The 144,179-nt window shown below is 42.5% G+C and overlaps 4 protein-coding genes, 2 long non-coding RNA genes and 1 pseudogene across 9 annotated transcripts; 3 read left to right on the forward strand and 4 right to left on the reverse strand.

Annotated features, from left to right (window-relative positions):
* Positions 1-763: 763 nt before the first annotated feature.
* On the reverse strand, positions 764-57,219 carry LOC106561179 (peptidyl-prolyl cis-trans isomerase FKBP8). Its single transcript, XM_014124853.2, has 8 exons — positions 56,269-57,219; positions 55,727-55,896; positions 55,321-55,409; positions 20,668-20,885; positions 10,058-10,236; positions 9,759-9,836; positions 1,326-1,460; positions 764-1,216 (listed from the first exon to the last, which is right to left on the reverse strand). The coding sequence occupies exons 1-8, from the start codon at positions 56,729-56,731 to the stop codon at positions 1,130-1,132; spliced, it is 1,419 nt and encodes a 472-aa protein (XP_013980328.1). The 5' UTR covers positions 56,732-57,219; the 3' UTR covers positions 764-1,129.
* Positions 41,262-50,525, forward strand: LOC106561180 (uncharacterized). Its single transcript, XR_001318746.2, has 2 exons — positions 41,262-42,066; positions 49,811-50,525. It is a non-coding gene; the product is annotated as an uncharacterized lncRNA (long non-coding RNA).
* A 2,777-nt stretch (positions 57,220-59,996) lies between the features above and the next one.
* LOC100196378 (elongation factor, RNA polymerase II, 2) lies at positions 59,997-75,079 on the forward strand. The gene is given in 3 exon segments (NM_001141407.3): positions 59,997-60,144; positions 63,279-63,326; positions 74,551-75,079. Coding segments are annotated over 3 exon segments (243 nt in total). The 5' UTR covers positions 59,997-60,006; the 3' UTR covers positions 74,608-75,079.
* A 26,252-nt stretch (positions 75,080-101,331) lies between these two features.
* LOC106561193 (peroxisomal membrane protein 11A-like) lies at positions 101,332-102,947 on the reverse strand (annotated as a pseudogene).
* Positions 102,948-118,819: 15,872 nt separating this feature from the next.
* Positions 118,820-120,118, reverse strand: LOC106561182 (uncharacterized). Its single transcript, XR_001318747.2, has 3 exons — positions 119,878-120,118; positions 119,502-119,566; positions 118,820-119,340 (listed from the first exon to the last, which is right to left on the reverse strand). It is a non-coding gene; the product is annotated as an uncharacterized lncRNA (long non-coding RNA).
* Positions 120,119-122,318: 2,200 nt separating this feature from the next.
* Positions 122,319-127,866, reverse strand: LOC106561184 (ADP-ribosylation factor 4). The gene is made up of 6 exons (XM_014124858.2): positions 127,575-127,866; positions 126,801-126,881; positions 126,074-126,183; positions 125,874-125,945; positions 123,989-124,114; positions 122,319-123,916 (listed from the first exon to the last, which is right to left on the reverse strand). Exons 1-6 carry the CDS (start codon positions 127,639-127,641, stop codon positions 123,830-123,832), a joined length of 543 nt encoding a protein of 180 aa, XP_013980333.1. The 5' UTR covers positions 127,642-127,866; the 3' UTR covers positions 122,319-123,829.
* An 819-nt stretch (positions 127,867-128,685) lies between these two features.
* LOC106561183 (transmembrane protein 116) lies at positions 128,686-142,637 on the forward strand. 4 transcript variants are annotated; one of them, XM_045688223.1, is made up of 12 exons: positions 128,686-128,937; positions 129,139-129,182; positions 131,442-131,505; positions 138,179-138,313; positions 138,771-138,905; positions 139,055-139,104; positions 139,227-139,331; positions 139,474-139,519; positions 139,616-139,687; positions 139,830-139,983; positions 140,105-140,178; positions 140,459-142,637. In XM_045688223.1, exons 1-12 carry the CDS (start codon positions 128,905-128,907, stop codon positions 140,633-140,635), a joined length of 1,089 nt encoding a protein of 362 aa, XP_045544179.1. In that variant the 5' UTR covers positions 128,686-128,904; the 3' UTR covers positions 140,636-142,637. The 4 variants fall into 4 exon arrangements, with proteins under 4 accessions (XP_045544179.1, XP_013980329.1, XP_045544180.1 ...); XM_014124854.2 differs by having other exon boundaries at positions 128,687-128,937; positions 138,810-138,905; XM_045688224.1 differs by lacking the exon at positions 131,442-131,505 and having other exon boundaries at positions 128,698-128,937.
* The last annotated feature ends 1,542 nt before the right edge of the window (positions 142,638-144,179 follow it).

A 144,179-nucleotide genomic window follows, 5' to 3' on the forward strand; every position in this document is an offset into this window, starting at 1 on the left:
CAGAACAGTAGATGAAATTAAGAGAGATAAATATACCAAATTATTCAGGTGAGGCACATGGGATACTAACATCTTACTACACAACATACACTTAGTATAACTTTCTTAGCTACAGTATACATATCTCCCTGGCATATTAAATAATTTATGCAGTAGCATACAATACATTTTTGGACTCACCTTGTTGTGCTGTGCTCACTTGAACAGGAACGTGGTGCGGCGATCCTTCGTGGGCAAATTTTGTCATCAAAATCTGGCATTCTTTGGATTCATGGGAACTCGGAAAAAAACAAGGTTGAATCATGATGACGTCATTAATCTTCAGGTCATAGTTCTAGAAAGAGGCTGGATTTACAATTCCGAGATTTACTGTTAAAAATGTATTTTCCCAGTTGGAGCTCATTTATTCCCGATTACCCAGTTAACTTGACTTCAGTGAGTTCAAGTCTTCACAGTTCCGAGTTAACCGTTGTTTTGAGCGCTGCACAAATCATGCATCATTGACAGCATGGCCAATTTTGAATGTTCATCATTAACCCCTTAATCCCAGATTTGGGACCACACATGCACTCCACTGAATAGCAGGATAGTGATTGCTTTGCAATGCTTGCAGGGTTAGCCACTGTCACTGATTCCTTCCAAACCACTCATTGTTTTGTGATTTCCAACTTGTTGTGTAATGTCCAATGGCCGATGAGAACCGATACGTTTTATCTATAATTACTCTTCATTATTTCTTCTTCATAAGTAATGACCCCAGTCATAGACATAGATACAGTTTATTGGGACACATATATCCTGTTATTACAGAAGCCCCTCATTCATACAAGACATTGACCATGTGACTGTTCCAGTCTGAGTTTTGTACTAAAATGGATTCCATCACAAAGCTGTTTTGTTAAAAAAAAAAGACATTGCATACATTCTTCGGAAGAAGTGCCATTAGATTACTCTGTTACACTCAAATAAACACAATCTGTGGTGCAAATGTCAGTGCTGCTACAGTATGTCAGTGAATGTTGATACAGGTTTTTCCATAGTTCAGTGCAGTTTTTTATTTATTATTCACAGCAGACACAAACAAGTCAGTTTACTATTCATGAGCTGGACAGTTCCTTTGCAGAGGGCGTCAGTTTCTTGCAGTCAGAACCACTGACGTCACTAAACTGCCCAAGGCCACCACCAGAGCACCAAGCAGGAACTTCCATGAATTTCCCTGAAACACCAAGTGACGCAATGTCAAAAAACAGTCAAATGTTTTTTTCCTACTTGTGAACTGAATTCAACTGAAACATTTCACTCAGGGAAAGTTCTCAGTGGCTTACAGGTGGCTTCTTGTTAGGAGTCAGAAATGGGGCAATATTGTCTCCAAGGAGCTGGGCAGGTTTGGCTTGCAACTTCTGGGTGTTTTTGCCTCCTGATTGCCTTTTCACTAGCTTTGACAGCTCAACATGGATGGCCTGGGAAGGGAAAGAGACAGACTGTAGTCACTTACCTTTAACCTCACTGTGAAACAAAATTAATGATGGGGTGTCAGGTGTGTACTCATAAAGGACAATCTTATACAATACAATTGAGTATTTTAGCAGTGAACTATGCTAGGTGGATTGTCATTGAGAATGACGTTGTAGTATAGGACTTGACCAGTAGATGGTAGCATAGATCATATTAAATCCAACAATGTCAGGCTCAAGCCATAGTTGGACTTGATCAGTTTGAATTAGATCTCATAATGTTAACATTCTTGACACTCACATTTTGTTTATCTTTCTAGCATAAAATATAATTGTCAACCAATATTATACAACAAATATATGGCAGTTTCTTGTTAAGCCCTCCTCACCAAAGTTGTCTTTTAGATACATATTTTTATTATTTCATTTTCCTTGTTTCAGGTCAACATCATAAACAGATTGTATATATGTAGATATAAGGTAACATAAAACATAGCATGACCAACTAACACAAAAAAACAGTGACAGTAAACAAAAACAAAAGCACACAAAAAACAAGATTTAAACATTCACTTTCTGCTCTCTTACAATCTTCCATTACCCTTAACAATCTTTATTTTCATTCAACCTGGAATCAGCTTTCATTACATGCCTTTATTCATTTGACTGTTGTGTGTGGCTGTAGTATATCAAATACAACAGGTCCCGTGTGGCTCAGTTGGTAGAGCATGGTGTTTGCAACGCCAGGGTTGTGGGTTTGATTCCCACGGGGGACCAGTACGGAAAATGAAATGTATGCATTCACTACTGTAAGTCGCTCTGGATAAGAGCGTCTACTAAAATGCAAAATACCCCTAACGGAGTATAGAAGAACAATAATACTATAGAAGAGTCAAGTGGCCAGAGTTCATTTGTATCAACAGAAGACCCATAGATAGACTCAGAGCATTTTTTTTATATTAACACTTCTCAGGGTATCTGCGAGATTAGGGTGAAGAGATAGTTAAAAGGGTCACATATTATACAGTGGGGGGGAAAAGTATTTGATCCCCTGCTGATTTTGTTACTTTGCCCACTGACAAAGAAAGGATCAGTCTATAATTTTAATGGTAGGTTTATTTGAACAGTGAGAGACAGAATAACAACAAAAATATCCAGAAAAACGCATGTCAGAAATGTTATAAATTGATTTGCATTTTAATGAGGGAAATAAGTATTTGACCCTCTCTCAATCAGAAAGATTTCTGGCTCCCAGGTGTCTTTTATACAGGTAACGAGCTGAGATTAGGAGCACACTCTTAAAAGGAGTGCTCCTAACCACAGCTTGTTACCTGTAAAAAAGACACCTGTCCACAGAAGCAATCAATCAATCAGATTCCAAACTCACCACCATGGCCAAGACCAAAGAGCTCTCCAAGGATGTCAGGGACAAGATTGTAGACCTACACAAGGCTGGAATGGGCTACAAGACCATCGCCAAGCAGCTTGGTGAGAAGGTGACAACATTTGGTGCGATTATTCGCAAATGGAAGAAACACAAAAGAACTGTCAATATCCCTCGGCCTGGGGCTCCATGCAAGATCTCACCTCGTGGAGTTGCAATGATCATGAGAACGGTGAGGAATCAGCCTAGAACTGTCAATGATCTCAAGGCAGCTGGGACCATAGTCACCAAGAAAACAATTGGTAACCCACTATGCCGTGAAGGACTGAAATCCTGCAGCGCCCGCAAGGTCCCCTTGGTCAAGAATACATATACATGCCCGTCTGAAGTTTGCCAATGAACATCTGAATGACTCAGAGGACAACTGGTGAAAGTGTTGTGGTCAGATGAGACCAAAATGGAGCTCTTTGACATCAACTCAACTCGCCGTGTTTGGAGGAGGAGGAATGCTGCCTATGACCCCAAGAACACCATCTCCACCGTCAAACATGGAGGTGGAAACATTATGCTTTGGGGGTGTTTTTCTGCTAAGGGGACAGGACAACTTCACTGCATCAAAGGGACAATGGACGGGGCCATGTACCGTCAAATCTTGGGTGAGAACCTCCTTCCCTCAGCCAGGGCATTGAAAATGGGTCGTGGATGGGTATTCCAGCATGACAATGACCCAAAACACACGGCCAAGGCAACAAAGGAGTGGCTCAAGAAGAAGCACATTAAGGTCCTGGAGTGGCCTAGCCAGTCTCCAGACCTTAATCCCATAGAAAATCTGTGGAGGGAGCTGAAGGTTCGAGTTGCCAAACGTCAGCCTCGAAACCTTAATGACTTGGAGAAGATCTGCAAAGAGGAGTGGGACAAAATCCCTCCTGAGATGTGTGCAAACCTGGTGGCCAACTACGAGAAACGTCTGACCTCTGTGATTGCCAACAAGGGTTTTGCCACCAAATACTAAGTAATGTATTGCAGAGGGGTCAAATACTTATTTCCCTCATTAAAATGCGAATCATTTTATAACATTTTTGACATGCGTTTTTCTGGATTTTTTTGTTGTTATTCTGTCTCTCACTGTTCAAATAAACCTACTATTAAAATTATAGACTGATAATTTCTTTGTAAGTGTGCAAACGTACAAAATCAGCAGGGGATCAAATACTTTTTCCCCCCACTGTATAGGGTCTCATTCCTTGTTCCTAAATATAGCACACATTTTCTCCAGTGGCAGCACTTTAAAGATTTCACAGTACCACTGATTTGTGGGAGAATGCATTTGTGGGTCATAAAGAGTTAAGGACATTGAGCTGTGCTAAGGTAAGTGAGGACCTGTTTCCGACGACACCCAGTACAAATAGCCATGAGTCCATTCTTATAGGACATCTGAACATGCCATCCAGCTCCGTTTCTCGATTTTCCTAGAAATCTTCCCATGTGGCCATGGGTGTCATTTTCCTGCTTACACTTACAACAGGTATCTGAGAATTATGCATTCATTTTATTACATATAATGGGAGTCCTATGAACCCTTTGCATATTTGTGTATTGCATCTCTTGCACCTTGTTGCAGGTGAACAGTCGGCTTGCCTTGAGCATAGCCTTTGTACAGTTTTGGATTTCTGAGCCTCTTCCCAGCTCCGTTTTCTCATACCCTAATCAGGGCACTCGAGCTACTTGCAACATTTGTGTGTATAGCAGCATAAAAGTAGGAAATATAGTGCTGTCACGATTCCTACCGACGGTGGCGCCCCCTCCTGCTCGGGTGGCGCTCGGCGGTCGTCGTCACCGGCCTATTAGCTACCACCGATTCCCTTTTTTGTTTTTCCCTTTTTTTATGTTTTCTCACCTGCCCTGAGTTAGGTAATTAAGAGGGCTATTTAGTTCAGCTGGCCCGCACCCTATTGTGCGGGATTGTTTTTCTGTATGTCAACTGCGTTTGTTGACTGTGCTTGTCCATTGTATTTTTCCCTGTTGTTGGGAGACCTTTTATTTTGTACGGGTGGTTCCATTAAAATTACCACACAGTGTTCGCTGCTTCCTGCGCTTCTTTCCGCCACACCACAGACAAGACGTTACAGAATCCCGCACCACCAGAAGGAGCATGGAATCAGCGGGAGCAGCGGGCACTCCACTACCCTCAATGGAGGAACGTGTCCAGCACAATACATCGGTCCTGCATCGCATCGGATCCGCCATGGACCAGATGATGGAGAGGATGGAACGATGGGAGAGGAGTGGTATCCTCTCTCCACCTACACCCCCCCCCCGATACAACCATCTCCTCCTCCTACGATGTCTGGCTCTGGCGCGCTTCGCCTGGCACTCCCGAGGGAGTACGATGGGACGGCGGCTGGGTGCAAGGGGTTTCTTCTCCAGCTAGAGTTGTACCTGGCCACCGTCAGACCTGCTCCTACAGGAGAGGAGAGCGTAAGTGCCCTCGTTTCCTGCCTGACGGGCCGAGCTCTGGAGTGGGCTAATGCGGTCTGGAACGCTCCAGACTCGGCGAGGGACCACTACCCAGAGTTCACCCGCCGCTTTCGGGCTGTTTTCGACCACCCCCCCGAAGGTAAAGCGGCGGGTGAACGGCTGTTCCACCTCAGGCAGGAGACGAGGAGCGCTCAAGACTTCGCGCTGGAGTTTAGGACCTTGGCTGCTGGAGCGGGGTGGAATGACAGGGCCCTCATAGACCACTACCGGTGTAGTCTCCGGGCGGACGTCCGCAGGGAGCTGGCCTGTAGGGACACCAATCTATCCCTGGACGAACTCATTGACATGTCCATACGGTTGGACAATTTGCTGGCTGCCCGCGGGCGTTCGGAGAGGGTCCTGCCCGTTCCACCCCCGTGCACCCCCGCCCCTACCCCTATGGAGGTAGGGGGGGCCGTGCCAAGGGGCACCGGAGGAGGTGGCTCCTCCTGCACCAGCTGTGGTCGGAGAGGACACACGGCCGACCGGTGCTGGAGGAGCCAGTCTGGGAGTCGAGAAGGCAGGCAGAACACTTCTCGGTCACCTCAGGTGAGTCAGCACCAGATTCGCCCAGAACCCCCTGTTGGTCATGTGTTTTTGCCTGTTTCATTTTCTAAATTTTTTCCCTCTTCCCAGCATAGGGCGCTAGTCGATTCAGGCGCAGCTGGGAACTTTATGGACCGTGGACTTGCCATTAAGCTGGGCATTCCACGGGTGCCGATAGATTCCCCCTTCCCCGTGCACTCCTTAGATAGCCGACCATTAGGGTCAGGGCTAGTCAGGGAGTCTACGGTGCCGCTGGACATGGTAACGCTGGGGAATCATAGGGAAAGCATTAACTTTTTCCTTATTGATTCACCTGCGTTTCCAGTGGTGCTGGGGGTCCCCTGGCTGGCTGGTCACAATCCCCTCATTTCATGGAAACAGGGGTTCTCCAGGGGTGGTTGGAGGAGTGTTCAGGGAAATGTCTAGGAGTTTCCATAGGTGCCACGTCGGTGGAGAGTCCAGACCAGGTGTCCACCGTGCGCATTCCCCCTGAATACGCCGATTTGGCGATCGCTTTTTGTAAAAAGAGAGCGACTAAATTACCACCTCATCGACAAGGGGATTGTGCGATAGATCTCCAGGTTAACGCTGCGCTTCCCAGGAGTCACGTGTACCCCTTGTCACAAGAGGAGACGGCGGCTATGGAGACATACGTCACGGAATCCTTGGGACAGGGGTACATTCGGCCCTCCATCTCACCCGCTTCCTCGAGTTTCTTTTTGTGAAGAAAAAGGAGGGAGGTCTGCGTCCGTGCATTGATTATAGAGGTCTAAACGCGATCACGGTGGGGTTTAGTTACCCACTACCTCTTATCGCTACGGCGGTGGAATCATTTCACGGAGCACAGTTCTTCACAAAATTGGATCTCAGGAGCGCGTATAACCTGGTGCGTATCAAGAAGGGAGATGAGTGGAAAACCGCCTTTAGTACCACATCAGGCCATTATGAGTACCTCGTCATGCCGTATGGGTTGAAAAATGCTCCAGCCGTCTTTCAATCCTTTGTTGACGAGATTCTCAGGGACCTGCACGGGCAGGGCGTGATTGTCTATATCGATGACATTCTGATATATTCCGCCACCCGCTCCGGCGCATGTGTCCCTGGTGCGCAGGGTGCTTGGTAGACTGCTGGAGCATGACCTATACGTTAAGGCTGAGAAGTGTGAGTTTTTCAAACGAGCCGTCTCCTTTCTGGGTTATCGCATTTCCACCACGGGGGTGGTGATGGAGTGTGACCGCGTTAAGGCCGTGCGTAATTGGCCGACTCCAACCACGGTGAAGGAAGTGCAGCGGTTCTTGGGCTTTGCCAACTACTACCGGAGGTTTATCCGGGGTTTGGCCAGGTAGCGGCTCCCATTACCTCACTGCTGAAGGGGGGCCGGCGCGTTTGAGATGGTCGACGGAGGCGGACGGAGCCTTCAAGAAGTTGAAGACCCTGTTCACCGACGCGCCCGTGTTGGCGCACCCGGACCCGTCTTTAGCGTTCGTAGTAGAGGTGGACGCATCCGAGGCTGGGGTGGGTGCCGTGCTATCACAGCGCTCGGGTGCGCCACCGAAACTCCGCCCCTGCGCTTTCTTCTCAGGGAAGCTCAGTTCGGCGGAGCGTAACTACGATGTGGGGGACAGGGAGTTGCTAGCGGTAGTCAAAGCCTTGAGGGTGTGGCGACACTGGCTTGAGGGGGCTAAGCACCCCTTTCTCATCTGGACCGACCACCGAAACCTGGAGTACATCCGGGCAGCGAGGAGACTGAATCCACGTCAGGCAAGGTGGGCCATGTTCTTCGCCCGGTTTAGGTTTACCATCTCATATAGACCGGGTTCCCTTAATACTAAAGCCGACGAGCTGTCCCGTCTGTATGACACGGATGACCGCCCCATCGATCCAACTCCCATCATTCCAGCGTCTAGGCTGGTGGCACCAGTGGTGTGGGAGGTGGACGCGGACATCGAGCGGGCACTGGTGTTGGATCCTGCGCCTGCGCAGGTGCCCGTGGGGCGCATGTATGTGCCGCTCCCTTTTTTTTATGTTTTCTCACCTGCCCTGAGTTAGGTAATTAAGAGGGCTATTTAGTTCAGCTGGCCCGCACCCTATTGTGCGGGATTGTTTTTCTGTGTGTCAACTGCGTTTGTTGACTGTGCTTGTCCATTGTATTTTTCCCTGTTGTTGGGAGACCTTTTATTTTGTACGGGTGGTTCCATTAAAATTACCACACAGTGTTCGCTGCTTCCTGCGCTTCTTTCCGCCACACCACAGACAAGACGTTACAAGTGCTTAGGTCTTTCAGCTTTCTACAAGAGATTGTCAACTGGGGTTCATATTGGGTTCTGGGGGGAACACCATCTTAGATTCAATAAAATGTCTTATTTGCGGATAGCCAAAGAATTGTCTGTGTGGTACAGAAAATGATTTCCTGAAACGTTAGCAATGGCTCAAAGTTGTTTTGTAGTGTACTTAGTTTCACATATCTTTGTATTTAGAAGGATCTAGTAGGCCTAATCGTCATTGTTCATTCTAGTGATACTGAAATTACACTAATGGTTAGATTTTTTTTTATAGGACTTAAGTTAATAATGAGATTTGATGACAAAGCACTGGTCAAACAAAAGATTGATGTTCTTTCGTACCAAGATGAATTGGAATATATGGAATATTTTTGGTAGGCAGTGTCGATAGTGCAAAAAGGCTTTTATGTCATTTGGATTCAGAATGTTTCTGCTTTTCAATTCCTTACCTACTCAGCTAAATGAGGTCTCTGGGGGTAAAGATTGTTTTATCCGCCATCAAGGCAAGGGGGTAATTACCAAGGCAGCAGATAGTTTAGTTTTGTCTAGACAAGTGTCTCACCACCACCAGTACACACTTCAGGTCAAGCCAAATAGGGCGATGGCCACAGAATTATACTGACAAGGGCAAACATTTCTATATACAAAAAAGTAACACTTGGAGTTTTTTGGGGGGGCATAATGATATTATTAACTAACTGTAGGCCCTCATTGCCTGATTTGCTTTATTAGTGTGACGTCAGTGTTTCCGGACAGCTCTAATCTTTGTGGCTAAGTAGAGAATTTTGCAGACAGCAATAGGAGCAAGACAGAACAGGTCTTCACTGTGGCTATAGAACTAACACTACACAATGATATTTTCAAAGTGTCTGGGCTCTAATACCTTTGGTTGACTTTTCTTTGCTAAACTATATTGTGCCCATGCGCAAAATCTGAGGTGAGTTTTCGTCTGCAGTTTTTTCTGGTCATGGAAAAACATTTCATTCCACATGTTCTAGTCTAAACCAATACAGAGGCGAAATCTACCGTAATTGTTTTTGAAGCACACACCCATTATACGTTTTGGGGAATTTTCCATGACTGGGTCTTCATATTCTCAGTTTCTCAGCGTTTGTCATAGTAAACATGCTGTGTGACAAAGTAGAGTGACAACTGGGAATGTAGTTTCCAATTGAAGTCCACTCCTTTAAGTGCTGTAAAATACAACACAAACCGATGCCCAACGGCTTCATTTTTGGCATTACTTTGACTTTGGCAGTATTGGGCTATAGTACATACTACAGCCCAATAACGCTGTTAACTAAGGGTGAACTGTGAGTCACACACTACTCCAGACATGATTTAAGAACTTGTTGAGTATTGTGATAGAAATAAAATGATACATTACATCTCTTGCCTAGTGTCAGCTGAGACAGTGTCTTTTTGATTGGGAAATAATTTCACAGACCTGTAGTGGACATGGATCCTTGATCTGTTTATGGGTGGTTGGATTTCACTAGCAGGCTAGAGGCTAGGGAGAGGTGGAGGTGGTGAGAACCTAGAGATGTGCTCATTTAGATAGTCTGTCTATCTCACCTTGGTGGACGGCTCCAGTTTCAGAGCCTTCTTCAGTATCTCCATTGCCTCCCCGTACTCGCTCTTGTCTGACAGAAGCTGCAAACAAATTGCAGTATCTCTGAACAGCTAAATCAACATCATCCTTCAGTAGTATACTGTACATGTTTCAGTAGTACATGTTGATTTGCAGTAAATATTTACACTCATCTAAAATATCTGAATAGTGTTATGTAATAGATTTATTCATGCACCCAGGCACTGTAGACTAATGACAGTGGATTGAAGGTGAGGTAATGTGATGTTAGTGTGTCCCTCACCTTTCCTGTCCTGAAGAGGGCTTTGACATTTTGTGGGTCCAGGGACAAAACATCCCGGCTGGTGTGTAGTGCGTCGTCGTACTGCTCCAGTTTCAGCTGAGCCGCTGCCAGGTTGTTGAGACACTTCACCCGGTAGTCCTGCACCTCCTCCCCCTCCACCAGCACAGCACTTCCACCATCTAGGGGAAACAGGCCACACAGCCTCTCACACCTGGACTATTGTCATGTATATGTACTGGGAGCCCCAGTTTTTCTAGGTTTCATGGCGAATTATATACTTACAAAGGAACTGAACGGAGGAGAGACTGGGTATTTGATGTACTAAGGACATCTGTATGTTTGTTTGCCACAGTTATAAAAATCCAATGTTAAAGGCCTAGTGCAGTCAAAAATGTGATGGTCCTGTATTTTATATACACTGTGTATACCAAACATTAGGAACACCTTCCTAGTACTGAGTTGCACACCCTTTTGCCCTCAGAACAGCCTCAATTCGTCGGGCATGAACTCTACAAGGTATCAAATAAAATAAAATGTTATTGGTCACATACACATATTTAGCAGATATTATTGCGGATGTAGTGAAATGCTTGAGAAAGCGTTCCACAGCGATCAAATCAAATGTTATTTATCACATGCGACGAATACAACAGGTGTAGAACGGTTAGAACATCTACTTTGTGCATGACACAAGTCATTTTTCCAACAATTGTTTATAGACAGATTATTTCACTTATAATTCACTGCATCACAATTCCAGTGGGTCAGAAGTTTACATACACTAAGTTGACTGTGCCTTTAAACAGCTTGGAAAATTCCAGAAAATGATGTCATGGCTTTAGAAGCTTCTGATAGGCTAATTGACATCATTTGAGTCAATTGGAGGTGTACCTGTGGATGTATTTCAAGGCCTTCCTTTAAACTCATTGCCTCTTTGCTTGACATCATGGGAAAATCAAAATAAATCAGCCAAGACCTCAGAAAACAATTGTGGACCTCCACAAGTCTGGTTCATCCTTGGGAACAATTTCCAAATGCCTGGAGGTACCACGTTTATCTGTACAAACAATAGTACGCAAGTATAAAAACCATGGGACCACGCAGCAGTCATACCGCTCAGGAAGGAGACGAGTTCTGTCTCCTAGAGATGAACGTACCTTGGTGCGAAAAGTGCAAATCAATCCCAGAACAACAGCAAAGGACCTTGTGAAGATGCTGGAGGAAACAGGTACAAAAGTATCTATATCTACATAGTAAAACGAGTCCTACGTCATCATAACCTGAAAGTCTGCTCAGCAAGGAAGAAACCACTGCTCCAAAACCGCCATAAAAAAGCCAGACTACGGTTTGCAACTGCACATGACGACAAAAATGTTACTTTTTGGAGAAATGTCCTCTGGTCTGATGAAACAAAAATAGAACTGTTTGGCCATAATGACCATAGTTATGTTTGGAGGGAAAAGGGGGAGTCTTGCAAGCATCATGAAATGTGGGGGTGCTTTATAGCAGGAGGGACTGGTGCACTTCATAAAATAGATGGCATCATGAGGAAAGAAAATTATGTGGATATATTGAAGCAACATCTCAAGACATCAGTCAGGAAGTTAAAGCTTGGTCGCAAATGGGTCTTCCAAATGAACAATGACCCCAAGCATACTTCCAAAGTTGTGGCAAAATGGCTTAAGGACAACAAAGTCAAGGTATTGGAGTGGCCATCACAAGACCGGACCTCAATCCTATAGAAAATCTGTGGGCAGAACTGAAAAAGCGTGTGCAAGCAAGAAGGGCTACAAACCTGACTCAGTTACACCAGCTCTGTCAGGAGGAATGGGCAAACATTCACCCAACTTATTGTGGGAAGCTTGTGGAAGGCTACACGAAACGTTTGACCCAAGTTAAACAATTTAAAGGCAATGCTACCAAATACTAATTGAGAGTATGTGAATGTGATGGGAATGTGATGAAAGAAATAAAAGCTGAAATAAATCATTCTCTCTACTATTGTTCTGACATTTCACATTCTTAAAATAAAGTGGTGATCCTAACTGACCTAAGACAGGGATTTTTACTAGGATTAAATGTCAGGAATTGTGAAAATACTGAGTTTAAATGTATTTGGCTAAGGTATATGTAAACTTCCGACTTCAACTGTATATACAGGGGGTAATCGAGGTAATTGAGGTAATATGTACATGTAGGTAGGGGTAAAGGGACTTTGCATAGATAATAAACAGCGAGTAGCAGGAGTGTAAAAAAAAAAGGGGGGGGGGGTCAATGCAAATAGCCATTTGCTTAGCTGTTCAGCAGTCTTATGGCTTGGGGGGTAGAGGCTGTTCAAAAGCCTTTTAGACCTAGATTTGGTGCTCCAGTACCGCCTGCCGTGCGGTAGCAGAGAGAAAAGTCTATGACTAGGGTGGCTGGAGTCTTTGGCAAATTTCAGGGCCTTCCTCTGACACCGCCTGGTATAGAGGTCCTGGATGGCAGGAAGCTTGGCCCCACTGATGTACTGGGCTGTACGCACTACCCTCTGTAGCGCCTTGCGGTCAGAGGCCGAGCAGTTGCCATACCAGGCAATGATGCAGCCAGTCAGGATGCTCTCAATGCTGCAGCTGTATAATATTTTGAGGATCTGAGGACCCATGCCAAATCTTTTCAGTCTCCTGTGTGTGAATAGGCGTTGTCGTGCCCTCTTCACGACTGTCTTGGTGTTTTTGCACCATTATAGCTTGTTGGTGATGTGGACACCAAGGAACATGAAGCGGGAAGATGTGTTGTTGTCTACCCTTTCCACCTGGGGTGGCCCGTCAGGAAGTCCAGGATCCAGATGCAGAGGGAGGTGTTTAGTCCCAGGGTCCTTAGCTTAGTGCTGAGCTTTAAAGGCTCTATGGTGTTGAACGCTGAGCTGTAGTCAATAAACAACATTCTCACATAGGTGTTCCTTTTGTCCAGGTGGGAAAGGGCAGTGTTTGAGTGCAATAGAGATTGTGTCATCTGTGGATCTGTTGGGGTGGTATGCAAATTGCTGGCCCATGTTGACTCCAATACTTCCCACAGTTGTGTCAAGTTGAATGGATGTTCTTTGGGTGGTATACCATTCTTGATAGACACAGGAAACTATTGAGTGTGAAAACTCAGCAGCGTTGCAGTTCTTGACACAAACCAGTGCACTTGACACCTACTACCATACCCCGTTCAAAGGCAATCCAATCTTTTGTCTTGCCCATTCACCCTCTGAATGGCACACATATACACAATCTCAATTGTCTCAAGGTTTAAAAATCCTTCTTTAACCTGTCTCCTCCCCTTCATCTACACTGATTTGAAGTGGATTTAACAAGTGACATCAATAAGGGATCATAGCTTTCACCTGGATTCACCTGGTCAGTCTATGTCATGGAAAGAGCAGGTGTTCTTAAACCTTGTGTGGTGTTCATGTTTTTGTTATTCACCCAATGTTCACCGGTCTGAGGGACCCACAACATTATTGGGTTTTTAAAACAATACAGCCATAACAATTAACGTAAAAATACTTAAAACTTAGATGTTGACATATCAATTACAAGCAATATAGACAGCATACATGGTTAATATTTGCCATTTACCTCTGCTAGATCACATTATCAATAAAAACGCAATTAAAAATTCAATTATAATCAAGAAATGGGTGGAATAAATCATGTTTATCTTGAACAAATATAAATAAAACAAGGTTTTCATCAATATTGATGTTTATTGCATTGAAGTGAACAAATTGGAAGGACAAATTTAAATACTGTATTTTATGGAAACGATAAATGCGCCCCATTGAACACAAATTAAGGCCGGTCTACACACCACATGAGGGACAGAGGTTTACTGTGTGTGTGTGTGTGTGTGTGTGTGTGTGTGTGTGTGTGTGTGTGTGTGTGTGTGTGTGTGTGTGTGTGTGTGTGTGTGTGTGTGTGTGTGTGTGTGTGTTCCAAATGTATTTCTTGCACTTGATGCATGTGTACTGTGTCTTCCTGTCCTTCTTGGGTCCACACACATCACAACACTTCTTCTTGTTGCTACCAGCTGCAATCTAGAATGATGAAAACACAATTTTACTAACATCTCACTCACTCACTCACTCACTCACTCACTCACTCACTCACTCACTCACTCACTCACTCACTCACAGATAGCAGGCCAAGGTAGGAGAGTCGGACACGCACATGCAACAACATCACTCACACTTACGGTATTGGAGTTGTTGGTTCTGTAGGTCGGGCGGATGGGGCACTAGTATCCTCCTGAATCCTCCTCATGATGGCTGCAGAAGCTGGGATCCTTGGGATATGTTGCCTCCTCTGGATTTGAGGTCTTACCAATGCCTTGCCCAGCTCCTCGAGCAAGAGCCGTCTCCTCTGGAGCTTCTCTCTGTCCCAATCTGGGTTCAACGCCATCCAGATGACAAACGCGTTGTACGCCGAGATGTCCAAGATGTTGAAGAATATCACAAGTGACCAGCGTAGGGTTCTTCTTTTGCAGCTGTAGTCAGTCACCAGCTTGTCTAAATTGTCCACCCCTCCTTTTGTGGCATTGTAATCCATTATGATTTCTAGTTTTTGATGTTCCTGGCCACAGATTCTCCCATCCCTATACAGCATACTCATGAGTACCATATTTTTGCCTTTCTTTGGCACATAGGATACTAGGTATGTGTAGGCAGTGAACACAAACTCTGAGGAATTTATAGACCTGTTCCGTGTATTCAACAGCTGAGTTGGGAGCTATGGCTTGTTTTTTCGTACTGTTCTTACCATCGTCAGCTTCCTCTTGAGGAGCACCTGTCCCAGTTTGTGCAAAGTAAAAAAGTTATTGCATGTGATGTTGTGGACATGGAGTCCCTGTGTCACGTCGAGGACAACCCGCATCCCTTGGTTCTTCTCAGGGTCTCCTCCATCTGGCTTCCCCGTATACACTTGCAAGTTCCACCTACATGATGAAGCAGCATCACAGGCAGCCCAGATCTGGATTTCATATTTTAGACGGTATAATCTGCCTGAAGGTGCAGAGGCCTCTAAATGGCAGAAGCTGCTCATCAACAGTAACGTTGGGCCCAGGGTTGTAAAACAGGGGAAGCTAGCTGCAACCCACTTGTCCTACACTGACCTGATTGCAGCTAGCTTGTCTCTCTATGGATAATCCTGGAAATTATGTGGAAGTTTTCCAGAGACATTGTTGCACGGAAAGTTCTCTGCCAGTTCCTGCATCCCACAGGGATTCTGTCGATTCCCCAATGGATCTGAAAACACCAGAGTTTGGTCCATCTCCTTCCATCTCTCTCCAAAAACATGCCTTCCCTCCAAATTAGTCCAGTCCAGAATGATTTTCTGGATGGTCTCTGGGATGGACAGTTCAAAAGAAGACTTTGTGTCCTGCACATGAGTAACCGCAATTTCACCATTCAATTTTCACCATTCAACCTCAGCCAGCCACCATTCAATTTCACAATTTTTTGACATCCATATTTTCTCCTCTTGCAGACTGCTGTTGAGCTGGTTGCTGACGGGCTGGTCCTGAGGCTGGCTGAGGTTCAATCTCATCCTCTTCTTCCAACTCACTGTCAGACTCCGAATTGACAGAGACATGATCCTCATATTCGGAAAATTGGAAGTGGAAGACACTCCTTCCACACTCCTTCCAGACTAGCTTCCCTCTCTGCAAAAATTATTTCTAAGGCCCTCTGAGCAGAGATTATTTTTGCCTTACTGATTAATTGTGATAAGGAGCCACACATGCAAAGCTATTTATTTGTTGTGTCCTTCCCCCAATTTGCACCTGGCTGGGGTAGAGTGTAGGATAATCCAGCATTTTTTACAATGTATCAAAATAATGTATTGAAATAATGTATCGTAATAACATTGTGCAGGTTCCCGCAAGACATTGTGTAGTTTCACACACTACAAAGGGTAAAGAGTGCGAGAAAAGCGGGAGACAGGCAGAGAGACAGACCGGTTATTGGTGCTATGTTGAATCAGCAGGCCCAAGGAGGAGGAAGACAGAGTGTAGGTACACAGCAAACCTTTTTGTTTAATTTGTACTTGTTTTCACCTACACACACAATTTCCCACACTTTTATTACCCTTGGGTCCAGTGGACTTGAACACCACATATGCAATACAAATGTGTAGGGTGGTGCACAATGTGCACTCAATGAAAATGTGTTTTCATTGAGGCCAATGAGTCTCAGGTTGAAAAAATTATTCATTGTATCATTTTTCTTTTAGTAAACATTGAAACTGGGTCCCACAGACCTGAACACAACACAAGGGTTAGTGTTTTGTATACTCAGTGTATATGGCTACACTATGAGTTTGGAATAATACTGTGAAAATTATGATAATGCCCTTTTAGTTTATGGGAGAGTGGGGTAAGTTGAACAACCCATTGTTTCTAGGAAACTATACACACAATTCATGAAAAAAGTAATAATAATAATAATTGGACCCAATATTTAAGAAGAGGTTATCCTTTCTTGGAGTCTAAGAAACCTTATGGAAAAAGTTGTAAGCGAATAACATTTTGACCAAGTCAAATTCATTTATTGTGTTAAGGGATTTAAGATATTTGTGTTTCATGATGCTTGTATCTAAATCAAAGTAGATCTTTTTAAGATTGTTCTATACATAATTTGGGTTCTCTAAACACAGCATGAAAGTGTGTCCTTGTAGCTGTGTGGCCTAATATAATCCAAATGTTTGGCTTGGTGTAAGTTGAGCCAATGGCCATGGGGTACAGTGGCTTGCGAAAGTATTCACCCCCTTGGCATTTTTCCTATTTTGTTGCCTTACAACCTCGAATTATAATGGATTTTTGGGGTGTTCGTATCATTTGATTTACACAACATGCCTACCACTTTGAAGATGCAAAATATTTTTTATCGTGAAACAAACATAAAACTTGAGTGTGCATAACTATTCATCCCCCCCAAAGTCAATACTTTGTAGAGCCACATTTTGCAGCAATTACAGCTGCAAGTCTCTTGGGGTATGTCTCTATAAGCTTGGCACATCTAGCCACTGTGATTTTTGCCCATTCTTCAAGGCAAAATTGCTCCAGCTCCTTCAAGTTGGATGGGTTCCGCTGGTGTACAACAATCTTTAAGTCATACCACAGATTCTCAATTGGATTGAGGTCTGGGCTTTGACTAAGCCATTCCAAGACATTTAAATGAATCCCCTTAAACCATTCGAGTGTTGCTTTAGCAGTATGCTTAGGGTCATTGTCCTGCTGGAATCTCTGAAAGATTCTTGAGGTTTCCCCTCAAGAATTTCCCTGTATTTAGTGCCATCCATCATTCCTCCAATTCTGACCAGTTTCCCAGTCCCTGCCGATGAAAAACATCCCCACAGCATGATGCTGCCACCACCATGCTTCACTGTGGGGATGGTATTCTCTGGGTGATGAGAGGTGTTGGGTTTGCACCAGAAATAGTGTTTTCCTTGATTGCCAAAAAGCTACATTTTAGTCTCATCTGACCAGAGTACCTTCTTCCATATGTTTGGGGAGTCTCCCACATGTCTTTTGGCGAACACCAAATGTGTTTGCTTATTTTTTTCTTTAAGCAATGGCTTTTTTTCTGGCCACTCTTCCATAAAGCCCAGCTCTGTGGAGTGTATGGCTTAAAGTGGTCCTATTGACAGATACCCCAATCTCCGCTGTGGAGCTTTGCAGCTCCTTCAGGGTTATCTTTGGTTTCTTTGTTGCCTCTCTGATTAATTCCCTCCTTGCCTGATCCGTGATTTTTGGTGGGCGGCCCTCTCTTGGCAGGTTTGTTGTGGTGCCATATTCTTTCCATTTTTTAATAATGGATTTAATGGTGTTCCGTGGGATTTTCAGAAGTTTCAGATATTTTTTTATAACCCAACCCTGATCTCTACTTCTCCACAACTTTGTCCCTGACCTGTTTGGAGAGCTCCTTGGTCTTCATGGTGCCGCTTGCTTGGTGGCGCCCCTTGCTTAGTGGTGTTGCAGACTCTGGGGCCTTTCAGAACAGGTGTGTATATATACTGTCATGTGACACTTATATTGCACACAGGTGGACTTTATTTAACTAATTATGTGACTTCTGAAAGTAATTGGTTGCACCATATCTTGTTTAGGGGCTTCATAGCAAAGGGGTGAATACATTTGCATGCACCACTTTTCCGTTTTTTATATTTTAGAATTTGAAACAAGTTATTTCTTCCATTTCACTTTACCATTTTAAACTATTTTGTGTATGTCCATTACATTAAATCCAATTAAAAATATTTTTAAATTACAGGTTGTAATGCAACAAAATAGGAAAAACGCCAAGGGGGATGAATACTTTTGCAAGGCACTGTAAGTTAATTTTTTTAATATATTTTTTTATTTAACCTTTATTTAACTAGGCAAGTCAGTTGAGAACAAATTCTTATTTACAATGACGGCCAAACCCGGATGACGCTGTGCTAATTGTGCGCCACCCAGTGGGATTCCCAATCACAGCCGGTTGTGATACAGTCTGGGTTCAAACCAAGGTGTCTGTAGTGACGCCTCTAGCACTGAGATGCAGTTCCTTAGACCCATGCGCCACTCGGGAGCCAATGGATGAGCCAATGACAAGTTGAGGAAATGTAAGTGTTTTCTTCCCAGGTGTAATGCAAGGTAACACCAGGGCCTGGCCTATGTTAAGTGTAAACAAAAAAAGTACAAAGTGTTTGTTAGGTGCTAAGTCTGTGTTAAAGTCCCTTAGAATGATAAAATGGAGTAGGTTGTACCAAGAGATCACTTTCTTTGGACAAGCTATGTTTTAAAATGAATGTTTACATTACATTATTATTTCCAGGGATATACCACATCCTGAAATATAGGTAGATATCTTTGTTAGAAATAATACTGTAGTTCCCTTGACTGATTGCTCACCTCACCCCACACTCCCTAAGAGCTGTTTGAAAAGACTGCTTGAAATTTCAGCCTGTTTTGGTGGGATGTAGTTTTGGCCTGCCTGGTAAATAGATAGACCAAAAAGAAAGAGTTTCAAACCTCTCCGCCAATAACAGCTAGTTTTCAATTTTCCCCTCCCCACTGAGACAGACAGTTCTAGTACAATTCTTGCTAGAGAAATTGTTATTTGCAAAGAAGCTATTTTTGTTTCTTTTTGACAATTTTAACATATTTTCAGTCTCCGAACAGTGGTGAATGGAAAGATACATCTGTTACACAAACACCAAAAACTGTAATGAGTTTTGGCGATTGTCATTAGGCCAGAATTCATGTGTTCACTGCTGTCTGCATCTCGGTGTTGGCCACTTATCTCTGCCTTGGAAAAATTTCTGTTTTCTTGTCAAACCACATCAAATCAAATCAAATGTATTTATATAGCCCTTCTTACATCAGCTGATATATCAAAGTGCTGTACAGAAACCCAGCCTAAAACCCCAAACAGCAAGAAATGCAGGTGTAGAAGCACACATTTTGGAGCATAGGCTATACCACCCGTTTTCAAATCCATATGCTCATTTTCTATGCCTCTGACATTTGATAATTAAAAATATATATATATTTAACCTTTATTTAACTAGGCAAGTCAATAAAGAACAAATTCTTCTTTACAATGACGGCCTACCATTAGTCTAAGATATTTGAGGGATTGTTGTTAGCAGAGCTATGTTAGGATGTAGATTAGGGGGATGGAGCAGCTATTCAAGGATTTAAAGGATATTCTAGAGACAGACAAGGTTGATTCTTCTCGCTCAGATTCCAGGAGTGTGGTTATGCCATTGTGTATTCAAGTGTGAATGGTGACTAGAGACATAAAACAGAGTATTTTGATGCAAGTTTTATTTATATGTTGTATTTATTTATCTGACAGAAACCATCCCAGCATGTGAAACTTTGCTTTACAAAAACACAATGCCTTATGCCACTACATCGTAGTGCAATGACTATCTGTGGTAATCCCAAGAGAAACGTATATATCTGTTGGGATATGCAGTGATAATTCTAATGCAGATATTCAATGATGGAGTTAAATTCCATCTATTGAATTTCTGAATATTCGCTAGCATTATCTCACCCGCTCATCTGGCAAATTCACAGTCTTGTTGCATCGAATATATTCATTGCTTATTAAGTGCTGAGGAAAATGTAACCATTGGCCCATCATCATTGATACATTTAGAGGCAGCCCATGCTCTTCTCCTCACTGACTCATTTCTGTCAAATGTCTCTCTTGGGTCCACCCTGCCTTTCCAGCAATTAAAATGATTAAGGACCTTGAATTAACATGAAAGTTTATTAGGTTTGATTACCATAAGAATTAACAATAACATTTCCCCTGACAGTCACCTCTGGTGGATGTGCCTCTGCATTATGATAGTATGATTAGTGCTGAGATGGACTAGCAGTAAGCCATGAGGAGACTATCATGCAATTGGGTGCTGGAAATGTGGAAGCTGTATTTTTCTGAAGTGTGCCGGTTATAAAAAAAATCTGTTTACTGCTGTGTGTGTGTGTGTGTGTGTGTGTGTGTGCGTGTGCGTGCGTGCGTGTATGTGTGTGTCCATGTGTGTGTGCGTGTGTGTATGTAGCAGGATGCACGTGATGAAGGAAGGGATTACCTTCAGAGCGTGTAGTAAGGACGTCCAGAGCCATCCAGTAGGCCCTGGCAGCCATGCTGTACTCCTCCCTCTGGAAGTGGAAGTTCCCCCGCTCTCGTTTCTGGTTGCCGATGCGGATACGGTCAGAGATGGGGATAATCAGGGGGTCGGGCTTCTCTCTGATGTTCAGGAGTTGTAGCTGGTAGAGTAAGGGGGCCCAGGCTGGAATATCAGGCTCCCTGACAAAAAACAAATACACGCACATACACAAACCTTCATTCACACTCAGACTGGTGCAATGTGGAGAGCCTCAGACAATAGGCACTGTCTAAATATCTTTGATTGTCACAAATCCTTGTGTGTAAATATGCTGGGTCAGTACATATCATAGCTCTTATGTTGACTTGAAAACATCACAAAAACGGTTGTTCTGAAGTAATTCTCCACGTGCCTTCATTTGCCAATATCACAACTAAGTTTTATGTTGTTTTGGTTACATCTTAATTGATTGGACTGCATATTGATCGGTGACTTCACCTGCAATATATATTAGTAGACACCCAATTTCTGCTATCTGGTCAATAGGGAACTGGTACTGTTAAAATGTGATATATTCCTGTCTGTTGAAAAGTTAGTGGTCATGCGCACATCCTTAAACAACTAAGGTGTTTGGCTAATAAAGGATACTTGAAAAAGAAGAGAGGTGCGCACACTGAATATGCTCCAGTTTGTCACCTTTATTGGACAACGTTTTGATCCTTCATGGATCTTCGTCAGGTCATATTGGATCGAAGTGCTGTCCAGTAAAGGTGGTAAATTTGGGAGCATATTCAGTGTGCGGGCCTCTGCGGGCCTCTCTTCTTTTTCATATTGCTGTCCATTCACCCTCGTTTTGACAGCTGTTCTCTCCCAGGGCAGTGTTGCTACAGTGAATTAAAGTGTAATATGTAAGTCAGCATGAGTACTTGGGTTTGTGAACTTGTGAGGGTATTCCAATCCCTCAAAACAGGCAAGAAATATAATCTGGTCCACCTGTGAGTTACACCTGTGAGTTACTGATTGCTTCAGCTTACTCAAGATTGACTCAGAAGGAACGTTCATTTGGTTCTCCAGATGATCATCTGGTCCCTGTGACCCCATAGCACAAAATAGGGTAACTGGGTAACGGCTCTGATTCCGAAGGGGGTGTGTGTGTGCACACATGCATGACATGGGCTCTCTTAATTTGGTGATGTTTAGCAGAGGGAGCTGTAGGTTGAATTTAGTGGAACTTATTTTGGTGGAAAGCTCCACAATTCCCATACTATATGTGAACATCTAGAAGATACAGTGCACAGCCCTTGCTTAATTATAGTGCAAGTGGTAAACCCCCTCTCATTATCGTCCAGCATTCAATCTAAAGACATAATTATCAGGTGCCATTCTGATTCATTAGCTTCCTAAGTATGTCAAGGTCATACTGTAAGCCAAAATAAATGAATAAAACTAACTTCACTTTAAAAAAACGGAAATAAAAAGTAAGGGATCATATTTAAAATGCAGCTCTAAAGAGTACTGGTCTGAAACTATGCCTGATACTAATAAGTCCAGTTGTCATTGTTGCAAGGTGATAGCACTGTGGTGTGTCAGATCATGAATTATTCAAACAGGTTGTGTCAATTACACAATGTATGTCTGTCTAACAGAATTAGTATAGCTCCAGTCACTGTGTGGCTGTATCAGGAGGTGGAATCGGGTTACCTTTTCACCTCTCCACCCAAGGGACAACATCCTGTGTTATGTGATGCAGGAGCATGTAGCAGATGAGCTACAGTATGGCCTTGGAAACATGAGATGGATCCCTTTGCTTGGGACTGGAGGAAGTAGGGGCTTTGGATGAGTAGACAAAAAAAGAACTAGCTTTGTTTAGATTTCAGACTCCACCTTTAGTGATGCTGACCCTTTTCAGTGTGACTAGCTTGTAGACGGTGGAGGCTCCTCAGAGGAGGAAGTGGAGGACCATCCTCCTCGTTGAATTTCATAAAAATAAAAATAGTAAAACATTAATAGTTAAAACTATACTAAATATAATCACGTCACCAAATAATTGATTAAAACACACTATTTTGCAAAGAAGGTCTACAGTAGCCTCAACAGCACTCTGTAGGGTAGCACCATGGTGTAGCTGGAGGACAGCTAGTTTCCATCCTCCTCTGGGTACATTGACTTCAATACAAAACCTAGGAGGCTCATGTTTCTCACCCCCTTCCATAGACTTACACAGTAATTATGACAACTTCCGGAGGACGTCGTCCAACCTATCAGAGCTTTTGCAACATGAACTGACATGTTGCCACCCAATCAAAGGATCAGAGAATGAATCTAGTACTGAAAGCATAAACTACAGCTAGCTAGCACTGCAGTGCATAAAATGTGGTGAGTAATTGACTATAAGTGAGAGAAAGACAGAACAGTTTTGATCAAATTTATTTCTTTCAAAATGAAGGCGAAGCAAGAGAGAAATAGAGTGAAAGAGTGCCATTTTTTTCACTTACTTAGCTAGCAAATGCAGCTAGCTAGTTTAGCTTACTGAAACACCCTGCTCAAACAGAGGGATGCTATCGTAGCTAGCTGGCTATGACTATCCAATGCAACACCAGAACTCTTCAAAGGTCATGGTAAGCTTTTCATTTTACTAATTTATTGCCACCGGGGCCTGCCGGTGTAACTGCTTACTGACTGCACACTGTAACCTTCAGTGTTGCCAACTCATTTTCAGGGTAAATTGCTAGAGGCAGGTTGATTTGTTGCTAAAAGTTGCTAAATTACGTTGTGATGTCATTGCGTGATAACGTAAAACTGCGTCATTACATAGAATACACAATAACGTTACTCAAATTGACTGGCCATCTCGGCAAAAAATATGATTTGACATTTGTTCAGGTACAGACTGCCACTCTTTTCTGTATTTCTGGCTGTACATTTTTGATTGAGGCATGTTGATTGATGTTGTAAGTTCTGTTCAAGATCAAACATTCGTGACCAACTATATTCATTGGGTTTGGCTCGTCGAACCCGTACTACTGCTGCTGCAGTCAGCCAACAATGATTTGCAATTGGCTGAAATTGCTGCTGGCCTGCTGCTGCCTGTGCACGAGCTGAGCGCCTGCTGCTGACGTCACTCACAACGCACTTTTGCAGCCAGGCACGTGTGTTGTGACTGAGGGGAAATGCGTGCATTTTAGCTTTTGAGTCACTTTTCAAAAGTTGCTAAAAGTTCCAAATACATTTTTAAAAGTAGCTAAATGTGTTGCTATGTGCTGTTTGAAAAAAACCTTGCCAGGGTAGTCTGAAAAGTTGCTAAATCTAGCAACAAAATTGCTAAGTTGGCATCACTGGTAACCTTACTGCTTGATTGTAATGGGTTTACTAACTCATTATTTCCATAAGTTAAGCTAACTATGACGTTACTTTCGCTAATATGATGAGAACGATGTAGGTTGTGTCTAGCGGTTTGGCTTGGAAAGGTTTATTCGCCTGGTCATATACACCTGATGTGTTGTGTATTGAAATCCACAAGCGAAGGGAAGAGGTGAGAGGAGGAGAGTGCATAGACGCGAGACGGAATACAACTTGGCTGCTATGAAAGTGAACTGTGTTCACGCGTGATCAGGGGTGTATTCATTCCGCCTATTCTGTTTAAAAATGTTTCTTAAACGGAAGCATATGGAACAAAAACGTGGATAAATATACCTGAATTTGTCCAATAGAATCTCTCTTTTGCAACTGTTGGACTAATGATTACACCCAATATCAGCTAGATGCAGGAAACAGTCCGAGGCAGTTTTGAATGTCACTGTCTGTCCATGCATGTATCACTGTCTGTCACCTCAAATTTGTCTCTTGACCTGTGTGCACCTACTTTACATTTTAAACGTTCATTCATATGCCAGGTTGTAGCAACCTCATGATGGGTATAGGGAAAATGTGTGTACCATGTAGTAGCCTAAACCTATTGCTGTTACATTGAACTAGGTGAATGGAATATGAATGACAGTCATCCAATATGCTGTAATAGAAAATAATTGTCCTCCCTCATCTTAAACGGCACTGACTGCTACTGCTCGTAGAATATTCAGATTTAGTATATGTAGATGTATAGCTGAATTTGATCACAGCCATGCTTACTGTAGGTGAACCCACAGAGCCTAGGTCCATGCAATATTTATCGAACAAGACCCTTCGAAGAGTTAATCTCCCTTTCAGTGTATTGGGCAAGTGTCCATAAGCACAGATGTGAGATGGAATGTATTCACAAAGTGAATGTGTTTATGTTCTGCCTGTGGTTTTGAAACATTCAAAGTTAATTGGGCTATTACTGGAAACTGTAATAAATCCCAAATGGCTTTGATAGGTTGGATATACTGTATTGTTGTTTGTCCTTTTTGTTGCGTACTACAGAGGAAGTATCCTTTCATGATTTGCCATCAATCTGTCCACCACCTTTCTTGACAAGTCCTCACAGGCATTATATTTATTTTAAAACAGCACAACAACTCATGGCATTGCATTCCACCTTCATATGGGATTTTCTTCTCATTCTGGTCACACATTCCATGTAAATCCATTGACCAGGATATATGACAATCACTAAGAATGTATAAATAGACAAACTAGAACAGTGATTTGATTCTTTTTGCCGTGTAGTTTTCCCTTTCTGCTCTTATCTCACTACATTTCACAATAGTCCAAAGGCTAGCCTACATTATAGGCCGTTCAATACACTACCTTTATTGAAAAACAAACATAGCTACTCAAACTGGCTGGCTGGAGGCTAAGACGAGCAGGTCACTGTTCCAAAGGGGTCCAGTTAGGGTAAATTCACTGGTTGAGATAAACTTGCTAAAGGTGGTCTCCCGAGTGGCGCAGTGGTCTAAGACACTGCATCACAGTTCTAAAGGCGTCACTACAGGCTGTGTCGCAGCCGGTCGTGACCGGGAGACCTATGAGGCGGCTCACAATTGGCCCAGCGTCGTCCAGGTTAGGGGAGGGTTTGGCTGGCCGGGATGTCCTTGTCCCATCGCTCTCTAGCGACTCCTTGTGGCGGGGCGGGCGCATGCACGCTGACTTCGGTCACCAGCTGTACGGTGTTTCCTCTGACACATTGGTGCGGCTGGCTTCCGGGTTAAGCGAGCAGTGTGTCAAGAAGCAGTGCGGCTTGACAGGGTCGTGTTTCGGAGGAGGCATGGCTCTCGACCTTCGCCTCTCCTGAGTCCGTACGGGAGTTGCAGCGATGGGACAAGATTGTAACTACCAATTGGATATCATGAAATAGGGGAGAAAAATGGGGGTAAAAAGTGAACAAAAATATTAAATAAAGTGTATCATAGGCCTAAAATCAATGAGCCCTGTCAGTTATGTCAGGAGAAAGCTGCATTGTTACTTTCACTTTCAAGTTACTTCTTATTACACTGGGTGTAAAGAATGTAGCTAGCTAGCTACTGCAGCAGCCTGTCAGTCCTGTGTATAGATAAGTATAACACTTGATATCTAAACTGGTAATGAAGCTTACACAGTGCATTAAGAGAGACATCTGTTTTATCTTGGTGGGATCAAGATCAATAGCCTTTAAACAATCCAATCCAAACAATCCAATCACAACACCATGATCAGCAGGCCAGTCTCAGCCACTGCACAGCCTTGTTATTTAGAGAGGAAGTAAGTCATATCAGGTCATGGAGGGTTTTACAGGATCACACAAAGGCACAAGGAGAGTGACTTTAATTGAGTCTGAACTGTGAGTCATTGGAAATAATAAATAATACCTTCCCTGCCATCGTGGTCCTGGAGTAGGTGACTGCATTTCATGGTTTCCAGAGAGGGACAGCTAATACAACCACTTTGCTGGAGGATGAGTCAGGTTTTATCAATGCAGGTAGCTGCCTCTCATCAGCCTCACGATGAGGATGCAAACTCAGATGACATCCCTAACACATGTAACCAAATACAGGCATGCACTACTCAAACACTGTAACCTACACACATGCATGCACATTTGCATCCGTGGGTCTGGGTCTGGGTCTGAAATTGAAGCCATATGCTGTTTCAAAGAGGTTTCTCAGAAAAAGGGTTATCATCCTCGTGCAGGATTCAACAGGTGACCTTTGGAACAAAATATAATTAAACACAGTTGCCAAAGGTTTTCCTCTTAAAGGTGTGATCACTACCATTCACTCGGTGGTGCAGAATTAAAGCAGATTTGTACAGTGCTTCTTAAACATACGTAGCTACAAGGCACTACCTATTGTGTAGCCTACAGAGAGCTAAAGTTCCATCAACCTAATTTTTTATCACCCCAAAATATGAATGGCTGTGAACTGCACCTACTATCCTCAAACCAAACAGGCAGTGCCAGTTGTCAGATGTAATTTGAGATCCCAACATTGTTAAATCTCTACTGGGTTAACAGTGTCACATAAGCCACTAGTGATTTGCCCCGTAGCCGGCTCAGTGAATGAGCCCCCAGGGCCTGATTAGTACAAGACAGGAAACACAGGCTGGTCAGTGGAACAAACTCATCTGAACTAACCCAGGCTGTGGCCTCCTAATGAAATCTGAACTTGGAACCTACTGGGGTGAAGGCAACTCTACACATTCCTTTGAGGCTATGCTTAGCAGAGCCTGGCACACAACCGATCGCTGTTGTAGCCTAAAGATGCCATTAGATTCTCTCATACATATACCGAAATTGTTTCAAAGTCTAAAGCCCAGCAAAGTAAGCCACCCACCCACAGTTAGCCACAACAAGAGTATATGTGTAGTTGAGAGTTTTTTAGGGGTTGTTATTGGCAGAGTACAGAGAAACTAGGGTATATAGCCTATATAACCTTTCTACAGGCCGATTGGAGTTGTCAAGCCTTGAGATGTGATGGAGTCATAAAGAGCCAAGCAGCAAAATAGAACACAGTAACTTAGGTCCTAGAAAAGTTTCACTCGTCAGGTAGAGTTAACCTTTAGGACTGACCCTATTCTGCCGGTCAACATCTGAACCGACACTGACTGACCTGAGTGAGGGTGGGGTAGAAATTATAAGAGACGTTGGCAAAAATATTTAGCTGAAGCAGCAAGTCTGCTAGTGGTGCTGAGAGTCAGAGAAGGGTTGAGGGAGTCACATTGACAGGCTCATCTGGCCTGGGGCTGTTCAGGCATTTTCTCTCTCTCCATTAAAGTATAGGCGTGTAAGGAGAGGCAACATTTACAGTAAACACTCAGCATGTTTTCTTATAACACGTGCAGTAGTATAAGTGACATGTACTGATAATCAAGGCAGAGTAATGTTTCATATACAGTAGTCACGTCACTAGAATGTGTGTAACCCCTGCCATGCCATAGTGTTTGTTTGGATAATGGTCCTCACTTATGAAGGCTTTGTTTTGATTTCCTCTCTCCCCATGTCATCTCTATGGGATGCATGCATCCATGACTGATCCGTTTGACTCACAGAGAGCTGCAATGCGAATTTAATTAATTTAATTGAATGTTTATAGCTCTTAATGCAGCTGACTCATTATGTTATCTGTCAGGCAAACACCATATCAGTCTGAATAAAGGAAAAACATTTGTGGGGGAAAACATTTGACGTCAGGCACTTGAGTTTTTAAATGATGGAAATGCCCAGAAAGTGCCTCACCGTGGTTGCTATGAAGATAACCTACAATAGTATGCTGTTAATAAAAATAGATGTGTTCTAATACTACTCGGTGGAGGATTTATGAGGCATTCTAATGTTGTAAAAAACATCTCAATTGGATTGGTCACCAGACATTCATTTGCTTCTGTTTTGCGTTTTAGAGAGACTTGTGCAGCTCTGGACATAACACCAAAACAACCACACAAAGGTGCTTATCTCTAATCCTGCCCTCAGTGAAACGTCACAGATGTTTTTCTGGCTCAGCGGTTCATTTACTGCAAAACAGTCCTCTGCTACTGTCTACAATACAAGGACTAGCCAACGTTTATTCTGTCAACTATGTACCTCTAACTGGGCTGCTGCCTCTGTGTGTTTTTACTATATTGTGTAATTTTATTCCCACTTCCACAAAATCCAATGAGGGAGGAAACAGCAGGGATCAAGGGTAGGTCCTGCCCACCGCCTGGGGGTGAGCTCTTCAAAAGTCCTCATATAATCTGCAGCAGGCCTCCTCAGCCTGTTAAAATGAATCCAATCTCAGGCCTGGGGCTAGCTGCAGTGCTTACAGTAGCTTTTTATAGGCATTTATGTGTGCCGGGGCATCTGAGAAGAGCTGGTGGAGGCAGATTGCTAAAACCACAGCTATACTATGACTCCTCTGTCTGGGGTTTAGAGAGACATGGGTCAACACTGTGACTAAAGGGGACTATTTTGAGACAGGACTGATTTGAGGGTGCGTCTCAAACTGCTGAATGAAATGGAATTGTGTGATGCAATGATCCCCATTTTTTATATTTGGTTCTGTTTCTGGAGGTCGGGTAACATATTTACACGTCATAAAGCCACACACCCGGCGCCAGGATGAAGTGACTAAACTGGGTGTACACTACATGATTTTGGCCACAATTTAGCTGTCCCAGACAAGTTATTGAGATCGGAGACAAAATCCCCATGTCGTTGCCTACTCGGGGCACATGGCCGTCACCGATGCTCGTTTAATGTGACCAGGCCAAAGGCACAATCTGAGGGCTACCGACCCCGTCTTTGAGCAGTCCCAGACGCCCCAATATTTTCAAACATGTTTGATTTTATCGGCACAAAATCTGCAATGCTCTTGTAGTGTGAGATGTGTTACGACAAGTTTTGGAGAATAGTGATCAGCAATAGCCAATGAGAGCTCGCCAGAGAAGAAGCCAGTGAGATGATGATGTTGTTTCGCATGACCCAGAATGTGTAGACTCTCGAGTAGGAGCGATGACTACTAGTATGCGTCTGTACTTGCCTTTAACCAAAGCCAAAGTGTCAAATCATTACAGCTCTGAAGTTCACAAGTAATGTTTTTCAATTCAAAATGTTGGCTCGAAATTTCAACTGTATGGCAAGATTGAATGTCTGACTGAACTTGTATGAGGCTGCTTTGAGCCACAGGTCATTTTAGCTATGTTACCAATCTAATCACATCATCACATCAGAATCTTGTAGTGTGTGACACCCCGTCTGTGCCAGATCATTTAGTGTGCGCAGCACTACATTGGCAAGACAAAAAACGACATGAAAGACGGTAGTTAATGTGAGAGGATGTTAGGATTTTGAAAGTTGTGTAGTGTACACCAGGTATAAGGGGGCAGTTAAAATCAGCACAATTTCTTGGGGTTCTTGCATTGGAATTATATTGAATCTGTTTATATCACAATATACCATAATGAACATAAAGTTCAAATGCCGAGACTCCGAGATCATTAAATGCTTTAGAAGTGACAGGTTGGCGAGAAATCTGCAGCCTTTCTCTGCTGGGCTGTATCAGAACAATGAAGAGCTCCCTACACAGTAAAGGCCATTTCGGTAATGAATATAGGCTACAAGATTGATAGGCTGTTTAAAATAGGTGAATTACCCTATGTGAATGCAGCCATACACACCGGTTTTACCAAAATAATGCAAACTAAATGCTGATAGTAGTAGCCGAGTTACAGTATTCATGCATACAAACAAAGTACTGAATAGCAGTTTGGCTTAGAATACCAACACAACTGCAAATGCAAACAAATTAATGCGAACAGAAAAAACAGCGGTACCAAAATATCAGATCGATAAAGGCATGACACCAAAAGCATTGTCGCACAAAGGCCAGGGTCCGATGGGAGCCCGGGTAGCAGGCACGCTTGGAGGAGTGGGCCCACTCCTGGACCGAGGAGCAGACAGCGTTAGGAACAAACATCTGGTTATCTGGGCCCCCCCTCAGGTTTTGCCTCATGAACGTACTTCCCTATTCCCTATTACCCCACTGAGTGTCGTTGCCAGGCACGAGGTGGGAAGGATGGTCTCGTGTTCCGGGCGTGTAGCCAAGGGGCTATAGTCCTCCAACGCCATTTTCACCACAAGAAGCTCACAATGGTGGGACCGGTCAGGATGAACCAAGATGGGAGCTGTGGTGAAACAGCTTGGGACCACGTGAACAGAACCTTGGGAGAGGTGAGAGCAGACAGGGGGAAGCCAGGGTGCTGTAACCCTGGATAAAGTGGATATAAAAGTTGACAAATCCCAGGAAACATTGCAGTTGCACTCTGGACGTAGACTGGGGCCAATCCACCACCGCTCTCACCTTCCCTGGATCCATCTGTACACTGCCTGCAGCGATGATGTAACCCAGGAAGGGGATGGTGGAGCAATGAAATTTGCACAAAAAGCTGGTTCTCCAGGAGGCATTGGAGAACCTGTCGGACGTGGAGCACGTGTTCTTGGGTGGAGTGGGAGAAAACGAGGATGTCGTCGAGGTAGTCGAAGACAAACCGGTTCAACATGTCGCAGAGAACATCATTAACCAGAGCCTGGAACACAGCTGTGGTGTTGGTAAGGCCAAATGGCATGACCAGATACTCATAATGACTGCTGGCCGTGTTGAAGGCAGTCTTCAACTTGTCCCCTTCCCGTATCCGCACCAGGGGGTAGACGTTCCATAGGTTCAGCTTGGAGAACACGGTGGCCCCCTGGAGCGGCTCGAAGGCCGAGGAGATGAGTAGTAGCGGGTAGCGGTTCTTCACCGTGATGTCGTTGAGGCCCCGGAGTCATTGCACAGGTGCAGGGTTTTGTCCTTCTTCTCCACAAAGAAGAACCCTGCGCCGGCGGGGGAGGCAGAAGGACGGACGAACCCTGCAGCTAGGGAGTCCTCAATGTAGGTTTGAGTTTGAGTTTATTTGAGTTTATTTTATTTTTACAGGGACAGTGCGCATTAATCAACGTTTCAGTATAAGTGCCGGTTTTAGCCAGCCGGCTAATTTTCAACCGCAGTCACTGGGCAGGTTATTAAAAACAATTACAATATAGACAATCATTGAGCAGTGAGCACACGCAGAGCAACATAGGACAAGCAAGATGTAGCATACAGACAGAGCAACATAGAACAAAAAGCAACAAGACAAAATCCATAAAAGCAACAAAGTGTTTCCACACCTCACAAGCTACAGACAACAGACAACATGGAAAGCGACAATACACAGCTAGGGATTATGTTCACAAATCTGATTGACCTTTAGCCATGTCTTCATGCATTTTGTGAAAATGTGATATGTGGTGCAGTTATGTGTGTCTGATGGCAGTGTATTCCAGACATGGGAAGCTCTCACAGAGAAAGCGGATTTACTAAAGGTGCTTTTCCTTAAGGGAACTATACAGTCATCTCTCATGGCAGATCTTGTGGATCTGCTGCCATATGTTTGGGTTTTCTGTTTAACAAAAATACTGAGTGGAGGGGGAGCCAAGCCATTTAGGATCTTGAATACAAGACATGCGTCAGTGTATTGCACAAGATTTTCCCAACTCAGGAGCTCATGCTTTCTGAGGATGTAACAGTGATGATGGCTATTGGGCTTCCTATCAAGCACTTTGAGAGCCTGTTTGTAGACAGACTGAATAGGTTTAATGTTGTACAGCAAGCTTGGGCCCAACTAGTCAAGCAGTATGTTAAGTGGTCTCCGGACCTGACAGAGAGTACAGTCATCCCCGGCGCGGAGTGGTGCCTGGGAGAAGGTCGATCCCGCAGTCATAGGGTCGATGCGGCAGAAGCAAAGTGGTCCGGGCCTTACTGAACACCTCCCGGTTTTACTCTGCGGGAATGATGGAGAGGTCCGGGGCAACTTCCGAGCCCCCAGGAAGACGTCCCGGGACAGGCTGCGCTGACTTCAGGCAAGGGAGTGTGGCAGAACGGGCTCCAGCCCATGATGGCACCAGTAGACCAGTCAATAAGGGAATTTTGTCGCTGGAGCCAAGAGAATCCCAATACCACGGGAACCTGAGGAGACTTAATAAGCAGGAATTGGATCGTCTCGCTGTGATTCCCTGACACACGTCGGTTGATGGGGGTGGTATTGTGGGTGACCCGGCCTATAGAGCACCCGTCCAGCGCTCTAACGTCCATGGGAATGGTGAGGGGCTGAGTGGGGATGCCCAGCTAGGACACCAGGGTAGCGTCCATAAAGCTCTCATCGGCCCCAGAGTCGATGAGTACCCAGAGAGATTTTGACTGGTTCCCCCATAGCAAGATGGCATGAAAAGGGGTGCGAGTTAGGGGAGAGGAAAAGTTCTCTGTATGGCCCACCAGAGTACTTGCTCCTACGGTGAGCCTGGTCTTTTAGTGGATAGGCAGACAAGAAATGACCAGTAGTCCCGCAATACAGGCAACTCTTAGTGTGAAGCCTGTATAGCCGTTCGTCTGGGGACAGCCTAGCTCTGCCTAGTTGCATCGGCTTGGGAAGAGGTGAATCGGCAGACTTTGGAGACTCTCTGGGGAACTCGGGTAGCCTCGGGTTCTCTCGGCAACAGAGCCATTGGGGACTTCCGGGATGCCTCGGAGGCGAGGTGGAAGCCTTGGGCGGGCGAATGAAATCGAACCTCCTCTCCTTCCTTCGCTCCGGTAATCGCCCATCGATCCGAATGGTCAGGGCAATGAGATCCGTCGGTATTTCCTGGGCTGCAAGCTCATCCTTTACTTCCTCCAATACTCCGTGCAGGAACATGTCGAACAGTGCTTCCGGGTTCCAGGCACTCTCAGCTGCCAGTGTGTGGAAATCCACCGCATAGTCTGCCACACTGTGGGAGTCTTGCCAAAGCTGGAGTAACTTCCAGGCAGCCTCTTTTCTGGAGCATCGAAAACTTTTTTCATCTCCAGACTGAAGCATACGGCCAACTGTTGTTCCCATACTGCCGTAGCCCAGGAGAGAGCCCTGCCGGACATCAGTGTGAAGAGGTACACTATCTTAGAGTGGTCCGAGGGGAAGGAGGAGGGCTGCAGCTTGATGATGAGGGAACACTGAATCGAGAAACGCCCAACAGGTGCCTGACTCTCCATCGAAGCGTTCCGGGGGAGGTAAGCGGGGTTCTGGGGAAACCGGGGTGCCCGGGGAGGTGGCGCTGCTAACAGCCGGGTTACTGAGGCGCTGAGAAGTTACCATTGTGGTAGGCTGCCTAACAAACAACCCAAGGAATTGCTCCAGCAATGTGTTCAACACTCTGTCGTGGCATTCGGCCAAGGTCTGGAACCCTTCCATAAGACCATGAAGCAATTCCTCGTGCCTTCCAATGGTGGCTCCTTGGGAGGAGATGTTGTTGCGGAGCTGGTCCGAGTCTGCTGGGTCAGTCATGGCCAGTTACAGAATAGTTATGTTTTTATTTGGGGATTTTTAAATGAATCATTTTCCATATTTTACAAATGTTTGTATTGAACTTTTATTTTTAGAAAATAAAAAAAGATGTCTGTTTTGAGTATCTGTTGTGTTGTCAACTCCGCCAGTGGCTCGTTAACTCCGTCAAATAATATTTGAATAACTGTTCTGCAACATATACTTAAACAATTTAAGTATTTGCTGTGCTAGACCTAAGGGATAATGTTAACGTTGTAAATCTAGAAAAACATGCCAAAATGCTAATTAAATTAGCCCTGGAGCATTTAATAGTGCTGTAAAACAAAAATAAGTTTGGAGACTTGTAATTCATATTTCAATAATCTACTGTTGGCATTAAACAATCAAGGCCTTTAAACACTTGTTGAACAATAACTGTTCAAATGAAATGCTTTTTATGTTGCCTGATGGAGTTGCCTATGAAGAAAAACAGAAATGAAAAAAAAAGAATAGGAGGTTGTTCCTTTACATGGTGTGATGGCTGATACTTTGGTCTATCAAAATATATATTTAAAATGTTAATATTAAGACAAATATTTGTGAAAGAAAGTTCATGTTGTCCCATCTTTCAAGAATCCCTGAGCTCTAAAACAGCAACAAAAATTCTCAGCCTTATGTCAAAATGTGTAAAATAGCATGAGATTAACTATAACATTGCATATTTTTCTCTCTGTCCCATAAATGGGGCATTGCTCGAACCTTGCGGAGGGGCCCAGCGAATCTGTGCTACGCCACTGTGAAGCAGACTCATATCAGTTGTTTACAACTCATGATTATGACCCACACTATAAAGTTGTGATATTGTTGTCGACATGTTTAGCACTGAACAATTTATGCCTTTTTTAGGCTGCATGTTCTATATGAAATATGAGCCAATGATACATAAAACATTTTAAAGTTGATCCACAAGTACAAGTGTAACAACTGCTCCACAACAGAATAAACATTTCAACACATTTGGCATTGACCATATAATATATAATCACTGGACTGTCACTGATATGTCGTGAAGGAAGGTGTGACTACAGGTTAACAGCACTTCCTGTTATTTCACTGTTATTTTTACTGATGGGAAAACACAAATGTAAACCTGTTCAGTGAAAGGACTGTGAAAAGTATACCTAGTATTCTGGAGGGGAATTCAGTCTATCATCCAATTTCGGGGATATTAAATTGTCATTTTTGGTTGATACTTTTTTTCAATAGATTCGGCTACATGATTAGGACTAGATTTGAGGACTTTCGGAGAAGCAGATATGTTAGTTTGTGTGCAGTAAGGGAGGAATTTTACTATCAGCCCAAGGGAACCTTTGGTTCTGTGGTTTACTTAGTGAAGTAAATGGCTAAGCCACAGTTAAAAGCAATAATAGATCTGCTTTCTTTTTGCAGACACTGCGTCTAACTTCACATGCATAGACCATTTTAGTGCAAATTTGAATTTCACAGTTGTGAACTCCAAAGCGTTTTTGGTCATTGCACAACACCAGAGTCACACAACTAAAACTGAATATTTACCTTTCCATTGTTATTTAGGTTAAAGAAATGTGCAATTTTAAACAGATTGAGTTAGGCCTACTCACAACTCTCAAGATTGCAAGATTCAAGGAAGTACTGAACATGTGATGTCAAACCGCTTTCTATTCACAGGAAGTGTAGGTTAGTTCAACTACGTACTTAGGTTTTCCTCTTAGATTGGCACCAGCATTTCCAATGAACTACAGAATGGTGGTAGTCCATTTAGTATACAGAGTAAATTTAACTCTATTTGAAGAAAATTTTGATCTGCCAACATTTGGTCCCAGTCTAAAAATAGTAAAACATACTCGGGCAACAGAGTTATTTTTTCAGAGTTGTATAAGCTAAATGTAGTGTTTATATTTAACTCTGTGTCATTCCGTTTCACTCTGTACAGTATTAATTGAAAATTACTCTCTGCAGTGTTGTTCAGTATTCTAGAGCTAATTATTTCAAGTAATGTTTACTCTCCTATGGAGTTAAGCTCAACACTATTTTCAGGTTTATATGGTCACATTTAAAAATATATATATTTTTATTTCACCTTTATTTAACCAGGTAGGCTAGTTGAGAACAAGTTCTCATTTACAACTGCGACCTGGCCAAGATAAAGCAAAGCAGTGCGACACAAACAACAACACAGAATTACACATGAAATAAACAAACAATAATACAATAGAAAAAGTCCATATACAGTGTGTGCAAATGAGTTAGGAGTGATAGATCACTATCACTGGAGTGATAGATGTGCAGAAGTGTCACGCTTGTCGTCAGTTAAAGAGGACCAAAACGCAGCAAGTATGTGAATGCTCATCTCGACGTTTTAATGAATACAAAATGAACACCAAAATAACAAACAGAAAACCCGATCGACTGACAGTCTGCAAGGCACAAGGCTAACACAGAACAATCACCCACAAATAACAAACACAAACACACCCTAATATATGGGACTCTCAATCAAAGGCAGATAGACAACACCTGCCTTCAACTGAGAGTCCCAACCCCAATTAACCAAACATAGAAACAGACATACTAGACTAAACATAGAATACCTGAAAACCAAACAGTGCCCAAAAACCCCGGAATACTTAAACCAAATGCCCCTTCAACAAAACACACCACCCCGAACCACATAAAACGAATACCCTCTGCCACGTCCTGACCAAACTACAATACCAATTAACCTTATACTGGCCAGGACGTGACAAGAAGATGAGTGTGCAAGTAGAGATACTGGGGTGCAAAGGAGCAAAATAAATGAAATAAAAAACAGTATGGGGATGAGGTAGTTGGATGGGCTATTTACAGATAGGCTATGTACAGGTGCAGTGATCTGTGAGCTGCTCTGACAACTGGTGCTTATAGTTAGTGAGGGAGATATGAGTCTCCAGCTTCAGTGATTTTTGCAGTTCATTCCAGTTGTTGGCAGCAGAGAACTGGAAGGAAAGGCGGCCAAATGAGGAATTGGCTTTGGGGGTGACCAGTGAAATATACCTGCTACGGGTGGGTGCTGCTATGGTGACCAGTGAGCTGAGATAAGGCAGGGCTTTACCTAGCAAAGACTTATAGATGACCTGGAGCCAGTGGGTTTGGCAACGAATATGAAGCGAGGGCCAGCCAGCGAGAAAATACAGGTCGCGGTGGTGGGTAGTATATGGAGCTTTAGTGACAAAACGGATGGCACTGTGATAGACTGCATCCAATTTGCTGAGTAGAGTGTTGGAGGCTATTTTGTAAATGCCATTTCCGAAGTCTAGGATTGGTAGGATAGTCAATTTTACGAGGGTATGTTTGGCAGCATAAGTGAAGGATGCTTTGTTGCGAAATAGGAAGCTGATTCTAGATTTAATTTTGGATTGGAGATGCTTAATGTGAGTCTAGAAGGAGAGTTTACAGTCTAACCAGACACCTAGGTATTTGTAGTTGTCCACATATTCTAAGTCAGAACCGTCCAGAGTAGTGATGCTGGACGGGCGGGCAGGTGTGGGCAGCGATCGTTTGAAGAGCATGCATTTAGTTTTACTTGCATTTAAGAGCAGTTGGAGGCCACGGAAGGAGAGTTGTATGGCATTGAAGCTCGTCTGGAGGTTAGTTAACACAGTGTCCAAAGAAGGGCCAGAGGTACACGGAATGGTGTCGTCTGCGTAGAGGTGGATCAGAGAATCACCAGCAGCAAGAGTGACATCATTGATCTATACAGAGAAAAGAGTCGGCCCGAGGCTGGACCCTGTGGCACCCCCATAGAGACTGCCAGAGGTCCAGACAACAGACCCTCCAATTTGACACACTGAACTCTGTCTGAGAAGTAGTTGGTGAACCAGGCGAGGCAGTCATTTGAGAAACCAAGGCTGTTGAGTCTGCCGATAAGAATGTGGTGATTGACAGAGTCGAAAGCCTTGGCCAGGTTGATGAATACAGCTGCACAGTTTTGTCTTTTATTGATGGTGGTTATGATATCGTTTAGGACCTTGAGCATGGCTGAGGTGCACCCATGACCAGCTCGAGGTGCAAGTGTGTAAAGTCTCACTTACATGTGCCTTAATGTGTCATAGTGGCTTGCATTATGACCTCCAATCTCTAGGGTAACCATTTAAGAGGGACGATGTCCAGCCATTTTACATCACCCAACTTACATTCAGAATGCATGTCGGAGCAGGGAAGAGGATACAGTTGTTAGACTTCCTACATTATGTAAAATGGAACAGGCTTCTCAGTAACGGTTGCAATAAATCCAACCATTTACAGATTAGATTAGTTTAGGAAAATGTATGTTACATATCATATCATGAGATCAAAAACAATCAACAATCATACGAAAACAGATAATGAAACATACAATTCTAACAATCAATCTATAGTGAATATAATTGGGTGGGTGCTTATATTTTTCCCATTTCACACATGTACAGGTTTAATATGCATATGTGAATTGGAAATGTGTTTGTTGCATATCCCACTCCCCCTCAGACACCCTCGGAGAGTGGGGTTACGGCCAGGGTCTGCCATTATCAAAGGCGACCCTGGAGCAATTAGGGTTAAGTGCCTTGCTCAAGGGCACATCGACAAATTCTTCACCTTGTCGGCTCAGGGATTCGAACAGCAACAGAGCATGCTGGGAAATATGACAATCACGCCCCTCCCACATCTGTGGATACTCCATAGTTTTAACTCCCTGTCTCTGGATACTCTTAATGGAGTTAAAAGTACTCTTTCCCAATCAACTCCAGTTATCAACACTAACTCCAGGGAGCGTATCCCCATGTTGAGGGCTTAAATAACTCCAGTAGAATCAATTTAACTAAAATGTTTTACTCTATAATTTCAACTCTCCTTGATTTACTGTGTATGCATCTGAGAGAGTGTAGTGAGTGAAAAAGGAACTGCAGAACATTATATTAATGAATTAAATAAATCATCCTCATCCAACAAGGTTTCAGATTGCCTCCCTCACACTACTGCCACACCTTTTAGCTATGCCTCTGAGACAGACATACACTTAATATTCCATCCCCTCCTAATAGATTTCTGTAAATGCTGATGACAGAAATGTTTGTGACCACATGCAGCTTAGTCATTTATGTTTGACATTCTGAGAATGAAATAAATGTCATGAAAATAGATATTCATCAAAAAATTTATTTCCTTTCTGTCAAAGTCTGAGTCGCTACTGGTGCATGTATTGAAAACAAGATAAGGACCAGAGAAGAAATGGTGATCAAAGAAATGTCACCATGTCTAGAATATTACCCAGTGGATTGTACACATCACAAAGCAAGTGGTCATCACGCATCTCACATCAGGGTGCTTACCTGCCGTGACGGACTGATTTACAGTTGAAATGGTTGATATTAGAAAAGGTATCATGTCTTTGTTGATCTTTTGCTTTGTAAATCAAGCCATAGTAGATGAAATAGCATTACAAACAGTGGCAGAAACATTTATTTGGATAAACTGATATAACTTGTCATTGAACTCCAGAGTTCAGAATGATAGTTAAGTGTGCATGAGCTCATCTTAAACCATGATGATGCTCCCTCTGTCTTTCTCCCCCCGCCAGGCCCAGTCTCTCTGTGGATACGGGGCCCAGTGCAGCACACTTTCTTACTAATTAGGCAGTTGTGTCTCAGGTTGTCATGGCAGAGCGCTACCCATCTGGGGGGGCTTAATATAGCAGTGCTATTAGCATGACCCTTCACACTCTCTCCCTTAGATCATCGCCATGAGGAAGGATGAGACCCAGAGCACCACTCATTAGACACAGAACCACGTCTGAGGAGGAAGGACTTTACTTGACTTGACCAGAGCTGACGGCAATGGCCTTGGGTTACACTCATCAGATACAGACAGCCACAGGCAATTAGGAGGAATGTGTAGCCATTTAACTGAGCATACAAAAGAGGGTAATTATATGCTTTACCATATTCACTCAGGTATTTCACAAAATACAAACACCTATTTTTTAAATATGAATTTTATTAATCACTGAACTAATCGCAAAACCCTAAAACCCCTGGGTTTAGTGTTATAATAAGACTCTTTCAAGTTAATTCAGTCTGAGGGAGCCTGTTGGTGATTAATTCACGAGGTAGAAAGCCCTTTGAAGACATGTTGTTAGTGTAAGCACAGAGCTTCAGTGATGGACTGCTGTGCTGATGCAGACAGCTGATGACGAAGCGCTGACGTCTCAAATGATGAGTCACCCCCACTCCACGTCCTCACTGACGGAGGGGGCCCCCCATTGTACTGCCTGCTCTGCCACGAGTCTGCCACCCTGGCTCCCTGCCTCTGGGCCTCCCACTCCACACTGTAGCAACATACTGCCAGAGAAACACAGACAGCTCACATCACTGCATATAGACTCTAGTGTGTGATACAGTCAACACGCCAAAGCTCCTAAACACAGACCAGAGGTCCAGGACTCGACCAGAGCTCCTACTACGCCTGTCTCTTTGTGTGTTTGCGTGTTTTTCTATGTTGCTCTTTCATGCTAACAAGTGCTGGTCACACACTTTCCCATCTGCTTTCATTATAATGGTGCTACAATCAGAAAATGAATGTAGTGGTTGTGTTCGAGTTGCCCAGCAACTATGTGTCTGTTAACATAAAAGGGTCTGACTTAGGTCAGATTATGAGAAGGGAGCGTTCTGGAGGGGTTGATGCCCGTGCCTTAAATTATGAGTATAATAGGAGTTGACCTGTGTGGACCCCAAATTAGGAGAGAAGCAGGGTGGCCCTGGAGTGAAAGAGTCCCAGTAACCAAGTCTGTTAAACACTTACTGTGTATGAAGAATAACATGGTGGATGGAAACCAGCTATGAACACAGAGGAACGGGAGAGCATACATGTCCTCCTGTTACACGCTTGAGGTGTCTTGGCCTTAATCAAAACAGACAAATATCTCAATTACTTTTCAAGTAGCACTTCAGGGCTAGCTAGTCTGTGTGTATCACACTCTGACTTATTCATCTTACTTCACATTTGTGCAAGAGTATTTTTTGCAATTGAGCAAACAGTTCATGAGTAACCAGGGAAGGAAAAAGATGAAGCTATGTTTCAAATCATACAGTATGTGTACACCCCAGAGCCCAGAGCTGTATCTGGGGTCCTGACACATATTCATCTGTGCCTGGAGAAGACATCAGGTTCCTGTGGATGTGGCAGATTTCATCCTGCAGGCTCATGGGCTCCTCTATTCTCTGCCATACACCAGTAATCTCCTTCCCGTATTGGCTATGCGCTGTGCACAGCAGACATGGAGGATGTGGTGGGGAGAGAATGGCACACAGAGGCAAGGAGGAGCATGTAGCTAGGCTTGATTAGAGCTGGAGTGCTACCTCATGTGGAGTCCTCTGAGGGTATGCATGTCACGTTCTCAGTGACGCGCCTCCACATGGCTGTGTCAAGCCAACGTGCTGGGGTGAGTGTTACAATGGTTGATTGGCTTTTCTTCTCTTTATGCCCCAGCTCAAACACCTAGTTTTGATACTGTGGACTACCTATCTCTGACTGGCTATTAGACTGTGAAGATATAAGAGAGGGTGTTGAACGGAGAGTCTGTCTTTGATCTGGCACCCATCCACACAAAATAAGTCATCTTCTTTGGAACAAACTGTATACTTTCACAATGTAAAACACCTTATAGCAGAGCATGTTTGCATTACAATGGAACAAGCAATTATTTTAAAGAGATTCTCAGCTACTTTTGTATACTTTTTAGCCAGTAGTTCTGAAAGTAGCACTCACAAGCCAAAAGTGGTCCCTGGAAATTGAGTACTACGTCACATATGTGCAGATTTGTGTACCACGTCATTGCTCTCTTTTTTGCTCTCTCTCTCTATGCTGTGTCCACATGAGCTGTTGGGCCCGCCTTGCAACCTCATTGGATAACGCCGGGCAGGTCTCTTGCTAGCTGTCACTGAAATGCAAGGGGCTGAATCTCATTGGCTAGAACACTAATTACTAGGGGTCTGGGCCACATGGGAGGAAATGAAGGCAAAATTGCACGGCACAGCTTCAAGAAAAGTCGCTTTCAAATTAAGGATTTTGTGGCTGATTGAGGTAAGACAGTAATTCTGCTAATAGATTATGCATGTATGAACTACACATTGACACATCCAGCCCAAAGCAGGAGGTTTAAAAAATACTTTCTTAGTCGCCAAAGTACCGGAGCATGTCTTTAGTGGTACTGTGAATGATTCATGTGACATACTATCAAAACATTTGTGGCTGAAAATGCATGGTCTAAAGAAATCATCAAAACATCAAGGTGCAATTATAAGAGTAGCAATTAAACTGTGTTTATGCAGGCAAAATTGAATAATTCTTGGTCAGTAGATTACAAATAGCTAAACTTAGAACCCTCGCTAACAACATTAAACTCTTCTCACAGAACCTTAAGTACATTGAGGGAGTCCACCCCCCAGTAAATATGCTCTCACCACAGATACCAAAAATAAAAAGAAGAAGTAGAGCAGTTCCAAGGCAGTATCATATTACAATGAGGGTTGTGTCGATGGGAGAGATAAGTGTGGGGTTTGCTGCTAGCAAGAAGTCCAAAAGATAAACATTCAGTGAGCGGCTGCTGTTGAGGCCAGGCTGGGTGAGCACAAGCACAGGTCACACACAGCCTGGGAGAAGACAGTTGTTGTTGCAATACATACAGGCCAACCAAACTACTAGTCGTGAATAAAACTAAAGAATTATAAGCACACCTTCAAACTGTAAAGTTTATTCATTCTAATAGTCATCTCCCTAAACCTGTTTATATTTTAGTCTTGCTGCTGACCTGAAAATCAGCAGATCTAATCTTGTGTGCTGTAGTTGTCTGTGCTAGACGGCCTGCTCCTGCTGGGTGTGGCCTCTTGTCAGCCTGCTACTAGCGTGCCAGGAAAGCTACAAACACAGTCCAAAAATTCTAACTTCTCAATCACGTGACTACACACACACACACACACACAAAAAAATAGTTCAATTGAAGGAAACACAATATTTCCAGGCTGTCAATGAATGACAACACCTCATACAAGGACTTTTTAGTCAGAAAATTATGAATCCCTACTCCTTATCTTTTTGCCTCCACTGACCATGGTTTAGCCTGCTAAAGCCTTCTGAGCATGTTTGATTCTGTTGTAAAACTGGTTTATGAGACATTATTTTTAGTCATCCACGATGGCCCAGGAAGAGTCAAAGCTTGATTTTGACCCTGGTAATGTAGTTGTTGATGTCACGATGGGGAAGGAGTCACACTCTACCTTGGGTTCAGAGAGCCACACCTCGATCACACGTTCCCCTCAGTGGTCAGTCCTGCTTACAGTGGGGGGGAAAAGTATTTGATCCCCTGCTGATTTTGTACGTTTGCCCACTTACAAAGAAATGATCAGTCTATCATTTTAATGGTAGGTTTATTTGAACAGTGAGAGACAGAATAACAACAAAAAAATCCAGAAAAACACATGTCAAAAATGTTATAAAATGATTTGCATTTTAATGAGGGAAATAACTATTTGACCCCTCTGCAAAACATGACTTAGTACTTGGTGGCAAAACCCTTGTTGGCAATCACAGAGGTCAGACGTTTCTTGTAGTTGGCCACCAGGTTTGCACACATCTCAGGAGGGATTTTGTCCCACTCCTCTTTGCAGATCTTCTCCAAGTCATTAAGGTTTCGAGGCTGACGTTTGGCAACTCGAACCTTCAGCTCCCTCCACAGATTTTCTATGGGATTAAGGACTGGAGACTGGCTAGGCCACTCCAGGACCTTAATGTGCTTCTTCTTGAGCCACTCCTTTGTTGCCTTGGCCATGTGTTTTGGATCATTGTCATGCTGGAATACCCATCCACGACCCATTTACAATGCCCTGGCTGAGGGAAGGAGGTTCTCACCCAAGATTTGACAGTACATGGCCCTGTCAAATGATGCGGTGAAGTTGTCCTGTCCCATTAGCAGAAAAAAAAAACCAAAGCATAATGTTTCCACCTCCATGTTTGACGGTGGAGATGGTGTTCTTGGGGTCATAGGCAGCATTCCTCCTCCTCCAAACGCGGCGAGTTGAGTTGATGCCAAAGAGCTCCATTTTGGTCTCATCTGACCACAACACTTTCACCAGTTGTCCTCTGAATCATTCAGATGTTCATTGGCAAACTTTAGACGGGCATGTATATGTATTCTTGAGCAGGGGGACCTTGCGGGCGCTGCAGGATTTCAGTCCTTCACGGCGTAGTGTGTTACCAATTGTTTTCTTGGTGACTATGGTCCCAGCTGCCTGGAGATCATTGACAAGATCCTCCTGTGTAGTTCTGGACTGATTCCTCACCGTTCTCATGATCATTGCAACCCCACGAGGTGAGATCTTGCATGGAGCCCCAGGCCGAGGGATATTGACAGTTCTTTTGTGTTTCTTCCATTTGCGAATAATCGCACCAAATGTTGTCACCTTCTCACCAAGCTGCTTGGCGATGGTCTTGTAGCCCATTCCAGCCTTGTGTAGGTCTACAATCTTGTCCCTGACATCCTTGGAGAGCTCTTTGGTCTTGGCCATGGTGGAGAGTTTGGAATCTGATTGATTGATTGCTTCTGTGGACAGGTGTCTTTTTTACAGGTAACAAGCTGTGGTTAGGAGCACTCCTTTTAAGAGTGTGCTCCTAATCTCAGCTCGTTACCTGTATAAAAGACACCTGGGAGCCAGAAATCTTTTTGATTGAAAGGGGGTCAAATACTTATTTCCCTCATTAAAATGCAAATCAATTTATAACATATTTGACATGCGTTTTTCTGGATATTTTTATTGTTATTCTGTCTCTCACTGTTCAAATAAACCTACCATTAAAATTATAGACTGATCATTTCTTTGTCAGTGGGCAAAGTAACAAAATCAGCAGGGGATCAAATACTTTTTTCCCCCACTGTACACATATCTGGGATGATGCGTCACAGCAGCTTATTTCATCTGATGGGCATTTCAGCCAGACACCAACACACACACACATGCACATGAACACGTATACGCACGCATGCAGGAACTTTCACAAGCAAACTCTTTCTGTGAGAGATTTCCAATAAATATCCTCTTACCAGTGTTCCAAACATAAAGCAGAAGTACATGTTCTGGGCTGTATCATTTTACAATGAGACTGGGTTGATAAGAGATAAGTATAAGATACCAGCACATATACACATACACACACACACACACACATGCACTCGCTCACATACAGTACACACACACACACATACTGTACATGCAAAAACACAAGCACTCAGAGTATTGCTTTTCGAATTAAAAGTTACTATTGGGCAATTTCACAGAGACAGAATGACGCTGAGAGACTTGGATTTATCACTTTAAATACAGTACCAGTCAAAAGTTTGGACACACCCTTCTTTATTTTTACTATTTTCTACATTGTAGAATAATAGGGAAGACATCAAAACTATGAAATAACACATATGGAATCATGTAGTAACCAAAAAAGTGTTAAACAAATTGAAATATAGTTTACATTTGAGATTCTGCAAAGTAGCCACCCTTTGCCTTGATGACAGCTTTGCACATTTCTTGGCATTCTGTCAACCAGCTTCATGAGGTAGTCACCTGGAATGCATTAAAATTAACAGGTGTGCCTAATTAAAAGTTAATTTGTGGAATTTCTTTCCTTCTTAATGCATTTGAGCCAATCAGTTGTGTTGTGACAAGGTAGGGCTGGTATACAAAATATAGCCCTATTAGGTAAAAGACAAAGTCCTTATTATGGCAATTTAACATAAACACATTTACTCAAAGAACAGTGCAGATGTAAAGTTTGGGAAATGACGGTAAAATCTCCCTCACTTTTTTTATTTGACCACGTTTTCCAAAAACTCTGTTAAATATCTTATCCGAATTAAGATTCAAAGATGTCTGAAGAAAGACACCTTGAGTTTGAAAAAATCAATTTTGGTTATTAAACTACAGTAAGTGAAGTGGATTAACACCCGGTAACAGAATGATGTAAAAAAAAAAATGTAATATCCTCCTTTGCATGTTTTGGTATTATTCTACAAACTAACCACGTTTCCATCCACAGTTTTTATGTGAGTAAAGTCATCATGTAAAAAGAAAAATCATGACAGCTGTGATGGGAACAGGAAGTTTCTTTACAATTGTCTAAATCCTGACAGATTTATACGATTGATTATGTGAGAAATGCTGATGAAATTGCCTTTTTGCGCAAATATTGATATAATAACCATTATATTGAAGTAAACTTGGAGTCACATGATGATATGATGTGTGGTCCAAATCCCACTACAATTCGGAAAACCATGTAGTTTATTACAGGGTGGTGATATGCTCCTTTGCAATAAATATTCTGGTGACATGATTATCGATGATGATGATCGATGCTTGACTGCCGTTTGACAAATGCAAATATTCTCACTCTTATCATAATAATCTTATCATGTAGACTAGCCTATACGCACAGACTACCCTCACTGTATCTGCGAGCTGTTGGCTAGAGCTCACGTGGCAAGACCAGAGTAGGCACATTTGTTATTTAACCAACAGTTTTTGTGACAAAACTATCAGTAGTTGAAAATGTGATGGAAACAGATTTTTATTTGGTATATGAAAACTCAAGTAAAAAGTACATTTTGTGTTCACTACGTCATCACACAATGATTTTTAGCCGCAACAAGTCCGTTTGGTGGGAACACATCAAATGGTGGGAAAATGTGCATATTTTCTTTATGCATATTTTTTAAATATAAATTTGAATCTGTCACCAATTGGATGGAAACCTAGCTACTGACTACAGAGGAACTCTGGAGCTCTGTCAGAGTGACCATCGGGTTCTTGGTCACTTCCCTGACCAAGGCCCTTCTCGCCTGATTGCTTAGTTTGGCCAGCTCTAGGGAGTGTCTTTGTGGTTCCAAACTTCTTCCATTTAAGAATGATGGAGGCCACTGTGTTCATGGGGACCTTCAATGTTGCAGAATTTTTTTGGGTACATTTCCCCATGTCTGTGTCTCGACACAATCCTATCTCGGCTCTCTACTGACAATTCCTTTAACCTCATGGCTTGGTTTTTGCTCTGACATGCACTGTCAACTGCAGGACCTTATATAGACAGGTGTTTGCCTTTCCAAATCATGTCCAATTAATTGAATTTACCACAGGTTTACTCCAAGTTGTAGAAATATCTCAGGGATGATCAATGGAGAAAGGATGTACCTGAGCTCAATTTCGAGTCTCATAGCTAAGGGTCTGAATACTTGTGTAAATAAGGTATTTGGGTTTTTTGGTTTTAATAAAATTGCTAGAATTTCTAAAAAACTGTTTTTGCTTTGTCATTGTAGGGTATTGTGTGTACATTCATTAATTTAATCAATTTTAGAATAAGTCTGTAACATAACAAAATTTGGAAAAAGTCAAGGGGTCTGAATACTTTCCCAATGCACTGTATGCCTTCATTTAAAAAAATGTATAGACTCTTAGCTCATTTGACATCAAATTTGATGTACTCATAATATGATCATCACATGTTAGTGTTCATAGGGCTTTTTACGTGGAAATGCCCTATTACAGTGTAAGTACCAGAGGTAAGAAGTGGTTTCATAGGAGTTCGTGTTTTACCAAAACCAGAGTTTGACTTTCCAAAGTGACTATTACTGACTGTACTGGTGGCTATGGATTTAAAATACTATTACCATTCAAATCTTTGGACCAAACGCAATTGAATGGCTGAGTCTATTGTTATTAATGCCAGAGAACAAGTTGCAGCCAGTTCTTTTCTCTTGTTGTTCTGGTCTTTCTCAAAGCTTGGAAAAGGTTGGGAGTTACCAGGGCTGGATGTGTTGATTCATATCCCTGTTGCAAACAAACTTTCACACAAAGTGTACAGTGTGAGTGTGCAGTGTGAGTGTGCAGTGTGAGTGTGCATGCGTGCGTGTGTGTGTGTGCTTGTGTGCGTACGTGCGTGTGTGGGTATATTTGTCTTATGTGTCATATGTCATTGCAAATGATACATTTTCATTGAGAATAGCAAACACCCATATATACCCTTACTCATCAGACAAGTCATTTATCAGAACCCAGAGTTCACAACCTCTCACATGGTGGTGGTCTGGTTTGTGGCTCACTTTGTCTGCATGCTCTCTTTTCTTCTAAGAATGTCACTGTTACATTAAGCAGCTACATTCCCCGCTGGATATGGGTGTGTCTCAAAGGAGATGGGGAAAGACTTGAGTCCTGAGAAGTGTTTACCAAGTCACTCTTAAGTACATTCCCAGGAAGGTGAAAAGGTGCTACCTGATCATCACATTCTGGGTAAATAAAGAAACTGACCAAAACTTCTAATCTGATTTGACCATACGAGACACTATCAAACCATTGCGCTCACTGTGGGAGTCACTTTAAACAACTAATGGACCAATCAATGCTATTAACCATGCCTCAAGGTACAAACCATGACCGTAAGTATGTGGACACCTGATCGTAGAACATCTCATTCCAAAATCATGGGCTTTAGTATGGAGTTGGTCCCCCTTTACTGCTATAACAGCCTCCACTCTTCTGGGAAGGCTTTCCACTAGATGTTAAAACATTGCTGCAGGGACTTGGTTCCGTTCAGTCTCAAGAGTATTAGTAAGGAAAGGGCACTGATGTTGGGCTATTAGGCTTGGCTCGCAGTCAGCATTCCAATTTCATCCCAAAGATGTTCGATGGGGTTGAGGCCAGGGTTCTGTGCAGGCCAGTCAAGTTCTTCCACACCGATCTCAACAAACCATTTCTGTAGGACCTCTTTGTCATGCTGAAACAGGAAAGGGCCTTCCCCAAAACTGTTGCCACAAAGTCGGAAGCACAGAATCGTCTAGAATGTCATTGTATGCTGTAGCATTAAGATTTCCCTTCACTGGAACTAAGGGGCCTAGCCCCGAACCATGAAAATCATCCCCAAACCATTATATTCCTCATACACCAAACTTTACAGTTGGCACTATGCATTTGTTCTTCGGACTGCCAGATGGTGAAGTGTGAGTCATCACTCCAGAAAACGCGTTTCCACTGCTCCGGAGTCCAATGGCAGCAAGTTTTACACCACTTCAGCCGACGCTTGGGATTGCACATGGTGATCTTAGGCTTGTGTGCGGCTGCTCGACCATGGAAACCCATTTCATGAAGCTCCCGACGTGCAGTTCTTGTGCTGACGTTGCTCCCAGAGGCAGTTTAGAACTCGGTAGTGAGTGTTGCAACCGACGAAAGACTTTAGCACTCGGCAGTCCCGTTCTGTGAGCTTGTGTGGCCTACTACTTCGCAGCTGAGTCATTGTTGCTCCTAGATGCTTCCACTTCACAATAACAGCACTTACAGTTGACCGAGGCAGCTCTAGCAGGGCAGATATTTGACAAACTGACTTAGAAAGGTGGCATCCTATGACGATGCCACAGTGAAAGTCACTGAGCTCTTCAGTAAGGCCAATGTTTGTCTATGGAGATTGCATGGCGGTGTGCTCGATTTTATACACCTGTCAGCAACGGGTGTGGCTTAAATAGTCAAATCCAATTATTTGAACGGGTGTCCACATACTTTTGTATATATAGTGTACCATCGGAGAGCAGAACTACAGCACGGCTTTCAAGATGTGTGTTGATGTTTGGTATTAGATTGGAAAAGTGATATAATATGCCTAGTTGACTTTCAAATGCTTCAGATGTGGCTTCATTTGATATCACATTAAGCCAGAGGCTGCCTGGCTGCCACCCTAGCCAAATCCACTAATTATATATATATATGTGTGTGTGTGTGTGTGTGTGTGTGTGTAGGTAAACATTCAACCTTTAGATGAAGAGGACACCACTAAACTGAAGACAAGCTCCAGCCCCACCTGTACTGGCTGGTCATTGCAGTTTTCATCCCCAGGCTCCAGTGGCCAGCAGGGCCAGTACACCTGAGATCAATGCAAGAGATATTCCTCACCTCTTTCTTTGGACAAACTTGTTTGCTTTGCTCCTTGTAGAAATCTGAGCATGACAGCCATCTGATAGCCATAGTGTATCCAGTGTTTCTTTGCCGGTCTCACATGTTTGGAATGTGGTAATCCTTCTGCAGGAGTTAAATGGATAGTATTCCTCACCCTTTGACTATTACACAGCACATCAAATAGTGGATAGACCTTGGGTTGACTCTACAAAGCCCTGTTAGTTGTGTTCATTAGACTGTTTGACATGTCCCAGTATCATAGCAAATAAAAACTGCTCTCTCCATCATTAACATGGCTTTGATCTCTGCCAAGAAAACAAACCTCTGCCAAAAATTCTGTTCTGTTGAATAGGACTTTCTCATGCAACTTCCCCTTGCAATCCTGTTATAGTGTGTAGCCCTTTTTCTATTACAAAATGAATCAAAGATATGAATTCAGTGTTTTGAACAGATGTCAAATAAAAAGGGTGTCAACTGAGGACTACAACTGGATTTTATAACCTTTCCTAATATTTGCAAAGATGATCTTTATCCTGAATAAACCTAATGCAATCACAACAGCTGTCAGTGCACATGTTTGTGTTGTTGACTTTGGGTCTGTAAGGAGCTGAGGGAGGCAGACTCCTCATGCCCCCAGGACATTTTAACGGTGTTGGTCTTTGGCCTGAGTGCAGATCCACAGATGTTGCTCTCCATGGGTTTATGATTATGATGTGGCAAATGACACAGTCCAGTCTGTATCTCTCCGGAAATGCTCTGACCCTGTTTCAGGATGCTTTTGACATAAGATACTTGTGTCAGAGACGGCTGTGATGATGGAGTCAATCCTTTATTGCTATGTTCCATGGCTCATTCCTGCCAGATCTGGCAGCACAAATGTCAGTGTGCTTTCCACTCGATTTACCCCATAAACCTCTCACCAGCCTATCTGTCGTATGGAATCGGGTAAATTGCTGCTCATGAAGACTGTTCCAGGGATTTCCTTGGCCATGTCCTAACATACTGTAAAACCATCACTGTAATAATCCATCAGACCAAGTCTTTTAGGATCAGGTGCAGCAGGCAGCAGCACCCACACAACACGCCAGGTGCATCCCTACCAGTGAATCAGGCTGTCTGATTCAGACAAATAGCTGTGAAGTGCTCTCAACAAAGAAATTGCCGCTGTCTGCAACAGGCGACCGACAGGGTTCAATCAATGTATCCATCAGAGAATGGGTAGAGAGTAATGACATTCTCCCACTTTGTCTCTGTCATTTTATGCCTTTTTCACACTGGGACTGTCACATTTCTTCTGCAAATAGAATACACTGCATGGTATTATTTTTAAAGTAGCTTTTATCTTGACATTTTAGTTTTAATTATTTTACCATCCTTCAACTTTGAATCACATCATGGTATAAAGAGCAATATGGCTGGTTTCATTCATTTATGTAACTCTCTGTTAAATATTCTAAAAAGATCTCATTCAAGCTTCAAGCCTCTGAGACACGACTAGCTGTATTTCATTGATGGACATCACAGCAGGGAGAATTTACTCAAACAGCTTAGTCACCACCCTTTTAGGAGCTGGCACGGGGCCCAGGAGGACTACCTCAGGGGAAGGGCTAAATTTGACTCCACAGTACACAGTCCTAATCAGCTGCATCAAAACAATCATTAACTGAGCTCCAGCCTGCCTGTCTGCCTGCCTCTCTATTTCTCTCTGTCTACTCACAGACCAGGGAATCGCCTCAGGAACAGACAGACCAGGAGACTCACGTCAGGAACAGACAGACCAGGGAACTCACCTCAGGGACAGACAGACAGACCAGGGAACTCACCTCAGGGACAGACCGACCAGGGAACTCACCTCAGGGACAGACAGACCAGGGGACTTACCTCAGGGACAGACAGACCAGGGAACTCACCTCAGGGACGGACAGACAGACCAGGGGACTCACCTCAGGGACGGACAGACAGACCAGGGGACTCACCTCAGGGACAGACAGACCAGGGAACTCACCTCAGGGACAGACAGACCAGGGGACTTACCTCAGGGACAGACAGACCAGGAGACTCACCTCAGGGACAGACAGACCAGGAGACTCACCTCAGGGACAGACAGACCAGGGGACTCACCTCAGGGACAGACAGACCAGGGGACTCACCTCAGGGACAGACAGACCAGGAGACTCACCTCAGGGACAGACAGACCAGGGGACTCACCTCAGGGACAGACAGACTAAGGGACTCACCTCAGGGACAGACAGACCAGGGGACTCACCTCAGGGACAGACAGACAGACCAGGGGACTCGCCTCAGGGACAGACAGACCAGGGGACTCACCTCAGGGACAGACAGACTAAGGGACTCACCTCAGGGACAGACAGACCAGGGGACTCACCTCAGGGACAGACAGACAGACCAGGGGACTCGCCTCAGGGACAGACAGACCAGGGGACTCACCTCAGGGACAGACAGACCAAGGGACTCACCTCAGGGACAGACAGACCAGGGGACTCACCTCAGGGACAGACAGACAGACCAGGGGACTCACCTCAGGGACAGACAGACAGACCAGGGGACTCACCTCAGGGACAGACAGACAGACCAGGGGACTCGCCTCAGGGACAGACAGACCAGGGGACTCGCCTCAGGGACAGACAGACAGACCAGGGGACTCACCTCAGGGACAGACAGACCAGGGGACTCACCTCAGGGACAGACAGACCAGGGGACTCACCTCAGGGACAGACAGACCAGGGGACTCACCTCAGGGACAGACAGACAGACCAGGGGACTCACCTCAGGGACAGACAGACAGACCAGGGGACTCGCCTCAGGGACAGACAGACAGACCAGGGGACTCACCTCAGGGACAGACAGACCAGGGGACTCACCTCAGGGACAAAGGGAGAGATTCACCTCAGAAACAGACAGACCAGGGGACTCACCTCAGGGACAGAGGGAGAGATTCACCTCAGAAACAGACAGACCAGGGGACTCACCTCAGGGACAAAGGGAGAGATTCACCTCAGAGGATCACCTTCCTCTCACCCCTATTTTTTCTAAAATAGAATTGAACAACTGCTCTGGACCTCGAGAGCTCCACAAACTCAATACAAACAAGACACATAGCATAGGACCACACGTAACAGAGGCGAAGACTTGCAATGCACACGTTACACTGCATCAGGCTCTGGCAAGAAATATAAAACCACACAGAGGCATGACACAGTCTAAGGGAACCCTTGCTCATGGATCCTCAGAAACGGCTAGATTCTGGAAAGTAGAGCGCAAACAACGAATCTTTACATATAGGACAGCTGTTTTATCTTTATACTGCTTTGTCCACAAATTGTTTGTCTCTTCTCAATTAGCTACATTCAGTTCTTTGTAAATATCAAGAGGAAGATCCTAAACAACATGATGATTGGGTAATCTATGTGGGAGATTACACATGTTGCGTGGCACACTGTTCATTACCTTTATCCTATTTTGTTTACCTGTTAGAAACACGCAGTTATATGGCTGTGGATGAACAAAATTATTTTAGACTTTTTATGAAGGTAGCATGACATTTGCCAGCAAATAACTAATAACATTTAACATTTGCCAGCGAATAATTTCTGCCATTTCGTTCAGTTAGTTTTCTTTTACAACTCAAGCGGTAATTTGAAAAATAATGATCAGGTTACAATGTTGAAGTAAATATTGGATGTGAAGTATGATATGAGTTTGTTTCGGATCCACAGGTGTCAATGTGTTACGTTCTATACATACAATGGCTTATTAATGGGACGTGGGTTGTAAACCCAAGCCATTGGCTGTAATTTTAGTGGTGTCATCCCATAGGGCGTGAGAGAGGGTAGAGGCTTCTGGCCGAGTGTGAATGGTGAGTGGAGGAGGCCATCTGCTCCCGTTAATGGTTCATTAGTCAGGCTGCCCTCTGATCAGCAGGTACACTAGGACTGCCTCTTAGCGTGATAATATATGTTACATTCCTTATTAAAATGAGGGGTGATGGATGGCTAAGTCTGTTTGGGTTTTGACAACAAATGATAAGCGCAAACCAGATGGGATGACGTATCGCTGCAGAATGCTGTGTTAGCCATAACAAGTGTGCCTTGAATTCTAAATAAATCACAGATAGTGTCATTAGCAAAACACCTCCACACCATCACACCTCCTCCATGCTTCACGGTGGGAACCACACATGCAGAGATCATCCGTTCACCTACTCTGCGTCTCACAAAGACACAGCGGTTGGAACCAAAAATCGCACATTTTGACTCATCAGACTAAAGGACATATTTCCACCGGTCTAATGTCCATTGCTTGTGTTTCTTGGCTCAAGCAAGTCTCTTCTTATTGGTGTCCTTTTAGTAGTGGTTTCCTTGCAGCAATTCGACCATGAAGGCTTGATTCACTCAGTCTCCTCTGAACAGTTAATGTTGAGATGTGGAAGGTAACTCTGTCTTCCTTTCATGTGGCGGTCCTCATGAGTGCCAGTTTCATCATCGCACTTGATGGTTTTTGCAACTGCACTTTGAAGAAACTTTCAAAGTTCTTGAAATGTTCCGGATTGACTGTCCTTCATGTCTTAAAATAATGACGGACTGTCGTTTCTCTTTGCTTATTTGGGCTCCCGAGTGGCGCAGTGGTCTAAGGTACTGCATCTCAGTGCAAGAGGTGACACTACAGTCCCTGGTTCAAATTCAGGCTGTATCACATCTGTCTGTGATTTGGGAGTCCTATAGGGCAGCGCACAATTGGCCCAGCGTCGTTTGGGTTTGGCTGGGGTAGGCCGTCATTGTAAATAAGAATTTGTTCTTAACTGACTTGCATAGTTAAATGAAGGTTAAATAAATATATATATTTGAGCTATTCTTGCCGTAATATGGACTTGATCTTTTACCAAATAGGGCTATCTTCTGTATACCACTCCTACCATGACACAACACTGGCTCAAATGCATTAAGAAGGAAAGAAATTCCACAAATGAACTTTTAACAAGGCACAGCTGTTAATTGAAATTAATTCCAGGTGACTATCTCATGAAGCTGGTTGAGAGAATGCCAAGAGTGTGCAAAGCTGTCATCAGGCTGGCTACTTTGAAGAATCTCAAATATAAAATATATTTTGATTTGTTTAACACTTCTTTGCTTATTACATGATTCCATATGGGTTGTTTCATTGTTTCGATGTCTACACTATTATTCTACAATGTAGAAAATATTTAAAAATGAAGAAAAACCCTGGAATGAGTAGGTGTGTCCAAACTTTGACTTGAACTGTATATATTATTGTTGTGATTGTGTATTTTCCCTACAGTGGTGCTGTTGATCATGACACTCCCAGCGGTGTTTACCTTCCCAGAAGTCCATAGGTGTACTGTGAATCTGCCAGCAGTAATGTGATCTCGTCCTGTTGCATGGCTATAGCACACTCCTCCAGGGCCTGTGTGTCAAAAAGCACTGTGTTACCCACAGCTCCCTCACTGTTAATGGTTTATTTGCACACATATGAAAATCCATTGATGAACAGTTATTAATTTACCTCGCAATCATTGAAACACTATAGAAATATAGAATACCAATGGACAATTTCCAATTCTGTTGAGTTATGGCTACACTGAGACCTATAGCTATCACATGTACATTCTCTGAAGGATAAGTCCAACCCTGTGTTATGTTTATGCAGTTGTGTGTGACAGGGTGCAGGACAGGTGTGTTGACAACAGGACATGTTCCAATCAGAATGTCTTTAGGTCCCACCTGGTTGACATCTCCCTCTCCGATGACGAACACCAGTTTAGGGTCTTTCTCCACCACACTCCGATCCTCCAGCACTCCCTGCATTTTGACTGTGACCTCCTGACCCCAGGCTGGGTGCTCAGCTTTCTGGGGGCCAGGCGCCAGCACCTTCTTCCTCAACAGTCGGTCATCTGGGAGAAGGAAGGATCAAGGGACGGACAGAGAGAAGGAGGAGGGAGGGTGAAAGAGGAAGCAGAGGATTAATCTGCTTGTTGTTGATCAAAGAGGCACTTGGAGAAAAAACAACTATTAGGAAAGGGCATAATGTCGTGTAATACAGTTTAAATGAAACATCATTTCATTAATTAGATTGCCATGACCACGAAGAAACATGACTCGAAAAAAAAATCTGTAGAATTTGTTTGTAAGCAAATTACAGGCAGTGCCACAACAATTGACAGACAAATGTGTTTACAATAAAACAACAAAGTTTGCCATGAGTGCAATATTGCTTCAACAAACCAAAGTTTTATGATGATGACTGTATTGAATGAGTAACATACCTGTGATGTCCTCCCAGTCTTCAGCCAGGAACAGCTCCTCAAAGCTGGAGGAGATCCACTGCACCATCTCATGGTCTGGGAAGAGACTCTCCTCTGAGCTCTCCCTGTCCTCCACAGACTCTGTCTCGCTGAACCTCACTGTTTTTGCAAAACTGGGGGTCTTCTTCAGCTTCCTCTCTTCCACACAGGGGGTCTCTGTCTTCTCTGTGATAGGGAGGGTGTTTAATGTAGTGCCAGCGTTCCCTCCACCCTGGCATTCTATCCTGGGGTCTCCCTCCCCATGGGGCTCCGTATCTTCCTGCTGAGGTCCATGGGACAGTTCCTTCTCTTTCTGACTGTCCTTGTCACCAGGACCTGTGTAGGCCTCCTTCAACTCTGGCTCATTGGTCTCCACCACCCGCTTCTCTTGCTCTCCAGGGCAGGGCTCTGTCTCCATCTCAATACAGGGAGCAATGGACACCATCTGTAAAGGCCTCCAAGAGATGAGCTTCCTCCGGCCTATCTATCCCCACGCTGCCTGCCTGGCCGGTTGGTTCTGTAGTGTGGAAGCAGTCGTTCGGTCTAGTTACAGCTGAGAAGTGCCTTCATCCATTAGCGACAGTCTGTAGTTTTTATGAAAACCGAAATCCACATAAATTCCTGTTAAATCCAATTTAAAAACATCCATAACCAGCCCAAAATCCCAGTTGCATCAATTGTTTTCCAGAGCTTTGTTTTATCAACTAGAGCTATACACAGTCTCACCTCAACCTCCTATCAATCCTGCTACTCTTTGTTAGCCTACATATTCCAGAGAGTTAGGAGCAACAAGAAATTATCAATGGAAAGAAATTGTACAACAAATGAAGCACATTCGGTCAGCAGGCTTGCGCGGCTGTAAACTGTAGGATTAGAAGAGTAAAATCTAATCTTCTTGAAAGTCTGTAAGCTTCTTAATGACTTCATCGTGCTGCTCCATCATGCCGTTTCCATAAATGCTTTCCACCAATAAGATCTCAGCGACTGCCGTCTTGGGTTCAGTTTTGTTTTACGATGTGGCGCAAGATCTTATTTTCCCCTTTTAAGTAGACAAGTGTTAAGAGGGAGACCTAGAATGGCCCTGATGACCTGTGTGAGACGATGGGTGCTTTTTTTGAGTTGAGTGGATTTCCCTTAATATACTTATCATCAACAATGTATGCACTTTCTTTCACTGATTTAATCCTCTAATACGTTTGAAGGGAAAATCAATCAAACAGGAACATTTGAGTGGCACAATCTAGATATTACTATAAGATCTGGGGATAATATATTTCTACAAACAGAACAGGTTTTTCTAGGGTTGCCACATACCTTCTGTGGAAGAGGAACCAGTAAACAACACTTTCAAGACAAGACAGGGCTCGGTCCTATAGTGACTAGAGTGTATTATCTTAATAACTCATGGCATGGCAGCCTTCAACCAATATCAGTATACACAGCCCTCAATTCAAAACGCACTCACAATTTAATTGAAAACAGCTTTTGTTTTGAAACAATGTGTGCATTATTTGGAGTGTCTGTTAGATATCCCTTGGCACTGTGTCAACATAATATAAAATATTTGTTTTATTAATTCAGATAAAGTTACTGAGATATTGCAGTAATTGTATACAGTTATTAAAAGCTGCTTTTTTGAGTGTGTGTCATTGCTGTTTCTGGTCATGTCGCAACAGGAAAAGTGAAACAAAAATATTCAGACTGTCATGCCTAAACTTAAGACCACTTTCCCAATTTGACTGAAGGTAAAATGAGCCATTCAGTGAATAATTTTTTTTATTTCACCTTTATTTAACCAGGTAGGCCAGTTGAGAACAAGATCTCATTTACAACTGCGACCTGGCCAAGATAAAGCAAAGCAGTGTGACACAAACAACACAAAGTTACACATGGGATAAACAAACGTACAGTCAATAACACAATAGAAAAATCTATATACAGTGTGTGCAAATGTAGTAAGATTAGGGAGGGAAGGCAATAAATAGGCCATAGTGGCGAAATAATTACAATTTAGCAATTAAACACTGGAGTGATAGATGTGCAGAAGATGAATGTGCAAGTAGAGTTACTGGGGTGCAAAGGAGCAAAAAATAAATAACAATATTGGGATGAGGTAGTTGGATGGGCCATGTACAGGTGCAATGATCGGTAAGCTGCTCTGACAGCTGATGCTTAAAGTTAGTGAGAGAGATATAAGACTCCAGCTTGCTATGGTTATTTACCTGAAATGGGTATTGAGATAGACAGACAGGTTTACACTTATAGCTGGATGTCTTGTTGTACCAATTCTGTATAGACTGATTTAAAAAATATGTAAACTTTCTGGATGGAAAATCTCAAAATAATGTTAGATGAATGATTTAATTGACCACTCAATGGGGAAATGGTTATCTGAGTTAAACTAAATGCACTAAAGAAAGCCAATGCCAAGTATCTACTTTTTGCTGTAATCAAATGATTTTTAATAGTACATATATATATGTTTTTATGACCCCCTCTGTTTTAGCCTCAACCTCCTTAACACTGTTGCACTGCAAAACATCTTAGAGCGATTCACTGAAAGGACCCTAAACATGAGACTAACATACACCTGCACAAGAGCCACACTTGCATTCTATGATTCCTTAATACCATCACTAGAGAGTTTTGGGATTTGGGTTGTTAAATCTCCTGAGGTATATTATCCCACATAGTAGCTACAACCGACAAGAGCATTCACAGTGATAATCTTTAGGGTCTGAATTCAGTATTGCCTCTTACATTACTGTCATTAGACAGCATACTGTACACTATATATTTGCTGTGATAAGTGTTGTTGATATAGTCTGGTTCAGATAGTCATAGAGAATCTCAGACAGCCATATGGCAATTAAAGACTCCATTTGTGACTGTGAGAGAGCTCCTCATTAATCCAAGGCCCAAGCATCTTGACTGTTAGGGATTATGCTTTTAATTAACCCAAATTCCCTCGTTTTTCATCACTGTCCGTTTCACATCATCTGTCTGCGAGCACGGGATTGGCCAGATCAACAGAATATATTTTGGTATTTTTAATCTAGTTCAGAATAAAATTGTTTTTTAAATATTTTTTTCTAGATTTCATATTTCCATGGTTTTCAATATGGCGATTATTATGACTTCAGGGCAGTAGAATAAATTGGATCCTAGGTTATAAACATATTTGTTTTTTATTACCCAATAGGGAGATGATATTATAATAATCATCACATGAAATATAGTAATAACAATGATTATGATTCATTATTATTTACAATAGAAGCATACCAAAACATAGCATTTTTGTGTCACACAAGCAATCTTCCAAAAGATTTTGGTGACATAGAGTCAGTAGGCCGATACTATATATTCAGCATTTTGTCTGTGATAGGTCTACCTCAAATTGCTTTCAGTCTATTAGGGAAAGGCTCTCTAGATGCGGGTGTATTTTAACAGAGAGCTTTTCCTCCTTTTCCTTCTCATTCAGTAGGAAGAAAAGACGACCTATGCAAACATTCTTCTAAAGTAACCTACAGTATGACATTGCATGTCTTTGTTTTGATATTACAATAACAAAGACATGTACATGAAGTGTGAGTGTGTGTGTGTGTGTGTGTGTGTGTGCGTGTGTGACGTGATCACGGCAACGCATGCAACGTTAACTCCGCCTAGGTCCAAGTGACGTTTCACAGAGAATGTCGCCAATTTACCTCAGTTGTAGACATGGCAGCGCTGAGACAGGAGCATCGGTATGGGCTCTCCTGTGCAAAAATCAACAAAAACGTTCCAAATAAAACTCTGTATCACGTCAAGCTAACTGATACCGCCATTCGAACGCTTGAAGCCTATCAAAATCTTAAGGTATGTCCCATCGGTTTAATTTGCTCTTGCTTGGGTGTTTGTTTAATTGGATACTCCGACTATAGTCTAATCGCAATGAAAAGATGTAGACCACTGGGTAAAAAGTTCCATCAAGTTCAGAAAGTGTCAGCGACCTAGTAGCCTATCGTTTATTGTGCTTGTTGCTATCTATGGTTTATTGATCGATGGCATAGTTTACAGTTTTAGTGGTCTATGGTTGTTTGATTATATGGGACCATAGAAGTTATGCCACAGCATCCAATACACACTTTGAGATTGCTTTGAAAATGTCCTCCGATTGCTTTAACTTTCATTCGGGTGGTGCATGTTTGTAGTGTAGTCTATAGCCTCTGTGATCATTGATGTTTCGAAGTAACATTTTTTATGTGACTTAATAGTCCAAACAACTATTCGTCATTTAGAAACACAAAGAAATAATGCTTAGAATTTGAAAATAAATAGCGTAAGACCATATTTATGCTCTCATCAGCGCTTTAACCTACCTGCGAATAATGGCACTCAACATTCATTGTAAATTGCAAATCTATCCAGCAATCGTGTTATTTTAAAAGTAAAATAGCCTACATAAGCTGTCATGGTTTCTGATAATGTTGCAGTTTATCATTTAGAAAAATGTGTAGCCTAATAACCATATGCCTATGTGACATGGATAATATGCAGTAAGCATTTCTAAATAACTGTAGCCTAGCCTGTGTTTTTTTTTTAGATAAAAAATACCTTTGGTGCCTGTTGTCAGTGTTAGAAAAAGTACTCAACTGTCATACTTGAGTAAAAGTAAAGATACCTTAATAGAAATTACTCAAGTAAAAGTCAAAGTATCTGGTTTTAAATGTACAGTGGTGGAAAAACAACTACATTGTCATACTTGAGTAAAAGTAAATGCTGTCAATTAAATTCCTTATATTAAGCAAACCAGATGGCACACTTTTCTTGATGTTTATTTAATTTACGGACAGCCAGGGGCACACTCCAACACTCAGACACAATTTACAAACGCAGCATTTGTGTTTAGTGAGCCTGCCAGATCAGAGGCAGTAGGGGTGACAATGCGTTATATTGATAAGTGTATGAATTGGACCCTATTGCTGTCCTGCCTGAGCATTTGAGATATAATGAGTAGTTGTGGGTGTCAGGGAAAATGTATGGAGTAAAAAGTACATATTGTCTTTACAGATACCCCCCCAAAAAACGACTTAAGTAGTACTAAGTATTTTACTTAGCCTACAACAGGCAGTTGTGTAGTAACTATGAAAAGTAGGGACAACTTGGATACCTCTACAGTCAATTGCTGTAAATCTGGACAGAAGTTGGATGGGGGCTCTGTCAGTTTCAGCCCAACCCCCGAGTCTGTTGTTGTTTGTTGGGTGGCAGGGAAGTTTTGTTGCTGTGCTCTTGTGCGTTGTTTTGCCCTTTAAACGTTTAGAAGCCGCCCAATTCCAGAGATTATCGTCCATCAGGCAGTGTTAAACTATGGGTTGCATTTCCCAATGAAAATGCATGGCAACTCTCACACCTGCTGTAGTGACATGAATGTAAACAGATATAACATATATATACAGGGGTCTGCTCTCTTTTCAATAGGCTTTTTTTATAAGTCAAGTTTTTATTAACCAAATATGTATAGCTCATGTATAACTACAGTGTGGGATTTAGTTCATCATGCTTCTTCACAAGGTTAAGTCAGGTCATTATCAGTTTCTGTGGGTTTCACTCTGTATGAGTAAATTAAGTGCCAGCCCGTAATGTTCATCATGCAACTGACCCATAAAACAAATGGATTCCTAATAAGCCTACCCTTTAAAATACAACACGAGCTGTAGGCCTATTGAGCAATGACCAGAGGGAAAGAGAGCAGCATGATGACCTCTCCCAAAAGCATCTACAATAGATAAACAGGCCTGTTGACCATGGCTGCAGCTGAACCTTTCAGATAATGGCTCTTATCTCTTGACCCTGTATCATGCTAGGAGTACCTCAGAGATAACAGTTTTTGTTCTCTCCAATGTTACATACTAGTCATATACTAGTCATATACAGGTACTGATCCTTCTTGACTGTTCAGGAACACTTGAAACATGCACAGTGTGGTCACCTCTTTACAGTTACATAAAGGCTTATTTGGAGGACAGCTTTGTACATAGAGGGCAGGTTTGTGCAAGTCACAGTACGGAGGAATGATAAAATGTATCTCACTTGTAAACAAAGGTAGAGTTAGTTCTTAAGCCTGCCTCTACCTTTAGTCATTTTGATGAGAAATCAGCTGAGAAAATGGGATTCTACTCTAAAAGCTTTGTGATGAGGCTATTTCCTTGATTCTCTCTATCTCCCCTCTCACTCTCTCTCTCCCCTCTCTCACTCTCTTGTTCTCTCTCACTTGCTCTGTATCTTCCCTCTCTCTCCCCTCTCTCTCTCCATTGTTCTCTCACTCCCCTCCCCTCTCTCTCACTCCCCTCCCCTCTCTCTCTCTCCTCTCTCTTGCTATCTCTCACTTGCTCTGTATCTTCCCTCTAGCACTCTCTCCCCTCTCTCTCACTCTCTCACTTGCTCTAGATCTTCCCTCTCTCTGACTCTCTCTCCCCTCTCTCTCACTCTCTCTTGCTCTCTATCGCCTTCCCTCCCTCCCCAATTTCCAATTGACTATGAGAACTGGTTGAGTGAAACCAGTTTTCTGTGCTCTAGATTGATTAATCAGAGACATTCCAGTGCAGATTAGTGGTGAAGCAACATTGATCTGTGCGACATTTTATTATTGAATTAACATTTAAGAGGTTGTACTTCGGTCATTGGGGCAAATAAGGGATGGGAAACTATAATTAATGTGATGGTTAGCTAATGGTATAATTTGCCCCACTGAACTAAGTAGCACTGTTTTTAATACATTCTTATCTTGATGAATAAGTAATTATTGCTGTGGGGAAAATTGCCGGTATTGAGAGTGTAATCGCAGCAAATATATCTACTAACAGAGCTTGACCAGATATGTAATATTTATTATTAAATAACTATTTAATTTTACCTGATGTATTTTAGGTTTAATCGTATTTTATTTACCTGCAATGCTTGAGTCTGTTATATTACATGATAACCACTTTCCTCTTTTTGTCTCTCCCCAGGGATCCTTACCAAATCAGCCAGCAATTTGCTTCAAGGGGAGCCAGGGGGTAAGATGAATGTGTTTTTGCACATCCTTTCTAATGCTTCAGAAATTAAATGCTTTAATTAGTTCTGATTTGCCGTACAGGCAGCACATTGGTAACAGTTCCTCCACTGCATTTTTTATGAGATTCAAAACCATGGTTTGAAACAAGAGGGCAGTTCAGTTGCATGCATCCACTGACTAAACCCTGAAGGCCTGCCTGATTAGATTGCACATGTTGTGAGGATATTGTTCTATTGTTCAGCTGGTGGTTATTGTTGCCTTATAGAGATATACAGTAAGAATGGAGCTGTTCTCACATTTGTCGTTATAAATATATTAAAAGCTTGACTGCCTTGCAAAGGGACTATCAGTGTTTAATGTGACCTTTGCATTTGTGGTATGTGTGAGTTTAGGTTTGTTATGCTTCAGCTTTCCATGTAAGATTTAGAACTGGATTCAATCAGTCACGCTACAGCAATGTTTATACAGAGTCTTTATTTACACAACTACAGTACTGCCAGTTATTCTGAAAACTGGAAGCATATACCTGGTATTCTCACAGTATTCCAGGACCATGTTTGTGATTTTATCTGACTACACGGAAAAATATGTGATAATATGCTAATGCATAAATACTGCTAACCAGGTTTGTTTAATTGTAGCTATGTGTCATGTTATCCTTGATGCTGAGTGTAGTCAGACCTAGCACATAATCTACAGAAACACTTGGCAGTGAAAGGGAGAAGACATTCCTGTGAAGCAGCAGTAAAGAAAGATGCCTGTGTCCAACCAGATTAGCCGGGCACTAAAGCACCCTCCCCAGCGCTGCCTGCTAGCCTACTGCACATTTACTACACAATCAGCCCTGTCTAAAAGGAGCTGCTCTAATCCCTGCATTGACCAAAGTGACTTTGCTCTGTACACAAACGCTGGCCTGTGTGCTCACACAGGCCCTAAGAGAGGGTACACTATACCCCCAGGCTGCTAGCCAGGTTACTGGGTCAGGCTGGCAACTGAAAAGGCTTTGTTTGGAGAGGGGGAGGAGGTTGGGGAGGAGGTTGGGGAGTTGGTGAACCCGAGGGAGCCCCATGTCTCCACGCCTGTTGTCTCTGTGTAGACATGAAAGAGCTGAGATGAGGAAAGGGGGATGCTATGGCAGCCGTGGAGTTGTTCTCCCTCTGTCTGCACTGTTCTTTATGGCGCGTCATCAGAAAATAATAAAGTACTCTGATACAGAATGTAGCTTAAGTAAACACAAACATATGTAAGCCAGCGAGTGTTGTAATTGAACATATGCAAAATCGAAGAGATGAATACGGATAGGTGACATCAGTCCTTCTATTTAGCAATTTTGAGTGTGTGCAATTAAAGTATGCTTTAATCACTGAATAGGATTTTGTGATTATATCTTTGTTGGCACATTATATATTCAAATTGCTTTGGCGGAATTCAAGCATAGGCTCCCTCCCCCTCTGACAGCGGCCCCCTGCGCTGGCCGATTGGGCATTAATGAGCTATCTGCCGTTGGAGGGAGAGCAGATTAAGCTGTTAATGGGGGGAGGATGGTGGTGAATGTGGCAGACTGGGGTACACCAGACAGAGGGGGACCAATGGGCTCTAAGGTTCCTAACAGTACAGTCACAATAAACAGTGTCCTTACCCATCATATCTACAGCAGCTCTTAATATTTCAAAAACAGTGTTGAGTTATATCAAAATCCTGTACTCTTGAGCTGGTGACATCACCCCCAGCCCAAAAGAGATGTGAATGTAGACTAGTGGACGAGGAGTGGGTATGTGATGAGAGGGGTGATGCTTGTGACCAGTGATAGGTGGCATTGTTCTCTCAGGTGTGCCCTACTGGTCCAATAGACTAGATGTAATGTAGTAAACAGAAATCCGGGTGACACTCAAATGATCAAATCGAAAATCAAATCAAATTGTATTTCTCACATGCGCCGAATACAACAGGTGTAGACCTTAGAGTGAAATGCTTACTTACAAGCCCTTAACCAACAATGCATTTTTTTTTTTTAAAGACCCCCCAAAATAAAAGTAACAAATAATTAAAGGGCAGCAGTAAAATAACAATAGCCAGACTATATACAGGGGGTGCTGGTACAGAGTCAATGTGCTGGGGCACCGGTTAGTCGAGGTAATTGAGGTAATATGTACATGTAGGTAGAGTTATTAAAGTGACTATGCCTATATAATAACAGAGAGTACATTTGTGTAAAAGGGGGGGGGCAATGTAAGTAGTCTGGGTAGCCATTTGATTAGATGTTCAGGAGTTTTATGGCTTGGGGGTAGAAGCTGTTAAGAAGCCTCTTGGACCTAGACTTGGCGCTCCGGTACCACTTGCCGTGCGGTAGCTGAGAGAACATGATCACTTGGGTGGCTGGAGTCTTTGACAATTTTAAGGGCCTTCCTCTGACACCACCTGGTATAGAGGTCCTGGATGGCAGGAATTGAGGTGGTGTCTGGTTAGACTGTTAACTCTCCTTCCAGACTCACATTAAGCATCTCCAATCCAAAATGAAATCTAGAATTGGCTTCCTATATCGCAACAAAGCATCCTTCACTCATGCTGCCTAACATACCCTCGTAAAACTGAGTATCCTATCGGCAATGTCATTTACAAAATAGCCTCCAACACTCTACTAACAAAATTGGATGTAGTCTATCACAGTGCCACCCGTTTTGTCACCAAAGCCCCATATACTACCCACCACTGTGACCTGTATGCTCTCGTTGGCTGGCCCTCGCTTCATATTTGTCGCCATTCCCACTGGCTCCAGGTCATCTATAAGTATTTGCTAGGTAAAGCCCCGCCTAATCTCAGCTCACTGGTCACCATAGCAGCACCCACCCATAGCACGCACTGTATATTTCTCTCGTCATCCCCAAAGCCAACTCCTCCTTAGGTCACCTTTCCTTCCAGTTCTCTGCTGCCAATGACTGGAACAAATTGCAAAAATCACTGAAGCTGGAGTCTTATTTCTCCCTCACTAACTTTAAGCACCAGTTGTCAGAGCTGCTTACCGATCATTGCACCTGTACATAGGCCATCTGTAAATAGCCCACCCAACTAACTCATCCCCATGTTGTTATTTGCTCCTTTGCATCCCTGGATCTCTACTTGCACATTCATCTTCTGCACATCTTTCACTCCATTGTTAATGCTAAATTGTAATTATTTTGCCACTATGGCCTATTTATTGCCTTACCTCCCTAATCTTACTACATTTGCACACACTGTATATAGATTTTTCTATTGCGTTATTGACTGTACGTTTGTTTATTCCATGAGTAACTCTGTATTGTTTGTGTCGCACTGCTTTGCTTTATCTTGGCTAGGTTGCAGTTGTAAATGAGAACTTGTTCTCAACTAGCCTACCTGGTTAAATAAAGGTGACATTTTTTGGGGGGATAAAAACACCTCTGTATACGTTTAGGGTCTACAAAACAGTAGGAACACCTTCCTACTATTGAGTCGCACGCCCTTTTGCTCTCAGAACAGCCTCAATTCTTCGGGGCATGGAATCTACAAGTTGTCGAATGGGTTCCACAGGGATGCTGGCTCATGTTGACTCCAATGCTTCCCACAGTTCAGTGAAGTTGGCTGGATGTCCTTTGAGTGGGGGACCATTCTTGATACAGACGTGAAACTGTGAAAAACCCAGCAGCGTTTCAGTTCTTGACACACTCAAACCGGTGCGCCTTTTTACCTATTCCCATACCCCGTTCAAAGCCACTTAAATATTTTGTATTACCCATTCACCCTCTGAATGGCACACATACACAATCTATGTCTCAATTGTTACAAGGCTTAAAAATCCTTCTTTATCCAGTCTCCTCCCCTTCTTCTGCACTGGTGACATCAATAAGGGATCATAGCTTTCACCTGGATTCACCTGATCAGTCTGTCATGGAAAGAAAAGGTGTTCCTAATGTTTTGTAAACTCAGTGTACATAGCAAATATCTGGACTTAGGTCTGCCCAGCAGCTAACTATGGGGCTATTCTCATTGATGGACATTTAAGGAGAGGAAGCGCGAAGAGATTACACTTGACATAATATGTACGTAAACATTTCAATTTACATGCCATCCTTGCCTTACCTTTTGTTGTGGCTGGCTATGTGACATTATTGCTTGGCAGCTCCAAATTTACCGTAAATATCAGTATCACAGTAACTTAGCCAGTGGCCACTGACTAGCCAGTAAGCTTGCAAATGATTTAACAAAACAAGCAACTTTTCCTCTAAAACCGATTAGCTACAATTTTGAATAATGCAACTAAACAATTCACAAGCCAGTGCAGACAAATAAAGGGTTTATTTTCTCATTTGTACACATATTAAATGTAGCTTGCAAGACCACACAGCTAGATCGCTAGTAACGTTAGCATATCAAACATGAATGTTTACCCCTCTCATACGGACAGAAAATATCAGCTTCAGCCTATTAAAGCTACCTTATAACAAACCAGGCTTCATTTGATCAATATCATGGAAGGCATTATAGGACTGAAAACGTTGATCATTTCCCTGGACATTACTCACCCAAATATTTATATATTCTTAATTCCATTCCTTTGCTTTAGATTTGTGTATATTGTGTATATTGTTGTGAAATTGTTAGATATTACTTGCTGCACTGTTGGAGCTAGAAAGACGAGCATTTCGCTACACCAGCAATAACATCTGCTAAACACGTGTATGTGACAAATAAAATTGGTTTTGATTTGGTGAATTGATTAGCTTCTTGCTGCATTCTTCTTACCAGGAAGGTGGCTCAGAGCATTCAAGGGGGGGAAACACTGAGCTTCCCTTTTTTAAAGCTAAGGCAACAATTTCAGAAAGTAACAGGTGAAAACTTAATAAAAGTCTCAAATATAATGAAAATGTCTATACATTTCAGCTGTATTTTTGCTGTATGAATGTTGGGTTCAACGAAACAATTCTGTTTACACTGCACTGCTTAGAGGGGGGAAACTGTCGGGCGAGTGTTGTGTGCGACCTCCAAAGGTAGCGTTAGAGACGTGAGAAATACAGAAGTTTACATTACGGTAATGTCTCTTGAGAATCGATACCTCCCGACAATCTCTCAAAATTCTCCTTAATTCTCATCAATGAGAATAGATCCTAAATGCTGTCTGGTGCTGAGAGGAGAGTAGAGGAGGTGTTAGGGAGCATTTTTCCCAGGGATCATCTAATGACAACTGTGTGTGGCTCAGCTAGCCCCCCCAGGTCCCTCCTGTCTACCCCCCTGATTATTGTGCCGTTTCACCCTCTGCCTTGGCTGAAGCCTTGGGCGACATCAGGGCCTCCATCTCACATGCGGCTGCCCCGACCCTACCCCCACCCAGAGCGCTCCGCCTCTCCATCTCACTGCAAATTAGCTTTAGCTCTGTGTGTGTGTGTGTGTCGGTGTCGGTGTGTGTGTGTGTGTCGGTGTCGGTGTCGGTGTGTGTGTGTGTGTGTGTCGGTGTGTGCATGCCCGTCAGCTATTTTCCCAAAAGCTAATTAGAATAACAATAAGAGGAATGCCGTCAGAGAGAGGCCCTTTCCCAGTGGCACAACTAGAAGGTGGGGGGAGTCGTCCTTCAGGCACACGTTGCTCTATTCATCCAGATGTGTCAAGCTAGGAAAAAGGCTCTGTGTGCCCTGCGCATCTGAGGCCCACTGTTTTGACTGGCAAAGCTGTTGGCCCCAGTATTTTGGGATCACAGTATCTGAGGGACAAGCCTAATGAGACATCTCCCAGTCCAGGGAAGCCCGGCCCTCTTTCTTTAGCAAGCAGCTCTGATATTGAGAAAGCTAGTGTAGCTCTGAAGTAGGGATTCGAGGAGGATATTATTCCAAGTTACAAGGGCTTTTAGAAAGCACATATTTGCATGTTTTTGTGTAGTAATTAAGCATGTAACTTAACACAGATATGGAACTGGTGGTACGGAGTTCTGATGTTTTGATTGTTTGGTCATTGGACTGAGAACATGTTGATTCCCAGCAGCACTAATCTATCTGGCCTGGCACCGCCACAGAGAGTGTGTGTGGTCACATCTCCAGGATGACTAATAGATCCAGGATGTTGTAGTGCTGCTCACATATTAGCTCAACCAATATGTGTTTGTTTATTAGCACATGTCAAAAAACTATTAGGAATATTGATTGACATGCCCCCATTGTTTATACTTGTACAGCTGTAGTGTTCTCCTTTCATTACATCAACAGTGATAGGAACATCATGGCAGCTATTTATATCACATCACAGGAATAGGCTAAACCAAGGAGATCCTGTTGGATCTAAATCCATCTGTACACCAGTAAGCACTGACCCAGAAGCTAACTAGGAGGGTAATAACATCACTTTGAAATATAGTTTTTTTTTTCTTCACTGAAAGCACTAGTGCAACAAAACGGACATCAGCGAGAGTGAAAAGCAGTATGTGATGTTAGAAAGAGCAATCCTCTGTTCCTCAGATCTTTCTGTTTGTCTGGTTGGTTGTTCGGTTATCAGCAATGGTCACTTTTCCTCAACTCTTCCCACGTCCATTATTTTTCCAGCATTTAAAAATGCAGCACAACAGGATACAAGCAACACTGCCTCTGTAAACAAAGATGGTTACGGAAGTGGAATGGTCAGAGGGGAGAGTTTCTGTCTGAAGTCTGTAGTGCTTGTGTTCTTTAGGGTTCAAATCACTAGAGTACTACAGACTGAGCTATTTTTTCACCTAAAGAAGAATAACAACCTCGTTGTTTACCAGATTTACAGTGGGAGATATACTGTACAGGAATGGAGGGGGTGAGTTACTGGACCATGTGTTTGCTGATGTTGACAGATTAGCCCAGCCTCTCTTGGAGAAGGCACATTTTGCTTGGCATAAGAATCAATACCTTGGGGGATGCTGTAGCCAGGCCAATTGCCTACTCCCTTCAACAACCCCCTTAAAACCGGCAACCCTCCTCTCTGTGGATCCCAAGTCTTTATCAACGGTAGGGCTGACTTGAAGCACAGGAACAAAAAGACAGCCTCACTAAAAGCATGATTTAAAAGAGAGCTGATCTCATGCATTGTGTTCATGATCTATGAGTCATTGATCATACGGTAAACAGCGGGAGGATTGTGGAGAGCAGGAATTAATGTGTCCCGGATTTCCCTGCGGCATCGTCTGCCTGTGTTGCCTTCTATGGTTGTCTGCATGTGTCATTGGAATAATGCCTTCCTCTTTAAACGTCACTTGTAAGCTTCCTAGTTCTGTGTGGAACTTTGTGAATGTCTTAGCAGTGTTTCCTCATAGTACACATGGATCCAGCGTGTGTGTATTGCTGTTTGTGAGGAGATGCAGCGTGGCAGAGGGAGGGAATGCTGTTGGCCCCAGCTCTAATCCACCCCCTCCTCCTCCCAGAGTAGTTCTCTCTGTTCTGTTTGTCCCCTCATTGGGATGCTTTGGTGATCACCACATACCAGAGAGACAGGGTAAGAGAGGACTGTGGAGTACCGTCCCTCATGCACAAGCTGAGCTGGGAGTCACGCTGTGACGGTGCTGTCGTCCTAGCCCTCTCCAGCCGCCCGCCACACGTCCCTGCTGTTCATGAATAATCCAGGCTGGCCGACGGTCCATTGCTCTCAGCTCTGTGGGGGAAGATGCAAGAACAAAAGACAGGCAGCTCACAGCAGCAGCCATGACTGAGCAGACTGGGTTAAGAGGACAATGGCCAGTAGTGTCAGTACAGACAAGGGCAGGAGGCACAGACTAGAGTAAATCACGTTCGTATATCTAGGCACCTGCTCCCATCACTGTGCTGCCATGCTAAATACCAGAGCTAGGATCTCTACCTGCTCGGTAATGTCTACAGACCAAAGAAGAAAAAAACATCACAAAAGAAAATTCTGGCAAATTAGTTCGCAACGAGCCAAGTAATGAACGCAAGAGCAGTGACACAATTTCATGTTAGCAGGCAATATTAACTAAATATGCAGGTTTAAAAATATATACTTGTGTATTGATTTTAAAGAAAGGCATTGATGTTTATGGTTAGGTACATTGGTGCAACGACAGTGCTTTTTTCGCAAATGCACTTGTTAAATCATCACCCGTTTGTCGAAGTAGGCTGTGATTCAATGAGAAATTAACAGGCACCGCATCGATTATATGCAACGCAGGACACGTTAGATAACTACATGATGATATTACTAGTTTAACTAGTGATTATGTTAAGATTGATTGTTAAGAAGATAAGTTTAATGCTAGCTAGCAACTTACCTTGGCTTCTTGCTGCCCTCGCGTAACAGGTAGTCAGCCTGCCATGCAGGCTCCTCGTGGAGTGCAACGTAAGGCAGGTGGTTAGAGCGTTGGACTAGTAACCAGAAGGTTGCAAAAACGAACCCCCTAATCCCTCCTGAACAAGGCAGTTAACCCCCGTTCCTAGGCCGTCATTGAAAATAAGAATGTGTTCTTAATCTGACTTGCCTAGTTAAATAAAGGTGTAAAAAAATAAAATATATATATATATATATATATATATATATATATATATATATATATATATAAATAAAAATCGGCAAATCGGTGGCCAATAATACCGATTACCGATTGTTATGAAAACTCGAAATCGGCCCTAATTAATCGTCCATTAAATTCCGATTTAATCGGTCGACCTCTAGTGTTAATGCTGTCTGTGCGTCAGAGGAGGAGTTTTCCATGGACACCAATGAGGGGTGCCCTTTGTCCTGCTCTAACAGCAGAGCCCCCACCAAGTTGTTCTGTTCCAGTCCAGTTCACACCTTACAACAGCCTGAAAGTATTTGACATCTCCAAACACACAGGGCTGGCCAGCCAGCCGGGAGCAGGCTGCAGCATATGTGCCTGGGCCCGGGGCCACAGTGGGGGTTATTGTATCTTCCCCCGCGCCCCATCGAAACTGTTCTGACAAGGTGCTGAGGATTGTCGATCTGATGCCATTTTGCTGGGATGACACTAACTGTCCAACTGCCAAGTTCAGCTCACAGGATGGACACTATTGGACAAAGCTGACTGACTCAGTCCTCTGACAGTACACTGCTCACTGACTCCCATTTGTTCTGTTGGGGAGTTTTTAGAATAATTTACATATGTTATCCATTCTTTCTCACAATTTGTTATAATTGTCCTGTAACTTGTCTTGAGAGTATTGTACCAGGATTTCAACAAAATACATGTTGTGTAATATGGCATAGCTTACTATTTTAAATGTCCTTTGGAATGATCAGATAAAATAAAGAGCACAGACAGAAGTGTGATGCCTAATTCCTGTGGTTAGTGAATGCTAAATAGTGATTTGTTTCCTATGTAGGCCTAAGTAGTTAGTTGGAGGCATTGACCGCTGATGTTGATGTTTGGTTGAAGCGTGACATACAGCCTCAGCTGCAGCGTAGCTTAGGAGATGTTTGATCTTAGTCCTTCCATGTGACCTGCGGGGCTCCCCCGGCTTAACCAGAGATGGAAAGGGAAGGCTCACACTGCCTGGGGAAGACAGGGGCCCCTGAGGCCTGGGGGCCCAGGGCAAGGACAGTTTTATGGTGCAACCTGCCTGCCTGCCTTGTGTGAGTCTGCTTTATGGAAATGCACATCTCTGTTACTCACACTGATATTACACTTACCTGTCAATGTGGGTGGTGGTTCTGGAACAGAAAGGGACCAAGGTAAACGTCATGTTAGATTTCCATCAGTTTGGAAAATGGGAACCCACAAAATATAGATTATTTTCTATTTAGTTTAAAACAAATTATCAATATTTCAAGAGTTTTGTTGTGATTAACATTTGTATAGATTTTTTTTATAAATACACAAAAGCCTACAAATGTAGGCCTAAGCTTTTTTCGTGTACCTTTTCTATTAAGTATTTATTCCAAACCCTCTAGCATGATTAACTGTCCTGGGAAATGTAATCTGAAGATAGGAGAAAGTGGCAGGTAGCCAGTTGATGATGGCCCCTGTGTGCTCAGACAGAGCTTTTAATGGGAGTGCCTCATGCTTTAGGGCCCTTAAACTTCACACCAGGTACAGTAGGGGCTAAAAGCTGCCAGGGGAGATGGTTTCACCCCCAAGAGCCAGGAGTGCAGAGCTGGGAACTAATAGGTTACATTACATATGGGTATGAAGATGGAGAAGAAAGCTGTGAATAAAATGGGGGCGCCCTCAAAATGGACTGACCTGAGTGACATTGATTAGGCAACTCTAACGCTTGGCTGGAGGGGGGTGCTCGATGCTTGCCTCGCACTGAGGGCATAGAAACCGAGGGAAGTGCTGGCGTTATGGGGGTTGGGGTTCTGGGGGGGTGCGGGGATTGCACAGCTAAGACTGTAAACCCTGAGCTATGCTCTCCCTAGGGGCAGACAGGCTTTTGTTTATCAGCGTCTCCATTTCAAACAAGTCATTCTCCATTGCAATGCTGTCTGCCTTGACCTACTTTTGGAGCCTCTCTATGACTTGTTGCTTGTAATTTTGGTCAAGACCAAGTCTTGAGGTAATAGGTCCTGACGATATGGCTCTTCTGTTGCTGCTGTTTACTTTGACTCTTTTTTTTTGGTTGATGGCAGTTAATTAGCAGAAACCTTAAGCAGCCATTAGTGGAATCGTACCCCACCACTTCACAAAGGGCTGGACAGATATAGGTCAAGTTTGGTCAGTTTGATATCGCAAGTGTCCATGGCTTTGTGGGCTGCCTTGCGTTTTGTGTTCCGCAGTGTGGCTTGCATGTTGTGTGCTATAAAGAGAGCTGAGGCTGGGTGATGGGGGTAGGGTGCATAGCTCGCTGTGGGGTTTGGGGGGGGAAGGGGAACTGTTTATTGGCTACAAGCTACAGAAGCTGCTTATTGCTGTACTGCATAACTGGGCATTTGTGGCGGCCAGAGTCCTGCCTGCCCCATCTACCCCCAGGCACTGTGCTTTCTGCCAGCCAGCCTGGAATCGATCACTTCCCAAATATAACTAAAGATACTGTTTCAAGGCCACTGACTGTCCTCTGTTTGTCTTATGGCTCCTAATAAAAGGGAAAATATTACCTTATTTTTTGGTCATTTGTGTTGTTCGCCGTGTCACACTAGTCTGACACCATTAGGGAAGTGAAAGTGACTTACTTTCAGATGATTTGGCAACAATTTCTGAATTCTGAGTACTGTATGGCTGTGCACATAGTCAGTCAGTAATCATGCTGGGTCAAAAGAAGTAATCATTATGTGGCCCATCTCTCTGCCCCTTTCAGGCAGTGTCAGAGGAAGGACCTAAAAATTGTCAAAGACTCAAGCCTCCCAAGTCATAGACTGTTCTCTCTGCTACTGCACTGCAAGCAGTACCGATGCACCAAGCCTGGAACCAACAGGACCCTGAACAGCTTCTTCCCCCAAGCCATAAGTTAATTAAATAGTTAACCAAATAGCTACCTGGACTATCTGCATTTACCCTTTTTGCACAAACTTTGTTTGACTCTTAACATACACTGCTACTACTGTTTACTATCAATCCTGTTGTCTAGTCACTTTATTCCTATTTATATGTACACATATACCTGAATTACCTCATACTCTTGCACGTCAACTCAGTACTGGTACCTTGTGTATACAGCCAATTTATCGTTACTCACTGTGTATTTATTATCACTTTTATTATTACGTGTTTTACTTTTCTATTCCTCTTTTTTCTTTCTCTGTATTGTTGGGAAGGGCCGTAAGTAAGCATTTCACTGTTAGTCTACACCTGTTGTTTAAGAGCATGTGATGAATAAAATTTAATTTAATTTGATCTTGTCCTCAAATTTCCTCTACTTATTCAGAATGACGAAAGTTGGAAGAGAGGCATCGGGACAAAATGTCTATTTACATAATATGTACATAAACTTTTCAATTTACATTAGCAAAGGAATGTCCCATGCTGAGAGAGGGGATGACGTTCTTGCTTCGCAGCTCAAATTTACCGTAAATATCACAGTACCCACTAGCCAGTAAGCATGCAAACTATTCAACTAGCTAGCTATGCAAGCAACTTTTAACGTACCATATTGCACTCTTGATTAATGCAACAACACCATATTACACGCTTAAATAATGCAACAATTCACAAGCATGTGCATACGTCAAAATGGTTTATTTTCTCGTCCATCCACTCAGTAATTTAGTTGCAAAACAATATCACACCCAAAGTGGCACAGCTGCTAGCTAACGTTAGCCAACATCAAGTAACTTTAGAAAAGCAAGAATGTACATTTACCCCTCTCATACAAATATAAAAGTACAGTAACATTATCATACAGAGTCATTAATATTATACAGCGATAAGTAGCTAGCAAGCTAAGCAAAATGTATGCATCTTCCTCACATATTACCAGGGGTGAAAGTTGAATTAATTTGTTCCCGGTACGAGACCTCCTATGTGTGTACGGGACCTCCTATGTGTGTACGGGACCTCCTATGTGTGTACACGCTTGTCAAACAGTCACTTCAAATGGCTCCTTTAGTAGGCTACCCGTGCACGATCATCCACTCGCAACATAATTCCAGCCTCCAAACAGTGGTGAATGGAAAGAGACCTCTGTTACACAAAACACCCCAAAAAATGTATGACATTTGACGATTGTCATTACGCCAGCATTTATGCAGCCACTGCTGTCGGTGCCCGTCTCGGTCACTTATCTCTGCCTTGGCAAAATGTCAATCATGTTCTGATTTAAATGTTCTCTTCGCACCACATCACATTTTGGAGCGTAGGCTATAACGCTCGTTTTTAAGTCCATTCGCAAAATTGTCATGCCTCTGACATGCAGTAATGATAAATAGTGGTGTAATAGCCAACAGTTTTCTTTACATTTTTGTTTTAATTATTGTGATAGGCTCATATTTTACCTGTACGGTGTATTTTGCCAGGATGCCATACCAGACCGCTTTACTTTCATACCTGCATATTACTAGCTAGCTAGTTAGCTTCGTTAGTTAACATTGGCTGACGTTAGCAGTCAGCTATATGAACCATAGCTAGATTGCTCACATAAAATGCTACTTTTATTTAAAAAAACTATGGATTTTAGCACCCAAAGAAAAGCTCGCATTTACACAGGACAAACATGGGTACAAGGAAATCATTCAATAATGGACATTTTTACAAGTATCAACTGACAGCAACTCGATCTAGTCGGAGGTGCAGTCCACCCACACTCGTCACCACTCAACTTGATTGTACTTGTACATCTTGGATTTGAGAAATTCGGCTACTTGCATTCTTACTAGCTTTTGCTTTGAAATAAATGACAGTGTTCTGAGATTCCCTTAAAGCTACAGTGTCAATTTCAGAGTAAACAAGTCTCAAATATAAGGGAAATGCCGATACATTTCAGCTGTTTAAAAAACATTGCTCTGTTATTAAGAATTTTACTGTAGAAGCATTTGACTCTAGAAGCAGGGGCGAAAATCTGATATCTACTTTGGAGGGGACAATTACATGAAATTTTCTCAAGAGCAATTCCTGAGGGGGACACCAAAAGTAGTGCTGTAACACATAGCCTACATTGTAATATGGTAAATGTATATTGAGGAACCAAAGAAATAAGGTGTTTGCCATACTCCTAACTACCGGTACCCAAAACTACACAACTAATCACAACAGCAATACCATTGCCTTAAACTGGGGACTGAACTAAGATTTGTTAAAGTTGAGAGTGGGGGTATCCATGGCATTTTCCAATTATGTTCCTATTTTACAAGTCAAAAAAATTGAGAACCTTTCATAATGTTGCCAAACAAAGACTCAACAAACTTACCTGAGACTCCCTGTCTCTGCCAGTCTGTCCCTGCATATCTGTCCCCAACTCTGCTGTCTGTGTGCCATCTGTTGCCTGCTCTGCCTAATGACATCATTGTGAAACATTTCCATTAGAATTTCATTTCTTTCTTATGAACATTTTATCAACTAGTCTTTGAGATATTAGGCTACTAGGGTTCTTACTATGCGTTTTGGTGTATTGAAAAATACTCTGATGTCCGTCTTTTATTTTTCTGCCATTTTTCTACCTGGCTGGCTGGCTGGCTACACACACAGTGTGTAGGTTATTTACAGTAGGAGATGGGCTTCTATCATCTTCAAGCATTCTATTTGGGCTTCGATCTAAAAGGTAGCTAGCAAATGTGAAACGGATTAAAATGACAAGAGTTGACAGCTGTATGAGTTCACCATTTACACAACATATGCTGCAACCTTTTGTCATTTTAATAGTTTGTTTCATATTGGCTGGCTTCCAACAATAGCTGAATTTGCAAAGCTAGCGAGCACCAATTCAGTTTCAGTGGTGTTTGCTATAATCTTTGCTGCCCGGGTTAAATAAAGGTGAAATAAAACAAATAAGTAAAAGTTCCCTTGCGACAATTTAGCTTTTGCAACGAGACCATTAAATATATTTAAGACAATGGTAGAAGAGAGTGTAGTTCTGTTCAGTTTGGACTTCAGTTTATCGCTAACCGTATCACAGGGACTTTGAAGCACTAACTTACATCATCTGCATGCTGATTCCATCTTTGACGACGCCACATAAATGGAATGGGTACTAGCTAGCTTAATAGTTCATATTTGCGCGCTAGCTCTGCATATTCAGCTAGTGTGTGTGCGCGATTGACTGGATGAACCTCACGGCAGTTACGTGCAAACTAAGGAACTGGCAGTGGATCAAACCATTGTGAGGCAAAGGGCGGGGGGGTCGCAATCTTTTGAAACTTAAAACGCGCTATTAAGTGTCTATAATCAGCACAATTGCTTTCATTGCGTATTATTAATATTATTTAAATTACATAGTTATGTTTCAGTGATATATTGGGGGTGACAAATCATATTTTTCCCAGGATGGGGGGGGTCGTGTGTCCCCCGTCCCCCCCGGGATTTCTGCCCCTGTCTAGAAGACAATTCTGCAATGCTCGGAGGAGTGGGGTGAGCAAGGCTCGCCCGCAACCTCCGGAGGAGGTGTATTACAGTTAAAGGTCTAGCCGAGGGTATTTTCTCGAAACCTCTAGGCAATCTCTCGTAGTGAGAAGAGACCCTAGAGCACAGGCTCAGCATCAACAAAACTGTCCATTTCAACTTGAATAAATGGACAGTCAGTGCCCAATGTTTTTAAGTACATTACAATACGTCTTGGTTAATAACAATCTTTGTTGAATTGGCCATTTAGTGAAAGTAGGTTTTTAGGCCATTTAATGAAACTGATGGTGGCCCCATAGCTCTGTTGGTCGCCAGGGGAGCCCAGGACAGTACTGTATATGACACTGGCCACTATTATCCAGGTAGAGGGTTATGAGTTCCTATTGGTAATGCCAGGATATTAGCCTCCCCGGTCCAATGGCTGACAAGAGGTCTTCATTTTATGAGCTAGTATGTCCCACATGGCCTGTGTTATTGTCTTAGCCAGCTGCTTATTTAGGTCAGTTTTATGGCTTGAAAACTGCGGAGGGTCAAGCCCGCTCTCATATCAATACATTAAAATCTACTTTGGTCCACTAGCAAATAAACTTCTAGATTACATTTACTCCAATCACCCTCTGGTGAGATAAAATGTACTCATTAAATAAGTGTTGTTCCAAAGCAATAACATCAAAGCAGCAATGCTGCAAGGTTGATACAAGTGTGTCACAGAGTGTAACATGCAGAATACAGTAATACTGCTATAGGTAGATGATTAACATGGTGCTCTACAGATGGACACCCTTTACATTTTGTGTATTTAAGACTGTATTTATACATCTATAATTGGTGTTTTTGTGCACTGTGCTTACATATTTATCTTGGGTTGTTTGAGGATAGCAGAGAATGTTAGTTTGGAGAGAAGATGGTTTTATATGGATGTACCAAGCACACAATTTTTAGACAAGAAGGGAAAGGGTTTTTAAAGACTTGTTTAAGACTTACCATTTAATAGTATAGATGTACTGTATGAATAGAAAGAATCTGTTAAAAAAAATTGTAGAAACTACAGTCTACACTGTTCTCTATACCTGGATTGGACTAGGAACAGCGATTGAAAATTGATAAATTGAATTGCTCTGCAAGGACACAGCATTGAGTTAGCAGCTACAGAGGAACACTGTAATCGATAATACACTACATGTATATGGACACCTGCTCGTCAAACAACTCATTCCAAAATCATGGGCATTAATATGGCTATAACAGCCTCCACTCGTCTGGGAAGGCTTTCCACTAGATGTTGGAACATTGCTGCGGGGACTTGCTTCCATTCAGCCACAAGAGCATTAGTGAGGTCAGGCACTGATGTTGGGCGATTAGGTCTGGCTCGCAGTCGCCGTTCCAATTCATCCCAAAGATGTTCAATGGGGTTGAGGTTAGGTTCTTCCACTCCGATCTCAACAAACCAATTCTGCATGAACCTCGCTTTGTGCACCGGGGCATTGTCATGCTGAAACAGGAAAGGGCCTTCCCCAAAGTTGGAAGCACAGAATCATCTAGAATGTCATTGTATGCTGTTGCGTTAAGATTTCCCTTCACTGGAACTAAGAGGCCTAGCCCGAACCATGAAAAACATCCCCAGACCATTATATCTCCTCCACCAAACTTTATAGTTGGCACTCTGCATCTCCTGGCATCCGCCAAACCCAGATTTGACCGTCGGACTGCCAGATTGTGAAGCTTGATTCATCACTCCAGAGAACGCATTTCCACTGCTCCAGAGTCCAATGGTGGTGAGCTTTACACCAATCCAGCCAACACTTGGTATTGCACACGGTGACCTTAGGCTTGTGTGCAGCTGCTCAGCCATGGAGACCCATTTAATGAAGCTCCTGATGAATAGTTAATGTAATGACATTGCTTCCAGAGGCAGTTTGGAACTCAGCAGTATGTGTTGCAACCGAGGACAGACGATTTTTATGCGTTTCAGTACTCGGTGGCCCGTTCTGTGAGCTTGTGTGGCCTACCACTTCGCGGCTTAACCGTTGTTGCTCCTAGTCATTTAGAGTTCACAATAACAGCACTTACAATTGACCGGGGCAGCTCTAGCAGGGAGAAACTTGACGAACTCACTTGTTGGAAAGGGGGCATTCTATGACGGTGCCACATTGAAAGTCACTGAGCTCTTCAGTAAGGCCATTCTACTGCCAATGTTTGTCTATGGAGATTGCATGGCAGTGTGCTCAATTTTATACACCTGTCAGCAATGGGTATGGCTTAAATAGTAAAATCCACTTATTTGAACGGGTGTCCACATACTTTTGTATATATAGTGTACCTTCGGAGGGCAGAAATACGGCACGGCTTTCAAGATGTGTGTTGATGTTTGGAATTCGATTGGAAAAGTGATATAATATGCCTAGTTGACTTTCAAATGCTTCAGATGTGGCTTCATTTGATATCACATTAAGCCAGAGGCTGCCTGGCTGCCACCCTGAGCAGTTGAATCATATGCAATGTCAGTAACCTCAGTTTTCCTATTTAGCACGTTTTGCCATCCAATTAAATGTGTAACCTAATTGATGACTAATATCCGGTTCATTCTTTACAGTCCTGTATACGTTAGTTACCAAAACTTTTTGGATTGTATGACACAAACGCAAGGCATTTTATTTAGCATGTTTAGAATATGCAGACTGATGGCACAGCTGAATATGCTAAAAATGATAAACATGTATAATTTTACACATGGTCCCCTCAGTGATCTAACGATCTCTCTGTGTCCCCTGACAACAGTACATCAAGATCCCCGCCCCGTCCCCAGATGCCTCGGACGCACTACGAGTCTTCTCCTTCTACCTGTCCAGTGATAGCAAGGACAAACCTCAGGCCAGCTTCGACTGCACACACCAGTATGTCTCAAGGTAAGCACACACTTCTGTTTTCACAGTCAACCACAGCCAGTTCAGTCAGATTGTGACCACAGGACTTCTGAGACACTGCTCTCTCTTGCACTCTCTCTCCCATTGCCAACATAAGTAACCCTTGTCACAATGTGACCGCTTCAAATTACAGCTTATCCTCAGACAATTTTTCTTACCATTGCATGTATAATACAGTTCAGTCTTATTTTAGAACTACTCATAAACTCTGTCCTTTTGATTTAAGTACTTTTTGTTGAGCTCTTTTTTGTCTTTTGAGTTACTGTAAGCACCTATTTAGCATACTGTGTTGCTAAAGTTTGACAGTTGAGGTTGGTTGTCTCTAGACCTTTGACCTACACATGTCTGAGGACAGTGAGATCACAGTGTTTGGAACCATGTAGGGTTAGTTGGAGGGGTAGAGTTGTGACGCTCTGTTTGCCCTGCAGCTCAATGTCTTGTGGCTTTACAATACTTCACTTGTTCTACAGCTTAATGCTTTAGCATAGGATGTGAGGAACAAGCATGAGGACAGAAGTCACAGAACCAGTTATGGGAGTGAGACACATGTCATATGTAGACAGAATCACACAAAACACATTTTCAAGAAATGCTGTATTGATTTGGAAGTAGTGTGAGACCTTTTGCTGCTATGTGAGCCTGATCTTCTACTCACCTCAGGGAGGGCAGGGAGCACCTGGAGGGCCAGGGCAGTATTCAGGACAAGATCACTGTGTGTGCCACTGATGACTCGTACCAGATGACCCGGGAGCGCATGTCTCAGGTGGAGAAGGACATCATGAGCAGGTCGGCCATCGAGATCAAGCCAGGCTCCACACGTGGTAAGTCTGCAGTCAAAGGCTGCTTTTTCCTCTGCTGGCTGAGCTATGTCCAAACCAGCTTCACAAGGGCAAAATAATGGAGGTGTTTTAATGTTCTCTGAAAGCTTCTAATCCATCGCCTTTTACCATCTTGTCCTGCTGATAATTGCCATATGGTGTGGAAGTTATCGCATAGTTGATCAAAGTACTGGGTTGCAATTATTCATGCGACAGGGGAGGCCTCTTTTTCTTCTTCTTCTCCCTTCATTTAGACCAGATTGCTCAGGCACGCTGCCAACCTGCCTGCCAGCTCCATTCATGTGATTGAGTTTGCCAGAAGTATGCACTAACAAGTCTCATGCTGAGTGGATGAAGTTCTGCCTAAGAGTTTAATTACAGTGGCTGCGATTCAATTAGTTTTCATCAGCTGAAATACTGAATTATTGTTTGCAGATTCTCTGAAGCAAATGCCATAATTCACCATAAGTAGTTAAGAACTGACGAAGATCAGAATCAAAACCTGTTTGTGCCACTATGTAAAGAAATTATTGTGGGAGCATATTTTTTTATTTAACATTTATTTAACTAGGCAAGACAGTAAAGAACAAATTCTTATTTTACAATGAGGGCCTACCCCGGCCAAACCCTCCATTAACCCGGACGACGCTGGGCCAATTGTGCGCCGCCCTATGGGACTCCCAATCACGGCTGGTTGTGATACAGCCCGGGATCGAACCAAGGTCTGTAGTGATGCCTCTAGCACTGAGATGCAGTGCTTTAGACTGCTGCGCCACTCGAGAGCCCAGCATAGCAGTGCTGTAGATATCTTTATACAGCATGTGAACCAGTGGGACCATTGGGATGTGCATTAGTTACATGTCATGCAGGAGGATGCATACACAGGTATACTTCTGTGTCTTCTGGTGGGTTCTAAATGGACATGTTACCGATGCTGTGTATTATAACCTGAACAGACGTGTAGAACTATGCTGTCTTTATGACATAATATGCATTTGTGGATTTAAGGCACGTAGAGCTCTTCTTTGCAGACATGACAGTTTTACAGTTTTACACATATTGTCTAAAACATAAATAGAACATACTGCATACTGCACAATACACTTTCTACAGCTGTTGAAGCAAGCAGCACATTTTTACATTTTAAATTGTTGTCATTTAGCAGACGCTCTTATCCAGAGCGAGGTGGGACAACCACATATCACAGTCATAGTAAGTACATTTTTCCTCAATAAAGTAGGGGGAGGGGGGTGCTGTGGGACTATTTAAGATACTCTTTAAAGAGGTAGGGTTTCAGATGTTTTTGGAAGATGGGCAGGGACTCTGCTGTGCTTGGACTGGACTGGGCTGAGCTGCCTTCCCGTAGGAGTGGGAGGGCCAAGAGACCAGAGGTGGCAGAACACATGACATGTCATGCTGTTGAAATAGGCTTCTTGAGGGCTGTTGCGCAATCCTGTTAAAGGTTGCTGTCATGTTGAGATTGCAGTGTAATGTCTCTGCTGAATGGGTGCAAAACAACGACTGAATTCTAATCCATTTTAAATTAAAGTTAATCAAGTAAAAAGGAGGACGTCCACTTGAAACCTCAGCCTGGGAACATTGACATTGGTTTCATAAGGTTTAAGGCACACAACTGGACTTTCCCACAGCATGGACAGGACAGTAAGGCACCCATTCAAAGGGAGCTGAAATTAAAGGGTCATAAACTATATGTCATATTCGCTACTGTGCACACAAACCTCCTGTGGCAGCCAGCAGTATTTTTGTGGTACAGTAATTGTATGGCTATTTCCTCATGTTTCTACATACAAATGATAGTTTGCAGGAAAATGGCTATCATTTAGTTTTAATGTATGGCTCAAATACTTTCCCAGTGAAAAGATTGAAGAAATTCTGTAAAAGACATTTTAAGGCCATCTCTGACCATTACTGTAACTGTACAAAACTGTCTTATAAAGGGAATGTGTTTTAGTTTAACATATTCAGTGGCGATAGAAGTATAGTGAATCTCCCACCACCTGTCTGCTAGTATTGAGGTTAAGAAGGGTTAGGTCTGGTTAGTCCAGTTAGTGTTGGGTCTGGTTAGTCCAGTTAGTGTTGGGTCTGGTTAGAATAATGTCATCTTGTTAGGAGACGGCCTGAGAACACCAGGTCGCAGTAGAACATGCTACAGCGCTCCTCCCTCTGGTCTATAGGAGTGAGGAATACCACACACTTTGTGCTCTTTCAGTTAAGATGATAAGCCAAGATCCTAACTCTGTGATCACTGAAGATCCCATGGCACTTATTGCTAGAGTAGGACTTAACCCCACCTTCCTGGATAAACTCCCAACCTGAAACCATGGAGAACTTCTCCTCAGCCTGTTATAGGCTCACTCAATCATCATCACTTCTCTGCTGGGTCTGACGTACATTACTCATGGTTGTGATACACTACACCTTGGTGACAGATGGGATGAGGAACACTCATACAATATCACGCTGAGCCATTATATAGTCTTTGGTGTAACCGTACATTTTGGGTGAATGCTACGGTTTTGGTTTCAATGTTATCAACACGGTTGTGTCCAAACGTGACTACTGTAATGAATACTCAGGGAGAAAAAGGTGTAGATTCACACGCAGAGCACGGCAGGTGTTTATTGCACCTTCGCAGATGGCAGGAATCGTGGTCACAGGCAGGCATCGGTCATACACAGGTAGGCAAACAGGCAGGTGAATCAAAACTAAGACTGATGGCTATAACTGGTTCTCACAAACAAGCTAGGAAAAGGCTTAATAGAGTCAAAACAAACAATGCCTCACAAAGGCACAAACAGAATGAACTGAACTAAATAAGGAGCTGATGAGACCAGGTGAGTAACTAACACAGGTGAAAACAATGAACAATGAAAGACAGGGCTACGTTCAAGAACACAATGAAACAGAACAAGGTTGACTAAAAAAATATATACAGAACCTTACAACTACTGTATCTAGTTACTGCTTTAGATTTTTTTAGAGCATTTTTCACAAATATTTTTCAGCAACAAAGGAACCAACCCATGTCATATTTCTAATAAGTTAAGTATGTTTTAGTCAAGCATCTTCAGTGTTCTGCTGGTTTCGTGTAAAAGCTATACAGTAGACAGAATGGCGCTTTGCAACCTTCCCATAACCAACTACATGACAAGCATATTGAATTTATTGTTGTTAGCGTCTAGTCGCTGCATGTTTAAAATGTGGCAACACAGGCTATTTCACTACACTACAGGAAGATATTGGACTGTAAATTGTATGTGTCTTGAACCACAGTAGCTGTCACGACAAGCTCTGGAAACTACATTGCATTTGGCAAAAGCAGAGATTTACCCTCAGGCCCAGAGTTGATTAAAATTACACCCTTTAATCTTACTGGGGTGCATAGTATATGTTGATGATATCCTCATTTCTCACATTATGAAAATGTCAGGAAGTTTTGTGTAACTGTTATGCAAAGCATTTCATATAGGTGCCTTGAAGAATAGACATTTTGAAGACTTGTTAACCAATATGGTTTTAAAGCTAGAATCCTTAGCTGAAACAATATCAAAGCATTTCCCCCACCTCTGTTTTGGTAAAATACTGAGTGATTGGCCTTGAGAAATGAAACAACTCTCATAGACAGAGCTATGGATGCAAGGACTGACCATCTATGATATCAAAATGATCGTTTTAACCATGCTTTAAGGCTATACAGTGTTTGTTTACATTTACAGTTGAAGTTTACATACACCTTAGCCAAGTACATTTAAACTCAGTTTTTCACAATTCCTGACATTTAATCCTAGTAAAAATTCCCTGTCTTAGGTCAGTTAGGATCACCACTTTATTTTAAGAATGTGAAATGTCAGAATAATAGTAGAGAGAATGATTTCAGCTTTTATTTCTTTCATCACATTCCCAGTGGGTCAGAAGTTTACATACACTCAATTAGTATTTGGTATCATTGCCTTTAAATTGTTTAACTTTGGTCAAATGTTTCGGATAGCCTTCCACAAACTTCCCACAGTAAGTTGGGTGAATTTTGGCCCATTCCTCATGACAGAGCTGGTCTAACTGAGTCAGGTTTGTAGGCCTCCTTGCTCGCACACGCTTTTTAAGTTCTGCCCAGAAATTTTCTATAGGATTGAGGTCAGGGCTTTGTGATGGCCACTCCAATACCTTGACTTTGTTGTCCTTAAGCCATTTTGCCACAACTTTGGAAGTATGCTTGGGGTCATTGTCCATTTGGAAGACCCATTTGCGACCAAGCTTTAACTTCCTGACTGATGTCTTGAGATGTTGCTTCAATATATCCACATAATTTTCTTTCCTCATCATGCCATCTATTTTGTGAAGTGCACCAGTCCCTCCTGCAGCAAAGCACCCCCACAACATGATGCTGCCACCCCCGTGCTTCACGGTTGAGATGGTGTTCTTCGGCTTGCAAGCCTCCCACTTTTTCCGCCAAACATAACGATGGTCATTATGGCCAAACAGTTCTATTTTTGTTTCATCAGACCAGAAGACATTTCTCCAAAAAGTACGATCTTTGTCCCCATGTGCAGTTGCAAACCGTAGTGTGGCTTTTTTATGGCAGTTTTGGAGCAGTGGCTTCTTCCTTACTGAGCGGCCTTTCAGGTTATGTCGATATAGGACTCGTTTTACTGTGGCCATAGATACTTTTGTACCTGTTTCCTCCAGCATCTTCACAAGGTCCTTTGCAGTTGTTCTGGGATTGATTTGCACTTTTCGTACCAAGGTACATTCATCTCTAGGAGACAGAACGCGTCTCCTTCCTGAGCGGTATGACTGCTGCGTGGTCCCATGGTGTTTATACTTGCGTACTATTGTTTGTACAGATGAACGTGGTACCTTCAGGCATTTGGAAATTGCTCCCAAGGATGAACCAGACTTGTGGAGGTCTACAATTATTTTTCTGAGGTCTTGGCTGATTTCTTTTGATTTTCCCATGATGTCAAGCAAAGAAGCACTGAGTTTGAAGGTAGGCCTTGAAATACATCCACAGGTACACCTCCAATTGACTCAAATGATGTCAATTACCCTATCAGAAGCTTCTAAAGCCATGACATGATTTTCTGGAATTTTCCAAGCTGTTTAAAGGCACAGTCAACTTAGTGTATGTACATTTCTGACCCACTGGAATTGTGATACAGTGAATTAATTATAAGTGAAGTAATCTGTCTGTAAACAATTGTTGGAAGAAAAATTACTTGCACAAAGATGTCCTAACCGACTTGCCAAACTATAGATTGTAAACAAGAAATGTGTGGAGTGGTTGATAAACGACTTTTAATGACTCCAACCTAAGTGTATGTAAACTTCCGACTTCAGCTGTACATTGTTTCCAAACATTGGAGTGAAATACATTTTTATTTTGAGTTCTGATGGGGTAAAACAGTTGAACTAAGCTCATAAGTCATTTATAAGTTATATTTTTCAAGAATCAATGGGTACATATTATTAATTTATAAATCCAAAAATGGATGTAGCAACTGTAGATTCTAGCTTTAACATTATTACATTCCAGTTGTGCAACAACTGTGGACTTTTAGAAATGTCAAATTGAGTCCATGGAGCCAGACATTATTTTACAGAGTATGTAAATCATCTAGGTCCATATGTCATAGAGTGAATCAACTCTTTCACGTACTGTACAGTGCAGCTGGGTTCCAGCTTTACTTAATATAGTAGATACCAGTTATACCAGAACCACTCTGCTTCCATGAAGAGGCTGTGCTTTTCGTCCTATAGCAACCTTCAAAGCAGAGCTGAAACTTTTTTTAATGAGATCAGGGTTGGGAGATATATCTATAAGCACCGCCACGTCCTGCTGGCTTGGAGCCAGGAGAATTAGTGCTGCAACAGGAAGAAAAGGCCTTTGTGTGTGAGTGAGCAGTGAGGTGCTTAAGTTTCCATGCTCCTCTGCTTTCACAGGAGCCGGTTAACTTCACTGGCAACTCTTTCACTGAACTCCAAGCCTGGCGCTGCGCACCAACACTTAAGTGTGTATTTCCCTCCAGTTTCAACTGTTCTGCCTGCGGCTATAGAACCCTGACCTGTTCACCGGACGTGCTTGTTGCACCCTCGACAACTACTATGATTATTATTATTTGATCATGCTGGTCATTTATGAATATTTTAACATCTTGACCATGTTCTGTTATAATATCCACCCTGCACAGCCAGAAGAGGACTGGCCACCCCTCATAGCCTGGTTCCTCTCTAGGTTTCTTCCTAGGTTTTTGGCCTTTCTAGGGAGTTTTTCCTAGGGAGTTTTTCCTAGCCACCGTGCTTCTTTCACATGCTTTGCTTGCTGTTTGGGGTTTTAGGCTGGGTTTCTGTACAGCACTTTGAGATATCAGCTGATGTACGAAGGGCTATATAAATAAATTTGATTTGATTTGTGTACATGAGGCTGTTTGAGTTCTGGCTAAACATGTTTGTTCAGATGCTATTTCCTGCTAGGGATGCAAGGTGCTATTCCTGTGTGCAGTGTTTGCATACTGTATTTATGACAGACATCTGTCAAGACAAAGCACATCAGGTTTTGCTTCTGGCCCTTGTCTCACACATTATACCAGGCCTTTTTTGCATAACTGGCCTGAGGATTGGCCTGATGTTGAGTTGCTGGGCTCAGAGAAGTGTCAGTCTATTTTGAATCCTGTTCAGAGGCAGTTAGAACAAGCATAATCCTCCCATCCTGCTTGTCACATTTCCAGTGTACTGCTTGGCTTTCTATGAGCGCTTTAGATCATCCAACTGATAATTGTGGTAATTGCTGAAACTTTCACTGACTGACAAGAGCACAAAACCACTACTCTTTACTTGGTAACAGTAGCTTAGATGTGTAAGAAGGTAGCTTTTATGTCTAAAAGATTGTTTGTATGTCACTAACATTGTTCTCATCAAATGGCACCTCTCTGTGTATTTACCTTTCTCTGTCAGGTAAGTGTGTGAAGATCCAGAGGAAGCAGGGCCTGTCGTCAAGCATGGACAGCAGCAGCAACAAGCACTCCCCCAGCAACAAGAGGAGCGGGGCCCCCAGCCCAGTGGCCCTCAGGCCCCTAAGAGACCGCATCATCCACGTCTTGGCCTTAAAGGCCTACAGGAAGCCTGAGCTGCTGCTGTGGCTGGAGAGGGAGAGGGCTAGTCCTAAGGACAAGGCTGACCTGGGAGCAGTACTGGACGATGTGAGACCTCTAGAACACGACACGACACTAAAACTGTACTCTGGCACTAGGCTGCAGGTGCATGTTAGGCGCTGGTTTCACTGAGTGGAGATCAAACACAATAACGCACAACTTTTGCATATTGTAGTCCATTTGTAATACATTTGAAATGAATAAACCTAATCTATTTTGGTAAATGAAACACATGTAAAACATCACAACAACTTTAAAAGTGCCTCTGGGATTCAGGTGCTTTTATGAGCAATTCTAAACCCCTCTAGGGGTTCCAAATGTAGACACTGCAAAGTAGCCTCGCTCTCTCTCTCTCTCTCTCTCGCTCTCTCTCTCTCTCTCTCGCGCTCTCTTTGTCACGGAGCCATTCTATTTGTGACTCTAACTGGGCACAGTGCTGGTGTAAGTGCTGTGTTTACTATGAATTACTTGTTAATAGTGAACAATCTATTATTGAACTTTGACAGCCTGCCAGTTGATCCTTTTTTTAACCAGGGTCAAAACTGCAACTAATGCTTTAGAGACAGACGGTTAAAATGTGTTTATCATTGATTTGCAGGTTGCTAAACTGAATCCCAAAGACCACAGCTTTACTCTGAAGGATGAGTTCTACAGTCATGTCCAGAAGGATTGGCCCGGTTACCTGGAGGAAGAGAAGCAGCTCATCCATAGGCTCCTGGCCAGGTGGGTGTGGCTTGTACTTCTACTCACCCGTCTTCTCTACCATCATACTCTCCTTCTCATTCTCACCAGTGAATATTTTAATATTTCCCTCTATATCAACATGATGTTGGTGTCGTGGTTGAGAGCCCCCCTTGTCTGTAGTTTATTTTAATGTAACATTGTAAGCTTCAGTACTTGGATGATTACCTCTCCTCAGTAGCAGGGGGGCTCTGATGCTTTTTGACAGCGTGCTGGCGTTGAGGCTGCAGGCCCACTGGATTACTGTGGCAGGCTGCTGTGATCATGTTGAAAGGAGAGACTCTAAATGACTATTTCTCTGCACTGATAAATGTCTTAATGGGGGGGAGAAATATTCTCTGCATGGTGTTGCCAAATAGCATTAATGTAGAGGACAGCAGCCTAGCTGAGCTTTTCAGAATGAGAGAGTGGACATCATTTTGGATGGATGTCCACGTCCTGCCTGCTTATTGTGCAACTGGCTGTTGCCCTTCTGTTTACAATACTGACTCAGATGTTAGAAAGAGCGTTTTGAATGTACAGGATACGGGTGCTGTTGACTTGGCTCATAACTATATGACCGTTCTTGAATCATAATGAAGAGCATTTTCCTATAGTTTATCTCAGAAAGAAACTTCATTTGGATGTGATTAGTATCAGAATCCAACCAGGCTGGTAGCCTAGTCTGTCAGAGGATCTCATGTCTGGAATGTCCTGAAAGCCAGTGGTGCTTCCAGCAGATTCCATTGATCATCTAGTTAAAAAGGTAATGTGGCTGCTGTGGGAGGTATGATGGAACTCTGATTCCAGTGAGATTTCTGTGAGGAAGGAGCTGGAGGAAGCAGATTGCCAGTGGAGAGAGGAGTGTTTAGCCTAACATAGCCTGCATCTGGCACCATTGTTCTCCTCACTGAGATGACTGGACACTGCTCCGCCTTAGTGCCTGTCTCTTACAGATGTAATCTACAGATAGCCTAACACTTTGAAACATGCTGACAAACTTGTGAGTTTCACTCTGAGGTCAAGTGTAGAAAACTGGTGTGTTGTAAAATATTTTGGATTGTAATGTCTGTCTGACAGTGTGGTTCTATTTGTTCTCTTGCAAATATTTATATAAACAGCCACATCTAAGGCATACTTTGCTTGTAATTTATGTATCTTGATCCTGAAGTTACAATAACCAAATGGTTCTTTCTGTTTTGTTGTGTTATGTTTTCATCTGTTAACATTGCCCCACCTCTTTTACTTCACTGGAGACCATACAATTACAGTTGGAGTTTGAACCATTATTTACAAACTAATACGTCTGTCCAAAGTCAAATTTAAAGCTTAAATTATCTTCCCAATATAAACAGAATAACAAAGTAAAAATGTCTTCCCCTTCTAATGTTGCAGGAAACTGCAGCCACTGAGCAGCAGTAGCCAGTTGAAGAGTTTCCAGTCAAACCATTCATTCCACAAAACCCCTGGGGATTCTCCGTCACAACTCAGCCCGGTCAAAACTCCCTCTGTGGTAAATACCCACCTTCCTAACTCTAAAATAATTTCTACATCCTGCCCTTCCTCACTGTTTATTTTCTTGAGATTCATTAGAAATGAAAGAGAATGCAGAGATTAATTTCAAGGCTTAAATTATTTCTGTTTGATTAGTGGATCAGTGTTATGCCTTTGGACAAGACATGGGCCTACTGCAGAATAAGATTGAGTACAGAAGAAATGAGAGGAACGTTTCTTGGTGTGGCAGCATCTGCTTTTTATTTATGGGAGTGCTGGAGGCAGTTCAGTCACTGCCGTTTTCAGGAGCCAGTTAGGATGTTTTAATGGTTAGTCTTCGCCAAAAAGTCTTACAGGTAAAACCTCTTCTCTACCCCTTCACATAGAAACGCCCATTTCCCTCTGAGCTATCTGATTGTCAGACCCCCAAGAAGCAAAGACTATTAGACCACAGTTTACCCCTGCAGTCCCCTTCCAATGGACACCTTGGTCCCATTGGAGCCCGTAGCTCATCTGGTCCAGGCAACACCAGTGTACAGACCAAAACAGAGTTTGAGAGAACCAACAATCACATCCAGGGAAGCCCTAATGGTCTCTACACACGGCACAAACTGGATGGTTCCTCCAGTATTCCCAAGCTGGAGAGGACAGAGCCGGTCCCAGCAGTACCAAGCCCCAAGGCCCCACAAACTGAGCCCTCCATCTGCACTGACCAGCAGCTAGCCAACGGCCAGCACAAAAAGAAGAAGTCCAAGAAGCACAAAGACAAGGAACGGGAGCACTTAAAACAAGACTGGATAGAGAACAGTCCCGACCTGAAGCAGAACCAGGAACATTTCAATGGTAAGAAAAGCACCATCTCATTCCCTATGTAATTTTCAACTTATTCATATAACTGTGAGACCTTGTTGACTAGAATGATAGCAGAAACAAACATGTTGATAATGATACAGTAATCATATCCAAGGGTATATTTACAGCAGAATTTCCGATAGCTGGTAGTAGCTGATCATTTCTTTTTAAAAGCCAATAAATAAAATTGCCGCCGGTCAATTGTCCAGGAGAAGAAAAAGTCCTATTGCGAAATAATACTTTTTAGCCTATTCATTGATGGAAATACCAGTCAATGTAAATACATTTAACTGGTCATGCTTATCGGTCTATAGGTACATTTGCATAATTTAGTGGAATTAAAATGGCACTTGTGTACAGTATATTTGTTATGTATCTTATTCATCACACATGTACAGCATCTCAAACAACAAACCGCCTTGCAATGAGCTGGAGGCAGTATGCATTTTGAAAACATACTTAATTGTTTGAAACCTGAACATTTTAAAACATATTATGAGAGATGTCTTACCTTGCTTCAAAGTAGCCTAGCCAAAATCAGACCCTATCTGTGGAGGCAATTATTTTATATAAACTTTTTTTCATTGTCCAGTAGCCAAAGGCACAATCCTAGTCATATTAGCAACCCATGCTAGTTGTTGCATATTTGATCTCCCCTCTTTCTAAATTTCTACCCTAACCTACATGTACATATTACTTCAATTATCTAGATTAAACTGTACATTGACTCGGAACCGGTACCCCCTATATATAGACTCGTTATTGTGATTTTATTGTGTTATTTTTATTTTTATTGAGTAATTATTTTCTTAATTCTTATTTTTCTTAAAAATGCATTGTTGGTTCATTTGATTTGATATTTGCATCTCTGTCACATGAAACCGCTCGCATGTGAGGTGCCATTTTGACAACAGTGTTTTCCCGCTAATTGTATTATGGAGCGAACATTCGTGCGTAGCCTACTGCCTTGTGCGCATTGCTGCACTTATAATGTGAAGAAATAATAATTAATCAACATTTATAGCTAAACGTTCTGATCTGTTGCAAAATAATCATTGCTCTGATTCAGAGGGGGTTGGGTTAAATGCGGAAGACACATTTCAGTTGAAGGCATTCAGTTGTACAACTGACTAGGTATCCCCCTTTCCCTTTCCACTAGCACCCCCCATTCCTTTCCCTGGCTAGTGTGTGCATGATTGACTGTGGAACAGCTGGGTGACCCACGGTTCATCGAGTCAGCAGGCTGCTCTGCCTCCCAATCTGGGGCGCTGCTGTCGTCACTGCCTGCCTTGGAGCAGGTCTCTTATCAGTAGCACTGATAAACGACTCCATCAGCCTTAGTATGATATGAGCTTTTTCACGTTTGCATTGGCAGATTACATTAACCTTTTTTTCCTCTGCTTGTGTTTATCTCCAGATCATGAGGAGGCTAAAACAGCTGTCACTCGTACGTCACCGGAAGAGCTGCCCGACTATTTCATGTAAGTTCAAACACACTGCTTCATTCATAAGTCCTTCAGAATCGCCCTGGGTTGCTGAGTGGTGCTGCTAGGTCGATCTGTTATTTGAAGCCCATTCAAACTGTAAACATGGCAGAAGTGAAGCCAGTATGGGCTTTCAAAGTCTCAGGTTCTGTTACTACCATCTGTTGCTTCAATGTTTTCTTTAATGGTATGACTACTTTAACCACTTTTGTTGTGAAAGGAAAGTGATTTGTTCAAAAAGGTCTGGATTCAGATTGAAAACATTCACATAAATAGTGGAAAATGTGAACATTTAAATGGTCTGTCACATGTTCAGTAATAACACAGCTTCACCGAGAATGACTTAGAAAACAAATGATCTAATGTCTTACATTTCCACATCTTGAGAACACATCTCTGTGAAATCATTGCTGAGTCAAAGGCCATTCATTCTGCTAATCTGCAGTGCCACCTGCTGGAGAGATGAATGCATGTTTATAGAGATGGGTTGGTTGATTAGTAGCCTCTGAGTCCTGGATTGTTCTGGTTTTCAGGGGAAATGGAAAGAGAGCCTGTGACACAACTTCCACTTTGGACGTTAACAAGGCGACACTCTATCTTAACTCCTCCACCTTTACTGGTTTGGTTGAACCTCCCCAGATAGTTTTTTTCTTCTTCTAATCAAGATCATTATGTAGGGGATCTAGTTAAGTCTTTTATTTTACATCTGCTACGTGGCATAAAACAGACAGGGATGGTTTAGATTATTACATGGAAACTATATTTAATCTCCAATGTTATTGAAAACATTAATAAATGTGCACAATGAGTACTTGTTTTCTCTCAAATACTGTCTACATTCTGTATATTTCTGGCCCTTCTTTGGACACTGTGTTAACAACCCTCCAGACGAGCTTCAATGCCATACAACACTCCTTCCGTGGCCTCCAACTGCTCTTAAATGCTAGTAAAACTAAATGCATCCTCTTCAACCGATCGCTGCCTGCACCAGCCCGCCCGTCCAGCATCACTACTCTGGACGGTTCTGACTTAGAATGTGTGGACAACTACAAATACCTAGGTGTCTGGTTAGACTGTAAACTCTCCTTCCAGACTCACATTAAGCATCTCCAAAATTAAATCTAGAATTAGCTTCCTATTTCGCAACAAAGCAGCCTTCACTCATGCTGCTGAACATACCCTCGTAAAACTGACTATCATGCCGATCCTTGACTTCGGCAATGTCATTTACAAAATAGCCTCCAACACCCTACTCAGCAAATTGGATGCAGTCTATCACAGTGCCATCCGTTTTGTCACCAAAGCCCCATATACTACCCACCACTGCGACCTGTATGCTCTCGTTGGTTGGCCCTCGCTTCATATTAGTCGCCAAACCCACTGGCTCCAGGTCATCTCTGTCTTTGCTAGGTAAAGCCCCGCCTTATCTCAGCTCACTGGTCACCATAGCAGCACCTACCCGTAGCACGCGCTCCAGCAGGTATATTTCACTGGTCACCCCCAAAGCCGCCTCTCCTTCCTGTTCTCTGCTGTCAATGACTGGAACGAATTGCAGAAATCACTGAAGCTGGAGACTTATATCTCCCTCACTAACTTTAAGCATCAGCTGTCAGAGCAGCTTACAGATCATTGCACCTGTACATAGCCCATCTGTAAATAGCCCATCCAACTACCTCATCCCCATGTTGTTATTTGCTCCTTTGCACCCCAGTATCTCTACTTGCACATTCATCTTCTGCACATCTTTCACTCTATTGTTAATGCTAAATTGTAATTATTTTGCCACTATGGCCTATTTATTGCCTTACCTCCCTAATCTTACTACATTTGCACACACTCTATATAGATGTTTGTATTGTGTTATTGACTGTTCGTTTGTTTATGTTTGTTTCCCATGTGTAACTCTGTGTTGTTTGTGTCACACTGCTTTGCTCTATCTTGGCCAGGTCGCAGTTGTAAATGAGAACTTGTTCTCAACTGGCCTACCTGGTTAAATAAAGGTGAAATGAAATGAAAATACATCATTACAGTTGTTGGTTAGCTAGCTAGCGAATTTTTGCCACATTAGCATAGACATGATATCAGTCAAAACACCTCAAAACAAGACATGGTATCAATAACAAGATACAATGACCTGAAACAAGCCACCTACGCTTCCCCACATGGCAGCTTTTTGTCATTGTTGTTAACTACTGTATCTGGCCATCCAGAATCACAACAATACACAGCCTTCTGCCCCATTGAAGTGTGCGCATCGTTTTCGTGACGTTGTCAGCTAACCGGTCTATTTCTACCTCCTGATGTGGCCATTCCACGTTGCCTGTCACAGCTGGCCAGACTAGACCAGACCATAGTGGATGGATGCCATGGGCCTGTGGTTGTTGAAATGACAGCTCACAAGATGTTAATGTCTCTCTTTCCAGAAAGTACAACATCATCACAGCCTCAGAGCAACGGCAACAGTACAAGGAGGATTTCTGTGCAGAGTATGATGAGTACAGGGCCCTGCATCACCGGATCGGTACTATCACAGAGATGTTTGTTCAGCTGGGCTCAAAGATCAACACTCTCTCCCCTGGTACACAGGAATACAAGGTATGAGCAAGGAACTGACGTCACTTCCATACACAAAACAAAACACTTCTGTTTAAACATTTAAAGACCTGGCTTGAGGAACTTTCAAGGGCTTACTAAATGTCTTGTATTTTTATTCCGTTACAGCTCATGGAGGACCAAATACTGCAGAAATACAAAAAATATAAGAAAGTAAGTAATGCATGAGCAGGGAATATTATTGAATTATTTTATAGCCTGTCTTATCTACTATAGCCTGTATGGTTATCACAAAGAACTTTGACTCATACCAGTGATATTAATTAATGTTGTTATTAGGATCAACAGTGTAGGAAAAAGTACCCAACTGTCATACATGAGTAAAAGTAAAGATACCTTAATAGAAAATGGCTCAAGTAAAATTGTAAGTCAACCAATAAAATACTACTTGAGTAAAAGGCTAAAAGTATTTGGTTTTAAATATGCTTAAGTATTAAAAGATAAATATAATTGCTAAAATATACTGAAGTATCAAATGTAAAAGTATAAATCATTTCAAATTCCTTATATTAAGCAAACCAGATGGCACTATTTTCTTCTTCTTATTTTATTTTACGGATAGCCAGGGACACACTCCAAAACTCAGACATCATTTACAAATGAAGCATGTATGTTTAGTGAGTCCGCCAGATCAGATGCAGTAGGGAGGACCAGGGATGTTATCTTGATAAGTGTGGTAATTGGACTATTTTCCTGTCCTGCTAAGCATTCAAAATGTAATGAGTACATTTGGGTGTCAGGGAAAAGGTATAGAGTAAAAAGTACAGTACATTACTTTCTTTAGGAATGTATTGAAGTAAAAGTAGTCCAAAATATGAATAGTAAAGTACAGATACCCCCCAAAAAACTACTGAAGTAGTACTTTCAAGTATTTTTATTTAATTCCTTACACCTCTGAGGATAATCTTTCCCCATACGCTACACGCCCCTCTACTTTGTCAATGTCACCATAATGCCAGCTCTCTGACGGCCCTCTGCCTTGTCTTTGCAGAAGTTCCCTGGTTACCGGGAAGAGAAGAAGCGATGCGAGTATCTGCATCAGAAACTGTCTCACATCAAAGGTCTGATCCTGGACTATGACCGTATCCAAGCCCCTTCATAGTGACTGGCCTGCACCCTGCTGCCACAGGGTGCTATTTTATCAATGGACCAAAAGACTGACCAGCCGAGCCTGGTTCTGGAGTGTTAAGGACTTTAATCACATATGAATCACACATTCACTTTATTCCTCCAAGTGTTGATGGAAGAGAGGAGAGAGGTTCTCTTATATGAAGTGGGCCAAGACCAGCGACTCGTGATCAAATGAATCATTTTTGAGGACGAGTGTTGTTGTAATGGCTGGCAATTTAAGCCAAAATCCTTTTTCTACCCATAATGTTAATGTACATGAACTCTCTTGCCCAATGCTTTTAACGTTTGGTCTATTGCCATGACTACACAGAAAGACTTAGTTTGATGGTACAATCATAAGGACAGATGAGAATAAATGCTCTTCATACCCAGTCTTCTATCCATGCTATATTTAAGTACCCAGTACAATTTGCGGTTTGTTGTTTCACTGAATGTATAGATGTAAAATAGTGATATAAGATCTTGATTTCTATAGAGGGGGTTGTAATCACTGGATTAAGATTAGGGGACGCTGGAAGATATGCAATGTTATGTGGAAATATCTCAGACCTCTATGAACAAGAAGTGAACTGTTTGAGTTGATCATTTCTCTATTTGTTAAAGTTGATGATACAGTACATGTCATTAATCAGACATGCCAGTCAAATCTCCTATACATTCGCCTCTGACCCACATTTCACATTCAGTCTGTAGTTCCTGTTTGCAGTAATTGAGCCATTCTGCTTCATCAAATATGGGCCATGGGATTGGAAACAACTGCACCCTCTATGTTGAAGAAAATGTTTATGAATCGTGACATTTGTATGATATAGTAAAATGCCATCTTAGTCATATAATATACTTCCATGTTTCTGTTTAAACCACTACATCATTACTGAAACAACACTAATCTGAGTAAGAACTGCAATCAAACTCCAAAATAATATTTTTTGATTGTTATGGCATTCTATTACCTTCTTATCCTTCTGGATAAATTATTCTCATTGTTTGAGCTAGTATTCTCTGACCTTTGATGATAGTAATAAAGTTCATACAATATTAATGAATATTTTATTACCTTGATCAATAGTCCAATACATTTGTGAGACTGGGTGGAATGCTGGAGCATTTAACAGTACTTCCAAAAGCCATTTTTTATATTGCAAAGCTTGTGCCTGTGTGATGTATTCTATCAGCCCAGCTAGAAACGGGATTGCTCCCATGCAGTGATGAAATGCAATTCTTTGAAGCTTTTGGTGTCTTTGGATTTCATCCTGGTTTAGAGCCTCAGAAATAAGATTGTCCATCCCATAAATCAGAGATTAATCATAGTTCAAAGATGAGAGTTCAGAAACCTATTTTCTGACTTGTGTGAACTTCTTCACTCTTGCTGTTGAAACTGCTCTGTAGGAGAATGCTGTGGTAACCAGTGGTAACATTGTATTTCTTAATGTTGCTGTAGCAGTTTAGTAGATTTCACCTCAGCAAGATGGGACAGTTTATTTTCAGTTTGAATCAGTGAATGTTCCGTTACAACATTGGGCTACTGGATGTGTTTGTTTACAGTAGATGCATTTACACAAACTGGACCACATTAACTGAACCTCTCTGGATGTACCTGTCGTCATCACTTGGGATTTCATACAGTTCACTTTGATTATCTGTGGCTTGAAGATATATATTTTTTCAAATACAGTGACTACTCTTAAGCAGTAATGAAATCAATGTGAGTGTCTGTGTACACTATCTTGCTACTTAATTGCTGTCTTAAATGTAAAGGGAAGATAGTTCATTTTGCCTTAACACACCATTAACACATTTCCATGTCTCTGATATTGACTTTCTGAAATGTAATGTAATCTCTCTTTTTTTAATCTGCTCAATTTAATTTAATGTTTCAAGATCATGTATTTTAGTAAACATTTTTTGGGGTTGAAGGAAATGCAGAATTTATGTTAATGTATAATGCTTTCAATACTGTGTCTTATATGTCTGCACGTCTTTTTACAATGTTGATGTATTCCTCTACCATGTGAGTTGGGGCTCGATTCAATCAGATCTGCTTTAGCGAACATCCGCATAGCGTTTGTTTTGACGGTCTATGAGGTGGAGCTGTGTTAGAGCGGTCAAATCCACAAGTGGCTCCCTGCATTATAGATAAAGCCGACATTGCAATTGGCTACACGGAGTCGCATTAACAGAAATCTCATGCCACCTTGTTTACAATATGGAACAGTGGAATGTGTGATGTAATCTACACCTTGATTATGATGAAACCTTCATTATTTAGTTATAGATTTTTCAAGTTGAGCGTCATTATTCCTATATTAACCTTCACTTTCTCCTTCTGAACATCTAACGCGAGTGGGGCGGTTGTGGCTTTGTGACAATGGTTGCAAGAGCAGCTGCTCACTGATTTGAAGGTTCCTATGCAGTTCCACCTCTGAGGGCCACAACATCCGCTATGCGGGTGTCTGCTGTCACCGCTTAACGCTTGATCGGATTGAATCTAGGCCTTCATTCTTTTGTTTGTGATAGGTTCATTTCTGTTCGTTTCCCTCATGAGTGCTCTGTGGATATCTGTTTAATAATCATGAATGGAGTATAAAAAATGAATTGTGACTATGTTAAGGGGCCTTTTTTCATCCATTACAATTCTTCACCACTGTCACAAACCACATGGTTTCAGAGCTCCGTATAGAAACATGTCTGAAAGGTCTCTCAGAAGTGCTTGACTGGGCTAGATTAATCCCTGACATGTACACATAGTGGAAGTTCTTCTGTCACAGTTTGGGTTCTTTTTTATTGTTGAATTCTAAATGTAATAAATGAAATGTATGCTACTGACTGTGGTATTCTGGAAAGCACATGGCCAGATATGAGACTAGTACAGACCACTGTCTGCGGTACTGGACTGAGCCATATTCATCTGAATAAGTGCTAATTGTGATATACGCAGGAGTTAGCGAGGTGCCTTCTAATAGGAAAATCTGAGTCACATTGGCTTTAACATAATGTTATCTTTCATAATTGATTTGATTGCATGCCACGCAGGTGAAACAAAATATATGTACTCAAATTATTGGTCCCTAAATGTTATTTTTCATGTGTAGGACTACAGCTTTGTGGCTAAAGGTCCTTAAACTGTTAAAACACCTACAATGTGCTCTTGAAATGCAAAATGCCATTTAATGTGCATACTGCTTACAAATCAAACAACTCTAGAATCATTTTTAGTTTATTGTCTCGCTGTTGCTGGTGCGTTTACTTTGTTGATATTGGTAAATTAAATGTCTCAATAGAAATGTGAAATAAAATCTCTTGTCTAGTATAAATCACTACAGATTGTCGACCTTTGAGAACAAATTTGTGTAACTATTCTTTTTTTGCTTCCTTCTTTGCACAATTTCCTCAATCTATTCAAGACAGACAAGAAGCCTCTACTTGGCGAAAGGTAAATGTAATATATTTGCAATTGTCTGTGGGGGATGCTTTATCACCAACTTTTCCTCTAGAAAAATATTACAAAATGTATTAATGTCTCTGAAAAAATAAATAAATCTCTTTTCATCAATAATTGTCTGTTTTATAAATTGCTATATATTTCCTTGAGGTGGCAGTGTTTCAGCACTTTTCTGGGAATTCCTTGCACCACAAACTGATCATCATATTGAATAGCGAATGTGCATTACACAATTCCCTACAATATTTTAGATAAAATCAAAGGACAAATATTTTCTCCAAATGAAAAATGTCAACCCCAAATTAGTAATCTACTTTTTAGTGTTTCTCAATATTTTTCAGTCCCAGGGGCCACATTTATCAAACTGCTTGGTAATTAACCATGTTAATTTTCTTTTTACTTTGTTCAACTCAGGACTTCAAATAAGTGTACCTTTACAACAGCATTGTGAATAATTGCATAAAAGTCCATCAGATGTCTTTATTTTCTTATTGAACAGTTAAATTTTTTTAAATTCAACCCATTTTGTTACGTACATTGCATTATGCATAGAAATCTACTGTATTAATAATGCTTTTCTATTATGGAATATATGATTTGCATAGACATTTTGAACTTAACTATATTTTTCTCACAATGAACAGAAAATATCTATAAGTAATGATAAAGCCATAAAGGATACGATGCTAACTGGTGGGCTTGGATTAGTGTGGCCATGCTGGCTGGATGATGCAACTCTTGATCCGTCAAATTTCTGTAAAATAAAGCATTATGGCACCCAACTACAGGGCTCTACGTTCAATCAAACACTAGTAAACAATAAAGTTTACTAAGATCCCTGTCCAGTCTCTGTCTTTTTGATTCCTAAACTACTGAAAAGTTCCCTTTATAATCTACTAATTTAAAGATGTCTAATAATACCCATGTGTCAACCAATGAGCTATTGCTGGTCCCAACAGTAATCATAAAAAAATGAAGTGATTTAAAAAAATGAAAGCTACTCATAAAATACACATAAAAGTGTTTGCCCTATAAGCTTCAAACAGTTTATCTGAAGGGGTTGCTATCATCAGTGAACTTCTGCCAACATGTAGCTTCACCTGTAGTGATATTCAAAGTAAGGAACCCGTGCAAAATTCTGTCTCACCAATGTTTGACTACAAACCTTAGTACCAGCATCTGCCCATCATACTGTGTATAGCCTCTCTTCATTTAATAACTCTAGCTCCATTAATTTACCGTTAACTCTAGGTTATGGTTTCATTTTCAAACTGGGGTGACATTATCCCTAACAGAGAGGAGATTTGCCCACAAAAGCCCACCACCCCTAGGTTTGACCAGTAAACGCCCAGCCTGTCCAGTGAAATGGAAATATCAAATGTTTTTCAGTGTGTCGAGGGCAACCGAGGGATGTCTTTTAAGACTCTCAATAAGCAGGAGCAGAAAAGGATCCGGTTGAGGAACAAGAAAAGCCTGATCCGTTCTGTCTTTGAGGTGCTGATCCATTTTCTGTTGAAACAGCCTATTTTTGGTTCTCTGAACCATAATCTGGGTAATAACGTAAACATCTCTGGTCAGACTATTAACCAGGGACAAGAAGGAGCAACGAGAGGCGTTCAAGCTCCATCGCTCCTTGTTGACATCATAGACCATGCCAACATTTCTGGCCCAGAGCAAATTCTTGCAGATAAAGCAAAGGGCGGGTTGAGGTTGGCCACAGTAAGGCAGAAGCGCAGCACAGGGTCAGAGAGCTGCAAGGTCTGCCTGGCTTCGTCAATGGAATTCACAGTGTTCCCCAGTCTGAACACTGAAACAAAGAACAAAGACAGAATTCAGCACATGCTCATGAATGAAAACAGTTATCAATTAGGCTACATTTGACATATTGTTGAACCAAACATTATTGGTAGACTAGAGAGCCTCTTTCCAATAATAATTAGCCTACTTCTTGTTTCAAAAACACTTGTTCAACCGGTTAGTTAGTTACAGTATGTCCCTGGAGAGTGCAGTAGTTGTTGGTGGTGAAGGCTGTTCAAACTCACATTTCCTTCCAGAACTCATGTTGGACACCAGACTCTGCAGTTTGACAAGCTCTTTAATTGCAGAATTGTTGCAAAGCAAATAATTCGACAAGGCACATGCATATTGAGGACGAAAAGGGCGGTTTTCAGGAAAAACTAGCAGTATTTCAATCTTCTCGATGTAGGAGTTTGGATAAAAGTAACATTTTGAGTATAGTGCCTTATCCTATCCTTATCCGCTGACTCAGCGGTGTCTTAATCTAACCATGATGGCGTTCCAATCCCAGTGCAGCTCAGTGTAAACAAGCGTAACGGTAGGGTCTGAATCTTTTGGCTATACCAAACAGTACCAATCATTTATATATATACTAGATCCGTCAAACTCAATTCTGGACCTCCAAGCCAGGTCCACTGCGTTTTTTCATTGTTGCCCTCTAATCAGGGACTGATTTAGATCTGGGATACCAAGAGGATGCAATTAATTATCAGGCAAAACAGCAAACCAGCGGGTTCCAGACCTGGTAGGGTAAGAGTTGAATATCCCTGCACAAGATGATTGATAGGGGGCGCTGTGTTGAAGCCACCTTGCCTCCATCTTGGCTCTCCCCCACCATTGTAAAACATATTTTGGAAAGCTACAGAAATGCATTTATTAATGTCTACAATTATTTTGACAAACGTATTAAATTACAGACACCTTAATGCATACTTTTAAATTCTGTTATGTGAGCTAAACATAAAAATAACAAATACAAATATATACAATAATTTTCCTTAAAGTATAATTTTTAGAGATGACTATATTTACTGTCCCCACTACAACAACAAAAATAATTTTGTCCTTGAAACATTTCATTGAAATACTATAGAATTCCATTCCTCCTATGGCGGACTAATAGTTGGGAGTGCCAATATGGCCGACCGGTGGCTTCAAAGCCTCTCAACGGCCAATATGTAGCAATCCAAGGTTTACAGTGGCTTGCGAAAGTATTCACCTCCCTTGGCATTTTTCCTATTTTGTTGCCTTACAACCTGGAATTAAAATGTATTTTTGGGGGGTTCGTATAATTTGATTTACACAACATGCCTACCACTTTGAAAATGCAAAATATTTTTTCTTGTGAAACAAAGAAGAAATAACAAAAAAAAGAAAACTTGAGCGTGCCTAACTATTCACCCTCCCAAAGTCAATACTTTGTAGAGCCAACCTTTGCAGCAATTACAGCTGCAGGTCTCTTGGGGTATGTCTCTATAAGCTTGGCACATCAAGCCACTGGGAATTTTGCCCATTCTTCAAGGCAAAACTGCTCCTGCTCCTTCAAGTTGGACGGGTTCCGCTGGTGTACAGCAATCTTTGTCTTACCACAGATTCTCAATTGGATTGAGGTCTGGGTTTTGACTAGGCCATTCCAAGACATTTAAATGTTTCCCTTTAAACCATTCGAGTGTTGCTTTAGCAGTATGCTTAGGGTCATTGTTCAGCTGGAAGGTGAACCTCTGTCCCAGTCTCAAATCTCTGGAAGACTGAAACAGGTTCCCCTCAAAAATGTCCCTGTATTTAGTGCCATCCATCATTCCTTCAATTCTGACCAGTTTCCCAGTCTCTGCTGATAAAAAAACATCCCCACAGCATGATGCTGCCACCACCATGCTTCACTGTGGGGATGGAATTCTCGAGGTGATGAGAGGTGTTGGGTTTGCGCCAGAAATAGCATTTTCCTTGATGGCCAAAAAGCTGGCCACCAAACATGTTTGCCTATTTTTTTCTTTAAGCAATGGCTTTTTTCTGGCCACTCTTCCATAAAGCCCAGCTCAGTGGAGTGTACGGCTTAAAGTGGTCCTATGGACAGATACTCCAATATCCGCTGTGGAGCTTTGCAGCTCCTGCAGGGTTATCTTTGGTCTCTTTGTTACCTCTCTGATTAATGCCCTCCTAGACTCATCTGTGATTTTTGGTGGGCGGCCCTCTCTTGGCAGGTTTGTTGTGGTGCCATATTCTTTCAATTTTTTAATAATGGATTTAATGGTGCTCCGTGGGATGCTCAAAGTATCTGATATTTTTTTATAACCCAACCCTGATCTGTACTTCTCCACAACTTTGTCCCTGACCTGTTTGGAGAGCTCTGTGCTGCTTGCTTGCTGGTGCCCCTTGCTTAGTGGTGTTGCACACTCTGGGGCCTTTCAGAACAGGTGTTTATATACTGAGATCATGTTACAGATCATGTGACACTTAGATTGCACACAGGTGGACACAGGTGGACACAGGTGGACATAATTAACTTCGTAGCAAAGGGGGTGAATACATATGCACGCACCACTTGTCCGTTTTCTTTATTTTTAGTTATTTTTTCCATTTCACTTCACCAATTTAAACTACTTTGTGTATGTCCATTACATTAAATCCAAATATAAATCAATTTAAATTACAGGTTGTAATGCAACAAAATAGGAAAAACGCCAAGGGGGATGAATACTTTCACAAGGCAATACATATTCATAATTGAACAGTACCTATCCCGTAACAGATAATGGAGAATCACAATAGCCCATTACTGTATTACTGTATTACCCATTACACTGTAAAGTCCATGGAGAATAAGAGCACCTTCTCCCAGCTGCCCACTGCACTGAGGCTAGGAAACACTGTCACCGCCGATAAATCCACGATAATAAGAATTACGAAGAATTTTTTTTTAATAAGCATTTTTCTACGGCTGGCCATGCTTTCCACCTGGGTACCCCTACCCCGGTCAACAACCCTGCACCCCCCTCAGCAACTTGCCCAAGCCTCCCCCATTTCTCCTTCACCCAAATCCAGATAGCCAATGTTCTGAAAGAACTGCAAAATCTGGACCCCTACAAATCAGACAGGCTAGACAATCTGGACCCTCTCTTTCTAAAATTATCCACCGCAATTGTTGCAACTCCTATTACCAGCCTGTTCAAACTCTCTTTCGTATCGTCTGAGATCCCCAAAGATTGGAAAGCTGCCGCGGTCATCACCCTCTTCAATGGAGGAGACACTCTAGACCCAAACTGTTACAGACCAAGATCTATCCTACCCTGCCTTTCTAAGGTCTTAGAAAGCCAAGTTAACAAACAAATTACCGAACATTTCGAATCCCACCGTACCTTCTCCGCTATGCAATCTGGTTTCCGAGCTGGCCATGGGTGCACCTCAACCACGCTCAAGGTCCTAAACGATATCATAACCGCCATTGATAAGAGACAATACTGTGCAGCTGTATTCATTGACCTGGCCAAGGCTTTCGACTCTGTCAATCAACACATTCTTATTGGCAGACTCAACAGCCTTGGTTTCTCAAATGACTGCCTCGCCTGGTTCACCAACTACTTCTCAGACAGAGATCAGTGTATCAAATCGGAGGGCCTGTTGTCCGGACCTCTGGCAGTCTCTATGGGGGTGACACAGGGTTCAATTCTCGGGCCGACTCTTTTCTCTGTATACATTAATGATGTCGCTCTTGCTGCTGGCGATTCTCTGATCCACCTCTATGCAGACGACCCCATTCTGTATACTTCTGGCCCTTCTTTGGACACTGTGTTAAACAAACCTCCAGACGAGCTTCAATGCCATACAACTCTCCTTCCATGGCCTTCTAATGCTCTTAAATGCAAGTTAAACTAAATGCATGCTCTTCAACCGATCGCTGCCCACCCGTTCAGCATCACTACTCTGGACGGTTCTGACTTAGAATATGTGGATACTACAAATACCTAGGTGTCTGGTTAGATTGTAAAGTCTCCTTCCAGACTCACATTAAGCATCTCCGATCCAAAATTAAATCTAGAATCAGCTCCCTATTTCGCAACAAAGCATCCTTCACTCATGCTGCCAAACATACCATCGTAAAACTGACTAAAACCGATCCTTGACTTCGTCGATGTCATTTACAAAATAGCCTCCAACACTCTACTCAGCAAACTGGATGTAGTCTATCACAGTGCCATCCGTTTTGTCACCAAAGCCCAATATACCACCCAGCACTGCAACCTGTATGATCTCGTTGGCTGGCCCTTGCTTCATATTCGTCGCCAAACCCACTGGCTCCAGTCAGTTTCCCTGACACCCAAAAGCACTCGTTACATTTTGACAGGAGAATAGTCCAATTCACACACTTATTAAGAAAACATGGTGATCCCTACTGCCTCTGATCTGGCGGACTCACTAAACACAAATGTTTCGTTGGTAAATTATGTCTGAGTGTTGGAGTGTGCCCCTGCTATCAGGCAATAAAAAAATTGAAAATTGTGCCGTCTGGTTAGCATTTACTTTTGATACTTAAGTATATTTAAAACCAAATACTTTTAGACTTCTACTCAAGTAGTATTTTACTGGGTGACTTTTACTTTTACTTGTGTCACACCCTGATCTGTTTCACCTGTCCTTATGATTGTCTCCACCCCCTCCAGGTGTCACCAATCTTCCCCATTATCCCCTGTGTATTTATACCTGTGTTCTCGGTTTGTCCATTGCCAGTTCGTCTTGTTTGTCAAGTCAACCAGCGTTTTTGTTCGCAGCTCCTGCTTTTTCCAGTCTCTCCTTTTTCTTACCCTCCTGGTTTTGAGTCTTGCCGGTCCTGACTCTAAGCTCATCTGCCTGACCACTCTGCCTGCCCCTGACCCTGCCTGCCAACCTGTACCGTTGCCCCACCTCTGGTTTACTGACCCCTGCCTGCCCCTGTTGGAATATTAAACCAAAGTCAAATCGACATGTCTGTATCTGGGTCTCACCTTGATTCCTGATAACTTGAGTCATTTTCTATTAAGGTTTCTTTACTTTTACTCAAGTATTGAGTACTTCTTCGACCACTGGTAAACAAGCAAGTCAATAGTTTCACTAAATAACTCTCACAAACCCAGTCCAATTAAGAAAATAGCTCAGCCTGGATCAGTCATGTAACTCCTTAGAGATAGATAAAGTACACCCAAAAGCCTGTTTTATCATGTGCAGCGCCATTGAGGACAATTTTGAGGTAGTCAACTGGGTGGGATTTTCTATGAGTTAGAAAGCCCTGCTTTGGACTGGATGTATAGTGTGTAGTTCAAACATGCTTAATCTATGAGCAGAATTACTGTCTTACCTCAATTAGCCAGAAAATCCCTAGTTTGAAAGCTACTGTTTGGTGGAAGCTCTGCAGCGCCATTTTCCCTGCATTTTCCCCCATGTGGGCAGCCCTCTAGCAATTAGAGTTCCAGCCGATAAGGTTCAGCTCCTCGCCATTTGAGTGACAGCTAGCAAGATGCACACATAGCAGAGCCAGAGAGAGAGCAATGACGTGGTGCACATATCTGCACATACAGTGCATTCGAAAAGTATTCAAACCCCTTTCTTTTTTCCACATTCTGCTACGTTACAGCCTTATTCTAAAATGGATTAAACAAATAAAAATCTTCATCAATCTACACACAATAATGACATAATGACAAAGTGAAAACATTTTTTTGCAAATGTATTTAATATAAACAACATAAATACCTTTTTTAAATAAATATTCAGACCCTTTGCTATGAGACTTGAATTGAGCTCAGGTGCATCCTGTTTCCATTGATCATCTTTGAGATGTTTCTACAACTTGATTGGAGGCCACCTGTGGTAAATTCAGTTGATTGAACATGATTTGGAAAGACACACATCTGTCTATATAAGGTCCCACAGCTGGCAGTGCATGTCAGAGCAAAAACCAAGCCATGAGATCTAAAGAATTGTCCGTAGAGCTCCGAGAAAGGATTGTGTTGAAGCACAGATCTGAAGAAATGTACTAAAAACATTCTGCAGCATTGTAGGTCCTCAAGAACACAGTGGCCTCCATCATTCTTGAATGGAAGAAGTTTGGAACCACCCGGACTCTTCCTTGAGCTGCCTGCCGGGCCAAACTGAGCAATCGGGGGAGAAGGGCCTTGGTCACGGAGGTGATGGTCACTCTGACAGAGCTCCAGAGGTCCTCTGTGGAGATGGGAGAACCTTCCAGAAGGACAACCATCTCTGCAGCACTCCACCAATCAGGCCTTTATGGTAGAGTGGCCAGACAGAAGCCACTCCTCAGTAAAAGGCACATGACAGCCCGATTGGAGTTTGCCAAAAAAGCACCTAAACTCTCAGAGTCTCAGACCATGAGAAACAAGATTCTCTGGTCTGATGAAACCAAGATTGAACTCTTCGGCCTGAATGCCAAGCATCACATTAGGAGGAAACCTGGAACCATCCCTATGGTGAAGCATGGTGGTGGCAGCATCATGCTGTGGGGATGTTTTTCAGCAGCAGGGACTGGGAGACTAGTCAGGATCTATGGAAAGATGAACGGAGAGAAGTACAGAGAGATCCTTAATGAAAACCTGCTCCATAGCTCTCAGGACCTCAGACTGGGACAAGGGTTCACCTTCCAACAGGACAACAACCCTAAGCATACAGCCAAGACAACACAGGAGTAGCTTCAGGACAAGTGTCTGAATGTCCTTGAGTGGCCCAGCCAGAGCCCAGACTTGAACCTGATCGAACATCTCTGGAGAGACCTGAAAATAGTTGTGCAGCAACGCTTCCCATCCAACCTGACAGAGCTTGAGAGGATCTGCAGAGAAGAATGGGTGAAACTCCCCAAATAAAGGTGTGCAAGCTTGTAGCGTCATACCCAAGAAGACTCGAGGCTGTACTTGTTTAATCGCTGACAAAGGTGCTAACAAAGTACTGAGTCATTATGGGGTATTGTGTGTAGATTGATGAGGAGAAAAAACTGTTTAATACGTTTTCAAATAAGGCTGTAACGTAACAAAATGTGGAAAAAGTTAAGGGGTCTCATTACTTTACGAATGCACTGTATGTGACGTCGTACACAATTTTCGGGGACAACTTTTGGCTCGTGAGTGCTACTTTTAGAACTGCTGGCTAGAAAGTATACAAAAGTACCTGAGAATCTCTTTAAGGAAGGATCACATAATTCCATCCAGGTCATCAGAAGGGATCAGCCAATGAATTATGCTTGTGAGCAAACATTCCATAGCTGGAGGCAGCAGTAAATCGCCAACCTTGGCTTTATACCTGTTCAAACAACACACTCCATGTGGCAGTATTTACCCTTTCGGTTTATTTACCAACTCATGGAAGTAGAAGAAGAAGAAAATGGACTTCTTCAGAATGGAGATGGCCTCAATGACGCTGCCCGTGCACTCACATATGACATAATGGGACAGATATAAAGAAGAGTCCGCTATCATTTTCTATGTGCCACTCAGTTCAGCCATAACTAGGGAGAAAGGAATGATGCATTGCAAACTATTCGAACAGTCCCAAGTGGGTGCAGTCAATGTGAAGGCAATAATCAAGGGCTAGCATTCCATTGTTGGCCCCTCTACTACTACCAATCTCTTATTCCCATATCTAAAATAACTGGATTAGGTTTCACAATCAATACTCCTCTATGAAAAGAGATCTGTGCAGTCTAGATTAGACTACCCCTATCCTTATCCTACTTTAATCTGCAGCCAGTAACACGGTCAATCCAATCCTACATCCACATAACCCTAGTTTCATGTAGGTTACTACTAGAGTGGTAATACATCGTAGGCCTATTTACAGCAATATATTAGTCATCATTATTACCTTTATGTCCACATCCAGGCTCAAAAGATTAAAACAAATATATATATTGGTGCAGTGAAATTTATTGTTTTACAGGGTCAGCCATAGTCACCCTTGAAGTAAATTAGGGTTAAGAGGCTTGCTCAAGGGCACAGACAGATTTTCCACTTCGTCAGCAAAGGTATTCAAACCAGAAACCTTTTGGTTACTGGCCCAAAACTGTGACCACTAGGCTACCTGCCACCTTGCCAACCTGCCAACCCCACCCTGACCCTATCCCTCACCCCCACATCCCAGTTCAGCCCTACCTAGCCTTAACACTAACCCCATTCATAACCCTAGTTTCATGTCCATATTGTAGCTTCCCACTGGGCACAGACGTCAATTCAGCATTATTTTATTGAAAAAACATGGAAACAACATTGATTCAACCAGTGTGTGCCCAGTGGGTAAACCCTTACCCAAACCTCAACCCTAACCCTAGCATCATGTCCACATCCTGCTTCAACCCCAACCCTCAACCATAACCTGAGCATCATGTCCACATCCCGGCTCAACCCTAACCCTAGCCTCAACCCTAACCCTAACTTACCCTATGGACCACTTGCCAGTTGGTCAGCGCATGCTCGTAGTACATGTCCTGGTAATCCGTCTGGCCCTGTGGCCTTGTGAATGTTGACCTGTTTAAAGGGCTTACTCACGTCGGCTGCAGAGAGCATGATCACACAGTCTTCCAGAACAGCTGGTGCTCTCATGCATGTTTCAGTGTTGTTTGCCTCGAAGCGAGCATAGAAGTAGTTTAGCTCATCTGGTAGGCTCATGTCACTGGGCAGCTCGCGGCTGTGCATCCCATTGTTGTCTGTAATGGTTTGCAAGCCCTGCCACATCCGACGAGTGTCAGAGCCAGTGTAGTACGATTCGATCTTAGTCCTGTATTGATGCTTTGCCTGTTTGATGATTCGTCGAAGGGCATAGCGAGATTTCTTATAAGCTTCCAGATTAGAGTCCCACTCCTTGAAAGCAGCTCTAGCCTTTAGCTCAGTGCGAATGTTGCCTGTAATCCATGGCTTCTGGTTGGGGTATGTACGTACAGTCACTGTGGGGACGATGTCATCGATGCAGTTATTGATGAAGTCAATGACTGATGTGGTGTACTCCTCAATGCCATCGGAGGAATCCCGGAACATATTCCAGTCTGTGGTAGCAAAACAGTCCTGTAGCTTAGCATCTGCTTCATCTGACCACTTTTTTATTGATCTAGTCACTGGTGCTTCCTGCTTTAATTTTTGCTTGTATGCAGGATTCAGGAGGATAGAATTATGGTCAGATTTGCCAAATGGAGGGCGAGGGAGAGCTTTGTATGTGTCTCTGTGTGTGGAGTAAAGGTGGTCCAGAGTTATTTTCCCTCTGGTTGCACATTTAACATTTTGATAGAAATTTGTTGAAACGGATTTAAGTTTCCCTTTATTAATGTCCCCGGATACTAGGAGCGCCGCCTCTGGGTGAGCGTTTTCTTGTTTGCTTATGGCGGAATACACCTCATTCAATGCTGTCTTAGTGCCAGCCTCTGACTGTGGTGGTATGTAAACATCTACAAAAAATACAGATGAAAACTCTCTAGGTTGATAATGTGGTCTACAGTTTATCATGAGATACTCTATCTCAGGCGAGCAATAGCTCGAGACTTCCTTAGATATCGTGCACCAGCTGTTATTTACAAAAATACATAGTCCGCCGCCCCTTGTCTTACCAGACGCCGCTGTTCTATCCTGCCGGTGCAGCGTATAACCAGCCAACTGTATGTTGATAGTGTCGTTGTTCAGCCACGACTCCATGAAGCATAAGATATGACAGTTTTGAATGTTCCGTTGGTAGTTTAATCTTCAGTGTAGGTCATCTATTTTATTGTCCAAAGATTGCACGTTTGCTAGCAGAATGGAAGGAAGTGGGGGTTTATTCGATCACCTACGAATTCGCAGAAGGCAGCCCGCCCTCCGGCCCCTTTTTCTCCGCCTCCTCTTCACGCAAATCACGGGGATCTGGCCCTGTTCCCGAGATAGCAGTATATGGTTCGCGTCGGCCTTGTCAGGCTCGTTATAGGAAAAAAAGGATTCTGCCACTCCGTGGTGAGTAATCGCAGTCCTGATGTCCAAAAGTTATTTTCGGTTATAAGAGACGATAGCGGCAACATTATGTGCAAAATAAGTTTAAAAAAATGTTACAAACAACGCAAATAAACAAACAAAAAAACACAATCGGTTGGGGGCACGTAAAATGTCTGCCTTCTTCTCCGGCGCCATCTTTACATCTTTAATACGTGTTCTTATCTGTCTATTGGTTTTGTCCCCATATTGCTTATTGCATGGACAAGAGATAAGGTATATGACGTTAGAATAGCTGCATGTGAGTAATTGTTTGATAGTGTACTGTTGCCAGTGGCAGAGCTGCTGAATACGCTCACTTTTTTACAGGAATCCCTACATGACGCAGAACTATGGCAGGGGTAGAAGCCAGTCACCATCTCGGTTCAACCCTAACACTCAACCCTAACCCTTATCCCAGCTTTATGTCCACATCCCGGTTTATGGTGTAGCGATAGTAATAAAAGGGGAATCCATCGTGAAGAATGTGTGAATCCTGGGCTCGTTATTGTACCTTCTGTCCTGTATTCTTACATTGTATATCCTGTTTCTTTTACGGTTATCTCTTTGGCCAGGGTTTCCCAAACATGGTCCTGGGGCCCCATAACGTTGGTTTCCACTAGATTCCACAGCCACAAAGTCAAAATTAGCTCTATCTTAAGATTGTCTATTATATTGACAAGACAGTCAGGGGACCGCTCTAACAATGGAAATACATCTCCTCAAAGATGGAAGGCACGCAGGAGAAGGCGAGATCAGATGGGATCATTCTAGTCAATGAGAGGGCAGATACGTTTGTGAATAACAGGCCATAGAGATAGATAAAGGACTCATCTTTCTATCTGTGCCATTACAGCATCTGTGACAGCATGGGCAGATCTCCATTTTAAAGTAGTCAATTCTCTTCTTCTTTATTGGTTGGTTCCCAACTTATAGCAATCCCCACCCAGTTGACCACTTTAAAATGGTAGATGCCCTCAATGGCAGAGTCCATGCTAAAACGGGTGATACCCATGATGAGTTCTCTATCTATCTCTGTGACAACAGTCATAATTCCAAAACAATGTGCCTTCGGAAAGTATTCAGACCCTTTTTGTTACGTTATAGCCTTATTCTAAAATCAATCTACACACAATATCCCATAATGACAAAGCAAAAACAAGTTTTTATAAATTGCTAATTTAAGTTGCTCATTTATTAAAAATAAAAACTGAAATATTACATTTACATAAGTATTCAGACCCTTTACTTGGTACTTTGTTGAAGCACCTTTGGCAGCGATTACAGCCTCAAATCTTCTTGGGTATGACGCTACAAGCTTGGCACACCTTTATTTGGGGAGTTTCTCCCATTCTTCTCTGCAGATCCTCTCAAGCTCTGTCAGGTTGGATGGGGAGCGTTGCTGCACAGCTTTGTTCAGGTCTCTCCAGAGATGTTCGATCGGGTTCCAGTCTGGGCTCTGGCTGGGCCACTCAAGGACATTCAGACACTTGTCCTGAAGCCACTCCTGCGTTATTCTGGCTGTGTGCTTAGGGTCATTTTGCTGTTGGAAGGTGAACCTTTGCCCCCAGTCTGAGGTCCTGAGAGCTATGGAGCAGGTTTTCATTAAGGATCTCTCTGTGCTTTGCTCCGTTCATCTTTGCCTTGATCCTGACTAGTCTGCCAGTCCCTGCTGCTGAAAAACATCCTGTCACAACTTCTGACGAAGTCGATGCCCCTCCTTGTTCGGGTGGTGCTCGGCGGTCGACGTCACCGGTCTTCTAGCCATCATTGATCCATTTTTCATTTTCCATTGGTTTTGTCTTGTCTTCCTACACACCTGGTTCCAATCCCATTCATTACATGTTGTGTATTTAACCCTCTGTTTCCCCTCATGTCCTTGTCAGAGATTGTTGTTATGTGCTCGTGTATTTGTATTGGTGCGTGACGGGTTATTTTACCCATGTTATTTTATTTATGTACGTTGGTTTTGGAGTTTGTTTTATCTTAATTAAACTACTCCAGTTACACCAAGTTGGTTTCTCCTGCGCCTGACTTTCCTGCCACCTACACACACGACAATGACACATCCCCACAGCATGATGCTGCCACCACCATGCTTCACCATAGAGATGGTGCCAGGTTTCCTCCAGATGTGACGCTTGGCATTCAGGCCAAAGAGTTCAATCTTGGTTTCATCAGACCAGAGAATCTTGTTTCTCATGGTCTGAGAGTCTTAAGGTGATTTTTGGCAAACTCTAAGCGGGCTGTCATGTGCCTTTTACTGAGGAGTGGCTTCCGTCTGGCCACTGTACCATAAAGGCCTGATTGGTGGAGTGCTGCAGAGATGGTTGTCCTTCTGGAAGGTTTTTCCGTCTCCACAGAGGAACTATAGAGCTCTCTCAGCGTGACCATCGGGTTCCTGGTCACCCCCCTGACCAAGGCCCTTCTCCCCCGATTGCTCAGTTTGGCTGGGTTGCCGGCTCTTCCAAACTTCTTCCATTTAAGAAATATGGAGGCTACTGTGTTCTTGGGGACCTTCAATGCTGCAGAAATGTTTTGGTACCCGTCTCCAGATCTGTGACTAGACACAATCCTGTCTTGGAGCTCTACGGACAATTCCTTCGAACTCATGGCATGGTTTTTGCGCAGAAATGCACTGTCAACTGTGGGACCTTATATAGACACGTGTGTGCCTTTCCAAATCATGTCCAATCAATTGAATTTACCACAGGTGGACTCCAATCAGGTTGTAGAAACATCTCAAAGATGATCAACGGAAACAGGATGCACCTGAGCTCAATTTCGATGTCTCATAGCAAAGGGTCTGAATACTTATGTAAATAAGATAATTTTTTATATATTTGCAAACATTTCTAGGAAACTGTTTTTGCTTTGTCATTATGTGGTATTCTGTGTAGATTGCTGAAGATGTTTATTTATTTAATCCATTTTAGAATAAGGCTGTTACATAACTAAATGTGGAAAAAGTCAAGAGGTCTGAATACTTCCCGAAGGCACTGTAAAGCAGCTTTTTTTTCAAATTTGCCGAAATTCCACACATCCTCTTATATCAGTGCATTTGTAACAACCGTATCAACTTCTATTAGATCAAATACGCCTTACGTAGCAAATGAGCAAATTCGACACTCTCACTAATCTCCAAACAAATATTCTGCTCTTCATGGACTGATTTTCATGGACAGAATTTGGCCGGAGTAAAAGCTCTCGCTTCGCCTCTTTCTCTCTGCTATATTGTAAAAATGTATAAAAACAAAAAAGAACTAACTAATAATTTAAGGTTAGGGTTAGGCATCTAACCCTGTGTCCCTGTTGTCGCTAGGCCTACTGTTGCAAAAACTATCAAAATTAATTGAACTGAACTACTATATCTGAAGTGTGAAAGATTCATTTGGCCAACCTAACCATACATCAATAGAGAATTCAAACGTACTACCTCTTGGTCAAAGGATAGAAAATGAAATAAACAATACATAAAAACATCAGACAACTGGGACAAAACATGTTAAAGTTGCATGTCTTGAGGCGAAAGAAACGCACACCTGTTTAGGAAAGGTGCTGGCTAGCAGAGTAGAACACTTGAAGTTGCATGTTTTTACAGTTTTTAGTTTTACAGTTTTATGGGTTTTGTCAGGAAATTATGCGTACAGCCTTGTTTGTGGAATTAATACGTTTTTACCTCGAGCCGCCAAACCAAGTAACGCAGACCACCAGAAGCCGACCAAAGTGAAAAAGGGATGTGGATGTTTGGTTAGCTTTTGTGGTTTCGATTACTTCTGTAGTCTGGTGCTTTGGGTCGTTGTTTTGAAGTTACTGCATTTCTGCAGCACTGGCTCTGCACACGACGCATCAGCACACCGCATTTGCCTGACACGCAGGCTGGGTCACCCCTCACACACGTGCACTGGGTGACTCCCACTCTTGGGAGATGGGGGGGGGGACGGGGACACACGTGGTCCTATCATCCTACTCACTGTCATATGTATATATGTGGGTGGACGTTGCGTTACTCCCTAGTGCAGGCCGGACCCGATGTGTCGTGTCCTCATGACGGGATGGTCGAGGGGGCTGCGCGACCCTGCCCTTGGTAGCGGGATTGTTCCTCCTCTCCTCCTCCTCCTCTCCTCATTTTGTCAAGTAATTTTTCTGCCAATCTCTGAATAGTAGTATAGTGTATTACAGACATGATTCCTAGCAAGCAGACAGAATGGGACTCCATGGGTGACCTGTGAAAGGGTTAAGGTCACCAGTCCTGAAACACAATGCAGGACAGACTTCGATGTGACACAGTCAATAATTACACATTAGCCTGTTCAGTCTCTTATTTTGGTTGTGAAATGAATATATGATTTAGTTTATCAATAATTCAAAAGCTATTCATTGAATTATTATAAAAAAATTCTCAATTGATCTGATATTCTCTGACTAAACAAAATAACATAAAGTTTTCCACCTTACACATGCCTGCATCTAGCTGAAATAGGGTGTAAACTTTAGTCCAACAGTTGCAAATGAGAGTTTCTATTGGACAAATTCAGGTATGTTTATCTCTGTTTTGTTCCGTTTTCTGCCATTTAAGAAACGTTTTTCCACAGAATCGGTGGAATGAATACACACCTGATCACGCATAAAAACATAGATCACTTTCATCGCAGCCACGTTGTATTCCTTCTCGCATCTATGCACTCTCCTCCTCTCACCTTCGCTTGTGGACTTCAGTGCACAACATATCAGCATGTACTGTATGTGACCAGGCGAAAAACCTTTCCAAGCCAAATCGCTACACACAGCCTACATAGTTGTCACCATATTAGCTAAAGTAACATCATAGTCAGAATAGCTAATAGAACTAGCGTGTTAGTGAACTTGCTACAATAATGCAGTAACTTTACAGTGTACAGTCAGTAAGCAGTTACACCGGCAGCCCCGGTGGCAATAAATTAGTAAAACTAAAAGCTTACCTTGACCTTTGAAGAGTTCTGGTGTTGCGTTGGATAGTCATAGCCAGCTAGCTAAGACAGCATCCCTCTGTTTGAGCAGGGTGTTTCAGTAAGCTAAACTAGCTAGCTGCATTTGCTAGCTAAGTAAATGAAACTGAAAGTGAACAAAAAAAATGAAATCTCTGTCTATTTCTCTCTTGCTTCTCCTTCATTTTGGATGATTATTATTATTTTTGAAACTGTTCAACTATTGCCTTTCTCTCATTTTGAGTCAACTGCTCACCACATTGTATGCACTGCAGTGCTAGCTAGCTGTAGCTTATGCTTTCAGTACTATATTCATTCTCTGATCCTTTGATTGGGTGGGCAACATGTCAGTTCATGCCGCAAGAGCTCTGATAGGTTGGAGGACGTCCTCCGGAAGTTGTCATAATTACTGGCAGTGGGTGAGAACCATGAGCCTCTTAGCTTTTGCTACTCTACAGAGTGCTGTTGAGGCTACTGTAGACCTTTTTTGCAAAATAGTTTGAATAAATTATTTGGTTACGTGAATATATTTAGTATAGCTTTATCTAAAAAGGATAACTTTTTTAATGCTTTACAATTTGTATTTTTATGAAATTCACTGAGGAGGATGGTCCTCCCCTTCCTCCTCTGAGGAACCTCCACTGCCCTCGTCCTATACCCTGAACTGTCTAGCCCTGTCTGACAGCACCTCACACGCAGCAGCCTGCATTGTGTGTCTGCAAGCTTTACTTTCGTTTCCATCAAAGTCCATTGTTTAGTTTCATTTCTGCGTTGCCTCTGCTTTTCTCAGATAGAGTGTATCTTCTTTGGTTACTATGTACTGAACAAAGACAACACAACAAAACCAAACTATGACGTGTGTGCATGTGTGTGTGCATGCGCGTCTGGAGAGAGGGCAGTCCTGTTCAAGGAGGTACTGTATTTACCTAACAAACAGAGAAGGCTAAACAACATGCTAATCTAGGCCTACATAAAGCTAATTACAAAAAAGTAAAATAAAATAATGCACTGAGACTGATATTAAATTGTCAGTATGTATGAGTTTAAAGATGTGTCAAGTGGCTTGGATATTACTTACTTACACTACTAACTAAGTATTATTTGCGATGTTATAACTTTGCAGCTGTTCTCTGCAATGTGGCATCAATATCAGAGTGTATAAATATCCAAAATGACAACTACAGAACAAATGGCACAGGTAAGTTTGTTCATGTTGCAATGTTTTTTTCAATTTTTATTTAACATTTTTACATTTTCATGGAAATTATGCATTCAGCATTGCAGTGTATTTGGGAATGCGTTTTCTTCAGCAGGCCCCCCATGAGCCGCCGAAACCAAGCAACGCAGACAACCAGAAGCCAACCAAAAAAAGAAAAGAATGGTTCTTCATCTGGCGGCATTCTAGGGTACATTTCGTTTAAGTATTCAGGTAAGTAATATAAGCTTTGTGCTTCGGATGAGCTTCATCTAGTCGTCTCAGGTGTCTTCGGGTGTCTGGTGCTTGGGTTCGTCGGTGCGTCAAGGTCGCTGCGGATCAGTTAATCTGCAGCTCCTGGCTCTGCTCACCAGGCCCGACTGACCAGGTCCTGCGAGGTCATGCTGAGGGTCAGTACCTGCTAGGGGACAGACTCCCAACACCCCCCACTAGGACATGGCCAGGGACCCAGTGACCTGCCCTTGGGAGCAGGCTTTTCATCTCCTTTCCTCCTCCTCCTCTCCTCCTCTTCACTGTGGGACAAGACTTTGTTTTAGTCACAGTCAGTCCACAAGACAACTCTGACCCTACAATGTAGTATGTTTAGAGTTTCACTTAAATTCTATACATCTTTATTGTCCATAAAGGGTTATTCATCATCGACACGTGCATGCTGTCGATGTGAGATACTTACAAGTAAATACACAGCAAGCAAACAGAGTGGGAACTCAATAGTGACCGGACAGAGGGTCACCAGTCCTGCAACACAAGGAAGGATGCACATAGATGTGAGTGACGCAGGCGACAGTGATACATCCCCCTGGTACAGCATTGATGTTTAACAAATGCTCTTACCATGTATTATAGTCTTGTCAAAGTTATCTTGTACTATAGACATTTGACTCTAAAGAAAAAACAGTAACCTATTCCTGTAACTGTAAATGTACAACAAAACAAACACAATATTTGGGTTTGATGATATTGAAATGTATACAAACGGAATGACAAAGCACATAAAACAAATCACTCTCTTATACAAGCTCTTAGATCTCGATGGAAAGGAAACTCACCCAAATCCTTAAGCGGAGGGCTCCGCAGGATAGAAAGGACAGATCAAACATTGTAACCTCCTTTTATACCTTGAACCCCCCCCCGCTCTGTCATTGCAATTCTGACAGCCAAAGGAAAGCAGCTAACACCCTCAGCCTGCATTGTGTGTGTGGGCGTGATCGGGCTGAGCACAGTCGCTCTTTGCCACACGTTTCTTCTTAACCTTCAGTTTTGTTTCCAGCAAAGTCTGTCTAAGTTTCGTTTCTCTGCTGCCTCTCCACTTCCCAGATAATGTTTATTTGCTTTCTAGGCTTCTACCCAGCTAGCACATTTGGTTCGTTGGAAGTTGTGGGAAAGTTTTGGATTTCCCATTGGTTCTGGGAACGTAGCCATAAATTACGTTCTGAGAACGGAAGTGAAGATTTTGCCTGTTCTGGGAACATTTATTTTTAGGTTGCAGGGAGTCTTGTGAGGCTTGTTGGGGTCATAGAGCAAACCCCAAATGGTTCTGACGCTACAGACGTTTTCGTGAGAACCTATTTTCAGGATGTCTCCTGGTCTAACAAAAACCACTGTAGCTCTGCCACCTTCCACCGCAGATGCTGAAGACGCAGCCCATGCAAAAAGATATCTCTTATATTATGCTAATTAGATTTACATGCAGGCACGGACATCAACTGTTTTTATTTAAATAGAACCATGACGAAACCTGTAGGAAACGTTATGCTGAAGAACTGAAATTCCCACAGGAGACCGTTGTTTCTTAACGTTCTTTGAACTATTTGAGAACATTCCCAATGTCAAATCAGTTGGTCATTACCAAAATGTAACGTTATTTTGTCAAGTTCCTTAAATGTGCTGAGAATGTTCCAAAGCAAAGCAACTATTCTGCACCATAACCAGAAAGTTGTGGGAAGGTATACAAACCATATGACAACCACGCTATCACCAAGCTCTAAAACACATATGGTTCTCAGAATAAGTACACCTGTTGTTCGAGAAGGCAATACAATACAAAGCTCCTGACATCAAACCCTGTCTTTATATACTGTAACTTTCACATCAGCAACCTTCCATTTCAAATTAACTTTTTGTTCCAAGCTTTATCTGTGGAAAACAACACTTACAAACGTCCTAAAATTAAGTAGACCTACAGGGCACAGACCTCAATTCAATGTAATTTCATTGAAATGACGTGAAAAGAACGTTGATTCAACCAGTGTGTGCCCAGTGGGAAGTCAGTTCCAATGGCCATACCCTAAATAGAATGCATGCCATAACCCCATATTAATTATCATGTGATCAGTGTGTCAATTACAATAAACTGCAACAACCAACTGTTAAATATTATGCTGTTGTGAGGATGATCATTTTGAGTATTTCTTCCTGTATATTACAAATTAATCCCGATGCATAGTTTTTTTTGTTGCTTTTGAAGTAGAGTAACATGGCCTATTCAAAAACTATGTATTTGCAGTTACACAAATAAAAGGATACTTGTGAATACTGTGAGGATTACTGTAGCATTTGACCAATCCACTCTAACAAATAATATATCTGTCCTTGAACTGAAAGACAAATATAGCATTCTCAGTCACATTTCATACCGATACTGACTGCTCCCACACAAACACACAATGTACCCAACATCTCCCAACAGAAATAACATGAGGTGACACTGCACATAACAAAATATTTAACCAAGATAATTCCCCCCCCAGGTGGACAACAACTGCAATATCATGATCTGTCTGAAAAGTCCTCTGAGCACATTTCCCTGAGCAAGTTTTCCACTAGAAACAAAGACAACTGTGGTGATATCATTGTCATGGAAAGTACCTGATATCACAAATACAAAAAAAGTATTCTAGTTCATGTACAGTACCACAACTAAAAGAACTAAGGCCTAAGAGATGTGGGCTCCGGGGAGGTTTCCCCTAGATACAGATCTAGGATCAGCTTCCCCTCCCCAAATCCTAACCTTAACCATTAGTGGGGTAGATGCAAACCTCACCCAATATCACAACTAGGGGCAACTTCAACCTATACGTGGCAGGATGTATTATGGTGTCACACCCCCTCTATACTTCAGGTAAAATCTGAGTCAGGCACTTTGTGAGGTCAAGGACATTAGACAAGTCCGTTTCATCCTTGTTTCATCTAATTATTTGTAAGTCTCTCTGGATAAGAGCGTCTGCTAAATGAAGTAAATGTAAATGTAATTCCACATTGCCACAGTGAATGTGCACAGTCACCCTTCAGGTTTCTCTAATGTTGGCTTTGGAACTATGCCAGAAGGGAGGAGCTGATTCACTTCAGCCGGAGACCTAAAGCTTTGGGCTGCCGAACATGGAGAATGTGTACATTACACAGTCCTAAACGCAATCTACAAAGAGAACTACATACAAACTGAAATATCCATATCCTCACATTCAAAACACATGAAAAAAGACAAGCTCTGTCAATTTAAAGTTAAATCCTCAGACAATTTAACAGGTGAATTTATTTATACATGTTTGTAAAACATAATTAGTTATCACATCATTCAAAAGTTGTGTGGCAGCTTTATGCAGTTTCAAGAAGCATCCGTCAGTTGGAATGTATGCACAGCTCAGGGATATACAGCAGGGGTGTGTGTGGGAGGGTCAGATTAAGCACACAACAGCCATCAAATATCAGAAGAGTGTGCCCAGCCACAAGCAAGCACTGCTAAGCCAAAGCATGCCACTGAACTATACAACACCAATATTGGCCCGGTTCCAATGCTTAGAAAACACATCCTTCAGCCTTCTTCCCTTTCCTTCCTTCATTGACACCATTATTTAAAGCCAATACTTCAGATATGTAATAACTTCAAAGATGGCCGAGAGGAAAGAAAGCATCTAAGTATTAGAACAGAGACACAGTCTGGGTTAGGTGCACATTCTCACTAGACTAGACAAAAAAATGTAAGTGGTTTCAGCTCATTTGAGGTAGAAGTTGTACTAACCACAGATCCTGGATCAGATTAACCATCCTAACCTGAATCATTAGGGGGATGGAAAAGTATCAAACACCTGTTTCAATGTTTAGTGGCAACTTCTACCTACTAATTTCAGCTTCCCACAGCTTATATCGTAGCACATAAGGAAATGGGTTATTGCATAATTGTGGCCCATTAAAAAAAAGGAAAAAAAAGACATTAGTCAAACATCTCTTTTCTATGTGGCAAGCCCAGAGCAAAGCAACCCTACAAAAAGATGGCGAAAACAGGTAGTACCAGGAGCAAACTGTTTCCAGTGGTTCCATTGTGTTCCATTCACTGGGAGGAGTTCCATTTGGCTCCCAGTGCAGAAAGACTTCCTCAAACATCTGGAGATTTACGACATCATTGTCATTTTATTCTTCATCTCATTCTAGAAGCTTCGGTCCCTTACATAGGTGAAATCGCATGGGAGTGAAGTCACAGGGGTGAGAGGTAAAGGACCAGGGTTGTTTTAGTGAAAATGTCCATGAGGTCTAGTGTAGCTGAACAGTTTGCAGTAGAGGTTTCCCTTAACCACATATCTAGAATCAGATTACAACACCCCAAATCCTGATACTTAACCATAGGCAGATTTAAAAAGGTCTGACCCAGGATCAGTGGTTGGGGGTAACGTCAACCCAGCAGAACACTTTACAGAGGAAGGGGCGTCTCCATTGTGTCTCAGAGCAGCCATTCGCTAAACATGCAACTGAAAGCATCAGTTTATCTGCTGCAAAATATGAGGTTGGGAAAAAGTAAAGATTAGAGTATTTGAAGGGATAATGGTAAAATAAAGCAAAGTAAAAATAGTAGTAAAATAAGATGTTCCTATATGTATTGATTGCATTGTCCACAAGTCCTGTCCATTCTAGGGGCACAAGTTATTCAAGACCAAACTTGTCTTGATTGAAGGTGTCAGTCTCTCTGTGGTTCTCCCTCTCCTCTGCTTTTCTCGTGTGATGTCCGGGTTATTGCTTGGACAGCTCGTTGGAAAGCCAGTCCAGTCCTTCATACAGTCCTGTGCCCTGGGTCGCACAGGTCGCCTGCACGTGCCACTGAGAAAGACGAGAGAAAAGGATCAACATTGAGAAAAAGCGTGCCTGCATGCCTATGTCTCACATACTCACCACTCTGCTGCGGAGGCTTTGCAGTCCCAGTTTGTCTGTAAGGTCGCTGACGGCCATAGCATTGGGAAGGTCCTGCTTGTTAGCAAACACCAGCAACACTGCTTCTCTTAACTCATCCTCCTGGAGCTGAGGGGAGGGGGAGAGTGATTAGATCACTAGTTTGAGATAATGAGCTCTTGCTCAGAAAGTCAACACTGTGCTCTGTGATTAAATAATTTGTTTCACACTAAGTTTTAGGTTCAATGTCCTGTCAATTATAAATAGACCCAGCCAAGACACTTGGCAAGCCTATAGGCCTACATACCATAACAGTAAATATACCCATCATTAACTACATACCATACCAATAGTAAATACACCCATCATTAAAAACCTCTTCGGGATAGGCGGCAGTATTTTCACGGCCGGATGAAAAACGTACCCAAATTAAACAGCCTGCTTCTCGGGCCCAGAAACTAAGATATGCATATTATTAGTAGATTTGGACAGAAAACACTCTGAAGTTTCTAAAACTGTTTGAATGATGTCTGTGAGTATAACAGAACTCATATGGCAGGCAAAAACCTGAGAACAATCCAACCAGGAAGTGGGAAATCTGAGGATTGTAGTTTTTCAAACCATTTTCTATTGAATTTGTAGTCTTTACGGGGTCATGTTGCACTTCCTAAGGCTTCCACTACATGTCAACAGTCTTTAGAACCTTGTTTGAGGATTCTATGGTGAATTTGAAGGGAATAACAGCCCAAGGAAGTAGGTGTCCCATTATAAGACATGGGTACTGTCACGCGCAAGGACTTGGGAGCGAGCTGAGTTCATATTCACTCCTAAAGAGAACGGATAGGTTCGGTTGGAATTTATTGAAGATATATGTTAAAAACAACCTAAAGATTGATTCTATACATCGTTTGACATGTTTCTACAAACTGTAGTAGAACTTTTTAGACTTTTCGTCTAGACTAAGTAAGCACGCGCGGTATGGATTTGGATAGTGAACCTAACGCGCGAACAAAATGGATTATTTGGACATAAATATGAACTTTATCGAACATTTATTGTGGAGCTGGGGTTCCTGTGAGTGCCTTCTGATGAAGATAATCAAAGGTAAGTGAATATTTATAATGTAATTTCTTAGTTTTATTGATTCCAAGATAGCAGGTTTTTGTTTGCTAGTTGTTGGTGTCTTCTGGGCTGTACTCAGATTGCAAATTGTGCCTTCGCCGTGAACCTTTTTTGAAATCTGACATAGCGGTAGCATTTAGGAGAAGTCTATCTATAATTCTGTTCATAACTTGTATATTGATCAAAGTTTATGATGAGTATTTCTGTAATATGTGTGCTCATTGCTCATTCACCGGAGGGTTTGGAGGGAAAACATTTCTGAATATTACGCGCCAATGTAAAATGGGGGTTTGGATATAAATATGAACTTTATCGAGCAAAACATACATGTATTGTGTAACATTAAGTCCTATGAGTGCCATCTGATGAAGATCATCACAGGTTAGTGAATATTTTAGCTGTACTTTGGTTTTTGTGATGCATCTAGTTGTTTGGAAAATGGCTGTGTGGTTTTTCTTGTGGAGTTTATGTCCTAACATAATCTAATTTTATGCTTTCTCCGTAAAGCCTTTTTGAAATCAGACAATGTGGTTGGATTAACGAGAGTCTTATCTTTAAAATGGTGTAAAATAGTTGATTGTTTGAGAAAATGGAATTATGAGATTTTAGCTGTTTTGAATTTGGTGCTCTGATTTTCCACTGGCTGTTGTCAAAATCAATCCCGTTAACGGGATCCTATCTCGAAGGGGTCCTCAACAGGTTAACTACATACCATCAGTAAATATACCCATCAACTACATATCATACATAGAGTAAATATACTTACCATTTTAGAGAGCTCCTCTGCAGACTCAGCCACTCTCTCTCTGTCGTTGCTATCTACCACAAAGATCAGACCCTGAGTGAGGGATGAACACAGTCAGAGCAGGACAGTCAGAGAGGAGGAAGATGCCCTGAGGCATTACATGAGAGAAGTAAAAGAGTAGGCTGTAGCCTCCCTGGTTCCCTTTTGGTGTGTGTGTTTACCTGTGTGTTCTGGAAGTAGTGTCTCCAGAGGGGTCTGATCTTGTCCTGACCACCCACATCCCATACCGTGAAGCAGATGTTCTTATACTCCACCGTCTCCACGTTAAAGCCTGTCACACACACACCAAAGAGATGCATTAGGTCTAAATGTCAATCCCATGTCTTATGTGGACGGCAATATATTATTATATCTATAGACTAGTGCATGAATGTGGTTAGTGACAGTCCAATATCCTACCTAAGTCAATTACACCTCAATTTAAAGCTAACAATGGAAATCAAAGCAAGAGCAGTTGAGACTGAAAAACAGCTTCTATCTTAAGGCCATCAGACTGTTAAATAGCCATCACAAGCACAATAGAGGCTGCTGCCTATATACATAGACTTTGAATCACTGGCCACTAATAAATGGAACACTAGTCACTAATAATGTTTACATATGTTGCATTACTCATCTCATTTGTATATACTTTATTCTCTTCTACTGTATATTAGTCTATGCCGCTCTGACATTGCTCATCCATATATTTATATATTCTTAATTCCTTTACTTATATATTGTTGTGAAATTGTTTGATATTACTTGTTTGATATTACTGCACTGTTGGAGCTAGAAAGACAAGCATTTCACTACACCAGCAATAACATCTGCTAAACATGTGTATGTGACCAATCATTTGATTTGAGACTGGAGGGTGAAAGGTGGGTGTGACCGTGTGTGTTTTACCGATAGTTGGAATGGTAGTCACTATTTCTCCCAGCTTCAGTTTGTACAAGATAGTAGTTTTCCCTGCAGCATCCAAACCCACTGAGAAAACAAACATTTATTTTGAACATTATATATCATTCTCACATACAACTGCAAGCAAGAACGTGCATGCATAGATAGATATATAGATTTTTTTATGGACACTTATTGTAGCTATTAACGGTGGATCTTTTCCGTGTCGACAGCTGCATGAAGATACAAAACCCACCAGCAAATGACGGATAGCTAACGTTAGTTAAACAGGTGGCTTACTAACGTGAGCTAGAACTAGCTTGGCACTCACGACGACAGACCAAGAAACAGCATTTTTTTGTAACTAACGTTAGCCGGTTAACTTTCCATTTTTCTATACCCGCGGGCTACCTAGATTAAAGTTATTCTCAAATATACAGCTAGTACAAGTAGCTAGCTAGTTAACATTTTTGAACTTTCTGCCGAGTTTGTTGACACAAATCAACCACCAAAAAGTTAGTTACGTAGCAGCTAGCAACACTTTTTGGACAACTATGAACTAACGTTAGCTACTGTCACTATTCTACATACACCATTTGGGTCCAACAAATCAACTTATACATACATACATACATACATACATACATACATACATACATACATACATACATACATACATAACGTTATATGTTAGTTACTCACTAAAGACTCCCGTGATGTTCTCCAGTAACGTTAGCGTACATTTCAAAGCCAGTTAGGCAGCTAACATCCGACACTTACCCATAAGTATTCTCATCTGTTTCTTGCCGAACAGTCTGGTGAAAACTGACGAGATTAGGAGCCCCATGTTGTGCGTTAATGTCTCAAATTATTACAGAAAGCTTTTCTAAATTCTTGTCGTTCTTGAGACAATTGGTCTGAATATTTCTGTTTGTGACTCCCAAACAAGAATCGTTTCTGTCCTCTGATGCTGCCACGTCCGGGCCAACGTGGAACTCCCGGCGTCATCGATTTGACTCAACTTTATTAGCATTTGGGCCAACGTGGTGATGGACAACAGCAATATTAAACTAATGCAGAGACAATTGTCTTGAGCAGACATGATCGTAAGTAAAACGACTCTGCATGTACAGGTTCGACCGATCCAAAACTACCCATTTGTGTCACATAATGTTTTGGGGTAAAAATGTTACTTGTTGTTCACACTGATTATTTGCAGTTACATTGTGTACCAGTAGATGTCAGATTACAACAGGGTTCGCTGTTATTGCAACGCGAACTAATGATGTCACATCAGATACATAGACCCTCTTTGGTCAGTATTTCTCATCGCACCATATCTTCTGACAGCCCAATTGAACTTCACAGGGTATAATTAATTTGTTAATCCTCCTCATGCATGCCATTACATTCTGGTGAAGTGTGAGGGATGTCATGTGTTTGTTTCTGCAATGGGTAGTGACCAATGTCACACTTTATAGAGATTATATGAAACATAAACACGCAAGCACACACACGTTCTGTGCAACAGTTGAGCAAAACGTGAGACGTATGTGTTATCAGGAGTGTGCTGCTTGGCTAAGTAGGGCAACTACTATCACTGAGAAACGTGTTAACCCGGTGTTTAGAGTGAACAATGTTTTTACTGCATTTTAGTGTTTCTCCTTTGCAACTTGTGTGTCCCATTAAAAGCTGGTGCATGCATAATGTAGCCTATGCCAAACAACTAAATAACTTATAGGCTATACAGTTATTATTATAGGATGTATAGGGTTATCTATAGCCAACTCGCTCTGGTCTTCTCCAAACCAGTATGAGACCTGGCTCATCGACGGTCCGCCATGCACGGCATTTCCGAAGGGAAATTCCTACACCTGTCCCGTGTGGGGATTTTTGCCGTAAAGGTAAATCGACATGTGACAGACAGGTCCAAGGCGCAGGCGTCTGGTTGCCGTGGGCGGACCGCCTGTTAATAACCCACTCAGATTTATAGAAAGAATCATATATTTTGTTCTGTGGACTACATGGATAACGATTTATTTATTTCAGACAAAGGACGGGTGCGCTTTAGATAACTTTGCCTAGGTGGCAATTGTGCGGCTCATTCACAATGAGTTTGAATCGATTTTTAAGCAGTGACCAGGTAAGAACTATTTTTTCAATCATTAGTGCAAGTACATTGATGTGTAGTCTAACCCTATTTACATTGTAGGTATAGCTATAAAACCCCCAATGAAAAATCTCACAGAGCTGCAATGGAGTTAGCTATAAGCCCAGGCTCATTCTGTTTTATGGCTATTTCTGCACACTATTGAATTGATTCTGAAATGTTTTCTTTATGTAGATCACTGGTCTCTCGACTGTGTACTTGGTATCTCTGTCTATAAGGTAAGCAAAACTGACTTCACACAGCCATAGGCTATCTGTGACACATGGATGTAAAGTGTTGCATGTCAGCTAAGATTTGAGAACGTTTAGGTCTAAGTCTTAGTGTTTCTAAATGTAACTGTTCTGTGTTGTGCAAATAGTCTTACCTAGGCTATGTGTTTTCAAATCAAACCAATTTATAGTAGGCTAGTCCAGAAAATATTTGAGTTTGTTTTGGTTGTTGTTGAAAATGTAGACTAGTAAATTACACAACCGAGAAGTTGACGTCACACACGTCAACTCATAATAACATGGTTGGCCTCCAGTCATTTTATCTTTTATTTCTTCAGTGTTGCCAGTCAGACCAATTGAGCAACTTGACATGCATGTGACTAACGCAATTTATCATTACTTATCATAACTCAATATATAAAGCACTGTGTTGGCCATGCCTAACTCTAGCTCTTTACAGCACTACTATGCTGTCTTTTAATCCTGCATAGTAGATGAGGAGTTTGTTGTTTGGCTGCAAAGAACAGCTGGATGTGTTTTGTTTATTTAGGGTCAAGTTTGATATGTGTCATTTTGGAGACAACTTTGTTATTTTTCTCGACGTATTATATTTGAAGGGTTTCATTCCAAAATGCTATATATCCATTTTCAGAAATGTTGGCCAATTAGCTTTAATTGTTTAAAGAACTTACGAAAGAGATTGGTGTGTGTTTTCACTATCAAATCACTATCAACCGTTAAATCTGTCACTTGATGGTTTCATTTTAGAGAGACAAATAATCATGTTTTTGCTAAATGCTATCTGCCTCACTCAGAGAAACAAGTAGTACTGCTAGCCCACTGGGAACACTGGTTGAATCAATGTTGTTTCCACATCATTTCAATGAAATTACTTTGAACCAACGTGGAAAAGACATTGAATTGATGTCTGTGCCCAGTGGGAGGTTGTACACAATCAAATGTATTTTTTTATGATACATTAGTGACATCAATATTTTTTTATTTTTTATGAATCATTTACATTTGAGTCATTTAGCAGATTCCCTTATCCAGAGTGACTTACAGTTAGTGCATTCATCTTAAGATAGCAAGGTAAGACAACCACATATCACAGTCAAATTTACAGCAAAAAAATAATAAAAAATTAACATTCCATTCCAGCTAAAAATTGATATATAGGTTTGAAAAAAAAATGTATACTAACATTTTGCCCACATCTAAAATCGATGAACAGTAATATTTTACACACACATGAAGGTGCCCAAAAGCAATCATCTCTAGTGAAAAAACACACATTTTGGGATATAGGGAAAGGTGATACCTAGTCAGTTTCACAACTGAATGCATTCAATAAAATGTGTCTTCTGCATTTAACCCAACCCCTCTGAATCAGAGAGGTGCGTGGGCTGTTTTAATCGATGTCCACGGCGCCCGGGGACCAGCTGTTGTTCAGGGTTAACTGCCTTGCTCAAGGGCAGAACGGCAGTTTTTTCCACCTTGTTGCCTCTGGGATTTGAACCAGCAACCTTTCAGTTACTGGCCCACCAATATTAACCGCTAGGCTACCTGCCGCCCCATATATAGCGGTGGATATAGCGTTTTAGAAATAAAATCTTCATTTGAATGCATGTAGCCTACATCTGAATGCAGAGGTCTTGATCAGTGAGTGATTCTTGAGTTGTTAGCCTCCAGTTGATCAAGACACGGCCCCATGCCCACCCAAGCCCCTGCCTCCCATTTCAGCACCCAGTCCACTTGGACAGCTCCCCCCTTTTACTACATACCCTCAACCAAGCAGCCTCCTGTGTGTGTGTGTGTGTGTGTGTGTGTGTGTGTGTGTGTGTGTGTGTGTGTGTGTGTGTGTGTGTGTGTGTGTGTGTGTGTGTGTGTGTGTGTGTGTGTGTGTGTGTGTGTGTGTGTGTGTGTGTGTGTGTGTGTGGCATATATTACCTGCTAGTTATTCTGATGGTTTATAGGACATGGTGTAGGCCTACATTACATTTTATGATTTGATATTCCTACATTTAATTCTATTAGCCTGGATGCCATCTCTATTCAGCTATTATGTTCCACTCCTTGCAAGGAGTGAAATGTTAGCTAAAAAGACTTGTACCCAGACTAGCATTCCATGTCTTTCTGTTGTAATTTGATTGTATTTATTTTCCAGCACAATCTTTGTGAACATTCTGAATGACATGATTGACTGTTATTTAACGGTGCTATAATTGTGTACTATCAGTATTTAGGTATTTGACTTTCTATTTCCAGTTTGATTGGGAGTTTTTCAGTGCTTGTGGTTTCCATTGTAAAGAGGAGCCACCTACAAGAACAGGTGGGTGGATGAGAGGAAGAGTATCTTTGACTGTGTGTGTGTGTGTGCGTGCCTGTACCTTTTTGTGAGTGTGATACAATTATTTCCAAAGCTGTCTCTTAGCAAAATACAGTATGTGTTTACCAGGGTCACTCTCATTAGGATGTAATTACCTAAACATTGCAGATTCAGATGTATGATCTTAATTTGATCACCCAGTTGCAGGAGAACTTTCCTACAATCCAGGGAATGTAGAACTTGTAGTGTATTTGAGGTTTAAAAAGGCTTCTGAAGTTTGTAATTTCCACTTTGAAATTTCAGACTTGATGTTCACATACAAAAAATGTATCAACCCTGACAAAAATCCCCATGAATTATAATACACATAATAATTCAAATTTTCTGTTGCTGCAGGATTATTATTCTACTGTAGCAAACAGGCTCAAATTAAGAGCCTACATCTGTAGAACAGTCATGAATTGAGAGCTGACATTATTCCTTACTCTACCTGTCAGATAGAGGCATGTCTGTTCTACATAACATAATCATTATCTTCCGAATCGTTGTGGCCTACTGAACATGGCCCAGGCTACTCCCTTGCTGTTTGCCTGTGCCTATACTTCTTCATTGAGTCAGAACTATGGGACTGCTCTATCTACTCTAGAAAAAATTGTAGAGGCCCTTCTAGTGAGTTCACAGGGGATGGAGAATGGTACAAATCAAATCAAATTTTATTGATCACGTACACGTGTTAGGCAGATGTTATTGTGGGTGTATCGAAATGACTGTGCTTCTAGCGCCGAAAGTGCAGTAATATCTAACAAGTGATATCTAACAGTTTCATAACATATATATACCCAAAATACACGTAAATTTAAGTAAGGAATGGATTAAGAATATATATATACATATATGTCAGAGCGACATTGGACTAAGATACAGTGGCATAGTATAGAGTACAGTATATAAACTCAGCAAAAAAAAGAAACATCCCTTTTTCAGGACCCTGTCTTTCAAAGATAATTTGTAAAAATCCAAATAACTTCACAGATCTTCATTGTAAAGGGTTTAAACACTGTTTCCCATGCTTGTTCAATGACCCATAAGCAATTAATAAACATGCACCTGTGGAACGGTTGTTAAGACACTAACAGCTTACAGTTGGAAGGCAATTAAGGTCACAGTTATGAAAACTTAGGACACTAAATAGGCCGTTCTACTGACTCTGAAAAACACCAAAAGAAAGATGCCCAGGGTCCCTGCTCATCTGCGTGAACGTGCCTTAAGCATGCTGCAAGGAGGCATGAGGACTGCAGATGTGGCCAGGGCAATAAATCGCAATGTCCGTACTGTGAGACGCATAAAACAGCACTACAGGGAGACAGGACGGACAGCTGATCGTCCTCACAGTGGCAGACCACGTATAACAATACCTGCACAGGATCGGTACATCCGAACATCACACCTGCGGGACAGGTACAGGATGGCAACAACAACTGCCTGAGTTACACCAGGAACGCACAATCCCTCCATCAGTGCTCAGACTGTCCGCAATAGGCTGAGAGAGGCTGGACTGAGGGCTTGTAGGCCTGTTGTAAGGCAGGTCCTCTCCAGACATCACCGGCAGCAACGTCGCCTATGGGCACAAACCCACCGTTGCTGGACCAGACAGGACTGGCAAAAAGTGCTCTTCACTGACGAGTCGTGGTTTTGTCTCACCAGGGGTGATGGTCAGATTCGTGTTTATTGTCGAAGGAATGAGTGTTACACCGAGGCCTGTACTCTGGAGCGGGATGGATTTGGAGGTTGTGGGTCCGTCATGGTCTGGGGCGGTGTGTCACAGCATCATCGGACTGAGCTTGTTGTCATTGCAGGCAATCTCAATGCTGTGCATTACAGGGAAGACATCCTCCTCCCTCATGTGGTACCCTTCCTGCAGGCTCATCCTGACAGACCCTCCAGGAATGTCAGTGTTCTGCCATGGCCAGCGACGAGCCCGGATCTCAATCCTATTGAGCATGTCTGGGACCTGTTGGATCGGAGGGTGAGGGCTAGGTTAAATGATCATTAGAAAACCATTTTGCAATTATTTTAGCACAGCTGAAAACTGTTAAAGAAGCAATAAAACTGTCCTTCTGTAGACTAGTTGAGTATCTGGAGCATCAACATTTGTGGGTTCGACTACAGGCTCAAAATGAGCAGAAACAAAGACCTTTATTCTGAAACTCGTCAGTCTATTCTTGTTCTGAGAAATGAAGGCTATTCCATGCGAGAAATTTCCAAGAAACTGAAGATCTCGTACAATGCTGTGTATTACTCCCTTCACAGAACAGCACAAACGGGCTCAACCAGAATAGAAAGAGGAGTGGGAGGCCCCGGTGCACAACTGAGCAAGAGGACAAGTACATTACATGGTCTAGTTTGAGAAACGGATGCCTCACAAGTCCTCAACTGGCAGCTTCATTAAATAGTACCCGCAAAACACCAGTCTCAACGTCAACAGTGAAGAGGCGACTCCGGAATGCTGGCCTTCTAGGCAGAGTTCCTCTGTCCAGTGTATGTGTTCTTTTGCCTATCTTAATCTTTTTTTTATTGGCCAGTCTGGCTTGTTCTTTGCAACTCTGCCTAGAAGGCCAGCATCCCGGAGTTGCCTCTTCACTGTTGACGTGGCTAGTGATCCATTTCTAAAAGTGGCCAGTGATTACTAATCTAGGCAGCTGCCCCTGATGTGCTAGTGATGGCTGTTTAGCAGTCTGATGGCCTTGAGATAGCTGTTTTTCAGTCTCTCGGTCCCAGCTTTGATGCACCTGTACTGACCTCGCCTTCTGGATGATAGCAGGGTGAACAGTCAGTGGCTCGGGTGGTTGATGTCCTTGATGATCTTTTTGGCCTTCCTATGGCATCGGGTGCTGTAGGTGTCCAGGAGGGTGGGAAGTTTGCCCCCGGTAATGCGTTGGGCAGACTGCACCACCCTCTAGAGAGCTTTGCGGTTGTGGGCGGTGGAGTTGCCGTACCAGGCGGTGATACAGCCCGACAGGATGCTTACAATTGTACATCTGTAGAAGTTTGTGAGGGTTTTAGGTGTTAAGCCAAATTTCTTTAGCCTCCTGAGGTTGAAGAGGCGCTGTTGTGACTTTTTCACCACACTGTCTGTGTGGGTGGATCATTTCAGTTTGTCAGTGATGTGTACACCAAGGAACTTGAAGCTTTCCACCTTCTCCATTGCAGGTTTCATGAAGTCCACAATCATCCCCTTAGTTTTGTTGACGTTGAGTGAGAGGTTATTTTCCTCGCACCACACTCCCAAAGCCCTCACCTCCTCCCTGTAGGCTGTCTCATCGTTGTTGGTAATCAAGCCTACTACTGTTGTGTCATCTGCAAACTTGATGATTGATGTGGAGGCGTGCTTGGCCACACAGTCATAGGTGTACATATTTGGTTTGTTAAAATCCCCAGCTACAATAAATGCAGCCTCAGGATATGTGGTTTCCAGTTTGCATAAAGTCCAATGTTTTTTGAGAGCCGTTGTGGTATCCGCTTGGGGGGATATAGACCGCTGTGGCTATTATTGACAAATTCTCTCGGGAGATTGTACGGTCAGCATTTAATTGTGAGATATTCTAGGTCGGGTGAACAGAAGGACTTGAGTTCCTGTATGTTATCACAGTTGCACCATAAGTCGTTAACAATAAAACGTATACCTCCACCCTTCTGCTTCCCGGAGAGATGTTTGTTCCTGTCGAGGCGATGTACTGAGAACCCAGCTGGCTTTACAGAGTCAGACAGTATATCGAGAGAGGGAGAGAGCCATGTTTCCGTGAAGCAGAGTATGTTACAATACATGGTGTCCCTCTGAAAAGCAACTCTCGCCTTGAGAGAGATTGGACATTAGCGAGTAAAATACTTGGGAGCGGTGGGTGGTGTGCACGCTTCCTGAGTCTGACCAGAAGACCGCCTTGAGTACTACTCCTTCGCCGGCGTTGTTTTGGGTCAGCCTCTGGAATAAGTTTGATTGCTCTTGGGAGAGCAAACAAAGGATCCGCTCCAGGGAAGTCGTAACCCTGGTCATAATGCTGGAAGTTCTAGTGAGTTACCGCCGCTCTAATATCCAATAGTTCTTCCCGGCTGTATGTAATGACACAACAATTCCTGAGCTAATAACTTTAAAAAATAGTTAATAAACAAACAAAATACTGCAGAGTTGCTTAAGAGCTAGTCGCGATGCTGCCATCTCCGTCGGCACCATCGTTTTTAAAATTATATATATATATATATTTTTACATACTTAAACGATAGAAAAGGGAACAAACAGTACCAGTACAAACTATTAACTGAATGTCCATGGACCCTAAATATACAGTAACTCACCCCAGAACACTAGTAACACCACCAAGATGGCGTAGCAGTCGGACATCTGTTTTGTCTTGTCTTGTCTTGTCCCGTCCCGTGTATATATTGTTTTCTTTATATATATTTTGTTTATATTGTTTTCTTTATATATATTTTGTATATATTTTTTATCTCAATTTCCATGTACGGACTGAACATACTCTCCTGCAACCCACCTCACCCAATGTGGTACGGATCTGCTATTTTTTTTATACTTTAGAACCGGAACCCCCATCAGTAGCTAGCCAGCTAACTAGCTACTAGCTAGTAGTCAGTTAGCCCGTTTAGTGGTCATCAACGTTAACTTGGACATCAGCCAGCCTCAGCCCGGTCAATTCCTGGTAGTCTGCACAGCGCGATATCAACCCAGAGCATATCGGACTGCTTTTTCTCTACCTCATCTCCGGATTCCTACCGCAAGCTCTGAACCTTTACACCGGATCATCACAGCTAGCTAGCTGCTATCCGAGTGGCTACTCCTGTCTAACGTCTCTGTCCCAAAGCAAGCACCAGTTAGCCTGGAGTTAGCCTCGAACTAGGCCCATCTCCCGGCTAGCCTGAAGAGATCCATCAGCCAATTCCTGGGCTACAATACCTCTTTTGTCAATTGGCCTGGACCCTTTACTGCCGACACGGAGCCCTGCCGATCCATCACGACTGGTCTGCCGACGTAACCGTCCGAGGGGGTTTTAACAGGCTCTTCCGATACAACGTCCCCCGGAGGCCCATCTGCTAGCCCTGGCCTGCTAGCTGTCTGAATCGCCACGTCTCCAGCTCGCCTAGCTACTCACTGGACCCTATGATCATCGGCTACACATGCCTCTCCTTAATGTCAATATGCCTTGTCTGTTGCTGTTTTGGTTAGTGATTATTGTCTTATTTCACTGTAGAGCCTCCAGCCATGCTCAATATGCCTTAGCTAGCTTTTTTGTTCCACCCCCCCACACACACCGTGCCTCTAGAGACAAAACCTCTCATCGTCACTCAATGCCTAGGTTTACCTCCACTGTACTCACATCCTACCATACCCTTGTCTGTTCATTATGCCTTGAACTTATTCTTCCGTGCCTTTTACTCCTTTTACTCTCTGTTCCGAATGCACTAGACGACCAGTTTTTATAGCCTTTAGCCATACCCTTATCCTACTCCTCCTCTGGTGATGTAGAGGTTAACCCAGGCCCTGCAGTCCCCAGCATCACTCCCATTCCCCAGGCGCTCTCATTTGTTGACTTCTGTAACCGCAAAAGCCTTTGTTTCATGCATATTAACATTAGAAGCCTCTTCCCTAAGTTTGTTTTATTCACTGCTTAAGCACACTCCGCCAACCCGGATGTCCTAGCCGTGTCTGAATCCTTGCTTAGGAAGGCCACCAAAAATCCTGACATTTCCATCCCTAACTATAACATTTTCCGACAAGATAGAACTGCCAAAGGGGGCGGAGTTGCAATCTACTGCAGAGATAGCCTGCAGAGTTCTGTCATACTATCCAGGTTTGTGCCCAAACATTTCAAGCTTCTATTTAAAAAAATCCACCTTTCCAGAAACCAGTCTCTTACCGTTGCCGCTTGTTATAGATTCAGCCCCCAGCTGTGCCCTGGACACCATATGAGAATTGATCGCCCCCATCTATCTTCAGAGTTCGTACTATTAGGTGACCTAAACTGGGACATGCTCAACACCCCGGCCGTCCTACAATCTAAGCTAGATGCCCTCAATCTCACACAAATTATCAAGGAACCTACCAGGTACAACCCTAAATCTGTAACCATGGGCACCCTCTTAGATATCATCCTGACCAACCTGCCCTCTAAATACACCTCTGCTGTCTTCAACCAGGATCTCAGCGATCACTGCCTCATTGCCTGGGTCCTTAATTGGTCTGCGGTAACACGATCACCCCTCATCACTGTCAAACGCTCCCTAAAACACTTTAGCGAGCAGGCCTTTCTAATCGACCTGGCCCGGGTAACCTGGAAGGATATTGACCTCATCCCGTCAGAAAAGGATGCATGGTTGCTCTTCAAAAGTGCTTTCCTCACCATCTTAAATAGCATGCCCCATTCAAAAAATGTAGAACTAAGAACAGATATAGCCCGTGGTTCACTCCTGACTTGACTGCCCTTGACCAGCACAAAAACATCCTGTGGCGTACTGAAGCTGTAACACCAAGGCTATGAATTATATCAAGTTTATTCCCACCTGCATCAAGCACATTAGACAGGATATATTCCATGGCTAGAGATGTACAATGTTATTGTCACGTTCTCTTAGTTTTGCAAACACACAAATGCCTGTGTCTCTTTAGGTGAATCCCCTGGTCCAGCTGGCTCTAGCTGATCTGTTGGCAGCAGTTACCCTGATGTTCACCAGCGCAATGAATGAAACACACACCTTCACCCCCAGTGTGTTCATCTGTGAAAAACTACTGCCTCTGTCACTGGTGAGCCAGTCTCCTGTGGCTATTATACTGTATGTAGGGATAATGCACTATAATGATCCTAATCTTAGAATGAACATTCTGTAAATGCAAAAGAGTTTGTTAAACAGTTTAATTCTGTCTTTATTCCCTCAAATACACTCTATAGCTTTGACGAAAAATGTATAAAAAAGCTTGTGTGCGTACCTCTAGACTAAGGTATACATAAGGTATAGATATACATACAATCTGTCTTTGAGTGCTTCAGCGTGATCCAATTGTAATAGCATTTTTCGTGTGTAAATCAGACAGAATTTGTATTGGGTGAACTGTTCTATACTGTGTTATGTCATGGAGCATGACATTATGCGGTGTTATTTTTAGAGATATTGTGACGACGCAAAGTTTTACTGCTTGTCCTTTAACTGAAGTGCTCTTGACACTTTACTGTGTGCCATTTGCTATTATAATCATTTAACAGTGTGTGTGTGTGTGTGTGTGTTTGTGTTCTCTGTTCCAGATGTTTTACTTTGTGTCGTTCCTCCTGATGGTAGTGTATGCCTGGGAATCAAAGCATGCAGTTGAGGGATGGAGGGAGAGACCAAGAGAGGAAGAGGTGAGGACACAAGCATCCACCAAGGGCTCCTACATGCGCATGCACACACACATGCACACACGCATTCACACACACACACACACACACATACACACACCTCAACTTTGTTTGATTTTTTCTAAAATCAAATATCCCTCTCTTCCCCCCAGTCCCGGTGTAGACAAAGGGTGGGGGTTGTGCCTGTATATGCTTGTGTGTGGTGAGTCAAACTATTTCATTTTCAAATAGAAACATCCCTGCTTTTAACCAAACGGCTCTGCGTGGTGGCTTAAAAGCAACATACAGTATGTCCCTGACTGTGTGTGTGTGATGCCCCTACAGGTTTATACCATTGGTGATGTACTTTGTGTACGTGATGACTTTAGTCCTGGTACCACCCAGCCACATGACGGCAAACAACAGTGAAGCTAGCACATACTGCAACAGGTGTGTGTCTCTTTGTGTGCCGCACAGGCCAGGGTTCGTCCTGGTACATTTGCATAATGCTTATGAGAGAAAATGTACATACTCTAGCAAAACATTTCTTACAAGTGTCTCACATCTCTCTGTGGTTGTGTGTTCCTCTTAGCTGTATCCTCTTCCTGCATATCTGGAGGGACAACTGCTCAGATATAGTGAGTAAATACCTTGTTCCACGCATTTTGTATCTGTCTGTTCATAAAGGAATTGGACAGCATAATGAATGAGACCTTGTTTGTTTTGTTTTCCAGGAACATATCCATGATATCTTCATACAATGCTTCCTCTTTGTCAGTGTGATACCCGTTTTGGTGTGCTGCACAGTAAGTACCATAGATCTTCACTAGTCTAGCATACAGTACAATAATCACCATAGTTATCTCATAAACATGGGTTAGTTTACAGTAGTTTACAGCCAATAGAATGAAGAATGATGATCATGATGATGATGATGTACCTGTACAGGTGGTTTACTACAAGGTGGGCAGCTGGTATCGCAGGTATGAGGAGGAGGGACTATTTCCTGTGGAAGGAGATGCACGTTCCAGGAAACGGCTGAGGGGTATGTTCTCCACTGCTCGCTACATGATGGTGGTCATCATCTTCTGCTGGACGCCAGGTACACAAAGTCATCTCCCCACGCACGCACACACACACACAGACACACACACACCCTGTATGTGTGTAACTCTGTAACTCCAACCTCAGGACTAATATAATCTATTTTGTCCCGTCCCCAGCTCTTGTTCTGGTTGTCCTGTCTGTGATACCAGACATACCTCAAGTAAATCTCTTCCCCCTGTATATTATACAGGTCAGTATTTCAACTATCTCACTGATGATTGCAGACATAGCCCTTCCAAGATACCATCACCCAGAATTAATTGCCATTTTCCCCTAGAGAGCCTTCTTTAGCTATGTAAAATGAATAATGACACTAAGATAAGCACCCATAATGCTTTATCCTTACCCACTATACTCCACCCTGATTCAGAGGGGTTGGGTTAAATGCGGAATGCACATTTCAGTTGAATGCATTCAGGTGTGCAACTGACTAGGTGCCCCCTTCCATTTCCATCCTGGTGTCTCTGCAGGCGGTGACGTTGTCTCTGCAGGGCTGTCTGAACAGCGTGGTCTATGCCTGGAGACGACCAAACTTCAGAGACGCTGTGCTCGGAGAGAGGATGCCCCTGCTCAGCCAAGACGCCCCTCTGCCCTTCTTTGACGAATCACTGAGGGGGCCACTTGGACCCTTAACCTCTAACTCCTGACTCTAGAGAAGCTGCTATGCTGCGGGTGGAATTCTCTCTCTGGCACAGAAACAGTTTACCCTCCTCAAATACTAACCTTTACCACTGAGGGAAGCAATGCAACACTGACCTCAGATCAGCATCTGGGGATAACTTCATTCTACTACTCCCACTGGGATGGTTGTCCGGAACCAAGACAATGGTGTACTATGGACATAGGGGTCGACTCAGACTCAGGAAATGTATGCCTTTCCTACGCACGTCTTTCCTATGCACTTCTCAGTAGTTGGTATTCAGACTTTCCTTATGCAGACGTGTAACGGGCTTTGCAGGCGTGGTTTCCTTGTAAATAAATAAGTACATTTCATAGAAGAGCTGAAAATCCTCCTACTTGCTGGCCAACAGACTTTCTCATCGAGTTTTCATTCAATAGAGTTTTCTGTACATTTATCTTAAGCCATCCCTTTAAATACGGTGTACCTTTACTTCGAATTTGGTCGACAGACTCACTAGAATACATCGAGAGAAAAGCTTCAGAATATTAGAGATCAATGGAAGGAAGCCATCTAAATATATGCATATTTGTTACAGTTTCAGCACCAACTGGTTAAAAAATATTCTGGTAGATTATTTAGGCAAATATTAGGGTTAGGAAGGTATGTATGACATAAACTGGTTTGGTGAGCCTTTACGCACAAAATATAATATATAGATTTTTTTATTTTTTTATTTCAGCTTTATTTAACCAGGTAGGCTAGTTGAGAACAAGTTCTCATTTACATCTGCGACCTGGCCAAGATAAAGCAAAGCAGTGCGACACAAACAACAACACAGAGTTACACATGGAATAAACAAACATGCAGTCAATAATACAATAGAAATAAATAAGAAATACAGTGCTTTGATTCATCCTGAAAGTTGCCATATTCAAATTCAATCCATAAAATATTGGAAGGCGAAAAAAACTGTACAATAGGGTTTGAACAATAGGCTAGTCCGATAAATCAACCATAATCCTTACTAATAATTGAACTGTAATGACAACCGTCCAGTCATTGTGAACTGTGCGCCAGGCTCCAGGGTTAACCTGCTACGTGTGGTCTGAGTTCCTTAATGATTCAAATAGGCTACATGTCCCAAATTATTGTGCAACGTTCGCCTATTGATCCACTACTGGAAGATACTGTCTCCACCTCACCACTGAAGAGACTGGAATAACACCTTTACTCACAGAGTTCACCTGGTATTCTACATAAAAGGCTACGTTAAGTGGTATGTCACAAGACACTATTTGCAATTCAGAATTTTCCTGGACCTCAAAACGTGTGTTTGAATGTGATTTCTGTAGCACCATTTTTTTGTGTTATTTAATAGAATCTTCAATGATATATTCCTTTTTTAGTACAATGCTATTTCAGTAAGATGAGATGAGGTGATTATTTTGATGAGTTGTAGAGCCAGATGGGCCAGAGCACAACATGACATGACAATGACCATCGTTTGATTGATTGATTTGATTAATTGAATATGGTTTATGAAGCGCTTCCTTACGGTGTGGGGATTTCCCACTTTCCAGTAGATAGCTAGAGCAACTGTCAGTGATTGTGTACAATATAGCAAGCAATATAGCTAGCAACCATAGCAAGCTATCATTTGTACACATTCAATGTTTTTTTGATCAGGTTATATAGTATCACCCTATGAACAAAATGTATTAAGATCAGGGGTATCATTTTTATTCTGTCATTTGACATGTGTATAGACTAAAGACGAAAAAGCACTCAAGGACGAAATGTACTGTACTGTATTTTAGCATGTAGATGTTCTTTGGTAGGCATTAAAATCACAGGAGAACATTTCCCTCGTATGTTTATGTTGTTATGATGTTTTATTTGTGCAATAAATGGCCTCTTACCCAGTCCCATTTTAACTGACATTCTCCTACTCTAATTTGTTGTAAGCTCAGAACAAAATGGTTTAGTCCTATGGTGACCTTGTTTCAATAAAGACTTCAGACATGTTTCATGATGGTCACCTGTTGTAATGCATAGTTCAGATAAAATATAATCTTGTACTCAGTAATTATGTGTGTCACTTAGAGGGGCTGGGAGTGCTGAGTCAACTGGTGACAGAGAGGAGTGATGTGTTTTCTGCTGTGTCATGCCCAGTCACTTGTGACTATAAACTTAAAGTGTGTAATGAAAGATATGAGAGGTTAAAAGGTTGAGGTCACAGACTTGTAGTGGCAGGTGTTTCTACTCTAGGGTATATTCTGTCCTCACCTCTGACCTCCCCCTCCCCTCCATACCTCATCCCTCAGTCCCCTCACACTCACCTGTAGCAGCCCCCTCATTCCTAACACTAGCCCACTCATTCTTAATCCCCCCTACCTTCCATTATGTCAATATGCCCTCCACCCCTTTATCATCCACTCCACATACAGTGGGTATCATAAGTATTCACTCCCTTTGGATTTCTTCACATTTTCTTGTGTTACAAAGTGGAATAAAATACATTTTATTGTGATTTTGTGTCATTATGCTGAGCACTTGTTGGCTGCTTTTCCATCACTCTGCTGTCCATCTCATCCCAAACCATCTCAATTGGGTTGAGGTTGGGTGATTGTGGAGGCCAGGTCATCTGATCCATCACTCTCCTTGGTCAAATAGCCTTACACAGCCTGGAGGTATGTTTGGTCATTGTCCTGTTGAAAAACAAATGATAGTCCCACTAAGCGCAAACCAGATGGGTTGGCGTATTGCTGCAGAATGCTGTGGTAGCCATGCTGGTTAAGTGTGCCTTGAATTCTGAATAAATCACAGACAGTGTCACCAGCAAAGCACCCCCACACCATAACACCTCCTCCTCCATGCTTCACGGTGGGAACTACACATGGAGAGATCATCCGTTCACCTACTCTGCATCTCACAAAGACACAGCGGTTGGAACCAAAGATCTAAAATTTGGACTCATCAGACCGAAGGACAGATTTCCACCGGTCTAATGTCCATTGCTCGTGTTTCTTGGCCCAAGAAAGTCTCTTCTTGCTGGTGTCCTTTAGTAGTGGTTTCTTTGTAGCAATTCGACCATGAAAGCCTGATTCACGCAGTCACCTCTGAACGATTGATGTTACTTGAAATCCGTGAAGCATTTATTTGGGCTGAAATGTCTGAGGCTGGTAACTCAAATTAACGTATCCTCTGAAGCAGAGGTAACTCTGGGTCTTCCTTTCCTGTGGCGGTCCTCATGAGAGCCAGTTTCATCATAGAGCTTGATGGTTTTTGCGACTGCACTTGAAGAAAGTTCTTGACATTTTCTGGATTGACTGACCTTCATGTCTTAAAGTAGTGATGGACTGTCGTTTCCCTTTGCTTACTTGAGCTGTTCTTGCCATAATATGGACTTGGTCTTTTACCAAATAGGGCTATCTTCTGTGTACCACCCCTACCTTGTCACAACACAACTGATTGGCTCAAACGCATTAAGAAGGAAAGAAATTCCACAAATTAATTTTTAACAAGGCACACCTGTTAAATTAAATGCATTCCAGGTGACTACCTCATGA

Source organism: Salmo salar, chromosome ssa10 (assembly GCF_905237065.1).
Source record: "Salmo salar chromosome ssa10, Ssal_v3.1, whole genome shotgun sequence".
Lineage (NCBI taxonomy): Eukaryota > Metazoa > Chordata > Actinopteri > Salmoniformes > Salmonidae > Salmo > Salmo salar.

What these genes read in the sequence shown, in the direction of transcription:
- LOC106561179 (XM_014124853.2), bottom strand. Translation starts at nt 56,731, where the DNA reads ATGGTGTCCATTGCTCCCTGTATTGAGATGGAGACAGAGCCCTGCCCT. An exon ending in AGACTGGGAGGACATCACAG is followed by an intron (nt 55,897 to 56,268) that starts GTATGTTACTCA and finishes TCCTTCTCCCAG; the next exon opens with ATGACCGACTGTTGAGGAAG. An exon ending in GAGAGGGAGATGTCAACCAG is followed by an intron (nt 55,410 to 55,726) that starts GTGGGACCTAAA and finishes TTTGACACACAG; the next exon opens with GCCCTGGAGGAGTGTGCTAT.
- LOC106561184 (XM_014124858.2), bottom strand. Translation starts at nt 127,641, where the DNA reads ATGGGGCTCCTAATCTCGTCAGTTTTCACCAGACTGTTCGGCAAGAAA. An exon ending in GACTACCATTCCAACTATCG is followed by an intron (nt 126,184 to 126,800) that starts GTAAAACACACA and finishes TGTGTGTGACAG; the next exon opens with GCTTTAACGTGGAGACGGTG. An exon ending in AAAGCCTCCGCAGCAGAGTG is followed by an intron (nt 123,917 to 123,988) that starts GTGAGTATGTGA and finishes CGTCTTTCTCAG; the next exon opens with TGGCACGTGCAGGCGACCTG.
- LOC106561183 (XM_045688223.1), top strand. Translation starts at nt 128,905, where the DNA reads ATGAGTTTGAATCGATTTTTAAGCAGTGACCAG. An exon ending in GATTTTTAAGCAGTGACCAG is followed by an intron (nt 128,938 to 129,138) that starts GTAAGAACTATT and finishes TTCTTTATGTAG; the next exon opens with ATCACTGGTCTCTCGACTGT. An exon ending in GGGACAACTGCTCAGATATA is followed by an intron (nt 139,520 to 139,615) that starts GTGAGTAAATAC and finishes TTTGTTTTCCAG; the next exon opens with GAACATATCCATGATATCTT.